This window comes from Candoia aspera, chromosome 1, assembly GCF_035149785.1.
Source record: "Candoia aspera isolate rCanAsp1 chromosome 1, rCanAsp1.hap2, whole genome shotgun sequence".
In the NCBI taxonomy this organism is placed as follows: Eukaryota; Metazoa; Chordata; class Lepidosauria; order Squamata; family Boidae; genus Candoia; species Candoia aspera.
In genome coordinates, this window is record NC_086153.1 from 159,549,236 (window position 1) to 159,665,652 (window position 116,417).

Below are 116,417 nucleotides of genomic sequence, written 5' to 3' on the forward strand. Positions count from 1 at the left end.
CCTTCAGTCTCAACAGGATCTCAGGCTGGGCCTATTTCATTGAAGGGCTCCCCAAGAGACAGGGAAAACAACAACAAATGCAACAGAGAAGTGTTATGATAACTGCAGTACATACTCCATTATGTTATTTCTTATTTAAGATTTTTAAGAAGCGATTTGGATGAACTCCACAGAAGGCAATGCCATAGGCACAGTTCTCTCAGAAAGCAACCTCTAAATATGCAACTTGAGCAAAATAAATTACTTCAAATCAGAAACATGCAAATATCGCTGGACTGTCTGATCCCATAAAACCCCATTTTACAGAATTAATTATAAGGCTATTTGCATATCCCTGTAAGACAGAACTGCCAAGAAGTTTGACTTAGTGTAAACCATCCAGTGTACTCCTGCATGGTGCTTGTTCCCCTGCACTTGGGGCATTTACACTAATCACAGAGGCCTCACTTGTTATTTATTTAACTTTATGTATAAACCAGACCTCTGGCTTGCTTTCTCCTAACAAACTACAATTAAAAGCCATCCTTTCTTATAACATGTTTCCAGTTATTATCCAGAGCACATCACATGTTCCATTCTTTGAAGGCAAGCCCTAAAATATACCTGCATTTACTATAGCTCTTTAAAAAGTTATACAATAAAAACCTACAGCATCAAACATTCTTTTAAAATTAGAATATTTAGCAAGGCCAAATGAATTTATTAGGAATCAAATACTATACAAGACTGGGCAGCGCAGAAAAAAATAGTTGAATTGCTGTCAATTGCAGCTCTCAATTAAACAGTGTCCACTGTAAAATCAAGCATCTACAACCTATTTTTGAAGATGGTTCTTCCCTTACACAGGACTTGGTGGGTGGAGTGGGTAAAAAGTCTGTTCTTTGATCTGAAACAACTCTCTAGGTGCAAACATAAACAACTGGCTCCTAATGTCCACAAAGTCAACTTTGTCCCAATTGTTTTAGAGGGATTTTATTAGAATTTTATTGTATATTTATTGTTCTGTATTGTAAACCACCCAGAGTCCCTCTGGTCGGAGGAGATGGGTGGTGACAAATTTGATAAACAAACAAACAAACAAACAAACTTTGTTCTACAGCGACAGCATCACTAAACCAAACAACAGTCAGCCATTTGAAATCACAGATTTCTGGAACAGCACAGAATAGTAGATATTTATTCATTCATTCAGCCATCCATTCATTCATAAAGCATTTTTATGGCTGCCCAACTCAAACCATATGATTCTGTGCAGCACACAAAAAAAAGGAAAAAGAACTGTAATCAATACAAAATAACATATTTCATTAAAACATACTAAAACAATGAATTATAATCAGAACTACATGAAACGGATTATTACATTTATTTTTAGTCATCTCTTCTCCAAGCAAAGCGTACACTCCTGCATATTTTTTTTCTTTCTAGCCTGAGCTTTAGTTTCCTCATCTTTGCATCAACTCTACACAGTTTTACCCAGTAAATCTTTCTTAAACTGTGGCATTCAGAACTGTTACTGCAGTTTTATACTGCATTTTAGTTGCTGTTCTAAAGGTTTGTTCATGCTTAGCTTGTGAGCATTAGAGTACCATGTTGGGATTCACACTCTGAAAGTAGAGGAAAGAAGTGGAGAAGTGAACCAAGTGTTGGCTTAATTGTTGTTGTTGCTGTTGTTAGTTGCCGTCGAGTCATTTATGACTCATGGCGACCCTCTGTATAACAGAACGAAATGCTGTTCGGTCTTGCGCCATATTCCTGACTGTTCCAATGTTTGCATCCGTTGTTGCTGTGATTGTATTCATCCATCGCATTGAAGGTCTTCCTCTTTTCCTCTGGCCCTCAACTTTACCAAACATGATGTCCTTTTCAAGCGATTGGTCTTTCCTGACAATGTGCCCAAAGTATGAGAGTCTAAGCCTAGTTATGTTCACCTCTAGGGAACATTCTGGTTGTATTTCTTCTAAAACTGATTTGTTTGTTCTTCTGGCAGTCCATGGTATTTTCAATCATCTTTGCCAACACCACAGTTGGAATGCATCAATTCTTCTTCTATCTTCCTTTTTTAATGTCCAACTTTCACAGGCATATGCGGCAATTGAGAAGACCATGGCGTGAGTCAGACACACCTTTGTTTTCACACTGACGTCTTTACCTCTGAAAACTTTAGATAGGTCTTTGATGGCAGATTTTCCTAGCGCGATACATCATTTGATTTCTTGGTTACTACTTCCCTTGGCATTGATCATTGATCTGAATAGAATGAAATTGTTGACAACTTCAATTTCTTCTCCATTTATTGTGACATTGTTTATTGGTCCATTCGTGAGCATCTTCTTCACATTCAGGTGTAGTCCATATTGCTGACTACAATCTTTGATCTTCATCAGCAAGTACTTCAAGTCTTCTTCACTTCTAGCAAGCAAAGTTGTATCATCTGCATATCACAGGTTGTTAATGTTCCACCAATTCTGATACCCCGTTCTTCTTCATACGTTCCTGCTTCTCAAATTATTTGTTCAGTGTACACATTGAATAAGTAGGGTGAAAGTATACAACCTTGTTGCATACCTTTTCCAATTTTGAACAACTTGGTATCACCATTTTCTGTTCTAATGACTGCCTCTTGATCCGTGTACAGGTTCCACATGAGTTCAATTAAGTGCTCTGGAATTCCCATTCTTCATATTATTAACCATAACTTGTTATGGTCCACACAGTCAAACGCCTTTGCATAATCAATGAAACAGAGGTAAACATCTTTCCGGTATTCTTTACATTCAGCCAAGATCCATCTGACATCAGCAATGATATTTCTCATACTGTGTCCTCTTCTTAATCCAGCTTGGACTTCTGGTAGTTCTCTGTCGATGGTAAGGCTGCAAACGTTGTTGAATTATTTTCAGCAAAATTTTGCTAGCATGTGAAATTAATGAATTTTTTCATTAATTTCCACATTCTGTTTGATCACCTTTCTTTGGAAGGGGCATGAATAAAGATCTCCTCCAGTCATTTGGCCAGATTGTTGTCTTCCAAACTTCTTGACATAGAAGACCAAGTGCTTCCACTGCTGCATCTGATTGTTGAAATATCTCAATTGGTAATCCATCAGTTCCTGGAGCCTTGTTTTTTGCCAAATGCCTTCAGTGTAGCTTGAACTCCTTCCTTCAGTACCAATCGTTCTTGATCATATTCTACCTCCTTAAATAGCTGAACATCAACTAGCTCTTCTTTATACAGTGATTCTGTATATTCCTTCCATCTTCTCTTAATACTACCTGCGTCATTTAATGTATTGCTCATAGAATCTTTAAGGATAGCAGCTCGGGGCTTGAATTTTCTCTTCAGCTCTTTCAGCTTGAGAAATGCTGATCGTGTTCTTCCTCTTTGATTTTCTAACTCTAAGTCTTTGCATATTTCATCATAATATTTTTCCTTATCTTTTTGAGCTGCCCTTTGAAATGTTCTATTTAGCTCTCTTACTTCATTATTTTTTCCATTAGCTTTAGCTACTTGGTGTTTAAAAGCAAGTTCCAGAGTCTCATCTGACATCCATTTGGATCTTTTCCTTCTTTCCTGCCTTTTTAATGATATTTCACTTTCTTCACATATTATGTTCTTAATGTCTTCCCACAACTCTTCTGGTCTTCGGTCATCAGTGTTTAGTGCTTGAAATCTATTTTTGAGGTGATCTCTAAATTCAGGAGGGATGTTTTCTATATCATACTTTGGCATTCTTGGACTTGCTTTAATTTTCTTCAGCTTCAGCTTGAACTTGCACATGAGCAATTGATGATCTGTCCTGCAGTCAGCTCCTGGCTTTGTCTTAACTGATAGTATTGAGCTTCTCCATCGTCTCCTTCCACAAACGTAATCAATTTGATTTCTGTGTAATCTATCTGGCGAGGTCCATGTATATAGTCATCGACTGTGTTGTTGGAAAAAAGTGTTGCAAATAAATAAATCATTGGTCTTACAGAATTCTATCATGCAATCTCCAGTGTCATTTCTGTCACCAAGGCCATATTTTCCAACTACAGATCCTTCTTCTTTGTTTCCAACTTTTGCATTCCAGTCACCAATAATTAACAGAGCATCCTGATTGCATGTTCAATCAATTTCAGATTGCAGCATTTTGTAAAAGTTTTCACTTTCTTCATCTTTAGCATTCGTGGTTGGCGCATACATTTGAATAGTAGTAGTATTAACTGGTCTTCCTTGTAGGTGTAGAGATAGTAGTCTATCACTGGCAGCCTTGTACTTTAGAATTGATCTTGAGATATTCTTCTTAATGATGAATGCCACGCCATTCCTCTTCAATTTTTCATTCCCAGCATAGTATACCATATGATTGTCAGCTTCAAAGTGACCAATGCCAGTCCACATCAGCTCACTAATGCCTACAACGTCGATCTTTAGGCATTCCATTTCATTCTTGACAACGTCCAAATTTTCTTGATTCATACTTTGTACATTCCATGTCCCAATTACTAATGGATGTTTGTAGCTGTTACTTCTCATACTGAGTTGTGCCATATCAGCCTATGAAGGTCCTGGAGACTTTATTCCATCCGTGTCATTAAGGTCAGCTCTACTTTGAGAAGGCAGCTCTTCCCCAGTAGCATATTGAGTGCCTTCCAACTTGAGGGTGTAATGGTTGCCTATCCTGATATACTCAGACTCACAAGCAGATACTTAATGATATCTGATTTATTAGAAGAATAGTATGCAAATACAGAGAAAGCTGAGAATGACCAAAAGCGCGCCAAATACAAACTAAAAACCCTCGGCTCCAAACGTAATCCCTCCCCTCGCCCGGCCATAGCAACCACCCCCCTCCCAGGTGCTGGCAACCGTTCTCCACACATCCTGGGAAAGCAACCTTGAACACATGAGATAACCCAAACACATTCCAACCCAGCAGCCAACAGATAACAACTCCCCGAAGAGGAATCCTCCTCCCTCCCGAGATCAAACACGTATCAGGCAAATGACATGCGAAACGTTACGATGTACCAGGAACATTGGAACAGTGAACATGACAGAGGGGCTCATCTTCCAGCACTATATTGCAAAACGTTCTGTTGTAATCCGTAGGGTTTTCACTGGCACATTTTCGGGAGCAGATTGCCAGGCCTTGCTCCCTAGTCTGTTCTTTGTCTGGAAGCTCAGCTGAAACCTGTCCACCATGGGTGACCCTTTGGGTAGTAGAACTACTGATGGCACAGCTTCCAGCATCATAGCGACACGCAAGCCACCACAGGACGACAAACTGACAGACAGGTGGTGGGTTGGCTTAATTAGATTTAGTTCATGAGGTTACTCTGTAACCTTATTGTGTATTTAATAATTTTCACCTTATGCCACATCAAATATTATAAATTGGTGGCTGCTTTCTGGAATGCCACACCTATGGCTTTCAATGGCTTTATATGGTGACAAACCCCTGTAATATGTGCACATGCTTGAGAAAGTTCAGGCATTTATTTATATGAGTCTTCCTCAACTAGGCATACTCCAATGTGTTGGAAATTCAGTTTCCAGAATTCCTAGTAGGAAATTTGCAGAACTGTACTCTCGACACATGGACAGCTAAGCACCAGGTTGTAGAAGTCTGGTTTATTCAATTCATTTTTCTTTGCTGTTCAAATATAAACATAAGAAGCGGGTCTCAGAGTGCCTCTTTGTCCCATTTCTTTCAAGCCTGAAAACTGATCAGCCCTCTTGTAAGTCACCTCAATTTAGCACACAGTTCATACTGTACATTGTACAGCAGATCACTGTTTTCCCCAGTAGGGTCTTCTGATATGCAGTGTGATGTTGGCTTCAACACATTCTTCATTTCTTGTACACTGAAGCCTCACTTATAAGAGGCTTCTGGGGATTGGCACTGAGGTTCCTGTTGGTCACTCCCATTGATTTCTTGTCAGCAGTGGCAACACACACTTGCAAGCACGATGGACACTGAGAACACTATCAGCCCTGCACAAAAAGACCTGAAAGCTTCTGTTTGATTGAATAGGCCAAGCACTCTCCAGTCATGCCAGGCAACTCCCCTCATCCTGCAGCCAGCCTGGCATTCAGAGAGAGCCTTCATTTGGCTATCATGAAACAATATCAGTTAACTGCTTCTGACTATCAGAGCCAGGGAAATCCATCTTATACAATGAAATGTGTTTTCAAAATATTTGAACACTAGGTTTTGCTGCACACGTTCTCCTTTAAAGAGGAAGTCCTATATCATGCCAAAGATGACTAAGCAGAACCTGCTGCCTTGAAATAATATAATGGCTGATTCTCCACAAATGAATAATTAAAAATAAAGCATATGTTTCACTGCCCTTTGTTACATCCTGTTAGCAATACTGCTTGGGATGCGATCTTGTGACACTGGAAATATCATCAAGGGCACAATTGTATGCACAATCCTTACCATGGAATGTTCCACCAAAATCAGTGGTGTTTCTTTCCAGCTGAACATTCATGGAATTGCACTGTCAGATAAATGAGCCATATCTCCTCTTCCAACATTACTTCCCATGGTGGTCCATCTCAGCTGAAGATTCTTTCTCCTAGAGTCTAGACGCAAGTCCTCCACAAAGTTCAAAAGTAGTCCAATGTGACTTCTGAGAGAGTGAGCCTAACAAACCTTGAGGATTCCAGGTTTCCTGTCTTTGCCCAAGTGGAACGTTGTGCATATACACATACTCCCTTTTGGGGTAAGCCGTGTTATACAAACCACAAAAAAGGAGGAAAAAAGTCAGCAAAGGTAGGCAGGCAGGCAGGCAGCAGACAGGAAGGGAGATAGGCAGACATTTAGTTCTCTATTTGGCAGAGCATATATGCTGCTTTAATTTTCTCTAGCTGAATGCCTACACACCTGTTTTATAAAATAAGGTTAAAAATTACACATAAAAGTCAAACCAATGACAACTAACTCACAGTTCCAAGCCTTGGTCAATAAACAAATTTAATATCCCAAACATACCAAAAAAGCCACACTGCAGAAAGGAACACTTTATGTCACATCTGTCCCCCAAATCTGCTCAAAAGCCAGGTTTCAATGGTCTTTCTAAAGTCCAGTAAGGTTGAAGCCATGTGGATTGCTGGGGAAATGAAGTTTCAGAGAACAGCAGCTGAAACAGCCCATCTCCAATACCCCTGAAGCAGACATTCTCTGAGTGAAGAGAGGCAGAGGTGCCCTCCACACCTAGGCTGACCATACGTACCGTTTTGAGTGGGACAGTTCCTTTTTTTAACATTTCCTGACCGTCCCATCGTTTTACTATGAATGTCAATTTTGTCCCATTTTTTAAAAACGTCGGAGCCGTTATTGGGAAAAGCGAGAAAAATTGAAATTGAAAGGGAGGCTGACTTACCCATTGGCAGTAGTTCTCAATCCGGCAGGAAACCTAGAGTGGAACAGCAGGAACAGCTGATCGGCAGTGAGCAAAAGGAAGAGTCACTGCCGCCAATCAGTGCAGTGGAAGACGGTCAGAAAAGCGCGCCCAGCAGAAAAGAAGCCGATTGGCTCTCAGGCCAAAATGGCGGGAAGAAAATAAAATAAAAGGGCACGCCAGAGAGGAACAGGTTGTCGGGGACAACCATTCACTAGACTCCTCCATTCCTGTCCTCCTGTCCCAGCTCGCCGCTGCCCTCAGCCCTCCTGCACTCCTCCAGCCTCCTGCTGCCTCGTTCCTGTCCTCCCATCCCAGCCTGCCACTGCCCTCAGCCCTCCTGCAACCTCTCCACCCAACACCACCCCTGCACCAGCCTCTCCAGACCCAACCATTGCCACACCTCCCCCTCCTGCGCCTTCCCAGCTTACTGTCGATTACGTTTTTTATCGTCTTTCATGAATACAGAGTATTACATAAGTTTAACCCCATCCCGTTTTGCCATCCCAATGTCCTGTTTTTGTCTCAAGGAAATATGGTCAGCCTACTCTTTCACCTGATTTTATTGGGTGGGTAGATACAATTGGAAGAAGGCAGTGTGAGTTAAAAAGATTCCCAGACTGCAAGATCTGTTCAGTGTGACCCTGTCTGGAACTAGAGATAGAATCTTCCTGGAGTCAGATGGTTTCTAACCCAAAGCCACTCCGCCTTGCTGGGATTAAACTTGTTCCTCCCCGCCATCCACACCTTCTCAGCCTCCAAACACCAGAGTAAGACCTTGATTGCCTAGAGTTGAAAAAGGCAAAGTTCAATATCAGCAACATAATTATGACACCTGACGTCATATCAATGAATCATCTCTGCCAGCAATTTCATTTAAATGTTAAATAGAAGTAAGTAGTGTGCCACACCTTGTAGCATTCCATAACCAAGACACCTAGAGCTTGACCCCTTCCTCCAATTACTACCACTTGAGATAGGGAAAGAGGAGGAAATCTACCTAAAGCTAGTTCACACCGTACTACTTACTGTACCTCTCCATTTTACTACCCTTGCAAAACATCCTTGTTTCTTATTCATCACTCTCTCTCAGCCCAGCTGACCTCACAGGGTTGTTGTTGTTGTGGAGAAAATAGGAAGAGGAAGGAGTGTTAGGTATGTTCGCCACCTTGAGTTATTTATAAAAATAATAATAAAGGCGGGATAGAAAATAAATAAATAAATAAATAAATTGTTTTTTGTTCTTTAAACTTCTACTTCTCTCTTTCTGAGAAAGTTCAGTTCTATCCAGCTACAGCTTCCTTGGTCTCCCCTCACTCTCCACCCACTCACACTTCTTTCACATACTTGCTTTGCAATTCAGTCTTAATTCATTCTCTTATATGATCAAACCATCTCAAGGTCCTTCTTTCATACTGGTCATTCATGTTTTATTCAAACCACATTCATTTAGAACCCACTCATTCTAAACCCCATCTCTTCTTGTTTTACCATATTTCATAAGTACCTCATTCTCATTACTTTTATGTTTGTCATGACACACCCACCTCTCTCTTCCACAGAATGAAGTAGGTAGAAGCACGCCCTTTTACAAAGCCATTTTCACTTCTTTCAACAGACATTCATTTCTCAAAACAGACCATATAATGCCCATTTTCTTCTATAAGCATTTGTATTTCTTAAAATGTTTCAATCCATTTCCCCATCTTTAGTAAACATTGTACAAAGGTACACACAATTATCTATTTTTTAAATGTTTCACCACTTATGTATTACTTGCAATTGTTTATTCAATTTTCCTTGTTAACACAATTATCTTGGTCTTTCATACACTCATACTCAGATGCCTGCTCTTGGTTGCCTCATACCATCTGTTTGATATTTACTTCAAATCATTCAGGTTCAAAGCCAAAAACATAATATCTTCTATGAACAAAATTACATGCAGATGCACATCCCCAAATAACATATCTCTAATGCCACCACAAGTATTCCTTATGCATTTACCCATAAATATAATAAACAACTAAGGGGATATTACACTTCCTTATCTTCTTTCCTGCTCAGTGTTGAACCAGTAGTTAAGTACTCCATTTATTCTCACAACATTGTACTTGCATCATATTCTGTTCTTACTGCATTCAGGAATCAACTTTCAATTCTATATTCATGTGAAACATTCCATAATCTATCATTGCTCCAGCTATACCATCTACACCTGAAGCCTTACCATTTTTCAACATTCTCACAGTATTTACAATTTCATTTTCATATTTTTTCTTGCATGCTAACATTTATAACATATATTTCAATCACATTTTTTGATGTAATACAATCTTCCCCCATTAATTTCTAAAATACCCAGAATATTGAGTCCACAACCCTGGAGTAGAAAAGAAATCCCTAATTCCATGATCACCTTTCACTGTAGCCTAACATGCAAGTATCACCAGTTTATGCATTCCTATTTTTATACACACCCACAATGATTTAGATAAAAATTCATACTATCTGACATACATTGTAGTAGCCCTTTTATTTATAATTAAATCGATATTCTTAGTTTCCTGTATGTATTCACAAACTCCACACCATAAGATCTTTATTCAGATCTACTATTCCCTTCTTCTTTCTCTTAGTTTCATAGATACATAAGATATGTATTTTCTTTTCTTTTTTTCATTTCTCTCATTAATTCAGGTTTTTACCTTTTACTCCACTTACATTCCAAGTCATAATTTTCCATATACATGGCCATCACCTAATGGGCCAATAATTGCTGACCTCCCCAGCCCACATAGCTTAATTTTAAAAAAAGTTATATATACATACAGTATATTAAACAGAGGCAGGGGAGAAAAAGATGAAGAAGAAATAAAACAACTATACAAAGGGGGGGGGAGAGAAAAAACCAGCCTAACTTTAAAACTCATCAATACACCTTGACTATAAAATAATATTGACAGTTCTTTCTATTACATCAGTAAAATGCCAGTTCAGAAAGCAAACACACATCTCTAATCCAAAATTATAAATCTGGGATTGCATTCTCTTTCCAACAATGAAGGGTAACATTTTTACTGCCCCTCTCCCATGTTTGATAAATCCATAATCCTTATATAGAGGTCAAACCCATCATTGCTTTGCTCTTGCATCACTATTTAGTAACCCAGAGAAGGTGTAGATCAGAGGTGCCAAACATGTGGCCCATAGGCCACATGCAACCCACAACACTCCCGAGTGTGGCCTGAACCAATTTAAAATGCAATTGGGAAATATTTAACAAAATAAAATAAAAATAGGTAATAGTAACATTTTAAAACTAAATAATAATATTCACCAACCACCAAAAAAACTGGGCTCATGAGGAGTCCTGCACAGGTTCGCCATCTTGGCTTAGCTGCAGCATGGCCGGTCTCTTAGCCCTGCCACAGTGCAGACTGAACAGGAGCACCATGTGACAAGAGTTCCTTCTCTGTCTGCACTGCAGCAACCCCAAGCACCCCAAGCACCCCGGGGTGCTGCAATTAAGCAAGCTTGTGCCTTTTCCCCAGACAGCAGGCAAGCAGCCTTCTACCGGTAACCAACCTGCTCCAGACTACCCCCCAGGGCCATAACTGGGGGGGTGGGGTGCCAAAATAGTATTTGTATACTGAATGTTTTATTAATTTAATGTATAATAGAATAATAAAACTTGCTAACACCTCCCTCACCAACCCATGGGGGGGTTGCAGAATCCATGTGTGCCCCAGGTGACAAAAACCCTAGTTGCAGGCCTGCCCCCCCCCACAAGGCTCCAGTGCAACAAAGAAGCACCTCCCTCCAAAACAGGTTGAATTAAGTTCTTCGCTCCCTCCAAAAAAGGCTTAAATTCCCTTCTCCCTCCAGAAAAGATTTAATTAATATCTGTTGAGTTTTGGACTGCGCAAGGTCCATGATCATTGTTAACTTTATAAAAAATTCAATTTGTAAATTAATAATAATTAAATTGTAAGTAATGCATCCAAAAAAGAAGAAAAGAATGGTGGGGGGGGATGAAAGAGAGGTGGGTGATCGAAATGCTATAATGCTTTTGATAAAATGGTTTCTGGCAAAAGATGCCAAGTTTCTAGCAAAGAATATTAAATGAGTTTTGAATCTTCTTGTAGTGATACATTCTGTAATGATTTTGAATCTATTCAGAACATATTAAAACATAAATTTGAATGCTTCTTTTTATTTATTTATTTTCTATCCTGACTTTATTGTTTTTATAAATAACTCAAGGCGGCGAACATACCTAATCCTCCTTCCTCCTCCTCTTTTCCCCACAACAACAACCCTGTGAGGTGGGTTAGGCTGAGAGAGAGCGACTGGCCCAAGGTCACCCAGCCGGCTTTCACACCTAAGGTGGGACTAGAACTCACAGCCTCCTGGTTTCTAGCCTGGTGCCTTAACCACTAGACCAAACTGGCTCTCTATCTATAATTTATAGATAGATTTAGATAGAAATAGAACTAATTATAGATAATTTAGTCAAATTCATAATATTACATTAATTTTATGTATTAGTCATATCTAGTTCCTTTCTTATTTTAATAGGTTGATGTACTATATCAACCTATTGTATTTACTCTACTCATATATATATATTGCACCGGAAAATTTTTCCTCTATATCTAAGTAGAATAAATTGAAAAACAAGTTACAGTTTTACATTTATCACAATATGAATTAACCTTTTTGTTTCTTTTTTTGTCATAGGCATAACTGTTATTTTATCAATGACTGAATTTGTACAGCATCAACACTATATATTGTGAGCTAGTCATCTTTAGAAAACACTAACCGGCAAAATTCTCACACAGCCGGCTTAAAAGAAAGGAGGTAGGCAGGAATCTGAGAAATCCTGTTCTGCTTTGTGGTATATTTCCATCCTTCCTTTTCTCTCGTGCAGAATGCCAGGCTTCAACTTTATCTGGAAATTATAGCCTTTTGTCTGGAGCCTCTCCTCTATGAATAGCCATTTCTTGTGAAGAGAAACAAAGTAAGCAAGAGGAAGTGGTTATCAAGCTTCAGACACAGCACTCAGGAGTCATAGCAGTGGTATCCGTGACAATTCTTGTGATAGCGGTATGCAATTTTTTATACATTACATTAGAGTGAATAGAGCCCCATTAATTTCATTAATCACCATCAGATCTGATTCAGGGGACAAATCTGAAGTGATGCCTTCTTAAAAAATAAGCAACTTTGCACTTATAAAGGAACTATGTCAGGCAGCCCCTGCTTATTAAAGCAGGGAAGTTGTACATTTTAACCATTTTTGATAAGTATATGGGCTAAGCATGCTGTTTGCACCTTAAAAGTTATTGCCTATAAGACACAGCTAATCCTATGGCGCTGGTCACAGCAGGCACCACTGTACATTCATGTGAGGTTTACAAAATTGCCAATTAGTATTATATGATAATAACTCTGCATGGTGTTCATTTAAAATGCATAGCAATCATGACTTACTAGTCTGCATGAAATTCTATATACAGCATGCCTTTGGGGAAGTCTCTTTATGTAAGCTTGCAATTGTGACTTAAGAAAACAAGAAATAAACTAAGACTCAGACAAAGAAGTCCATCTGAATACTGAAGATGGTAACTAAAAGCTTCTATGAAATATACAGATTATTATGAAACACTCAACCCTAGCAGTATGCTACTGCCTGTTTTATTTTCATTATGAATTTATTTAGCACCATGGTAACAATGACCCCCGCTCCCCATCACTAACATTAGTAATAAAAATCCTGGTAATGTTAAAAGATGGAATGCACCATCAATTGCAAAGTGGTGGAAACAATCTTGCTAGAGGATTTTGCTAACCTACTTATGGAATATGTTTCCACTTTATTTAATTTTTCAATTCAAGTCATTGATGTGCTTTAATCAATATGACACGACTAAAATTGCTGCTATAAAACCCAAATATTGAGGTAACTGGTTTTTGTTGTTTTTTTTAACCCAATGCTAGGCATTTCTGGCATTGCTTTAATTCATGTCATTAACTCCTTCCAGGGTTTTTAATCACAAGTTCATTGATGTTAAGTACTTTTGATTCAGTTCTCATTATCCTCATAAATACTCCTTTTCAAAAGAAACACACCAGAAGAAATGTGAAATTGAACACTCATGAAAAGAAGTTACACAGGGTTTGTTTGTTTTTTGTAGTTTTGTTTTGTACAAAGCAATCTAAAGTTGGAAAATCTATTATCAACAATGCATTCATGTAGATTTCTACAACGAGCATGTCTTGCTTATTATCAATTGCTTGTCTTGCTTATTAATCCTGGCTTGAGGAATAAAGCCTTTATTGAGGACAATCTATACATGGATGTGGAGAGTATTAATGGTACAGTTTTGCTTGGGTTTGAAAGGAAACATTTTATCCTTGGAACTCCCCAAGGAGCCATCCATTAAACTAATAATCAGTGTACTGAGCTGTCAGTGTTGCCTTTTCCAGCATGACATCCTCAAGAGGTGTTGAAACGATTCCCATATTCTTTAGCTACAAAGGCCTGTCAGCTTGGGATTGTGGGAGATGAAGTCCAGCACTTTGGGAAAACCCAGATGGGGAAGTTGGATGCTCTGATTTCTGGTCAGAGAGCCTTTCCACTGGAAATTCCTGGCCTAAGCCTGGGAGCTTGTGGCAGCCTAGCAAAGGTTACTTTTCCATTTTGCCATTGCCATCGAAATACAGCATCCCAGAGCAGTGGACTCGCGTATAAAAAAAAAAAAGAGCAGGCCGGTTGAAGCGTTGGCAGGAGAGAAGGAAACTGTATCCTTGCATTTGGATTGCTCGGGTCTCCGGAGGCCGTCTTTAAACTTGAGTTGAGCAATTCTGCTTCTGTTTCTCCAGCAGTGTGGGTTAAAGAGCACGGAAGAAATCTTTCCCGATTAGGGGAAGGAAGGAGTTGCTGAGCGCCTAATGTTTGTTCGAGTTCTGCTTAAGAGCCACGTGGAAAGCGTCTTCTGCCATTCAAAACACCCAAACACACCCCTTCTGCACGCGCTCAAAAGCGCTTTCCCGGACCCCGCGCCGCCCGTTGCGCCGTCCCACGGACCCCTGCTGCAGACGCCGGCCTTCAACCTTCGCTCCAGCGCCGCCCCGCCAAGACGACGAGGCCGCCGGCTGCACAAATGAAGGGCTGGAAAAGAAGCCGAACGCCTCCCGGACGCATCCCTCGGTCTAGGGATTCCAGCGGCGGTCTGTAAGGCCTCGGGGCAGGAGCGGAGGACTGCGACGCGTTTGCAAACCCCAGGCTGGGTCGCCTCCGCTTCCTTCTGCGCCTGGACGGTGGCTCCTCGCTCCCAACCATCTTGAGGGAGGGAAGCTAGCTGGCGCCTTGCCTGCCTGTCTTTCTCCCTCCCCGAAAGCAGCTGGGCTGCTCGGATAACGTCATCGCTTCCGCCCAGCTTCCTCCTCCTGTTGGCGGTGGCGCTAAGAATCCAACATGGAGTAAAGAGACAGCGATGGGGCTCGGACGGGGCCGCCGGCTGCAGCACTATCCGGGCGGGTTGGCCGACGCGGCGCCCCGCTGCCTTCCCGCGCGCTGAGCGCCCTTCCGTCGCAGCTCCCGTCTCTCTCGCAGCCCTGCGCTTGGCAGCCAACGAGGCCTTAGCAAACTGCCTGGCTTCCTTCCTTTTCCCTCCCCATCCCTGCCCCCTTCCCCCCTCCGCCCGCCCGCTTTCCAGCGAAGCCGAGGCGGTCTCTCCCCGCATCCTTCGAGCTCGCTCGGTCTCTTTCTCTTTACCCTCAATGTGAAGCTTAGAAAAAATGAAGAAGTGCAGCCGGGCTGCCCGCGGCGGGGGATGAGTTTTGAGAGGGAGAAAATGACCGAGGAAACCCATCCAGACGAGTAAGTGTCCGACGAGCAGAAGGGGGGAGGGGGCGCATGCATGTAAACATCTGGTGAGGCGAGGTGCTCGATCTGGTCGTGGCGAGCTTTTCTCGGGAGTCGTGTTGCCCCCAGTCCCCGGGTGATCGCAAAAGAAGTGCAAGCTTTGCGGTTATCCCACGTCTGGGTCGCCTCGCCGGGAGCCTTTGGCTTCCCCAGCGCCCCACTTCTTGGTGTTGCTGGAGTCGTTGGCGCAGGGCGTGCAGCGCCCCGGTTCTGCAGCCTGCTGTGTTCGGAGAGGGAATGTTACACAGCTCCCCTCTGGCAAGGGGGCGAGGAGGCGGATAGAAGTATCGGTGGACTTTTTCAGGATCCGTTTAGACGGGTTTTTTCCCTCTCTTATCTGCGTTCTTCTTCATACTTCAGCCTTGAGGGTCACTATTGATGCCGGGGTCCCCCCTTTCTCTGCCACCCCTTGCACCCACTTCTCACTTCTCCCCTGCCTAGTGGTTTTTTTTTTTCAGCATTCACATCCGCCATTTCTTTCTTTTTTTTTTCTTGACTTGCTCTCATTTGCATACCACATTTCCATTCATAAAAAACACCATCCGAGGCCAGGAGTCTGCTCGGACCGTGGGAGAGAGACACCTCGGGAGGGGGGGGAGGGAAAAGGTTTGATCGCTGTTGCAAGGCGGGTTCGGGCTGCCAGATGAGGGGAGGCAGGCAGGCTTCGGGTCTCCTTTCTCCTCCGCCCCCCGCGCGGTGGCGGGGGAGCGGATCGCAGCGGTGCTTGCCTGGCTGGGCCTTGGCTACTCTGAAGCTGCCCTGCGGGGAAGCGGGTGGGAGAGAGAATTTTAGGCACGGCAGCCTTGCTGCGTTCAGCTCATTGTTAGCCTTGTAGCCGGTCGGGAACGTCGCTTGGGCTGTGAGAGTGTGAATTGAAGAAATGGGGGGGGGGGGCGGCCGAGGAGACGGCGGGATAAACCATTAATGGTAGTCTGCGCACGTAAAAGTTTGTTAACTTCCAACCAAACCCATCTCAACGTGCTTCCAGTCTACACTTAATCTCCCCGCAGCCGCGCCTCTCCTTTGAGGCACGGCGTTCTTTAAAATTGCCTGTGTGGCGGGGTGGGGCTCCTTGGTGGTAAAAGGTGACCTGGCTCGCCCGCAAGGAGTATAACTCCCTCTCGATGTCTGGCTCGGGCTAAGCTGTTTTTGCTCCCTCCGGCTGCATATGGCTGGATTCTTTTCTCCCTTTTTTTGTGAATAAGACAGGTTCCCGTTGTTGTCACATGATCCTGACATTCATAAATCCGGTAACCTTCAGCCTTCGTTCATTCACTCGCTCGCTTGCGCTGCTGGCCTGTCCTTACCTTTCTTGAATTGTTGGCGAAACGTGGGGGAGGGGGAATAAGAAACACTTCAAAAAGATTAGGAAATGGATTTTCTCTAAATAGTACTTATCGCTTAAAAGAAAGCATCTCTTCCATTCTGGAAATGGGAAGTGACTCACATTTTTTTCTTGTTTTTCTAATGCAAGGCTTGATGGTGAAGGTTATAAAATGCACATCCGTAGAGAGGATGTAGCTGTTGCTAATTCAGTTTTGTGGAAAGGGGGGAGGAGAGCCAGAGGGAAAGAGCAGCTCTTACATAAATGCCTTTGCCAGTTTATGGCTGAGCTTGACAAAGATGGACTATTTTGGAATATTTTAGACTGCTTCAATATTCCTTGCACCTGCAATCTGTATATAATCTGCAGCTGCCACACAGCTGTGAGCCCAGCATTGAGAAGCATAAAAATAAAAAGAACATGGCCTTTCACGCTAGAAACAGAGCAAGGCTGAGTTTGAAATGCAGATGACTAGTTTGTGGCTTGTGCGTGGTACATTTATGGTTCAGTGTACTGCGTGAATCTGAGCAACTGGGCTAATTCAGTGAACAGTAGTTAAATGTGAGAGCCAGTTTGGTGTAGGGGTTAAGGCATCAGGCCAGAAACTGGGAGACGTGAGTTCTAGTCCCACCTTGGGCACGAAGCCAGCTGGGTGACCTTGGTCAGTCCCTCTCTCTCAGCCCCAGGAAGCAGGCAGAGGCAAACCACTTCTGAAAAACCTTGCCAAGAAAACTGCAGGGACTAGTCGAGGCAATTGCCAGGAGTCAAACACTGACTTGAAGACAACACACACACACACACAAAGTTAAATGAACCATCAGTACTGTGTTGTGTGAGCACAGCCCAAGTGAGACAAAATGGGTTCTGGGCCTGAAACAGTACAAGGTCTTGGTTGCTCTGCTGTGATGTCAGTAGGCTGTTCAGTCTTGCTCACGATGTTTGTTTGTCGCTGCTCCCCGGCAAGCATGTTTAGGCTGCAACTTGCAGCATTTCTCAGACAGCTTCTGGACATAGTGACTTGGGTTCGTGACTTCTGGGTAGACTTAGAGAGTAGCATTTTTTAGACTGGCCATCCTAGTTTTTCTTAGAGTGGGAAAATGAAAGATGCTCATAGAAGACAACTTAGAAATCCTGGCTCTGCAGTGGCTTGGCGGCACTGTATCTTCTTGTCACTTCCCTCTTTCTCTCCCTTCTCCCTACCACCAGAGTGAGAAATGTGGAAACAACTGGAACTTCTGAGTTGAAAAAAAGCTCTACCCCTATATAAGTGAGCAGTAGATAAGGCTGAGAAGTGAAGGCCTTGCGTATATTGGTGGGGTGGTGGTGGTCCTAGCGTGGTATATTTTAATGCTATTGTATATTTCAGTGTTGCACTTCAGTATTGTAGATCTGGAACCAAACAATAGTCTGCAGCTAGAAAACAGAGGCTGACTTGCATCCAAACATTTTCTGTGGGTGGCTGCCTTGATTTTTCATCTGAAGAATCTCCTTGCAAAACATACCTGAGACTGTAGCAAAAGTAATAATTTTTGTTTAATACTCGTTAAATATTTTTACTTACCTTGGTGGCTTACTCCTAAGCTGAAACTAGTGCTCACTGGAGTAAAGTCATCTAGCATTCCATCTGCCTGCATGTAAGTAAATGTAGCCTAAATGAAGAGCTAAATAAAATACAGAAACCTGTGAATATAATACCTGCAGCAAGGTGCCTATGTTGTATTTTATGTGTTGGCAAAAGCCACAGGTTTGGGCAACAACCACAAAACATGCTGCATATTTTGTGGGGCCAAGAAAACTGCAAAGCTCCTTGACCGTTTTCTAGGAGGCACTTTGACACAAACCTGTCTGGCATGGATACAAGATGAGGATATAAACGATAGCCTAGTCATTTCCACCGATGGCCAGAACTATTTTAGTCCTGGCAGCAGCAAGTTAGGAGATTTGTCTGCTGTAAGCCACAATTTTTAGCATTTGTGTATAATATAGAACATGCTGTAATGAAAACATATAAATCCAACTCCCAGGAATGGTAAAATCAGGATGAGCAAATTTGTACAGCAACAGTGGGCTGTATTGACAATGCATAATGAACTAGTGAGCTACAGCCATCTTACATTGTATGTTTTTAGTATTATGTTTTTGGTACCATAAACCTGGTGGTCTGCATTATATTTGAAAATTAAACTATCCCCATTTCTTTTGCTTACTGTTCTAACATCTAAGCAGCCATTTTTGCCAATATTTTCCCAAGTTTCTCTCTAATAATATGAGGATTTTGAGAGTTTAAATTTTATCTCCCTCTGCTGTAATAGGTTTATATGCTACATCTCTGTGGCTCTTCCTATTGCTTTTCATAAGCCAAATGTTTCTGTTCCAGGACATCCCATCATGTTGAGATTGGCCTGGCTTGGCAAGAAGAAACATATGAGCACAGCTGAAGTGTTTTGACGTTTGGATATCATTTAGTCAGCATTATTTTTGATCGTTTATCAAAATGATCGAAAGTTAGTAGCAAACCTCTGACTCTTACATATGTTACAGGACACCATGTGATGTGACCTGATCACATCATTTCATTTATCCCCAGAAAAACAGTGCAAGACATTTCCTCATGGTGTATTATGTCAACTACAGTTAGAGAGGAATTGGAACATTAATACTTTAACAGCTCAGTCTTACCAACATGCCACTTAAATAGTAGGTTGGAAAAATGAGATTATTGATCAGCTTTAATGTATTTTCTTGTAAAGGTTTGGTTACTGGTCAGCTTCAATTTTATTTCCTTTTCTGAAAAAAATAGTGAATACATTTTAGAAGCTGATTATATCATTACTGCCCATGAAGTTATCGCCCATAATAGGGGGTTTCACCATAGAACCCTGAGGTTCTGTGAGAACTTTATGGGGTTCTCTGAGACTAAGGGCATGAAATTCTAATGCAGCCAATTTTCTACCACTAAGAGTTCTGCCTTTCAATCAGGTCCTGGGAATATATCGATATCTTAACTAATAGTTCCACTGCCTGAAAAAGTTTGCAAATCTCTGTCCTATAGTACTATGGGTATATAAATGCTTAGAGAGGGATACTCAGTTCATTCTCTCAGCACTCAGTGCAACTGTGTTTTGATATTTATGTTTCAGCCACCTAAGCTGATGTGATAACACCATTAAAATGTGTCAAACTCTTAAAAATTTTGAAGTTGGTAACATGTAACATAAATATTCCTAAAAGACTCCAGTTGGAAAAATATAGAAGTCCAATGTTGCTAATTTCACTAAGGCGACAATGAGGAAATAACAGATAAAATGTATGCATGCCTTAGTAGAAAGTCCCACTAAATTCAGTTCAGTTGTTTGCAGAGAACTGGGCATTAGATTGCACGGTGTAAAAGTTCCTTGCTTCCCCTTGCAGTGTTGTGTGGTCTCCTGGTAGATATTTCTGTAGGACATCTTTCATACCTTCAAATTGTGATTGTCAGCTGGCATTTAATTTGGTAGTTTCCATTTCATCTATCCCCTTTCCAATGTAAAATAAACTGTCAGATTGCAATTCTGCAATTTATTCCAGGGTGACTCCATCAGAGTTGGTGTATTCCTTCAAAACAAGCTTGTCCTATCAACATCAGTCCTGGGCGACAAAGTTAACCTTGTTTTGTGCATTAGTGTTTAATGTATAAGAAATCTTTAACAGGAAGGAAAGGAGTTGTAGCATTATTATAGCCTGTAGTTGAAGACATAAATGGAATTCAGTTGCATGCAGTTAACTACTGGAGCAATTGTACAATTCAACACCATCAGCAGGGCTTGCTGTATATGTGTCTCAGCAGTAAGCTGGGTTGTTTGTATGTTTGTGTCTGACTCTCTTGCCCATTCATTCCCTTTCACATGCAGACACACACTCCACTAACTTACCAGGGACCTTGTGACATCCCCTGCTTTGGATTCTTGTTCTGTAGACTGTAAAGCTGCCCGGTGTAAGGTTTCTGTATGTGGCAAGTATGTTCTTGCCCATGGGAATTTCCTGTGTGATATGAAAGAAGCATGAAAAAAAAGGGAGGAGAGTTTCTAGGAAGTGTCGGAATCGTGGCAGATTTGGTCCTGAAACTTGCTACATGTACACTACTTTCAGCTACTTGGAAGGAAATCAAGGCTTTCCTTTGTGGGGCGATGTATGTGTGCATATTTTTGGCTGAGGTCCACTGTAGAAGAGTGTGCTTCCTTCTCTTGCCTGTGATGTATATAAGCTCTTCTAGCCTCAGAAACCTGGTCTCTGATGGAACGTTTAATGTTCTATACATCTATATTGTTTTTTAATGAGTAACACCTGCATCTAATAGCTTTTGAGTTGTTTTTTCTTTGAGAAATGGGGACAATGTTTCTAATTGCTGGAGGGAAGGTTTTTGTAAAAGGGCATCTTGGATAATTGATTCTTAAATCAGATACTTTTAGAATTCCTTTCTCTCCTTTCTGGTATTAGATTTGCGTCGTACCCAAACCACTTTAAATTAATTGCAAATCTTGAACATGAAGATCATCCACACAATAAGTCATTCCCAACCTGGAGCCCACCTGGTGTATTAAATGATTGCTTACAGCCAACATGGTTATCAGGCTGATAAAAATTCCAGTTGAGCACCTCCAAAGAGCTCCAGATCAGGGAAGGACATTGTGAATAAAGGGCAACTAATGTAATGATAGATGTGTGTGTGCCTTTGAGTCAGTGTTGACTCCTGGACAAGTCCCTGCAGTTTTGTTGACAAGATTTTGGAAGTGGTTTGCCATTGCTTGCTTCCTAGGGCTGAGAGAGAGTGACTGGCCCAAGATCACCCAGCTGGCTTTGTGCCTAAGGCAGGACTAGAACTTCCGGTCTCCCGGTTTCTAGCCTGATGCCTTAACCACTACACCAAAATGACAGATGGCTGGTGTATAAATTTGGACCACGGATAGGAAAACCTTTTGGCCCTGAAGGCTGCAGGCACTTTGACTCTTGCAATATTCCCATATGGTCTACTTGTTTTGGATTCTTGCTGAACAAAATGTGGAATAGCCTTTAGCATACAAGATATAGACACATGTGCATATGAATATTTGCACACACCCTCTCCCTACTAGTTATCTTTCCCCATCACACAACTGTAAGCTGATTAATACCTCACATCTGAATATTGGCCCATGGCAGATATAATACTGATTTCAATAAAGCTTAGTTTGCTCTTTGTGTGGTTGCTGTCTAGAACAACTACTTTCCTAGCCTCAGCTATGGTTTTACATTAAATAATGCAAGCAACTAGCACAGCCAAGTTCCTTTTCAGCCATAACTTACAACACTTAAATCATAATTATGCATGTGTCTCTGGTTTTGGCCATGACAATAGACATGGGGGAAAAGAAGAATGAAGTTGCTCTGAAGAACTGAATTATGAAAAAATGTTCTAAGGCCCACTTTTGATTTGGAACCCATAGTGACAGGAGGCCAGCCAGAAAAATACTATAGTCCACTTGCTATCCCAACAAAAGAAGAAAGAAGAAGAAAGGTCCCCAAGTCATTTTCTTGGGGGACGCCGCTTTTGCAACGTTTTCTTGGCAGACTATGGAGCGGGGTGGTTTGCCATTGCCTTCCCCAGTTGTAATTACCTTTCCCCCAACGAGCTGGTACTCATTTTACCAGCCTCGGAAGGATGGAAGGCTGAGTCGACCTGAGTCGGCTACCTAAGAAACCAACTTCTGCTGAGTTCGAACTGGGGTCGTGGGGAGAGTTTCAGTTGCAATACTGCCGCCTACCACACAAAGCTCAGTCCCAACAAAACTACTCAGCAAACCCAAATGAAGAGAATTATATGCTGGATGGAGTCTGTTTCCACTTGATCTTTGTTTGAACAGGAACAGGGTATGGGATGAACTTCTCTAGAAGTAGAGAAAATAAGCAATAACTATTTACATAAAAGGTAAATGTCAAAAACTCCTACCCAAACATACTTGACTTGCTTAGAGTATAATGGGATTCTGATGTGCCTCAGAAAGTGAATTTTAAAAAAGCAACTCTTTTTGCAATGTGAATCCTTTAATGGACTCCCAATCTCACATAGGAAAAACAGATGTTTGGGTTGAAGATGTGCTACTTATAGAGGCACTTGTTCAGGAATCTAAATTAGTTGTTGTACCCTGTAGAATGCACCTGAGAAAGTAATCATGAAATTTAGTCATGAAATTGTCATGTGTTGCTCTTTATATGTTTGTAAGAGCTATGTTGCTGCTATAGGGATGATTATATTATCCTAATGTTTTAAGATAATTATTGTCTGCTTCTTTTAAAAATAAAGTAGCTAGAAGTAAATAGTGCTAAAATGATGTAAGACACTTAAATCATGTTTGCTTAAGTTTCAGATAAAGTGATCTTTGAGAGGTCTAGATGCTAGCTGTCTTACTAGACAGTATAGTACGTTCTAGGTTCACATATCATGCTTCTGAGTCTTTCTGACTGCAGCAAAGGAGGCACAAAGAATAGATAAAAGTTTGTTCTTGAAGTGCCAAACTGTGTTAGTGTTGTGTCTGAACCAGTCTTGTGGTTTGATCTCTAGCTCCCCAGGTAGCTTTCTTTTATGATGCTAGCCTTACAGAAGCTCATAAACATTGGATTTGAATTCTCGGAATTCCATTTCCCCTTTCATAGACACTTGAGTGTTCCTGTTTCCCCCCAGCATTCTTTTCTCATTCTGTATACCCAGCAGAAATACCTCTTTTTCACTAGTCTGTTTGTAAGAGGATGCAAGAACAGTAAGATGATGTTGGCCACAAATGCTTCAGTGCAAGGAAAAGAAAGGAGAATATCAATGATAGCCACAAATAATCATTGACAGGTAAATCTTCCTAGATCCCTGAAATGTTGATGGGAACTGCTTAGGAATCTGCCATGGCAAGTCATTTCCAGACTGTTACCTAGAAAGCTGCAAGTAATTGAAAAGGAGACACCTTTTTGTTTGTTCACTATTAATAATTGTATTGTCTGAAAAGTTGATAAGAGAAATAAGTTTAATCACTACATGCTTGAAACTGTGTAAAAAGGATTGATGCTCTACAAAGGTGTTTGAGATGGTTCTATGTAGCTTTTACTACGCTTTGTGCATCCTTAAACAGCATAGGCTACACTTATTGCCGTACATGGATGAAAGGCAAGGCGGTTTCTTAAGGCCGACTGGGTGAGTTCTTGGCTGAAGTGAGGTATAAATGGGGGAATTCACTATCAGCCAGTTAGCTTTTATCTCGGCCTTTTTAAAATACTTCAAAACCAAGATTTCCCTTGATGCATGAAGCTTCTGTTACATGAGTGGGAGGACATGCACTTCAGCAGCTGCCTTCTACAGCTTTTTTCCCTTTGGCAAGAAGACATTTCATGCTCCACTTTCCTCATTGGTTCCAGAGCCCAGCATTGTGCTCGTTCATATTATTTCCGATTGCTTTGCGGCATCAGTTTTATCTCCCGTTCACAGGCAGCAATGCCTTATGAAAAGTTATGAATGGCTTTGGAGTAGTGATTACTACCCAGCTCTATTTATCATCCTGAGTTTTGGCTGTGTAGCTGGACCCCTGCTGTGTCCTGCTGTCATGACATCAGTCCGTGCTTTTAAGGCAGGAAACACAGTACTGGGAAGTATAAGTGTGACAATTGTTGAAATGCCTTATCTCCAGAACAAAAATCCAGCTCACGGCTGACTGTTTAAACTGCAGGGTGCTAAGAGAGCATTTAATCAAGTACTGTAACTGATTAAATTTATTTTGTGTTTATTTTTATTTTGTAATGTCTAAAATGCTTTGGCTTTGGATAAGTTGGTAGAAGTCTTATTCTTTCTTTGGACAAGTGGTTTTTTTCCCCCACGGTTGAGCAACTAACTTTGTCCTAAGTACTTGAAACAACCACATGCAACAGAAGAGCATGCAGATGTTTGTATTGAATACCTGAAATAGGAAAGAGGCTTCTGTAATGGACACTGTATATAACTGCAGCCTAGTCTAGTTTTGCCATTAAGGCAGCATGACCATAGTTGGTCATGATGGTCTTGAAAGGTTTTGATAATCAGTATTTCTTGCAAAGTATATTATAGTTTCTACCTCAGACAGATGCTGATAGAGATAAATAGCACTGTGTAGCGATCTGGATTCAAAGGGGAAACTGTGTGTGTGTAGCACCTGCCAGAACCATTTTAAATGTCTCATTTCCTGAGATTGCCAGCAACTATATGACTGAGGCCAGGAAAAGATGCTACTTCCTTAAGAAGTTAGTCAACAGCTATTTAAATGCCCCCACACACTCTGAATCAGCTTTTCCCCCTTTGAATCTGGATCACTGCACAGCCCTGGAAATGACTATGTGGCTGAGTAGATCCCTTGTGTCACTTTGCTGTTGACACTCCAGTTGGTTTTAAAGGGTGGCCTTTTTGCAAAAAAGGGAAATCATTTGTAGAGAAAAGGAAGGATAGCATCCCTCCAGGGATGGTTAGGTATTGTGAATGCATGAAGCTATTATTGCATTTTAGGGAGATGCTCCTTACAATTATATGAAATTATGGTGCAGATTATAGAAAATTATGGTAAGGAGCGACTAGGAGAAAATCCTTAGATGAATCCTTTACAGTAATTTTACTGGAAAAGGAATTGAGAGCTGGTGTGAGAGTGGTTAGAGTGATGGGCTATGCGGGGGGAGATACCAGGGGGGATTTTTTTGCTCCCTGAAGTGTTGAGTACTGCAGATAATGTAATAACTGGGTGGGACTTGTGCTTATGCTACCCATGAAATACTTTGTAAATGAGAGAAGCAGTGTGATTTGGCCTGTATTGCAGCCTCCAAGTGCATCATTGGATTGATCTGAAATAAGGCATAAACAGCATAGTACATTAATGATTGGCTATTCTAATTATGTTCTCATGATGGATTACCTTTGCTCCCAAGATCTTGGCACGGTTTAAAAGTTTGAGGGAACAGTCCAGGTCATAAGAGGTCAAACTGTGTCCTTCAGTTAGTTGTGGAAATTCTTTCTCCACTTTCCTGTTTTTTAAAAGTATTCAGGGCAATAATCTTCAGAAACAAGGCAGGGGCTATAAACTTAAACCCCCTCCCAGCTTGTGTTTTCCACAAGCAAGTTTTAACAGTGTAATTTTAGAGCTTTTAGGGAGGAAGATGGAAAAAGGGAAGATTCACTGCCTGTATTTTAACACTTGAAAAGAATCTGACTGTTTATGTAGGCAATGAATAAAACGTTAATGCCCTGGAGCTCTATCTAGGGTTGCTAAGAATTCAAGCTGTAACATATAAAGGTGCGTGTGAGAGAGAGATTTGCAAGTTGAAGCAGTGCTCATACAGGTGATGAATGCATTAACCCTCAAATAGTAGACTGTGGAGTAGCTGGGCCCCAAATATTTTTTTCTGCTTGTCTCGTGTCCCATCCCTTGGCAGCGGGGCATGAAGTTTAATGTGGAAATGCAACAAGCCTAAATCTTTGAATTTCAATCTAATTTTGAAAGTCTTAAATGTTTCAGGCTTTTCTCATTTTATTATTAGTATATAGTAGGAAAAACCTAAGAATTACAATATTAGATGGTGCAAAACTCCAGCTATTCATATTAGGCTTCAAAATCTGGTTTTACAAAATAACTGTGTATCTTTTTCACTAGTAATGTCCTTTCAAGTTTGCCAAAAACAACCTGGGTGACCCTCCAGACCTCAGCCTACATGGGTGTTGTTACGTTTGTCAAAAGCTAAACATTGCATGTCAGAATAAAAACATACCAATTGTTAACATGGAGGTGGTAAGATGATGGTTTTAGGGTTCTTTGCTTCTTGAGAACCTGGACAATTTGCCATCATTGCAGGGAATATGAAGCCTGATTTTATCAGAGAATTCTACAGGAGAAGATCAGACATATGTCCATCAGTGGAAAAACAAGTGGGTTGTGGAGCAAGATCATGTAATATAAGCAAGATCTAAAATACAAGCAAGCCAACAAGAGAAAGATGAAGAACAAATTGAATATTTTGGAATGACCAAGATCCAGACCTAAATTCTATGGACATGTTGTGGCAGGGCCCAAAATGAGCAGTTGATGCTAAAAATCCTGCAAATATTACTGAGTTGAAGCATTTTACCATGGAAGAAACAGTTCCTACAACGGGATATGGGAAACTGATATCAATTCTAGGAAGTGTTTAATTGCAGTTGTTGTGGGTAAAGGTGGTGCAACAAGTTACTTAATTTAACGGGAATGGTTACTTTTCCACACTGGCACAGTGTGGCATGTTGGATGACTTGGTTTATGAAATAAATTAAAGAAGTATCCAACGTTGTGCTTCTTGCTTACTCAGCTCTCTTTCTATATTAGTTGGATCCGTATAAAAACTTGCTAACATTTGGTAGCAAAGATGGGCTAAGATTCAGAATATCTGAAAGGGGCAAACACTTTTTCACAGAACTGTATTGCTTGGATGTAGGCAAGTAAGTCAACAGAGTCTGGGTAAACACAGGCAAAAAGGCTACATTTGTACACTTCCCATTTCAGGTCCATATCTGCCTCTGCTGAGTTGGTGAGCTTTAATCAGCTATCAGAGGTCGTATCTTGACTAAGTAGAGCTGGAATTGAAAGCTGTGCTGGTAGCAGGAAAGGTGCTAACCTACAAATGTAAAGGAGGATATGGCGTCTAGAGTTAAGTATCTGCTTTGGATTACAAAATGCAAACTCCAGTTCTGCTTTCAGCAATACAAAGCTGTAAAAATAGATGGCAATATATCCTTTATACTTTTGAACACTGTGTAGTATTGAAGGGGGGTGGATTTGCTGAATTTTTTTTTGTCCCTGAACGAGTACAGAATGTGGATTTTTTTTCCTAATTAAGGCCATGTCTGTTTAAAAAAAACCTCATTGCTCCACATTGTATAATACTGTTTAGTACGGGGGAAAAATGGTGCAGTTTTTCAAGAGAGAGAGAGATGCAGCACACAAAGGTTCATATAAGCTTTTTGTGTCAGGTTTTTCAAGAGCAAATTAAAAACGTTGCAGAATTATCTTCAATCTCTGTATGGGTATTATCGCTAGGAAATATCACAGCATTGATAGAAAATGCCACTGAGTAGTCGTGGGAAGAGTTAAACACTTTTTGGGTTTGGCAGTGTCTTTTTTGGAGCTACAATTCCATCTCAGGTATTCTGGATCAGGGAGATTTGAAAGTGGTCCTTGCTGTACCCTCTCTCTTCTATGGCCTTCCCACTCTCACTTAATCTTACAGTAAGAAGATTGTGCCAAAGGAGGAGATCCCACATTTTTTTTTAGAATGAACTTTTTTGAATACTGGAAGGGTAAACTTGTGGGGCATGCACAAATGTATGTAAAAAGATTGATCTGCTTGAAACAAAATAACCCTGCTTGGAATGTTTTATCAGAACATTTCAGGTGGGTTGTAATTCAGAAATTTCAGTATACTGCCGCAGGAAAATTGCTCACTTGTTTTATACATGGTAGGGCCACAAATGCAATGGAACAGTAGCCTGTCATGAATGCTAACAGACATCCTCAGAAAAGTAGACTAAGAGAATAACTTTTGAACTTTTAAAATTTTTCATTGCACACAATGGCAGCCTGGCCTACCAACATGAACAGCCGTAGAGCTGAGGTCAGCAAATAAGTAGATTCACTGCAGGAATATAGCTTGTTAACAACAGCAAAAAGTGAATTTTTCTGGCTGTTGGACTGAGATTGTCTGCAAATATCAACAAACAAAGCAACATTTTTTTTTTCATTTGGCAACCTGAAAGTTCATTAGCATAAGCAATACTTCCTATAATTGTACTTGGCACTTCTGCATTTGGCAAACTGCCTGAAGAAGAAAATAGGACAGGACAACAACATGATATTGCAACCACGAATTCTTCCTCACAGGAAAGAACACAGCCTCAATGCGTATGTTGATCCCTTTTAAGAACATGAAACCTTTGGCAAGGGATTTGCTTTCCAACTTGCCTGGGAGAAAACTCCCCACCACCACCTCCCAAATGGAAGCATTTGTAATCTAACACATCAGCAGTAAGCTTCTGTAGATCTTTGTGTATGTATAACTTGCCTATATGAAAGGTGGAAGACATTACAGTATTGCCACATGCTGTTTATAGTGAAAATATGTTACTCTTGCCAGATTTGTAACCTGGCCTAAATAATTCATCCCATACCAGAACTTGCAAGGCTACTATCCCTCCTGACTCACTTTACAGGGTTCCTGGAAGGATTACTGAAATGAAGTATGGGATTTTCGCAGATGGATATACTATACTGTATCTCAGTGCTTAGTACTATTAGGAAATAAGTTACGTTGATGCTCAGTTTCAGGATCCACAAATTTAAACATCAACAAAGCTGCTTTTTTATTTGGCATTTAAGGATATTTTGAGTGGCTTTTTATATGGGCTGTGGTCTGATCCTACAAGAATAGATATTTGGAGTTGTGTAACAAATTATAGTTTCACAGTTGAATCCTCAAATATCTACATGCTGATTTTGTACATAAAAGCGCCATCTATGGGCGCTGAGTGATTCAGAGATGAAATTTATGTGTATGGCTTGTTTGAGTATGGCCGCAGTCAGCCATTTAGTGGGTCGTACGGCATTGTCAAATCAGCTTTTTAATCAGATTTAAAGTAGCTCGGTAACCGATATAGACATTCCTAACTAATCCAAAGATATTGATGGATAGCAAGTTTTATGGCCATGTTACCTGATGTACACCATTACTGAAGTGGACCATAAACATCCAGATGCATATCTATTCTCCTCTTTCACTCCATTAAGGGATGAAATGCAGGATTTCTGTGCAAGCTACTGTTTCAATATGAGGGTGTCCTCATTTTAATAGCAATGGGGAAGGTAGTGGAGTACTTCTGCGGACAGAAGTTCTGTCCTGTATGGTGGGTTTGGAGCAGTGAAGAGTCTCACTGTGATTAGAAGAGGTGTATTTGTGAAATGTTTGCTGCCAGAAAGTTGAGCTTAGTGAGGGCAGCCGTAGTGCAGAACACAGGACTTGTACAGTGGTTGTGTGCTGAAAGATCTATGAATGCCAGTGACATGGTTATACTGTGGTTTATTTACAAGTCATGTCAATGGAACTGCTGCAGTTTATGCTGATCTCTGTGTGGAGAGAAGTAGTGTGCTGGAAGTTGAATATTTGCAACATACTAACAATTCAGGAATTTCTGTTCTTAACTCATTTAAATTCAAGAAACAATCCTGAATTCATCGCAGCTCCAAATGGATGAATGCAATCATTCCTTGATCCCTTATTTCCTCCTCTCCTCCACATTATTAGTGCATATAAATATTGTGGGATAGTCCAGCCATGTACCTATTAAGAAACACGACAAACTCCTACTACTCATTCTTTCTATCCTCCTTCAGTGCCAACCATGTGCCAGTGGAGCAGGTAGTCTCCATGGCAATGTAGCTTGTTTCCATGGCACACTACTGCCAACATGAGTGATACTGTGGCTTGCTTTTTTTATTCTGCCCTTCAGTCCAGAAGGCTGGCAATCTGTATAACTTGGGTGGCAAGGATAGGCCTGCCTTATATACCCTGAGTTGGTAGCCAGACCAACAGAGGCTGGTTTGCCTCTTTTTTATTAGTCTTAAAGCATTTGGTGTTCTCACCAGACAAATTCTCTGTTCACCGTTGCCTATTAATATTGATTTATGAGTAAGGTTCAGTAGCAGAGCTTGACTTAAGAGCAGTCGCAGACTTATTTTTAGCACTAATCCAAAGTTTCAGCAATAAACTCCAAACTTGAGGGAAAATACATCTTTAGACATCTGAATATGACATTGCTGCTTCTGGACCACCAGTGTCTTTGATCAAGGCTTGCTAACAGATCTATATTCCTATGTCTTTTTGTTGAAGCTTGAACTGCAGATATTAATAGGTGATGTATCATCATCATGTGAAAATTCTTGATTACTGTTTATGCAGCTCTACCTGCTATTGATCCACTATCTTCCTACTGAGCTGATCAAGATATTAGATTAGATTAGATTAGATTAGATTAGATTAGATTACATGACTTGGAAGGGGTCTTACAGATCCAATCTCTGGCTTGATTCAAGAATCCACTAGACCATCCCCCAAAGCCCAGATCTGAAAACCTGCATTGAGAGAAATTCTGCCATAATTCTAGGCAGACTGGCCCACTGTTTAACACCTCTTACCATTAAGAAATTCCTCCAAATATTCACCCTGAATCTCTTCCTTTTAGCTTTAACCCATTTGTCCTTGCTCTGGTCTTAATTTTACCACTACTCTTACATGTGACAGCCTTTTAGACATTTGAAGACTGCAGTGCTATCATATCTCCCACTGGACTTCTCTTCTGAAAGTTAAACATGCCCAGCAACTTTTCCCAGTTTTTGTGAGGCTTATTCTTAATTCCTTATTCTGATTTCTGCCATCTGAGCCACTCTGGTTTTTCCATATCCTTTGAAAAGAATGGTGCCTGGAGCTATAAATCTGAGATTGTTCAATCTGGTGCCCAAGAATCTGGAAAATATATTTTCCCCTCAGATATGGGCAGTTTGGTCTTGCACACATTTTGACTTTAATTACTGTAGAAATTCTTGTAGTGTGCAGAAATATAAAGACACTAGATGGGAAGTTAAGTTTACATAAAGGGTAGTTTAGTTTACATAAGCTTACACTCAGTGGAGTACTGTATCAGAGAGAGGGAAATATGTAGGTAGATGATTTTATATAAGTTGTTTCCTAATAAACTGACTAACAGGGGTTACAGAGTTCTGTGGTACCCCAGGAATCTTACTTGTGTATATGGCCGCCCAACTCACACACAGTGACCCGGGCAGCTTACAAAATGAAGACATTGATGTGTATGATGAGAAAAAGCTTAAATTTCTGCGAGCTTATATTCAAAGTGCTAGTGTTTCCTGAATTCTTTCTCTAAAATGACTAAATTTGTGCGTGTCTGTGGCCAACCTTATAAGCTTACTCTGTGGTTGGGCACCCACTTCACTTTAAGCCATTGTTTGATTTAACTATGGATCTTGAATAAGCTGCAGTTGGCTGGGGTAACAGTTCATTTTAAGTTATAGCCATCATACTTTTGAAGGAAGCATTCCCGTGATAGACATTGCAAGCATTCTCACCTCCTAAAAATCAGATATGCCAATCAGGAATCTGTAATTGCATTATGGAGTGGTTAAGATGTTGGGGACCCAATTTACATCTACTCACAGCTGTAGAAGCTGAAGGAGACTTTGGACCCAACCTATCTCGCAAGGTGGTGATTGCCAAAGAAACTTGGAAGAGGAATGTAAAGTGCCTTTAGCTCCTGCAGAAAAAAGTAGAATACACATTAAAAATAATAAATATTGTGCCACATTTTTATTTTTAGGTTGCAGCATAAGGGTTATGAAGACCGCATACAGTTGTTTAGATGGCAATTTGCTCATTCCTGTGTGAACAATGTATTGTCTAATATAATTCATTGGTGGTAGCATGTAGTCTGTTCATGAAAAGCTAAACAAGATCAGGCCTGTAGTTCGATGGAAGATCACTAGGAAATCCCAGGGCCATAGGCTACATTAGGAAGTAAAAAAAAATTAAAGAAGTTGATAGTTGTAGATTAGTTCCCTATTTTTGACAAAGAAAACTACATGGATCTTTCTATGTAGCGATCAGGATTCATTCAGATTTGACTTGAGGGGGCTCTATCATTGCTTTTTGCCAGCTTGTTTTTGGAGAACCCCTTATTCTGAAACTACAATTCCCAGAATTCCTAGCCAGCATTGTATGGAGATTATGGTTGCAGCACAACTTGGGATGGCAGATTGGGGAAAGTGTTATATTAAAAGTAGTCTGTCCTTAATTATTAGGGTAAGAGCTGATATAGCTGTGAGCTATTATATACTAGTTGGGGGGAAACTGCTATCCCCTTTAGCAGTACTGGGCACAAATAGGAAACAAAGACGCAATATTTAAATAAGACCTAAATAGTCTCATAAGAAGAAGGAATCATAATGTAATTTTTGCTTCTCTCTCAATCCTCCTTACCCTGTCTGGCCTGAAAATAGATTAATTCACAGTACCTATTACAGAATTTGGTAGTGAGTATGGTCTAAACACACAATCTATATACAGTTTAAGAAAGAATCATTGTGGGGCTAACTACAAATCCATTTAGACTGAATTTTCTTCACAGATTGGGGAGCATAAATTAAAAACCTTGTAAATCAATCCTATTAAAAATGGTGCACTTTAACAGAAAAATAAAGGAGAAAAAGCAACAGAAATAAATGGGTTGAAGTTAGATGCTTAAAAATTCCTGTAGAATATATATATATATAGAGAGAGAGAGAGAGAGAGCGCAGAAGTATTATCTGTAGATCAAATCCAGTGTTTATAATTGTTTTCTCGTGGGATTTAAAAGTCTTCTGTCATGATAACCAAAATAAATTGAAGATTACATTTAAGTCAGAAGACATGGTTCTTTACCATGGGAATTGGGGTCATAAACCTAAACTGTACATTATTCTCAACTGAAGATGTTTCCAAGTAAGTCTCTTTTAGAATTGCAGCTTTTGAACTGTGGCATAGATATGGATATGTTATTTCTTGAAAGAAAATGTTGGAAAGCAAGCTGAGGTGTGTCGTTTAGGCTTGTCCTAGCTTTGCATCCCCACCTCTCTAGCCATCTGTACCTGACATTTGAGACATGCATTCAGTCCTTGGATACACGTTGCACAAAGCATGCGCTTTGTGGATAAAGCACAGGCTGATCTTAATATTGCCAAAGGAATTTTAATTTGTTTGTTTCCCCCTCTGTGAATAAAGGAGAATCCGACATTATGCCTGGGGTTCTTTGGTGATGTTTGCATTTATAGTTACATAACAATTTTTCAACCTTTACCCTTTATCATGAATTTGATTTTTGCTGAGAACAACTGGTCACAAAAACAGTTGGGCATGTATCAAACCAAATGTAGCCACATCCCATTTGTTTAAAATGATAGTATGTAACACATAACATTATCTTCAGTGGCATGTCTGCTCCGGCACTGAATAAGTCATTATCAGAACAGGTTATCCCTTGTGGTATATCTGTCATTTTATGGAGTCAGTTGAAGTCGTCATGTCTCAAACAGTGAAATGGGAATTGTGTTGGACTATTTTTCACAAATCAGAGGATGATGGGGAAAGTGTTTAAAATTTCTTATATTGGTACATTTTTTTTCAAACTGTAAAGGAAAATTGGAATGTTATTTATGCCACTGATGATAAAATGTCAGGTGCAGTGTTAATAGGAGAGAAATCAAGTTCCAAATGCAAGCGTGCAAGAAAAGAGCCCTGGTTTGCATACCATATATAGTTTTATGCATTCTACTACTGTGTGGAGATGCATTACCCATCATGCCTTTCCTGAATACCACTTACTATTCATCCACACGACTGTGTGAATCTAACTTAGGATGCAGATGGCAATTTTGTATAACCTGCAAAAGTCAGAAACAGACATGCAGCATTTGGAGAAGTGCCGATTGTCAGGCTGTGAGGAGATGCTCCAGCTTGTGTTGACAACTTCAGAAGAGATTGTGTGAGAGTTAACCAAATGCTGCAGAAAGCTTTTGCTAAAAATTCAAAATATGTTTTCTATGTGATGATTTGAAGTCCTCCAAAAATGTAACAGAAGTTGTGAAATTGAGCAAAAGACTGTACAGGTTTTCTCATTTTCCATTTTTCTGGGTGGTCATGGCTTTCTTTTTTAAAGTCATAATAGTCCTTCTCTTTGCTGCATTCTGAGTTGAATGGAGTCAGTCATCTCCTATTACTTAAAAGCACACACTTGGTTACTTTTGATCTGCAAGTACCATGACTTGTTATGGCCCTAGAGCCTTTGCCTTTGATCTTGTAAATCCCCCCAGATGATTTTTGTTTATCTACGATAAAAACTGCTCTTGTTATAAGCAAAGCCATGCACATTTCTTATTTATAATTATTTGTGGCATTATATTCTATTTTGGATGTAAACTGTTCTTTGTCTATTTTAGATCATCAAGAAAATTTTGCAAGTTGGCATTGGTAATATTGTAAATAAACCATTAACTGAATATTAATGCCTTTGTTTAAGAGATTCTATTTTAATACTTCTTATCCTGTGTTGGTAGTAGATATACCTCTTCAGTACGCCCTTGTCTGTGACTAGTCAAGCCAAGGCATATTTATTTTTTAGAAGAGCATTTCAAGACTTCTAGTACTATGTGCATGTTCTTTATTCCTCCACTAGGATCACAGTGCTTTGAAATTGTAACTAAAACCTCTAGTTTTCTTGATAACCAGATGGGATTTGACTCAGGAAATGGAAGACTTTCAACTGTTTCTACCTAACAGTTGTAAAATATCTTGCACATTAAGAGCAGCAGTATTTTGACCAAGGAATAGTGGTGCACTAATTCATTAAGACAGTTTTTTTGAGTTCACTTTATGGAGAGCCTTTGTTTAAGAGATGAGAGATCCATACTTTTCACTTTGGCTTAGCAGCCAAATATTTACATTGCCATGGACGCTTTTCCTACAGTCTTTGGGACATGTGAGCTATCATAAGGTGGACTAGATCAAACACACACTTTTCTGCTTTACTTTTCTCTTTATTGCCTGATACGAACTCTTGAGTTGTATGCATGTTTTCTTCTGCAGATCCCTGCCTGGAATCAGCATCTGATCCCTCCTAGAAAGTTCTGCTTGCCAGGCTGGTGGTAGAAGAAGGGTGGAAATGAATATAGTCTTCTGCAATTAGTGGAAAAAATGAAGGATTGAAGGATTTCTATCCAGCCATGAAAGACAGAACCAAGTATCCCTGATAGTTTGATTTGTATACAAATATAATATTAATGTTTATGTGGTTGACTGTACTCACTGACAGAAATGCTTAATGTTCTGAAACGTTTGTAGGATGTAGATGCCTGCTGACTGGCCATAACTTGTGGGGAAAACACATGGTATGCATCTGGTGATATCCCTCCTTTGAGGTTCTAACATGTACCAGTAGAATAGATTGCTGAGTCCTCAAAACTGCATTAGAGAGTTGGGATAATCTCTGGTGCAGACTAGGGATATGTGGGAGAGGAGCAGAAGCCCCAGTGTAAGAATGGAAATGTACAAAGATAACTTTGGAATGCAGCCCATGGTTTCCCACTTTGGGAAACAGCCCTTAGTCCCTTTGGAAGTAATAAACAATAGATAAAGGCTGGTAGAATTGGGTCTGTCATTCACTTCCATGTGCTGCAACAGTGTACAGATTTCACTGCCAACCTGGAGAATTTTTTTGGAATAGGATTGGTTTTATTAGGCCTGAAGCAATATCAAATGGCCAAAACAAAAGCAGCATTTTGGGAAATAACTACTTTTTTTTCTTTTCAAAGTACTGGTACAGAACAAGTTCCCAGCAACACTTGTCTAGACATGATCTTTTCCAGCATCCAAGATCAGTATATGCATAATATATAGTCACTTCCATTTAAGCAGTGCAAAGGCAGGTAATGAATTTCTAAGCGACTACTACTTGCTCCAGGGTATGGAATTGAATGGCAAAGGGCTGTCTAGGAAGGAGCCTGTGTTTTAGGTTCATAGATGATACATAATCCTGTTGACACACTTAGTAAAGGTTCTAAATCTGTGTTCTTAGGTTTGGTTACTTGTGTAATATCCTGGCTTTGATATTGGCATAAACTATTCTGTGTCTGGACTGCAGGTGCATTATTGCTATTTGATAAATTTTGTATTTGATGAATTTCTGTCAAGGCGTCTTACGTCTCTCAATCCTTTGAAAGATTCTCTGGGTTAAAGAGCTTTGATTGAACCCTTCTAAAACTTAAAGCTCCTTCAGCCTTTCTGGCCCCTTTTTCATGTACTCCACAATGGGAGAATTGCAGCCCTAATGCACGCAAGTACCAGGAGAGGGATCTGCGCTGCCTGGTAAGCCGGCAGATAACCCAACTCTTTGATCATGATCCCCGTTTCCTTAGCCTTCTCCAACCTGGTGTCCTCTGGGAGTGATGGGACCAAAACTTTCAACAATTTCCAATGGTTTTTTGTCATGTTGGTTGGAAATTCTGGATGTTCTGTTCTAGGCATCCTGAAAGATACCAGGTTGAAGATGACTGACAGATGGGCAGTGAGTCAGTTGTGTACTTTGCTTGCATTTGGTGATATCTCACTGCAAGGGATCCATGGAATGGTGTACTGATAGACATAACTAGGTAGGTGGGTGGATGTTGGGGATATTTCAGATGTTCCAGTCATAGGAAATATTCGTGGTTGATGTAGTCTGAATGAGACAGGCACCAGAATTTGAATTAAAGATCTCAGGAAAAACATCCTTGTTTTTTTTACCCCATAGCCACAAGAGTAGGTAAGGTTGTCATCCATGCTGAATGTTTCCCACCACCCAGTGCAGAAAAATTGGCAAGGTGATGCTTTTTAAAACTCTTTTTTTTATAACAGTAAGAAAAATCCCCATAGGAAACAATGAAACATAGCTCTAATCTCAGCCACTGAAAAATCTGTTTAGGATAGAATCTGTTACTTAAAGAAATCCCTCAGTATTCTTTCTCAATTGAAAGAACATACAGTTTTTTTTTCAATTTTAAGTGAACTTACTGGTTGCTCAGCCCACATGTTAAACGGCAGAACAGTAATCTCTTCAACATTCCTTCATTCAGTTAGCACATCTCTTTTATGAGGTTTTCCTAATTATTATTATTTTTTTAATAACACCCTTATCACTTTCTCTTTAAGTACTGGAATCCCACTTAGCAAGTTGAAGCAACCGATTTGTCTGTTTTTGGCAGCCTACATACCACGCACAAACTCAGCAAAAGCAGTTGTGGTATTCTTTGCTAGTGTACTTCCTTGAACATGGAGAACACTGCTGGTTGAAAATAAAATAAAGAGTAATTGATGCTTCCTAGCTGCACGTTGTGTAACATTAACACTGCAACAACACACAAGAATGTGCGCATATGCCAAAACTCAATGAGCCAACCCAAATCAATATGGAATATTTGCATTCTTAAAAGCACTGTGAAGCTCAATAGCAACAGGACTCAACAGCAAGCCCAAAGTGCACATGCAGACAAAACCAACATTTTATTAGTAGTCTGTAGGGTTACACTACCTCAGGAGCATAGGCAAAGCACCGCAGTGCATGCACTCATACCTTTGTATTACTTGCCTACCAAAACAAACAGAACACAATAATATATGTAATGTATCCTTCCACCCACATGAATTATTCAGTTCCCCATAGCAGTTCTGTTTTAAAAAGCAATAATGTACCAGTTGGATTGAGAGGAATTCCACTAGGAACAATTGTTTTCTGCCTGGTAATATGCTTAACTGCTCCTTTCCTCTCAACATTTCTCAATATCCCATCTTGCCTAAACCAATAGTAGCCAGGACATGACTAGTCCCTGGTGCTATACTGGCTAAGCTGGAGAAGGGTACATTTTGTTTTGAACAGCAACTGAACCATAAAATGACAGTCCAGTTGCCATGCTTGGAATGGTTGGAAGACTCAGAATGGTGTTGGTTGAAACTGCGAAGTTTAGTTACATGTTCTTGAAAACTCAAAGCAGCCATTTCAAGCCGAAAACATTTTGCACATGCTTACCTATAAATCAAACCCACAAAATCATAGAATCATAGTGTTGGAAGGGAGCTTGGAGGTATTCTCCACCTTTACAGCAGAGTTCATGTATCCCGGTCTTTTTTCCTTCCAGTTTGGAGGTTAAAAAATATGGGAATGGGGTAGGGAGTAAGAAGTAGACACAGTAGATCTTTTCTTTTGCACTTAAATTTTCTTCAAGAAATTGCTTTTTGGATAGATTTTGCCAGTAAGTGTTAGATGGTACCTGCAAGATTGATTGATGTGCAGTACACTAAAATGAAATAATTCAAATAAAATTAATTTCAAGGACATGTTCTTGCATGTGTCCTGTGTCATTGCCAGGAGATGCAGGCAGGAATCTCTTTTGTGTGTTTACATCAAAAGTATTAACCATCCGCTGGTGGTTAGTCTGTTCCACAAGCCAGCAGCTACAGGAATAAGCATTAACAACCAAGAAACTAAAGTAAGGTATTAAAAGGTAGACTCAAAATGAGGTAACTGTAGGTGCTTATGTGAAGGCTTCTCTGCTGATTCTGGAAGTTCCCTTTGGGTCCCTTTGGGAATATCATCTGCAGGGATCTCAGGGTCAGGCCATCGTGGTCTCCCCCCCCTCCCCTCTGGAAAAGGATTCATTAGAATGATATTAGATGAACCCCAATTCCACTGGCTCTTTTGTAAAGCCATCAAGACCTGGTTCTTTCAGTGGGTTTTTGGGATCTGAGGGGTCTCCATGGAGTGTGTGTGTGTTGTGTATTGTGTATTTGGGTGACAGTTGTTCCTTGGCACTTAGAAAGTTGAAGTGTTCCATTGCTGCATTCTAGATTTTAATCTTACTACTGTTTTGGAGGTCTGTAAGCGAACATGATTGGAGTAGCATATAAGGCTAAGTAAATAAAATCCAAATGCAACCATTTTGGGGTGAACTCCTAGCCATTCCCCCACCCTTTGGAATGCTGCTTACTGTCTTGTACACATCAAAAGCAACACGATTGCGCCGCTGGGAACTGCGGGCATGCTACGCAAAAAGGGTACACTCTTGAAATCACTTTGTTTCCAATCTCCGCTCTGCGGGGTGAGGGGGAGGAAAAAAGCAAGCGATTTCTGTGGGTAATCTCTCCTTTGCCTGACCCTTTCCCGCTGCTGGCGCAATCACATTGTTCTCAATGTGTAGAAGAACAACCACTTACTCTCTTGAAGTCCTTCTCCAATCTATCTGCTCTGCGGGAATTAGGGTTGCCTCAAGTACGGAGAGACGTCACTGATTCTCTCTGTGCATGTTTTCCTAAGGGCAAAATCCAAGATCTGCCATTTTATCATTTGGGACAAATGATTACTCTGTTTCACCGCTGTCAGAAGCCAGTTGAGGAAGAGGAAAGGAAGACTGCCTGAACCGTCCAAATGCCCTCTGTGTGGATTCTTGACTGGGGCAGCTGATCGCTGTTGATGACAGTCCCTTCAGTTACTGGCAAATCTCACAATTTTGGAAGAGTAGCATTAGCTTGCTGCTTGCTGGGCCTGCCATCCGCGTTCCTTGCTCCTGCTTCCTGAGGGTAGTTGCAAAGCCAAAGAATAGAAAAGGAGTGGCGTGGGGGTTTCCATGGGGGCAATGCTGCGCCGGCCATGTTCCTGCTGTGGAATCAGGCCTCCCCTAACAAGAACCCTGAGTGGCCTGGCCTGGTCTTCCTTACAGTGATGGATGGAAAAGTGAAATGGAGGCTGATACTCTGGATCTGAATATGAGAGTGGGAGATAGTACAGAGGGGAGTTGGATCTGTTTGGGCAAGTTTTCTATGAAAAATTGTGTCCTGCTTCTTTGGTTATTGAATTTGTATCCCACCTTGTACTGCCCTATGACTCTTAAGGCAACTCGTCATCATAAAACACAATGTGGTGCATTAAATTACTAGGAAGAAACCCCAGCAGATGCTCAGATAACTTATCAAATGCTCACAGATAAAAGGCCATTTAAAAAACCCTTGCATGGCATCATAAGCATAGCAAACAAGAATGATCTTGAGTTGTGCCTAAAGAATAACAGTATTTATGCCAAGTATAACAGTTGAAGCAGATAAATTTCTGATGGGCATGCCAGAGAAAGGCATTCTGTAAATAAGGGACAGATGGCAGAAACCTTAAAGGCTGGAAACAAGCAGTGAAGCAGCCATTGACTTGAAAAGGTGGGAGGAAAAGGCCCAGGATTTAAACCTTGGAACTGAGAGAGAATGAAAGCAGGATTGTTGATATATGCAGAACGTCTTCATTTTATTTTTATTTATTATATTATTTATAAGGCCACCCACCTCACCACGGTGATTCCTATGTATGGCTTCCTAATCCTCTGCAATGATTCTCTATTTTTCTAACCTTGTATCTGCTTAGGAATGTGAGACTAAGAGTTTAATTGCTGTGTCTGGTACAAAGCCTCAACACTAAGGGGTTAAATCTAGGATGAATACCCTAATTAGTTCACCATTATAGAGTATACCCCTCCCCAAATCTCTAATCTTTGGCAAGTCACATTTCTGTTTAAAGTCTTATGGGTTTTCTGAGGTGTCTTATCTGATACTTTAAAGCGAATGGAAAAGCTGAAGTTTTCAAGCTTTAAGGCACATAATTATGAATTTCAATTAAATACAATTTTAAATAAAACTTAGTATCCAACAAGGCATGCCCAGGCCTTAGGTAGTTTGTTTGTTTGTTTGTTTATGTTATATGTATATTTATATATTTTGTTGAACATACATTTGGACTTTTTTTTCCAGGCACACAAGATTATTTATGTGATTCATCGCCTCTCATTTTATCATCCCAGCAATCATGACAGAGAGTTGCTAGCACAGACAGGGATTCAAATAGGTTTTGCAAATAGGTTTTTGATGGAGAACCAGGTTGGTATAGTGCAGGGCTGCAACTAGGGGGTGGCAACCGGGGCACGTGCCCCGGGCGCTGCGCTGGTGGGGCGCCAAAATGAGTGCTGGGGGGGTGCCAAAATGGGCACAGAATCCATGTTTGCCCCGGGTGACACAGACCCTAGTTGCGGCCCTGGTATAGTGGTTAAACATGCTAGACTAGAAGCCAGGAGACCATGAATTCTAGTCCTCCCTTAGGCATAAAAGGCTGCTGGGTGATTGTGGGTCAGTCAATGTCTCTCAACCCTAGGAAGATGGCAGTGGCAAACCATTTCTGAAAATGTCAGGATAAATGCATGGACCTGTCCATGCAGTAGTCAAGAATGCCTTGGACTATAAGATTTTTCATGGGCTGTGTTTACTGTAGGATCTAGTCCTTAACTGATAATATTTAAAACTATAAACTCAGATTTGAAATGAGTATATGCCAATCAGTATGCCAGTGCACTTGGGAACAGGATGATATTGGAAGTTGAAAACCTATTTTAAAACCTTGGAGTTCTATGCAGATAGCTTCTAACTTAAGTCTTTGATTTATCAGTATGTATAAAACAAAAGCTTTCAGGTGTACCTATGGAACTAACCACCCATTATTTCCTTCAGCTTCTTACAGGATGAAGACTTTTTGCTTACACATTACAGATTTTGCTTTTGACAGATGCTTTTATATGCTGGACTGTTCATTTTTACTTGATTTTTGTTATTAATGTCAATATTAACTTCAATATTAATGTTATTTATAAACTTTTTTAGATTCCGTTTTTCTCTTTTAAATTTGCTGTAGTGCCTTGAATACTCACCTAAATATAAAAAACAGGATATAAATGGAACAAAACTAATTTCCAGACCTCACAAATTACAGTCATCCTGTTTCCCTATGAAATTTATGCTTTCTTTCTCTATTCTTAAATTTGTGTCTCCCACTTTTTAAAAAGAAGCATATACCTTTGAGTTGCTCCAGTTTAAATCCTCTAATTTTTCAATACTAATCTCTTGAATAGCCCCCCCAAGAAAGTTTTAGAAATAAAGAATCAAGCTGCATTCTACTAGAATGAATTCTAGTAGAATTCTAAAAGAACTAGATCAAGGTGAGGTTAGAGTGGGATGAGAATGTAGTGAGTGGCATCACAGAAGTGTGGTTGTGGTGCTGATCCTTGTGTTTTTATTTATTGTATTTTTATTGTTTATGTGTTGTTTTATTTTTGGATTGTAAGCTGGCCAGTGTTTGGGTTTAAGATGGGCAGCTACGCAAATGTCTTAAATAAATGAATAAAGCATTCCGTTTTACTGTTTAATTAATTTAATACTTGAATTAAGTATATTCAAGTAAATGGCCAAAAAAAAATGCCCAGCAACAACCACAGTGCCCTGCATCTGACTTCGGTTACCAGCTTGCCTGATGATAGAGGGAGATGCAGTCAAACATATCTGTAAGACCAAATGTACTCCCTTAGAAGTACTAATTCCACTTGTCAGGCTAGGAGGAAAACTGGTTTCTGTGGCAACAAAATCTGTTTCAGCAAGAGTGGAGGAGGAATAATTGCTGGCCCACCATTTCTTACTCCCATTTAACTAGATGTTTTCTTCTTCTCTTGAATCTCCTTTTTAAAAAAAAAAAAAAAAATCACATTAATTGGTTGGGAATTCTGATGCTTCAGTCCAACACTGGGAATAAATCCTTTTGGAATCTACCTTCATGATATAACCTTTGAAGAGAAACGAATGGGCAATCAGATTGTCTTCACTGTCCGCTCATTCACTCAGAATCTAAAATTATCTAATTAACCCTAAACCTGTTATACCTTTACCCAAGGCATTTATTATTCTGTTGCTGCTGGACTATTAGAATGCTATTTTTGGATGTCTTCTGATGTACCTAAACTTTATATTCCGGTTTCCTGAAACATTGCCTCTATAACATGCATTTTCTGAAGACTGTTAACAGTGAGATTACTCGGAGCCCTGGATTAAATAGAGTACTTATCTTTGTATATTTGGAGAGGATTGTAATTGTTTCAGCATTAAAGGTCCCAGAAAATGCCAATGTTTCTGTATATTTAGATAAGTTGCTTCAAAAAACACTAAGCAAGTAGAAATTAGCCTTGAAACCAGTACGATGTATACATCTGAAACCTCTTCAGATCTGTGCTGTGATGCAGCACCGAGGCCAGTTTGAGATACGTTCAAACGTGTACATTAACTGAGTTCTGCATCACTATGCCCCTGAAGAAGGCATTGTGAGTTGTTCTGAAGAGTCTACTGGGTTATCCAGTGCCAAGAACCTCTTGGTGCAGGTTCATGCCACTTTGGATCCCAGCAATCTCCTCCAGTTGAAGGAGGTCACGGGGGAGCATGGTTGGTAGGAAGTCCAGATCCAGTGGAGAGGTAGGAGGCTTTTTTGTTCCAGGATCTTGTTTGCAGATAAGGATCTACCCATTAACAAAGAAAAGCTAGTAAACATACAGACTTATAATCCATAGATAGTTGTCTGCAGGGCTGTGACTCTCCATTTATCATGGGCGTTTGCTGAGGCAGTAGCTTCTCACTGATGTCTTATATGCTGTATGTACATTTAAATTTTTCTGATATCCTGACACATGTACAGCCAACGCAGAATTGTATAAATTGCAATGCTGACTTCAAAAAGGAGAGAATGTCGTTTTGAATAGCATTGAGTCCAATAAATAGCACTCTCTGCAGAAGAATAGCTATCAATCCATTTGATACTTTTGGGTGTGTATGATGTACAACTAGACTGGTCAGTCCAGTTGTGTACTTGACAAAGGAGCTCAGTTGTCCCACACTCAGCATAGATTGTACATAGGGACAGCAGGTGCTCTTACCAACTAAGTAGCAAGAATAAGGACACAAATACCTGGTTTTAGTTGGAGATTTATATACAAAACAACTCTATTTCTCCTCTTCCTCTTCTTCCTCCTCTCTCCCCCCCCCCCAATTTTAGGTGCCCTAAAACAGCTTTCAACAGATCTGATGAAAATTAAGGAAAGGTATTGTTCAGATGCTGCTGACTCTGAATTTGAGCAGCTTGACTTACAGCTCTTCATATACCTCTCCTTCATAAGATTTAACAGAATAAAAGTTGGTATCATAGATTTGAAAAACCCAATGCAGCAAAAATAATTGCTGTATTAAGTTGGCTTGGTTTGGTTTGTCTCTTTCTCTACACTTAGCTCTTTTCTGATCTTAGCTTGGTTGGAATGAGCAGATATAAGCAGAGGTCTTAGGAAAGTGATATGGACTGAGGAAAGGACAGAGTCAGTAGGACTGGAGGAAGAGGAAAAGGAGGAGGATCATCACATGCAGTTACAACTTTTAGATTTGCTTTCTCTCAGTTTTATCCTCTGCACAGGGCTGAGCAGATTTCCACCCGCACTCTGTAGCTAGGTGACTGCTTGAGTTGATCTGACTGGGTAGTATATTAGTGAATGTTACGAATAAAAAATGCTATCCCTGTCACCATAGCAAGGATCTCCCCTGCCCAACATCCACTGGAAGCCAGCTGGAAGTCTAGAGCAGATCAGGTTCTTTTAGACATGAAGATATGGACAACGGAAGCTGGCATTTTCAGTTTTCGAACTAACAGCCTAATAGCAAGCTCTGTTATAAGAAACTGTAGTAGGCATTTAAAAAAATGGAAAGTCAAGTTGGGTATGCATTATACTAAACTAAACACAATGTGATTTGTTGAGCTTTGGCTTAGTGTTATGTGTGAACCATAGATAAGAAGATTATAAGCAGATGTAAAATACAGGTGACTAACTGTAATTTGTTATGCTGTAGTGAAGACACAAACCCAGTAAGTGTGATTGTTTCCTCTCACGGAATTCAGGACTGTATCCTGTAGCCAAGGTCAGGCTATAATTGACATCCCAGAGGCTTTTATCCTGACCAAACGCTTCCTAGAGGATGTCCATCTCACTGGGATGGTACACTAAGGCTACCAGGGTTCTCACAGCCAATTGCGCCCCCCCCCCCCGCTAACCACTCTCCATTATTTACTGCAAGTGTGGGTCTGTTTGCCTCCAGTTCTCTTTCCCTGGAGGGATACGTTTCTTTCAGCTATCCTTCCCTCAGCATTTACAGCTTTAGCCATGCTGGGAAGGACCTGAGCAGGCCAGCAGTGGTGAATCGTGCCGTGTCAGCCTTTGAAATGTAGCAGTAAGATCCAGAAAGAATGGGGGAGGAATATAATTAATTCCAGTATATTAAAAAGATGACTGCAGAACAATACAGATGAGTGTATTGTTGTTTTGAAATACTAGCTGCAAAACCCAGGGTTTTAAACCATGACTTGTTGGCCAAGCCATAATTGCCTGGAGTGTACATGACACAGAGCCAAAATCAAACCACATTCCAAATTAACACTGAGCAATATTGTACCTTTCTGAAAAAAAATGGAAAACTAGGCTGATTTCAAATCTTAATTGTTTGAAACCATTCAGTGGGAGAAAACTCCTTTTAGTTAAGTGATTAAGGATAAAGAGTTATGTCTTTGAAACTTGGGTAGTATATTTGTAGCTTGTTTGGATCTCATTGCAGTTTTTGGCAGAATCGGCTATGAAAAAAGATGGCTGAAAGAATAAAATGACAATATTGTGCTTTTAATTGAACTTGGATGGATGGATGGATGGATGGATGGGGGACAGCAAATTAGATTTCCATTTTACTCCACCTGGGTCAGTGCAGTGAACACCTTTCCTACTGAAATGTAATAATGATGATCTACTCTTGAGACTACAAGAATCAGAATATATTGTAATATCATGTGATAAGATGCCCAAGCTTTTTTACCCATGCTTTTGGCTCCTTTGCTTTCCAATCTCTCCAGGAAAACATGGTAATTTTGAGTTTCATCTCAACTGCAACCCTCTAGGTACCAGCTGTAGAATTCTAGTGCGTCAGATTGGTAAATTGCTTTGAGATCTCACTTTTGCCTGCTCTTCCCTCAGATGCCATGGCCGCCTCCTCTCTGAATGTTGTCTGTTACTTTTAACTGTCATAATGCTACAGAGAATATCTGTGATTTCTTATGGTGTTCTCTTGATGGCTTGGTTCAGATATTTCTGAGGGCAAAATGCTATAAACTGTTGTGAGATTACTTACATTTTGACTTGAAAAAACTCTCAGGCTAAGTGACATCACACTAAGCAATTGCTAGTTTTAACAGTGCTTTGTTTGAATAAGCCCTAGTGGTGTGATTCATATAAGGCGCACCCATAAACCATGGTTTGAAGAATGGTTTATGTCTTAGCAGTATGGAATAAGCTAACTGCAAGTTCTGAAATACCATCTTTCTTTCCAGGTTTTGTGGGTGGGGGCAGTTAGTGAAATAATTTTATCCTTGTTTAGTTTTGTTTTCAACTATATTTCCTCCCCACCTTAGGAAGATAAACATCCATATTTAGCATTTTTAAGCTTTTAGGAAAGGATGTAAAGATGTTTTGAATAAACATTGGACATATTTCCATTTATGGTATCTTGAGTGAAAATGAAATCCTTTAAACACCTTGCTCTTTTTTGTCAAACAGTGCTCTTTGAAACTGCTTCAAAAGTACTTCAGAATTTCTACTTTTCATCTTTGAGAATTCCAAGTGAATTAAAAGCAATTAGAGTTTCAAAGCCAGCCATATTTAAAAATAGTACCGGTTTGATGCATCTTTTTCATTAGCATCCTATACATTTGCAAATGACAGGCTGGATCTCTTCCAGACATCATCTTCTATGTTATTTTGATAATTTACTTGTGACTAAAGCTTTTAAAATATTCACATTATATAAATAAACACTGTTTTCTTTCTCTCCCATATCATGGTACTCGCTTGTCCTTTAGTCTGACTCATTTGTTCTGTTTCTTCGACACCTTCCATCTTTCACCAGCAGCCTCTGCCACAGGGCTTTATGCTCTGGCAGCTGTACAGTTAATGCTGGATTAATCAGAGTTAGACTGCACACTGGGCTCTATTTACATAAGCACACAGCACTAACTGTTTTGTTTCAGTCTGTTCAGATTTTCCATACATACCCTGCCACCAGCACAGCTAGTTTCCCCAAACCTAGACAATGCAGAATCCAGGTGTTAAATTCTCATGCTCTCTTTCAAAAGTCCCATGTGGCAAAACCTTTTGCTTGTCACACCTGTCTGCTCCACTCAGAACCGTGATCCCCATTTTTAAAAACTGTTTGCTAATATCCAATTTTGACTAGTTATGAGACAATTTGAACTTAGTTCTGCTAGCCTTGTCCATGATAGCTATAGCAGACAACCATTGAGCTGCATTCACACATCATAGAAAGCCACTGTTCTGAGAATTCTGACTTCTGATGAAAGAGCAAGCAAAAGATCATGATGGGCTGTTCCTACAAATGCCGTCTTGCTTTTGGAGCAGGAAATCTCAGTTTGGAGAAAATACGTGAGTGTTCACAAGTGTCTTCCTTGTAAGGCAAATGCAGGAAGATGTTTCTACAGAAAAGCTACTTACTAAAAGGCAGTTTTTCATTTTCCCCCATGGTTGCCCTTATTCAGCCAATGTTAATCTTTCATTTCCAGACTGGCTTATAAACCAGAAGTAAGTCTGATTTACGAGTAAGATAATGTGTATGAGGTGGGTGGAGTGTTGGCAAGGCATGCTGGCAAGTACTGAAAGAGTTGCATGCGCTCCTTCACTGACCACAGGCTATTTTTCAGTGCAGATGTTTTCTGCTCCCTTCATTTTCATGGCAAGTATAGATTCTGGCCTTTGCTAGTGCCCTTAATTAGTTGAGACACATCAGAGAGAGATAGCCCATGGGCCACGTGGGGACCCCAGGACCCTGAGATCACATCAGAATTTGGCAGCTAAAGCAGTACATTTCAGCAATACAGTTTCTGGGCTGTCTTTTGGGCTTGCAGGGGCAATGGGTGGGTATGATGGTAACTTGCCTGCCAGAGGCCTCCCGCTCCCATTCCTACCCTTAAGCCCACCCCAACAAAAGCCAACAAGGAGTCAAAAATTTCAGACACATCCTTTAATGTTACCAGTGGCCTCGCAGCCGGAGGGGGTTTGGCAGACCCAACATTTCAGATTGGGAATGACTGTCAGGATGAAGCCTTCCCCTGTTGTAGTCCACAGAGAACCTCTTGCTGTGTAATAAAAATATTACAGTGTATTTTGAACACACATGATATTCATTGAAAGATCAAATTTAATTGGCTTAGCCCAGCAGAAATGTGGCTGACCAAATGTGGCCTGGCCTGCCTTCATGGGTCAAAAGTTGTGCAGACTTAGTTCCACCAGAAAGTCATTGAAGAAGTGTCTGAAGGCAGAGGCACAACTAACGTCTTGCAAATCTTTGTTTTGCAACTGCTGAGTAAATGCCAATGCTGCAGCTTTTGTTTCATCTTCTTCCTGTTAGAAAGGCCTGTGTGTGTTTGTTTTGGTTTACACTTGCAGTTTGTTCCCCAACAAATCCATGGTGTAAGCAACTATTTTTAACCAAAATCTGAGGTGCCGAAGAGTGAAGAAGCAGGGTACCTTTGGTCAGTTTTTGTCTTTCCACTGTGGAACCAGGACAGTGAAATATGAAGAACTATGCAACTGCCCTATAAAATGCAAAATAGTCCTCTGATGACTCATCTAGCATGGTGCAGTATATTTGTCAGGAGACTGAATCATGCCTGGGGAAGCCACTTTTCTGCTAACCAGCTGCGCCTCAAGTCAGGGAGGCAATCCATTTTAGCATATGGTTTATTGTAGCAATAATGGGAAAACAGTGCACACTGGGGTATAAAATGTAGAGGAAATGGCATCTGGTGGCAGGTATGTGCCTTCCCCTTTTAGAGACTGTATATGTGTGCCTGTTCACATATCTTGGGTTTTTTTTCTCTGCCTTGTTCTAGTTTCCGTTTAAAAGAACCTATGAATGCTGCAGAGGTCTGTTGTGGAAGAGACAACGCATTTTACTTTTAGGTGAAAATGTTTCGTTAAAAAGAATTAACTTGTGTTTGCTTGAACCGTTCTCACTGACTTGTGGTGGGGGTGGAGAGCAACGAATGTTCTCAGTTCCAGAGCAGAGCAAAAGAGAAAGAGGAGAATCCGGGTTGTACAATGCACATGTACCATTTTGGAGTGAAGTTTTTAATCTGCTTGAGCCAGCAGGTGACTAACAGTCTTTGAATTATGAATATACTTACAGTTATTTAACTGTAAACCTGACTGAAATAAAATTAATTAGTCCTTGCTCAAAAGTGTATGCTGTAATAACAGATTCCCCTTTCCGCAGGGAAATTCTTTTTTTTTTTTTAAAGGTTGCATCTGGTCAAATGCAAATGACCTTGGTTTTACACTTCATTTCTCTGTGTTATGTTCTGTTGTATACATAGCATTAAAGTAAAAGAATGCAAGAGACAAATGGAAGTATAGGTGAAAGCACATTTATAGAACTGCTGTATATAGTGGCATTTGTATTTAGCTAATGGCCCAGCTTTTGAGCTGGTGAGCCAGTAAGCAAATTGTTATATTAATGCCATTTAAAGAGAATAATGCAATAATAATAATAATGGAATAATAGTTCCACACCAGAGACATTGGCTTCAAAAAGATGAAAACAGAAGCTCATCTGAAATGACTTTCTACTACTTCACTGTTTGTATCTTCTTTTATCTCATTTTAATAGATTTCTGTTCTTCACCTGATTGGAAGCTTGCCAACAGGTGAAAAAGGATTTTTCTGAAAATGTTACTGAAGTCCTAGTTATTGAGTCCTCGTTAATCTCTTGGTACCATACTTGTGCAACTGTACAACCTTTGTTCTTTCCTGTTAATGCCATATTGATCAGCAAGAAAAGAAAAGAAAAAGGCAGTGTTAGCTATCAACTAACTTTCCAGAGCTCTTCAGGGGTAAGGTCCCAGGAAAACGAAGCCAAGTACAGAAATGAATGGTTTGCTTCTGTAAATAAGATCTTGCCAGTAATTTATGTGAGATTTTTAAAATAAACACTTGCCTGAGGACATTCCAAGAAAAAAACTTGAGGCCACCTAGATGTCTGAATGCAACTCTCAGCCTAAACCGCCATCGCCAATTCCTTGGGTTGATGGGAATTGGGCAAAAGACATCTGAAGGGCACCACACTGGGGAAGGCTGAACTAGAGGCTTTCCAAATCTTGACTAGTTTCTTATCCAAACCCATTATTCGCAGTAGGAATAATGATAATAATAACAAACCCTTTTCTTAGGACTAGTCAAAATGGTGATAAAGTATGCACAAAATTCTAAGTTCTCCAACACCCTTCAGTAGGCATTAAAAATATCAGGGAGTGAGAAAAAAGCAAGGAAGTTTTTTTTTTTTTTTTTAAAAATTAAGCCAGGTGTTTCAGCACTGAAATCTGTAGTTCAAAGTCTCAAGTTAGTTGTTGTAGACTAAAGGCAGGTGCTGTCAGTTTCAGGTTACACCTAACATTGAAAGAAAATAATAGTGGTTTTCTTATGCATACCTGTGCATGCATATATGTCACACAAACAAAATGGGCCCTTCCATCTGTCTCCCTGTGATGGGCGAAGCAGGGAGGCTCCTGATCTGGCTGAAAGTGACGTCGTCTGTTTTGTCCAAGTTCCCAGGTTATGTATTGAGTGTTACACAGAGAATATTTCAGTAGAAACAGTACTTTTCCGTTCATCTGATAGCAACTGATAGAAACCTGCTTTTTGCTTTTATTTCTGACTGACTATATTGAGGAAAACTAAATATGAGCATAAAACTTTCTGGTTTTTATTCTTTTGTCTTCAGTGTTTCCTAACTTATCCCTAATATTTTTTAAATAAACATTTAAGTTGTGTGCAAAGGAAAAAAATTGAAAAAGACGTGGGCAGGTGTTAATTTATTGTTGTCCTTGGAGACCAGTGAATACATAGTTTCGTAATTCAGAAATTTAGTGCACAAGGCTGTACAATTATCATATTGCCATTTTCTTTCAATCCTTGTAGTTGCTAGAGGTTTGATCTGACATTGTGAACAAAAAAATCATTAATGACACTGTGCAGTTCTATCATGCAGATATCTAATGTTGAAAGTATTCAGGTAACAAAAAAAGTGTTTTGGTAAGAATTAAAAAAGAGAAAAATGAAAGTGATACCAATATGGAAGTTTATGATAGACCATCTGGGCTGGTAGAAGGTACAGATGAAGCTTTTCTGAATCAGACTACCCGTCTTTCAACAAGTCATGCAATAGTAATTCCAATAATCCTGACATCTGCTGGGAATCTAGGTTGCCAACAGTCAGGGGTCCAGCAAATTCTGGTCCTCTCTTGCGGGCAACTTCATTTGTCAGAAGGTGGAAAAAGGAACAAGAGAGTCTGCTTGGATTGGTTGAAGAAGTGAAAATGACTGATACCTTGGAGGGAAGTGTTTGTGTTATTGTTGAATTCAGTTGGGGCAGGATTTGAGAAGAGTCAGCTCTGAATACTGGACTTCTAGAAGAGCAGATTATGATGAACTGTGTCCAAAAGACTAAAATGGAAATGTGACAGATCATTTTAATTAGCTAACTAGAAAGGATTCAAGTCTTCAGTCACAGATGGCTTGCATCATAGGGATGGAACTAGCGAAGGTGATTCCAGGATCATTCTGAGGAATCTTGGAACTCCTGGCAAAGTCCCAGAAGAATGGGGCACCCACAAAATGCCATCCCCATCTTGAAGAAGGAAGACCTGAGAAACTATGTACGTGTCAGCTTGATGTCTGTCTGGGCCAGGATCCCCAAACATATGATCAAGCAATGTGTTGCCTGTTCCTGAGCACCAAACAAGCTACAAGTAACAGGAGCCAACATGGCTTTGTTGCAAGCAAATGTGTAAACCTTATCTCCTTCTTTGAGAGAGTTACTATTTTAGTAAATCAGGGGAATGCCATAGTCATAGCGTATGTTGGTCTCTTACAATATTCTCCTTAGTTAAATGGTAAGATACAAGCTAGATGGGTTGCTATTAGAAGGACCGCATGACCACACTTAGTGCTCATCAGTGGCTCCTGTTCACCTTGAAGAGATGTATCAAGGGGAATGCTGCAGGGCTCTGTCTTAGGTCTTACATTGTCCCACATTTTTATCAATGACCACCCAGGGATCGTGGAGGGAATGCTTATCAAGTTTGCAGATGACAAAAAAACTGGGAGGGGTAGCTAATACTTTTGAGAAGAGAGAGAAGATTGAAAAAGATCTGGACAAGCTTGAGTAGTGGACTGAAATGAATAATTTAACAAGGAATAATATAAAACTGTGCAACTGGGTTGAAAAGAATGGTACAACTACAGGAAGGGGGAAACCTAGTTTGGCAGCAGGATGTAAAAGTGGTCTGGGTGCCCCTTGTCAATCACAAGCACAAATCAGCAGTGTGATGCAGCTTTTTTTTTTTTTTTTTAATCATATGGCATAGCAGTTTGGTGTTCATGCTGCTTTTTCTTGCTGGGAAATCCTTGTGGGGTCCAGCAGCCAGCTGTATAGACTATTTAGCCATGACAAGTCATGTTGCCTGGGGTGCACCACGAGGAGGCTAGTCTACATTCCCCCGAGTTGGGCTGAGAGAGAGTGACTGGCCCAAGGTCACCCAGCCGGCTTTCATGCCTAAGGCAGGACTAGAACTCATAGACTCCTGGTTTCTAGCCCAGCACTTTAACCACTAGACCAAACTGGCTCTCTGTGATAAAGGCAAATGCAATCTTAGGGTACATGAACAGGGGCATAGAGCCCAGATCATGGGAAGGAATTATTTCATTCTATTCAGCCTTAAATCAGATCCTGCTTGGGGTATGATGTCCAGTTCTGGGCGCCACCATTCAAAAAGGACAGTGATAAATTAAAATTAGTTCAGAGACTGGCAAGATGGTAAGGGGTCTAGAAGTTAACCCTGTAAGGAATGGTTAAAGATTATGTTTAGCCTACCAAATGGATGCCTGAGGGGAGATATGATAGCAGTAATATCTATTACCATATCTGAAGGGTTATTACACAGAAGAGGATGTAGACTTACTTTTTGTTGTCTCAGAGGGCAGGACTAAAACCAATGGGTTAAAACTACGAGGAAGGAGGATCAGGCTAGATGTCAACAGGAACTTCTTGATTATATAGCTGTCAGTCAGTGGAGCAGGTTGCCACATAAAATAGTGACTTCTAATTTGTTGGAGGTGTTCAAACAGAGGCTGTATGGTCACCTGTAGGAAATTCTCTAGTGGATCCTGCACTCAGCAGGAGGATGACCTCTAAGGGACCTTCCTATTCTGGGATTCCACGTCTCCTGCAAGAACAGCTGCTGATCAAATTATGAGCAAATAAATGCAAAAAAAGAAAATGTGAAATATGCACTATTGATTTGTCTATACCGTATATGTATAAGGAGAGAAACACTGTTATCAAGGAGAATTACTAGAAGGAAGAAGGTATGTGTTTGGCAAGTTTATTCAAGTCAACTTGAATCCTCATAATTAAGACAAAATGACTTCAGCCTTCTCCACTTAATTACTTGAAGCTACCCTGTATTTTGACTGTCGAACATTTAGCTTCAAGCTTGTCCCTACCCTTGGGTGGGGGCCCAGGCATTGTTATAACTTATATCTAAAAATAATGCCTGCTAAAGTCAGACTGACACATCAGGTCATTGCCGACAAAAGCCATCTAAATAAGGCTGAATGATCCAGTCCATCTCACTGTTGTGATATATTGGTGGGTAGGGGACTATGAAGACTTGTGAATCCTCGTCTCTTCTCTATCTTGTCCTCTGTAGCCTGTACATTTACAGATGCCAAACTCTAAATTCTGTAGGATCACAAAGAAATCCTCTTTGAGTTCAGGCTTTTTAAGGTCTGCATGGATTAAAACCATCTCCTTGTTGTATTTGGCTGATCTTGAAAACAGAGTCAGGTCAACCCTACTTACTCCTCAGAGGAGAGACTACCTAGGAATTCAAAACTGCTTTAAAAGAGTCTTCGTCTTTACCGTTAGAGGTTCAAATGGCTGAAATAAAAATGCCAAGTGTGAGAGACCTAGAAGATCATCCCAAGGAGGTTTCATTATGTTGGACAGCAGTCTTGTATGCCTTTTTCTGCCAGGAGAGTGGCAGAGTCGTATTAATAGTGCTGTGCAATATTGCACAACAACAGGACATTCTGATTTCTAATAAGCTCTCTCTACCTATAGATAGGAGTAGTAGAAATCTGTCATAATGATAACTTGACTAAAAGAGAGATTTAGGAACAGATAAGCACTAGATTCTTTCAAAACTGCAACTAGGCTGCCACTTACTGTGATGGGTGGGAACATGAACATGGATTTTTTTCCACTGCTGTGCAAGTAGAAAACCTACACAGGGAATGATATACAGTCAAGATTGAGGATGTGATGATATTAATATATTATATATGCTTTAAGACTGATATGGGGAGAAGGCGAACATGTTAAAGGAAGAACTGACAAGCTCCCCACATGTTACCTGCTGTGACTGAAGTGCTTTTGTGTATCTCAGACATGAGGCTAATTATGAACTCATTTCCTAGAAAGCCTGACTAATGGCTTTAAGTGACCATTAGAGGATGGTCTCTTCTCTTAAAAGTACATCGCCAGGAAGTTTTCCGGTCTGTCTCTCTTGGCTGAACTGATGTTCGGTAATATATTGCCTTCATACAAGAAGTGAATTCTTGAGCTATGACAGATCCAGAGCAAGAACCAGCTTCAGCAGTTTGCGTTATGGCAACACTTGGGTTATTAGCTGAAGTTTTCCAGATTAACTCTTTGTAGTATGTGAGAAACCTTCCTCCTTGTTAGCTCAGGGTCATGGGAGGCAAAGTCCAGGGCATCTGAAGAATGTTAGGCTCCAGATTGCCGCTACAGTGAGTAGACCTTGAATTCTATTTGCTGGTAAAAGCAGATTAACCATTTCTCTCCCCACCAGGATCAATTAGTGCAGTTGTACATGTGTTGCCGACATATTATTCATACATACCAGCAGCAGACCAGTAGACACCTCCTGTCATGCTCACCAGACTGCTTGTCCCAACTGTCATTTTAAAAAGATTCCCTTTAATTAAAAACGAAACTAAACAGGTGGCAGACATGATGCAAAGCAAAACACTGTCCGTTAACATAATATTTATTGGCAGAAATGCCTTTGGCCCCTCAAAGTCTTACTGGGATGTGAGTATTCTCGAGAACTAGTTTGCCTTCTATAAATGGTGGTTTGGAAACTGGCCATACCTGCTATGGCATCAATTTTGCAAAGAGGCAAATCTTATGTGGCAGCCATTTCATGTCTGTGCCCACCATTGATGCTGAAAATCCCAAATATATCCTCATCAGCAAAAGGTTTCTTCTGGTACAAACTCTTAAAGATGGTGGTATTATTATTATTATTTATTATTTAATAAGCTGGTTCTTATTAGTGGATAACATAGATAATAGTACATTTGTTTTATGTTGTAAAGTTTATTCACACTGAACAAGAATCAAATCTTTCAGTTGCCCAAGGTTGGTGAGTTTCAGAGTCACACCTACAGGATCTTTTCCCACAAAGTATTTGTAATGACCAGTTGTTCGCTGGTGCGATTCAGAACAGGTGTGTCCCATTTCCCACCGGCTGTGGAAATTCCTCCTCGGATTCTTCCCCGAAGTCCTCCGGGATTTCGCCCACTGTCTCCTTGCAAGCCAGGGCTGCAGCCGTGGCGCCTTTGCGCTTTGCTGGCGGGGATTTAGCAGGTTTCTCACCAGTGTCTTCTGAAGGTGTAGACTCCTTGGTCCTCGATCTCGGTTTCTTCGACATTTTCCTCAACTCTCAACTGGGTATTGAACCTCCAGGTAGAGTCTCGGGGTGATGATTCACAACTTTACGTAATGACCAGCCCGCTCAAGCATTCACTCAATGACAGTCTAGAGACTTGTGCTCAATTAACTGCTTAATGAAGCGAAGCGTTCTGATACAAGGAAAAAGTTGTGAATGTCCTTTTCCCACACATTCTGCAGTTTAAAATCACAAACCTCTATTTCCCCCGGCTCCCTGCCTAGGTATGCACCCCTCCCCGGTACCAGCAGATGGCTTGAACGGTTACTGCCTGCTGACCTTGGCAAGGGCCATCTAACCCAAACAGTGTATTTCACACTCCAATCTCATTCCCCCTCCCTTCTGGCGACTCGCAGTCTGCTGACACGGGTTTCTGGATATCTTCAAAATGGCAGCAAGTTTGATCAGATGTTAGATTGACATTTAGTTGAGGAGTCTGACAGTATTACTTTCCTGCTAGCAGCAGTGAAGGTGGTCTCTTTCATGCTGCAATTTTTGTAGAATTATTTGGTTTTCTTTTTTTAATTATGACCGACAGTCATTGAGATTCAATGCAAGTTCAGTTGGGGTATAGAATAAAAGCCCTTGGCTACCACTAGCGTTTGACACAGAAAAGATTGAAATGATAGCTTAGAATTATAGATAGTAAAACAACAAAGTGTACTAAAATGTTATCTAGTTTGCAAATTCTGTGAGTATCTTAAATATTGTAGCCAAAATATAACACCGGTAGCCTGAGGTCATTCACTTCACAATATTACCTCCTTAAACTGTGTAACGTGTTAACACATTAATTTCTGAAATGAAGTGATGCCCTTAAGTGAAAATAGAATTGTTAAGAAATGCTTGACAGTACTTCAAGATAGCATCAGTCTTCCCCCCCCCAAAGTCTAAAGTTTTAAAAATATATAAACCTAACAGTTATCCAATTAAATTTGCTCTTTAGACATAATTGGATCAATCTGTTTTGCTCCTTTTGACGAATACATCATGTGAATGCAGACGCAGAATGTGAAGCTGAATGGAATTAGTGCAGATTCTGAATGGAGTTTCAGCCATTAATTTGCTTCATTATTGAATTCCACCCTTACCCTTTGTCTGCCCCAATTTAACAACGTCTGCCTTTGACCTCTGACACTATAATGTTCTTTTGCTGAATGGGTGCTTCAGAGCCAGATGATTATTTCATTGTAAATTGTGAAGTCATTAAGAGCACTCCATTCTTAAAGTGCATTGCTGTGCTAAACAGATTTGATGTTTCTGTAATGGAATAAGGATGCCTGTGCTTTGCAAGCTCAGATTGGCCCCAATATGTGATATATATGGATTCACAAATCCACAAATCCATATGCAAGCACATTGGAACAAAATCGTATCAGGGTATGTTAAAAAGTCAGGATGAGAGAAATTTGGCTGTTAGAAATGTTACGCTATTAGTTTTCTCTTGGTTATAAGAAATAATAATACGTGCGTTCACAAGCTAACCTGTGTAAGTGAAAACAATGATCCAGTTTGTGAGTCTTAACACTAATTTTGTTAGTGAAGACAGATTTCATCTGTTTATATTGTAAGAGCACTTTGTTTGCTTGTTTGTTTTTCAGAATGTAGGAGAGACAGCAACACATAGCTATGAAAGGAACACCTGTCTAAATTAACTACATTTAAGCAAGAACGGCCTCCATATATATATTAGATATTACACAGCAAAGTAAATACAAACATTTAGAGTATGGTTTCTAAAGTTTATGCCAGTAGGTGCTATAAATCAGTTCAAAGAAGGGAGAAATCAGAAATATCTATATTATTTTTAGGGGTGTTTTTCCTTTTTTTAACATTTATAGATAATATAGTGCAGATTTTGGCATTAAGCTCAAAAATTTATACTTTTTATATCATAAAAATTTGCTTGGTATGGCTTATCTTTTATTAATGTTACATTGAGCATTAATTGTGTAACTAGTAATTCTCTGCCCATTTATTGATGCTATCTTTTTTTAAAATAATGTGTGTGTGTGTGTGTGTGTATACACACACATACATACATACATACATAAATGTATGTATGTATGTATATAAAAATAAAAAACTGTCTAAAGAGAACCAGCCTGGACAACTCCAAGTGTCTTGCCTTGGCTAACAAACTTTTAGTCCAATAGAAGGGTTACAAACAGAGTCAGTCTGGCTCAGATTAAAGACCTATCTCATCCAGCACTTTGTTCCCACAGTAGTCAACCAGACGCCCATCAGAAGCCAAAAAAGTAGGATATGAATAGCACTCTCCTGCTTACATTCTCTAGCACTGCACTAAATAGGCCTGCTAATGGGTTCTCACTTGTGTTTAGTCCTAAATGTGTTGGTAGTTCACCACTTCTGTTCTTCTTGTTGAACCTTTTCTTAATGTTCAGCTTAGAATTCCAAGGAGCTGACTGGGTTCTGTAATTCTGATCAAAGACATTGGAAGGACGGTGGTCACACTGATGTCTAGGTTACCCATCTATCCCCCCGCCTGAGTGTAGTGACCTAAGGCCTCAAAAAGACATCTGACTTAGAACTGCAGGAAACTCCCCCAGAGCGATCAGAAAGCCCTCTAAATAAGCACTTCATTGAAATTGGTCACAGGTTCTCACAAAATTCACAGGAAGTCTGAAGATCCATTTAGTCTGACTCCCTTTTCAAGACATCTGTTCTGATAGTCATTGCCATATTTGCTGATTGCAAATTCCATAACCCGTGCACTTTCTCCTATCTTGCACCATCCAGTGTCACAGAAGGACAATATTATATGGGGAGGATTTGTCCAGTTCTCTGCCGGATCATTTGAATTGCTCATTGCTTTTCCCATTTTTGAAGATCCAAGAGTTGCAGCTTGTGAGCCCTTCAAGATAATCCAGACCAGGAAACCAAAACCAAGAATACTAATGCTACCTTTATTCTAAGGTTACAGTAACAGAATCTTGCAAGTTTGAAAGTGCTTCCCCACTCCCCAGCCAGAGAACAAGGGAGGGTCAATTCTGAGATGCTTTCTCTACCCTCATTCCTGCTTTGGACTCAGATTTTTAGACAAGTGCATTTGTTGTTGTGCCCAAGCTGAGGAAACTGAAAAGCTGCTTCACTTGCCAAGATTTCAACTATACTAAACTGGTCACCTATACTCTGTCATAAGTTTGATAATCTAATCAAAGGGACTGGCTAACAAAGGGAAGAGCAGCTATTTCTCAGCTTCTCATAAGCAATGTAACTTTTCCAGTATCATTTAATTATTATGTGTAGGGTCCCCCCTGTGAAGTTCTAAAAACAGGATAATGTAACAGGACAAAGGATTTTTCTACAAATATATGTGCATAGAATGATGCCCTAGAGTCCTGACTGGGGACATTCTATGAGGTGCTCAAAATGCACAGCCCCATTAACTGGTTGCTTCAGATATCCTCAGTGCTATTTCAAGCTATTTGCAGGACATTACTGATTTTTTTGAAGAAATTACAAATCCTTGGTTGTCTCCTAGGGAATATCATATTTATACTTAAGAATACACAAGTCATAAAAAGCTGTGTGCCTGCTCCACCTCCCATAAAAGCTGCATGCCTGCTCCGCCTCCCATAAGTTTCCAACCAACGTGGCCAGTGTTCATACCAGCTGAGGTTCTGGAAAATGGAAAAACATCACATCTGAAAGATATTAGGTTGTAAGCAATTACAAATCTTTAGCCATGAGGATAGACCATGGTACATCTGATCATGGATCTTTCTTCCTTTTTCTTCATTTCAAATCTGTAGATTTGAAATGAGGTCAGTATACTGCCATTACTATGAATGGGTCTCTTCAGCAGAGACGGAGAAGATGTGATCCTTCATATCTTGCTGCCCTAAGATTCCCATTTCCTTCGAGTTGCAGCTCAGCAAATGGTTTCCCTTCTTTGCTCTTTAAGACATCCACATCTTTTGAGGATGGTTGGATCCATAGAGATGTTACAAGCTATGGTATTGAAGATGGTGTTGACTGTTATTTGATATTATTGTATTCATTGTGTTGTTCTTTCCTGTCAGCTACTTGGAAGGATTGAAACAGCATAAAACCATTTGAAATAAATAACTTTTCATCCCCCTTTGAAATGCATAAGGCCTTTGGTCTGACAGTCATACATACATACATACATACATATAATTTTATTAAGAATTTTGATTATAATAGTAAAATCCAATACAAGCTAAACTTAAAAGAAAATAGACAGAAGGAGTAAAAAGTGCAAGGAAAAAGAAAGAAAAGAAAAAGAGGAGAAAGAAAAGTAAGAATACAATAAAGAGAAAAAGAAATATATAAAGAAGTGACTTCCAACTTTCATCACAACAAGAATAAACAAATTCAGTGATTCTTCACCTCTTCTAAGGTTACAAACATTTACTCTTCATCCCACATCTCATCTCTTATCTATAAACAAATTCATAAAACATCATCTTTTCAGTCCTGGTGTCAACAGAAAGTCCAAAAAGGGTAGCCAGAAAAAACAACATACCTTATTTTAACCTTGATCAAATAAACCAACTTCATATTCTTTCCTTATACTTCTAACAGTCTTAATCTTTAGTTCGTTCAAATATTGTCATAGGATTTGATTTCTCCTCATTTCTTCTTTGTCTCGTACAGAGTTCTTAAAGGCTTTAACAAACCTCTTTTGTAAATCCAGTAGGAAAAAACTATCCAGGTCACTTCCTTGGTTTGTCATTTGTATTTCCCTTTTAAATTTTAAAACCTCAGCCAGTTTCATTTGTAGATCCACTGAAACATCCTTTTCTAAGACATTCTCTTGGCCTGTCAGTTGTAAATCTACTTTTGATACCATCTCTATCTTGTCAGATAAAATTAGTTCTACATCTGACATTTGTTCAATATCTTTTGGACAGTCTCTCCACAGAAGTGGACATCATTACTGACATTGTTGATATTGTGGCTACTATTTTCTGATTCCATTCTTCAAAAGTCTCCTTCAGTATCTTTATTGTCATAACTATCTTGCAGCTTGTATATCTTTCCTTTACCAAAAATCTTTAGTCCCCTCTAGTGTCCTGTTTTTGAAATCATGACATTATTTATCTATGTTGTGTCTTGTAAAAACCAAAACAGGATCTATTTCCTATGAGAAGCTGTTTGTACTTTATAATTAATTCCAAAATCTTACTGTAAAAGTTTTTTTCTGTTCAGGATTGAAGGCAGACTCACCCGGCATTTTCAAACTTTTCGATCCAAAGGTCTCTAAGAGCTTAGGTAAGGTAATGGTAAAGGTTTCCCTTGACATTAAGTCCAGTCGTGTCTGACTCTAGGGGGTGGTGCTCATCTCCATTTCAAAGCTGAAGAGCCAGCGTTTGTCCGTAGACACTTCTGCGGTCATGTGGCCGGCATGACTAAACGGAACGCCGTTACCTGCCCGCCAAAGCGGTACCTATTAATCTACTCACATTTGCATGTTTTTGAACTGCTAGGTTAGCAGGAGCTGGGACTAGCAATGGGAGCTCACTCCACCACGCGGATTCGAACCACTGACCTTCCGATCAGCAAGCTCAGCAGCTCAGCGGTTTAACCCGCAGTGCCACCACGTCCCTCTCTAATAGCTTAGAAGTAGTTAATAAACATTCCGAAAGTGATTAGAAAGTGAGGCTTGCGAACTTAGTGTCCTTTAAAAGGCTCCGTTGCGCTTGCAAGCAAGATGGCTAATCCTGTCATTTTCCACAGAAAAGCCACAGAAAACTGATGTCCTCTGGTCTCCTTGTGAGTAGCAGCCATCCAAAGCACATGTGGGCAATCTCCCATCCTCTCCTTATCCGGAGAGGTTCCGAGAAACTGGTCTACTCACCAGTTCCTTGGTCTTTGCTGCAGTCGTCAGCTTCGGTTTCACAGAGCCATCTTCAGTTTGCTATACCTCCCCCAGAAGCCCCCTTGGTCTGACAGTCTGTATCTGAGCTACTATTTTTAAGAAATTAGGGTTTCTCTTACTCATTTTGGTTTGAAAATAAGAAACCAGCATTGTTTGATTTAAGTTATTTTGGCACAAAAGGTGGAATATTTTAATTATTCTCTATATTAGCGTATATATTTGCCTGCTGACTCCGTACTTTGCATACACCTGAAGAAGTGAGTTCTCATACTTGAAAAGTGATAATACAGTAGATCTGTTCAGCTGGTAAAGCATTAAATATGTTACGGTATTATGACTGTTAGCATTAAAGGAAGGCAAATGGGAGGAAGACCGCTCTATTTATCTTATCTCACTAATATTAGCACTGGGACTGATGTGTTGGATGGTTTAGCCACTCCTTTAAGCTTTAGGCAGAACAGTTCAGAAGATTTAACCAAGTTTCTTCTATCACTGCAGTATCAGGACATAGGCTGATAGAATTTTGCCAAGACAACTCACTGTGCATAACAAACACTCTCTTCCAGCAACCTAAGAGACGGCTTTATACATGGACTTCATCAGATGGACAACACCGAAATCAGATTGACTACATCCTTTGCAGCCAAAGGTGGTGGACATCTATACAGTCAGTAAAAACAAGACCCGGAGCTGACTGTAGTTCTGATCACGAACTTCTTATTGCACAATTTAGGATCAGACTAAAGAGATTAGGGAAGACCCACAGATCAGCTAGATATGAGCTCACTAATATTCCTAAGGAATATGCAGTGGAGGTGAAGAATCGATTTAAGGGACTGGACTTGGTAGATAGGGTCCCGGAAGAACTCTGGACAGAAGTTGGAAGCATTGTTCAGGAGGCGGCAACAAAATACATCCCAAAGAAAGAGAAAACCAAGAAGGCAAAATGGCTGTCTGCTGAGACACTAGAAGTAGTCCAAGAAAGAAGGAAAGCAAAAGGCAACAGTGATAGGGGGAGATATGCCCAATTAAATGCAAAATTCCAGAGGTTAGCCAGAAGAGATAAGGAATTATTTTTAAAGAAGCAATGTGCAGAACTGGAAGAAGACAATAGAATAGGAAGGACAAGAGACCTCTTCCAGAAAATTAGAAACATTGGAGGTAAATTGCAGGCAAAAATGGGTATGATCAAAAAGAAAGATGGCAAGGACCTAACAGAAGAAGAGGAGATCAAGAAAAGGTGGCAAGAATATACAGAAGACCTGTATAGGGAGGATAACAATATCGGGGATAGCTTTGATGATGTGGTCAGTGAGCTAGAGCCAGACATCCTGAAGAGTGAGGTTGAATGGGCCTTAAGAAGCACTGCTAATAACAAGGCAGCAGGAGACGACGGCATCCCAGCTGAACTGTTCAAAATCTTGCAAGGTGATGCTGTCAAGGTAATGCATGCTATATGCCAGCAAATTTGGAAAACACAAGAATGGCCACCCGATTGGAAAAAATCAACTTATATCCCCATACAAAAAAGAGGAAACACTAAAGAATGTTCAAACTATCGAACAGTGGCACTCATTTCACATGCCTGTAAGGTAATGCTCAAAATCCTGCAAGGTAGACTTCAGCAATTCATGGAGCAAGAATTGCCAGATGCACAAGCTGGGTTTAGAAAAGGCAGAGGAACTAGGGACCAAATTGCCAATATCCGCTGGATAATGGAAAAAGCCAGAGAGTTTCAGAAAAACATCTATTTCTGTTTTATTGACTATTCTAAAGCCTTTGACTGTGTGGACCATAACAAATTGTGGCAAGTTCTTAGTGGTATGGGGATACCAAGTCATCTTGTCTGCCTCCTGAAGAATCTGTATAACGACCAAGTAGCAACAGTAAGAACAGACCACGGAACAACGGACTGGTTTAAGATTGGGAAAGGAGTACAGCAGGGCTGTATACTCTCACCCTACCTATTCAACTTGTACACAGAACACATCATGCGACGTGCTGGGCTTGAGGAATCCAAGGCTGGAGTTAAAATCGCTGGAAGAAACATTAACAATCTCAGATATGCAGATGATACCACTTTGATGGCTGAGAGCGAAGAGGAACTGAGAAGCCTTATGATGAAGGTGAAAGAAGAAAGTGCAAAAGCTGGCTTGCAGCTAAACCTCAAACAAACCAAGATTATGGCAACCAGCTTGATTGATAACTGGCAAATAGAGGGAGAAAATGTAGAAGCAGTGAAAGACTTTGTATTTCTAGGTGCAAAGATTACTGCAGATGCTGACTGCAGTCAGGAAATCAGAAGACGCTTAATCCTTGGGAGAAGAGCAATGACAAATCTCGATAAAATAGTTAAGAGCAGAGACATCACACTGACAACAAAGGTCCGCATAGTTAAAGCAATGGTGTTCCCCGTAGTAACATATGGCTGTGAGAGCTGGACTATAAGGAAGGCTGAGAGAAGGAAGATCGATGCTTTGGAACTGTGGTGTTGGAGGAAAATTCTGAGAGTGCCTTGGACTGCAAGAAGATCAAACCAGTCCATCCTCCAGGAAATAAAGCCAGACTGCTCACTTGCGGGAATGATATTAAAGGCCAAATTGAAATACTTTGGCCACATAATGAGAAGACAGGACAGCCTGGAGAAGATGCTGATGCTAGGGAGAGTGGAGGGCAAAAGGAAGAGGGGTCGACTAAGGGCAAGATAGATAGATGTTATTCTAGAGGTGACGGACTCGTCCCTGGGGGAGCTGGGGGTGTTGACGACCGACAGGAAGCTCTGGCATGGGCTGGTCCATGAAGTCACAAAGAGTCGGAAGCGACTAAATGAATAAACAACAACAATAGGTAACTAAGATATTAAAGGTGTTCACCTGGATTTTACTTTAAAAAAGGACTGAACATCTTTATGAATTGTTGCATCAGGTACTTGACGTTGTGGGGGTAAAAACCCCATTGTACTAGGTGGGGTTTATTTTAAAGCAAGAGTGCATGGGAATCTGTGCAAGTCTGAGTGGACTCTGACCTACCATAAACTGAACAATGTACACATGTCTAAAGCTTTAGGCTAACACATTCTCAAAGCCTCACATCTGCAAAATACAACAAACACTGCTGATTATCATACATGGCTATCATAAGGATAATGTATGAGAAATACTTTAAGCATTTGAAGAATGCTATATAAGTACTATTAATAATGTTAATGCTCATCAAGACACAGTTCATACATGTCAGCAAGGAAGCATAATTGTTTTCAGATCATATTTAATCTCCATTGTCATCTTCAATCTTTGTAAGCAGCATAGGTTCACAGTCAATAACTGAATGCCTAGAGTATTTTACCTTTAGATATTTAGAAAAGGATGTTTCATATATTAACATTTATATAGTGCTTCTTGGCAAAGCTTATATTTACCAAGTAGTGTATAAAAAGAAACTAAAAGCAACTATGCCAGAAAATAAGCTGTATTAAGAGAGATGTAGTTTTATTTTGAACCAATGTGAATAATACAGAAAGGTTTCTTTAATCATTTCACCAAAGGATATCAATTGGAAACTGAATTTTAGTATTTTGGAATACTAAAAATGCTACCAATGACCATCATTAAAGAAAAATACCATTCAAATCTTGAAAATGCCTCCATTTTCCTCAGCCTAATAGTCTTCAACTTGTGTTAGATGTCATCGCACTATGGCCATGTTGAAGGAAGTTATCGAAACAAGACTGTGGGACAGAGCACCAAGTTGAAAATGCTAAATGCCTTCTAGAAACACATAGCGATTGTAGCATAAATCCATGTTTTTATTACAAAATGGATATATTGTTTTGCATGCAATATCTGGTACAGAAGGAAATTCATCTCTTAGAAAAGTAATATCCAAACTGGAGACAAATGGATTTGTTTCCATAACTTTGTTACAGGATGTAGCCTATATAGAGTGATGCATCATTCCTTAATGAAGATACATTCATAGGGACTCATGATGCTGGGGTTGGAGTTAGCAACATTTTTGTATAGTGTCGGGAGAAAAGTAGAAAGTAGTGAGCAAAAGAAAATAAAAGCAGGAGGTAAGAAAAAAATGTAAGGACATCTGATCAAGTATTATTTACTATACCTCTCCATAGTTTTCTATCTATCCTTGCAAACTGTCCATTGGTCCTCTACCATGCACCAATTTGTACATTGTCTTTCATACTTTAAATTCTTACCTCTCTCTTTTTCAGGATCTCACAAACTGTCATGACTTTCCCAGTCTTCCCCTTTCTCTTGACCTATTCACTCTTCCTTCATATATGTCTTTTGCCACTTGATCCTCATTCACTTTCTCTATATGACTACAACATATTTCTTTCATACTGGTCACTGACTTTGTATTCAATCCACATTCACGTAACATCCATTTATTCTTGATCCCATCGGTGCTTATCTTATCACCCGTAAGAAGTACCCCATTCCCACTGCATTTAGATTGTTTTTGTTTTTCCTGACATACCCAGCACCCATTCATTTCCATGTAACAAAACAAACAGAAGCACTCTTCTCTATGCATCTGTTTTGCTCCATTTGGCAAACACTCTTTCCTTGCAACTGACTACTTATTATCCACAACTTTATGACCAACATTTGTATGTCTTAATTTTTTTTCATCCATTTTTCCTATTCTTTGTAAACATTCTCCCATGGTAGACAAATTCATCTACCAATCAAATTTTTCCTTCACAGATGTACATCAATAGATGTAGAAATGGCACTAGCATCAGTCAAATCTAGTCAAATAACCTCTGAGTCAGGTATTAATTATGTTTGCTAGATCTTGAAAATCAAATGTTTAAGCCATTTACTGTATTTTCTAGTTACTTGATAAGCAATCTATCTAGTATTTATCAAAGTTGTCTTCTGGACAAGATTCTTTTCATAGGTACTCTACTGAAGGGATGGTTGAGGGATGTTGGTGTGGCAGTCCATACTGTCAGCAGCAGTCATGTAGCATCCAGTTATACCCCGAGAGATAAAAGAGAACGATACCCCCATTTAAAAAAAAAATTCTGTGGGAGATCTTGTTTTGTCTTTTCATTCTGGTTGGCATAGGGGATGCCACTTTGCCAGTAGACAAAATGATTGCTCTTGTTCTGGGCAGGCTGAAGACAGTCCTTGAAAAGAGTGATAGAAAGGGCAGGTTATTTCCCAACTAGCTCAGTAGTCTGGAAACATGCATTTTCCTAAAGCTTCTGCCATTGCAGGCATCAATTGAACTACATTAGCCAATTAATATAAATGAAGTTAAGCTGTACAGCTGAAACACTGTCCTAAAAATGGGATGCATTTGGGGCTTCCAGGCCAGGAAAGTTACTTACTCAAGTTATTTATGGCCCTTGGACATTATTATGTGGGAAGTGAGTATCTTAAGACGTTGGTAGGGTCTACTTTTTCCAGTAGGGTAGAGTACTGGGATAGAGTCCTTATCACTGGGCAGACATACCTTGGATGGATGGACGGACAGAGACAGACAGACAGGAATAAGAACTATTGGTTTATTTCGGCTTGCTTGAGTTCACCAAGCTTCCGGAAGACAACTTTGATAAATACTAGATAGATTGCTTATCAAGTAACTAGAAAATACAGTTAATGGCTTTAACATTTGATTTTCAAGATCTAGCAAACATAATTAATATGTGACTCAGAGGTTATTTGACTAGATCAGACTGATGCTACACACAGATTCTTTCATGTCTCATGATACATTGCATTTGAAAATTTCTTTGTAGAGAGCCTTAAGGACATAGTAGTTGAAATTGCATTGTATCAGAGGGCTGAATACAAACCTGCACAAAGTACAAAGTATTTCCATTACTGATCTAAAGGCCTGTTTGAAAGTTGCATCTGTGAAATTCAGTTACATTTATTCTAATGCAACACTTCATTAAGGATTTAATAATGACCTAATATAGTTTATATGAGTACCTGTGTTGAACATTTTCTGCCTTTAAGGAAAACACTTCATATTCTATTCCATAAATTAATCAGAGAGAGATAAAGAGAAGAGAGATGGTGTTGCTCTTGACGAGCTATATGATTTGATCTTGTAAGAAAGGAGAATGTGGAGAAGACTAGCCAGCACTTCATTCCTGCTGGAAAGTTTGTACTGTAACAAATAGGAATGAAGATTCCTCTGGGCAAGCTTGTGATAAGTTGTCCTGGATTCAGAATGTGACAAAACGGGGGGAAGAATAGAAGCAGAATTATGACCTAGGATCCTTCTCTTTTCTCAGTCCTAGGATTTATATAATAATGCTACTCTATCCTACTTGGCTGAAAGTGAAGAGGAACTGAGGAGCCTTATGATGAAGGTGAAAGAAGAAAGTGCAAAAGCTGGCTTGCAGCTAAACCTCAAAAAAACCAAGATTATGGCAACCAGCTTGATTGATAACTGGCAAATAGAGGGAGAAAATGTAGAAGCAGTGAAAGACTTTGTATTCCTAGGTGCAAAGATTACTGCAGATGCTGACTGCAGTCAGGAAATCAGAAGACGCTTAATCCTCGGGAGAAGAGCAATGACAAATCTCGATAAAATAGTGAAGAGCAGAGACCTCACACTGACAACAAAGGTCCGCATAGTTAAAGCAATGGTGTTCCCCGTAGTAACATATGGCTGCGAGAGCTGGACCATAAGGAAGGCTGAGCGAAGGAAGATCGATGCTTTTGAACTGTGGTGTTGGAGGAAAATTCTGAGAGTGCCTTGGACTGCAAGAAGATCAAACCAGTCCATCCTCCAGGAAATAAAGCCAGACTGCTCACTTGAGGGAATGATATTCAAGGCAAAACTGAAATACTTTGGCCACATAATGAGAAGACAGGACAGCCTGGAGAAGATGCTGATGCTAGGGAGAGTGGAGGGCAAAAGGAAGAGGGGCCGACCAAGGGCAAGGTGGATGGATGATATTCTAGAGGTGATGGACACGTCCCTGGGGGAGCTGGGGGTGTCGACGACCGACAGGAAGGTCTGGCGTGGGCTGGTCCATGAAGTCACGAAGAGTTGGAAGCGACTGAACGAATAAACAACAACAATCCTACTTGTACACCTTGTCCTTCAACTTGCCCTTCAGTGCTACCAGTCTTCCCCCTCATCTCCAGTAACCACATATTTACAGCTCTGACCTTCCTGTTTCAAGTACCAATAGCTCCATGCAGCAAGAGTCATGTAGCAGCTTCATCTAATGCATTTGTTCTGATGTCAGCTTTTGTGGATGAGAGCCCATTAACGCCAAATAGATTGAATCTTTTTATTTCAAAATGAAACACGAAAACTGATCTCATTCCATAGATTGTTAACTATTCCTCCTCCCACACCCCTATTAAAAAGTCATCTGCATCACTTCGCATGCTAAATTGTTTGAGTTCTTTTGGTGCAGAATGGTGGTTTCTCACATGCAGAGTAGGAACTGCCCTCCCAATATATGAAGATTTTCCTTGAGGCAGTTTTAGGTCAATTACATCAGCCAGCTTGAACATTAATGATGCCTGGAATATTTCTATTGTATCCCCTTTTAGCTGTGACAGCAGATAACATTTTTAGTTGATGTCTACATCCCCAGAAGATTACTGATTTTTCTGTAGCTTTAGATAATTGGATGCTGAAATCTGCGAAATGTACTCTGTGATTTAATCGTCTCCTGTTTTTGTCTGTTGCAGTGACAGCTATATTGTGCGAGTCAAAGCTGTGGTTATGACCCGGGATGACTCCAGTGGAGGATGGTTGCCCCAAGAAGGAGGTGGCCTTAGTAGGGTTGGCGTCTGCAAGATCCAGTGCCCCGAGGCCAATGGAAGAAATGGATTTCTCATTCATGGAGAAAGGCAAAAGGACAAGCTGGTAAATTAAACTGATTTGGTGCTGACTTTGGTCCCTCTTCCTCCAGAAGCCCTCCCCCCATCTTTCTTGACATTTTACAAGATCATACGTGACACATCTACAAAACTACAAAAAAATTAAAAACCTGGTTGTGTCAGCATGTCTGGAGCGGGGAGAGGAACAGTCAATCGTGGGGATGGCTAGCGCCTTAGTATGGCCCCTGATACTCACTGATTGAGGTACAATCTTAGCCATCTGGATTCTACCGTATTTTGTATCTTTTATCTATTTATAGTTATAGTTATTGTATTTATGGTAGTATTGTATTTTAAATTTTGTGGTTTTTTTGTAAACTGCCCAGGGTCCCTCCTCGGTGGAGGAGATGGGCGGTGATAAAATTTGGTAAATAAATAAATAAACTTCTCCTCTTGGTGCAAAGGGATGTTATCTGTGGTTTTAACAAAGAGCAGGGTGTATATTAATGTTTAGACTCGTTGTTGTTGTTGTTGTTGTTGTTACATAGCTTAACTCTGAAAATGGAAAACAACACTTTTTCCCCCCGAAATTTGCTAAACAGAATAGAAATAATTAAAAAAAAAACCTGACAAAGGCAGCCACATGGTATGAGGTAATTCAAGCTTTTGAAATGGGAGTGAATTATTTATACCATTTCATTTGAGATAGAGAACAGTAGAGCAAAAATGCCAGGCTGATTTAAACTTAACTCTTTGCCGTGGCTGTTTATTGAACCCACGGCTTCCTGCTTCTTTGGAACAAATAAAATGGGGGGAGTGGTGTTAGGAGTTCTCCCCTCGCCCGCTTTTAATCAAAAGATGGCCCCTGTCTGCAAATTGATTCTAGTCTAATCCAGAATGGAATAATAAACTAAAGAGATAGCAGATAAGGTTTTTGTTGCAGCTTTAGGTCTTCTACATAACAAATGAGGCCTGCAATAAAACGTTGCAGCATGAAGTCTTCAGAGTCCCAGTCAGCTGTGCCATTCTGAGTAATATTCTATTCCACCGGTAGTGAAGTATGATCCTAGCCAGGAAGTACAAGAAAGGAGACAGTATTTATAAGGCAAGAAGCATTTAGAAAGAACAAAATAAGTTAGTTAGTTAGTTAGTTAGTTGTGGGTTGAGTTACCATTGGTAAAAGCAGAGTATGAACTAGAAGCAGGTTATATATTTTAGATACTTTAAATAAAGTAAGTGAATGCTGTTTAGCAGACAGTCTCAACTATAAAGAAAATCATTCCATCCCTTGTGTATTCCCCAGCATAAATGTTCTGTGACCACTGAACATGCTCAGTCCTAATTGGGTTGCTTTGGGCTCCCCCCCCCATTAAGCCTTTCTGTGCCCCCCTTCCCTTTAAAGAAGTTTATTTCCTCAAACCTTCAGGTTTCTCCAAGCTAGCCTTCTGTTTGGCCCCTCAAGAGTGAAGTGGTACCATTGGATGTGGGGTCTGCTAGTGGTTCTAGGTGACCTGAGCAGGTTACTGCCTTCACTCTGCACCCCAAATTCTTCAGGGCTGTCACTGAAAGCATGACCAGGGCTTCCTACAACTTGTGTGAGCACCCCATCAACAGAAAGAAAGGGGTGCACATTAACCAAGTTGCTTACCCTTTCTTCAGGAGTTCTGAATTGCATTTATAAGTTGCCCATCATGAGTTGATGGTGATTTGGTGGCACATAAGTTAAATAAATAAATAACCTATCCTACGGGGTTGTTATTTTACGTTGAGTGCCAGTTGCAATGCAGGTCTACTATTCAAGTCTTAACCCATAACCCAATACATACAGGTTAGCTACTTCCAGTTGAATGGAGAAAATAGCAAAGCTGTCTGCCGTTGGATAGTTCCCACAAACCCCCCAATTCTATACGTTCAGGAAGCTGTTAAAAATGTGAGCATTTGGGACAGTACGGCAAGTGGTTAAACCACTGATAAATGATGGTACTGTTAGAATGAATATGGAATGTGATGATGAATTGGTTATTATGGTTTGGTCATATGGATGTTTTTGAATGAGCCAGGCTTTACTGATTCAGTTTTGATATACTGGTTTGGAGATGTGCTTAGAGTCATATGACCAAAGCAACTTGAAAGTACAATTAATAAATTAATTAAGCTCTGCTATCTTCCAACTAGCATGCCCACTGAGCTTCTACCTGTGTATTATGGTAGCTGTAGTCCAGCGTGTCCAGAGAGTACCAAATTAGACGAGGCTGTAGCCAAGGAAAAGAAAAAGAACAATGATTACATGGTTGGCCATGAGATGTGAGTGGTCAGTGTGGTACTAACTATAGCTATACACATTGGATTTCATTTTGCATGAAAAGGAGTAAAGCCATGTATGCTGAAATGACATAATACTTACACACACATACACACGGGTAGAGAATAGGTTCCTAAAGAAGTTAAGCTTGGCTTTGCAGAGATATGAAGTACAGCATGTAATATAAGAGTTTGTGTTCCTGTATCAACCAAGCAGGAAATGTTTAAAGCATGTTGTCTTCTCTCATTTAATTTTCCTGATTTCTTGTTGAAAGGAGAGTCATGTCAAAACAACTGCAAAGCAAGCAGACTTAAATGACTTTTTTTTTTTTTACTGTGCAAGAGGAAGTAATAAATTACACTAACAAACTCGTGCCCTTTGCTTGTAAATATCATCATTGCACATCTTTGCACTTTCACCCCAGGTGGTGCTGGAATGCTATGTGAAAAAAGACTTGATCTACACTAAAGCAAATCCTACATTTCACCACTGGAAAGTTGACAACCGAAAATTTGGACTCACTTTTCTGAGCCCTGCTGATGCACGAGCATTTGACAGAGGGGTGAGAAAAGCCATTGAAGATCTCACAGAAGGTACAAAACAATATCCTACAACTTTAATGTGTGTAGCAAAATGGCTGTCTTCTCCATTCCCCCCCCCCTTTTTTTTTGGGTGGCAACTTTGGAGACAGAATGTCACATGTCTTTCTCTGAAGCCCTGCTACAGTACTTAAACCAGAGTCTTAACCTTCTGTATTGGCTTGCAGAGAATGCGATCCCAATTATTCAGACAGCCCTCTACTATCTAGTAACTGTTCTATTTGAAGGAATGGTGAGGTTAATCCAGAGTGAGCAAGTGTAAAGTATTTCTCATATTATCGGTCTTTCTTTGTGTTTTCCTTAATCGTTGTTACCTTGAATAGACTCTTTAAGATTGACATTATCAGAGGAAGCAGTTAAAATGTTTTTGCCAACTGACTTGTACTTTGTGCTTTTAATTCCTTTACATGGTTGGAGAGTGGCAAGGGGAAGCCCAAGTCCTAATTCATCTAAGGTGGCTGTTCTCATTTCTTTTTACCATTCTAAAACACCTGATCAGGAATTCACCAAAAATACCCAGATAAAATGAACTGCTTTTGTAAAAGCAGGAAAGAAGTTGGCTTGGTCCCAAGGAAAATTGACCGGGGTTCTAAGCCTACCGCCAGGCGCTCTACTTCATTCCAGGGCAACCCTCCGGCTCTTGTTTGACTTTGGACACGTGGCTTATGAGACAGATGGCTGTGCCTAAAACAAATATTTGCCCTCTGCTACATTTTTGTAAATAGGCTGACTGGAATATAATCTTTCATCTGAAGGAACAACACACATTTTTAAATGTCTTTGCAGGATCTACAACATCATCCTCCACAATCCACAATGAAACTGAAGTTGGAGATGACGATGTCTTCACTGTACGTATCTTCTGTTTCAAATTCATTTTTGTACCCTCTGAATGGCTTTTTCTTTCTCATGAGAAAGTAAAGCCTGTGATTGCCAGTCACATGAAGAGAAGGTGATTGCAGAAGTGAAAATAAAGTCTCCCTTGAGTCAAACTGAGCTCCTGGTGGCAACACAGGGACTTCTATGTTGCTTTCTTGGCAAGAATATTGAAATGGTTAGCCACTGCCTTCTTCTAGAATACTGTTTTGATTTCCTAGTCTAGTCGACAGGTATAGATATTCTGGTGGTCTCCCATCCAAGTACTTACCAGGCCCATCATTTTTTAGCTTTTTTGAGCTCAGCCAACTTTGGCTAAGTGCTGCTAGTCACATGCAAACCTACATGTGGAAATATTAATTATTGATTTGTTGATTTTGAACTTCTTTTTTATTTTCTGCAACAAAAATATAAGGCAAATTATAAAATAAATATTATGGCCTAATTCTATCAGTAAAAACATAAGGAAGAATAACAAGATAACAAAATGAAAGGTGTCAACACAGCCCCTGGCTTTAAAAGTGACATCCAGTTGATAAATTTATCTTGAGCAGTCATTCTAAAGTTAAATTCTCACAGTTGATTTCACCAGGAAATGGGAACAGTTAACAAATTGGATGGAGATGATAAATGCTGCTCTCCCACAGGCATCCCTAAGTGGGTATGGATCTACTGTTTCACTCCCTTCCCCCCTCTTTTTTTGCTTCAAGTGGGAATGCAACTTCATCTCAGATAGACTAGTGAATTTTCCAAGATCATCTGTCCCTCCAACCCTAGTAAGTAAATAGAAGACTATAACCTGTAGTGTTTTGCTTGCATTAATGCTTGGGTTATTTTACCTAATTCAGAATGTTTTGTGGCACTAGTTTAGAAATTCCACATCTTCCCTATGATCAGGTAGGAAAAAGGAGGAGGAGAAGGGTATATTAATGGCATTCCATCTGTAATCTCCAAATGATCTCTTCCAGAAGCTCTGCTGGAGCAGATCTAAACAATCTATTTCAGTCAAACCATGACACTACTGAACCATATGCTCAGAGCTTGTGCCCCACATCTGGTTTTTGTTTTTGTTTTTCTAAAGTATGTTTTAGCAAAAGGCTGGTGTCTTTAGAAGGTCTACGGCTACAGCTTCAAGATGAATCAGTACCTTGCTATCTTTCAGGAAAACGTTTATCATCTCCTTGACCCGATCGCTCAACTCTGCCCTAGCAGATGTAATAAGTCATGACAGGCATGGTAGACCTTGTCATTCCAGAGATTTTGTCCACCTTCTCAGGTTTCACAAACTGAAAAGTAAACTATCTAGATAGAGTCTCAGTGATTATCTGGATAGATTCTGTTTCAGTGCTGTATATGATTTATTTATGGGAAATTATTTGAAAGGGTAGCTTTTAAGAGATTCAGACACACTCACATTTTATTATGTTTATAACCAATCTGTCACTGAGGGAACAAAATACTCCCGTTCATGTACTGGCCTAGGCCTGCTTTCAGAACTACTCAGGCTATCAGCATCTCACGGTTTCCTATTAAAGCTGATTCTTACCGTGTGTTGTATCTTTGGCACAGTTCTGCCTCTGGAATTTGGGCTGTAATTAAGCCTTGGCTCTTGTGACTGAAACTGCATGATTCTTCTGTATTTCCCTCTCTCCTCCCTCCCTGTCTTTCGTTTTTCATAGGTCAGAGTGTTGAGGGTAGCATCCCTCAGGAAACTGAAACAGGCATGCAATATTCCTGACTTTTCTATTCAGAAAACTGGCTGTTTGATTTTTCACTAAACGAATGTAGGAAGCATTTGCATGAGTGAAGGGTAAAAGACACCCCATCAAAGCTCTTGACTGAGGGACAAACATCCTCAGCCTGAAAGCACTGTGGGTCTGACATAAGGTTTCCTGCTCAATTGTGACCAGATCCTCTGTGACAGTTGGCATGTTGTTTTTATCTGTTCTCTAGTCTTATTGTAAGACAAACAACAGCAGGCAGGGTTAAAAGGTGACTTCCTTTCCTCCAGAGCAAAACTATCATTAGCTGCTGCTTCCCAGCTACCTGCCAGAAGTGATTTATAGATTCCATGGCGGAGAAGGGAGGGGAGGAAGGCAGAGAGCAGGGCAGAGCTCCAGCAGAGCCGGGATGACTTACTCTTCTGTACAGTTAGATAGGGGCGTAGGATGAGAGTGTCCCAATAGATAGATACAGCTTTCCACAAATGCTTATCCGCGCCTACGTTGCTTTGAAATACCCCAAATACCAGTATATATATATTGGTCCTATTATATCCCTGGAAACAAGCAGATGTGTGTTCTCTTCCTGATCCCCTCAGATTTTGAAACTCCACTACCTCCCCTTCCCCAAAAGAGATGTCTCTTGCTCCTTTGGAAGATAAACTTTAATTACGTTTGAGTTCCAAGAGCTTAGCTTTTGTCTTCTCCCTCAGCCTGTCGCCAAAAACACACATTGCGGTGAAAGGAACAAAAATTGATTCAACTGTGGCTGAAATACGTTCTTTGTGTTTCCAAAGATGAAGCTCCTCTCTTCAGGGGACTCCTCTTCCATGTAACGTTTCCTTAACTCTTAAGCCTCTGTTTTTTTCCCCACATGCTTGAAAATACATTTCTTCAAGCGCCTTATACTGAACACTTGCTCTTCTCTAGAGGAAACCTGAGCCAAGCCACTTCTTCAGTTTGTCTTTTGTGAAAACGGACTGGATTGCCAGCAACAAAGTTGTGCTTCGAGTCCATTTAAGCAACCCACCCTTTAGAAAGCAACCCACCCTTTCTCCTTCAGAGAAGCACTGCTGAGCCCTGATGTCTTGCTTTCTTGTAGTGCACAGCCTCTCACTCTGTGAAACTGTTAGGAAAGCATCTGATGTGAGGTGATAAATATTTTGGACTCTTCAGTGCTTCGGATTTAAAGGTATTCAGCCCCAGGCTGCAATTGCTTAGAGTGGCTGCACCTTTTCTCCAGATGACATGGCTCCTCTCCATTGCTGCAGCAGAGTCCTGTGGGGGGGGAATACTTTCTTTTAAGGAATTGCAAACAGATGTCATGTGGGAGCCCCTGCACTCTCGGGAGCATCTTTTTACCTTCAAGTGCAAAGCACTAGACACCCCAAGGAACTGGCATAATTGCTAACATACTTACTGATTATATGCCAACTATTTAAGTGAGTGTCAACTTTTAGCAACCACACAGATAGATCTTCTCCAGGATGATCTGTCCCCAACTTGGCCCCCCTTCAAGTTTTCCAACAGGGCACCCATCGCCACTGTAATTGAGTTCATCCACCTTGCTGCTGGTTGCCCTGTTTTTTCTTCAACCTTTGCCAGCATTATGGACTTCTCAAGAGAGCTGGGTCTTTGCATAATGTGTCTGAAGTACAATAACTTGAGCCTACTCATTTGTGCTTTGAGTGAGAACTCTAGATTGATTTGTTTGATGATCCATTTGTTTATTTTCTTGACTGTGCATTGTATTCCCAAAAGTCTTCTCCAGTACCAACATGTAAAAACACCAGTATTCTTTCCATCCTGCTTCTACTAAACCAAAGTTTCATAGATTGAGCACACTTGCTAAGAAATACAGATGTAAAATGAAGTGGTCTATTCTACAACATTCTATTTTTTCCTTGCAATGGGCCAGTCTGAGCATTTTGAGAGCACTTGTCCATTTCCAGAAATGTATGTTCTAAAGGAGAGAGTATTTTAGATGATCTGGATGCCATCTGGCCCCACCACATCTGGATTCACTTCTGGAATAGTATGAGCCACCCTGGATGGTTTGGATCAGCTCATCCCTGGGGGAAATGCAAGATTCTGGTAAAGAACAGAGTATTCCAGGAATGAACCTCTTAATGTTGTACATAAGTAATAGCTATTACAGTGTGGCAGTGGATAACACATTTTGTCAAAATCATTCCTTCCAAGATAATCAGCTGGAAAAGTTAAAAAGTATATCAAATCATACTGTCCGTAATGTAGAGATGCTGATTTTGGCAGGTTGAGAGTGGCACTTTGGAAGGCTGGAGCTATGTTGAGTGCATAAAATGTTAGATCATAAAATTAGCACAAGGGGTGTACTGTTTCTTCTTTAAAAATCCATTGGAATGGAGATGCCATGATAAAACAAAAGGCCTTCAAAATAAACTTCTGGAACTGTATGCCCACTTTTGGATTATCACTAAAGATGGGACATTTTGTTATCCAAATGTAATAATTGTTAGTTGAAGGTATGGTTCTTTTGCTCTAAAAAGCCCTTGCTCTCTAATCCTGGTTTCTCTAAACACATGGCCAATTCATCTAGCAAGCCATTTGTTTTTTGTGCTGCAACCATACTGGAAATAACCGCTACCAAAGTGATAGCCAAGCCACAGGCCTGCATATAGATTCCAGAAAATGCATGTAAAAATTAGTCTAAAGAATTACCAACAATATTAGATCCCAGTTCCTAAAGCAGAACTTGGCAATTATTTTTTCCCCTTGGTTGAAGACTGTATCTTGTGCTACGGCAGGGCTGAAGCAAAGTCCAGATAAGAGTAGAGCCAGAATGGGTGCCTCTTCCCCACATACAGTGTTCTCTCATTCTGGCACCTTTGTCCCCCCCCCCACCAAGAACAAAGGTTAGAGTTGAATACATGCAAAGGGCTTATGAGAATGACCAGAAGTTGCCCATAGCTTCCCCCTTGACTGAAAGAATACCCCTTCTTCCAGCTTCTGTGGTATTCAAGCATTCTGCATCCTTTACATGCAATATTTACTCTCTAGGGCAGGTCTTCCTGACTTTTTAGCACTTTGAGTTAGTGCTGGTTACTTGAGAATAGTTATATGCCAGTCTGATTCCCTGATAGCTGTACTGCTACTAATGAGCCACAGAATGGACTAGCTTTATCTGAACGAAGGACCAGGCAGCTTTTTTATATAGTAGCACAAGATTGACTGTTTAGCATTTAATGCAGAAGTGAAGCCAGACCAAGGAAAACACAAAGTGGTTTCCATTACTCCTGCCTTGGAATCTATGGCTAAAGCCATATGTTCTCCCCATTGGTTTTGACAGGCTTTTTCCAGTGTAGTTTGTTTGCATTAGCAGTCAGGCCACTTCTGCTCAGAGCATGAATGGTCACTTGGAAGAAGCATCATGTTGGGAGTCAATGTGGGTGGAAGGGAATAGTGTAAATACATGCCAGATTAGATAGAATTTCATATCTTCCTGAATTTAAACAACATAGTAAGAATGCTGATTAGACTAAGGTACTTTTTGCCCTGCATTCTGCTTCTTGCTGGGGTCTGAGAGGCCCCACCATGAAGCCAATAATTTTTTTCTACCTGTTGTACTGAGATGCCTGTTGCTTCTGAATGAAGAATTCCTGTATGACCATATTCCATCAATGTATTTAATTCCCCTTTAAAGCTTTTTCAGACAGTGGCCTTCAGTAAATTCCATGAATTATTTACTGTATGTTGAAATGTTTTCTTTGGCACATCCTGAATGTAAGGCTAATCATATACATTAGCTAAACCTAGACACACACGCAAGCTCATACACAAGCTATATGGTTTGGGGAGAAGGAAGACTTCATTCAGTGAGGGTGTGGCCTCCTGTTCTAAGAGCTTTTGTGATTGCAATCACTGCTTTCTTCACACTCCTTGATTTAAAAGATGCAGGGGCTTGTTCATTTTTTAAGTGAAAATTGGTGTGGTACATCTATCTGTCAGTCTGTCATCTGCATAGAAAAGCAGGAGAATATACACATACATACATATATAAGCTCATACAGTAAAAATACAAAACAAAAAAGGAATATAACCATCAAGGTATGCAGGCAGTGAGACCCAGTTTGATGGAGTGGTTAAGGGACCAGGCTAGAAACTGGGAGACCATGAATTCTAGTCCACCTTAAGCACAAAGCCAGCTGTGTGACCTTGGGCCAGCCCCTCTCTCTGAGCCCTAGGAAGGAGGCAAGGGCAAAGCGCTTCTGAAAAACCTTGCCAAGAAAACTGCAGGGACTAGTCCAGGCAGTCGCCTGGAGTCAACAACGACTTGACGCCCCCCCCCCCAATGTAGGCAGAGTGTTATCTCATGTTAATAATATATTTGTAGGCCTTTCCTGTTCTTTTGCATCCGTTTGGTTGCTGTTGATCTTGCCTTCTTTTACAGACTCATTTTTGTTTTGTATTTTCTACAGAGTTGGGAAGTATCTTGGGGCCATCTAAATGGACTCCCTGCTTAATGCAGGTACACTTGTTGGCACATTCACAACATCCCGGGTAGATAACTGATCAGCCTTTGCTAAATATCTCCAGCCAACAAAACTGGTCCTACTGTCTGATAGGTCTTACCACGAGGATATTCCTCCTGATGTTTTCTGAAACCCTTTTCTTTCTGTTTTGACCGATTTATCCTGCCCTCTGGAACAATAGACAGCAAGCCTGGCGTACCTTCTGGATGACAGCCTTTTCATGTTTGGACACAGCTATCATATATCTGCCTTAAATCTTCTTCTTTCTAGGCCCTTTTAGTGGACTTGGGATTTACTGATCCATCACCATCCTACCTTCTGGACATACTGCAGTTGCCCAACATCCTCCTTACAATGTGAGGCCTGAAATGGGACACAGCTGCCCAAGTCAGCCACACAGCACTGAGGCACAGACCCTGGGGCTATCAGTGCCTTGGATTACTGTGTCCCGTGTCAGCCCCGCTCCCTTTCTCTCACTTGCTTCTGAGTTGGTAATAGTCATACCACACAGCCCCACTTTGGTTTATTTACTCTTCTGCTATGTGCTCCATCCCTTTGGGCTGGAAACATGCACAGACGTAGCCTTGCCTGTTTTAAAAACTCCACAGAAGTACTGAATGAATAGGCACCCATGTCCTAAGAGAAGAGGGGAGAGTGAGAGCTGGCCACCTGTTGCAGTAGCAGTTTTGTCATGGAGGAGACCAGGGTGAAGCTCTGTCCTTCTGTTGGCACTACATTGCTTGAGTCATGAGTATTACTTGGACTGCTCTGGTTGAGTGGAGAGAGACTGAAGGACAAGAAGTCCAGTTCATTTCTAAGGTAGGAAGCCAAGGCAGTGAGTATTAGTAAGAATTCCTCCTCAAGTATAGGGGATTGGGGAAAAGGAAGGGCAGAATCCCAGGAGTGTGTCTAAGTTTGTCATTATTACATTACTCACTTGAGAATAGCCTGCTTTATTTTGCATGAGATGGAAGAGAAGATATCTGTGCATACGTGGTGGAGGGAGACCACCTAAATCAGGGGACTGAGGGAATTTGACTTGCAAGACTGGCATTATACTTACATTTCCCATGCTCTTTGTTTCTTCATTTGTTTTAGATAAGTGTAGTTTAATGAACTTTGGCCTTTTCACATTTTGCATTTTTATCAATAAAATCTATTTTGGTGTGGGTTGTATTTTGGGTATTTTTGTTTCTTGGTGGCCATGCAATTGGCCACCAAGAAACAGAATGCTACACTAACATGGCTTTTGATTTGCTGATCTAGCATAGTTATTCTTAGGTTATTATCATGATGCTGCTTCTTGAATTACATGTTTACAGGCTGTACTTAAACAAATGACGAGAATGCCTGTTAAGAATGATGACAGCTTTCTGAAAGTCTGTGGCTCTCATAGTGGAAAGGTGATGGTGGTTTTGGCCAAAGTAGCTTGCACCTAAAAATTAAATCACTAACTTAGTTTTCTTTTCTAGTAATCCGATTGTACTCTTCTCCAAGAATTCAAGCTGATTTATACTCTGCAGCAAATTGTAATTCTAGAAGCCAGTTGGTGGTTCTTGAGTTTATGCATTTTTTTTAAGTTAATTGTCAAAACATGGCAAACAAAGTAGTTGTGCTGGACCTCTTCAAATATATTTAAGTGGAGCACTCCCAGTGTTAGAGACTTTGGGGAAGGTTGTAGGATAGTGTTTTATAAAGAGATACAGCCTTGCTAAAATCCTGAATTTCTGTTTGACAACAGGGATGCAGTTCAATGTTTTTTGATTCTTAGTTGATGTTAGTGGAGAATTGTCAAAGGCCTGCTTTCTGCTTTCCTAATCTGGTTCAGAGCACTTCAAGAGTTCTCACTATACAGATTTTCTAGCAACTTCTAAGCATACTTCTACTTGGGGTGGGGTGGGAGAATGTTAGGGTAGTCTGTAGCCTCAAGCCAAAAACCAAAATACTCTGGTATCTGTTGTGGTCTTCACTGTACATATTTTATTTGTAACAGGGTATTTACTATGTAAATACAACCCAGTTTTTCTATAGTAGTAATACATAACTCTCAGTGAAGATGCCGTCTTTTGCATATTACTTGCAGTGGGGAAGGCAAAGAAAGCCATAATATGCAGATAAGGGTAAAGCCATACAACCAAGTAAGTTCTGTCCTTGCCACATTCTGAGAGGAAATGCAGTGAGAAAATCTATCAGAGTGATGAACTTGGAGGTCTTTGTGACATCAAATATAAGACTAATCTCTTTCTGCCTGTCACTCTCTGTTGACACATTCAGAAATTCCATGTTCTTTCTGGCAAGTTGGGGCTACACCAAATTGCTGGGTTTAAAGATATTCTCAGTAAGTATACCAGGTTTGTTTGGCCAGTTACATAAATTTCAAACCTTTAGTGACATATCAGAATTTCAGCCCATTTCTTTATGGTTCTCATTTATTCTGCTCAGAAAACAAGCATATTATTTACTGAACATTTACAAGCAGCCTGAACGATGGAAGCTGAAAAGACCCTGGAATGGAGCGTGGAAACATTGTGCCTAAGGAGACATTATAAATACACAGACCCAAGAAATGGAGGAAACAAAAAATCTAAGAGATGGAGCTATGAAGTAGTTGCCAAGGGCAAGGAAACTGGACCTGAAATATCTCTGTAGATAGACTGTAGGGATGTGAGATATTGCAAAACTTGCTAATGTAAAATTACTTTTGCTTACAATATGCAGGATTTGTTTAGCATATGTATATTTAGTTAGACCATAGGTCTATCTAGAGTGATGATTTTTCCAGCTGCTTTATGTACAGATAATTGCAAGGTCCCATATATAGCATGTGAGTAAGTTCCTCACATTTGGCTCCTGCTTACTAAACCAAGTGTCCTTTGTCTGCATGGTCAGCATAAATAATAAAATGCAAAACCATGTATAGAATTTTTAAAAAATATTATTATTTTCTTTGTCCCCCTTGCAGTCAGAACTAAAGAACTATGTTTCTTTCTAGAGATTCCTTCCTGAAGCCTTTGGCCTACATTTGTCTCCCAGAGGAGTGTGAAATATGTTACAACCACATTGCTAAACTGTGCGTGAGAGGGAACAAGAGAAGCTAAGTTTGATTTCACAAATTAACAGCCAGTTCAGTTCTCTACACCCACCCAACTAAAAATTTGTACTTTAGTTTCTAAAAGAACTTTCGATTGCAATGTGTCAGAAGTTTAGAAAAGATAGTAGAACCAATTGAAACTTGTAAGACTGAATCTACAAAACTTTGGTCTTCTTGACATTAAAAGCTACATCATTTTGTTCACATGATTTAGTATGATGTGTGAGTCTGGTGATTTGTAAACCATAGTCTTTATATTCTAAGTGAACCAGATCTCTATGCCTTATTCAATAAACCATGGGCAAAACAGGCAGGGCTTAGTATGGTGCCTGAGCCCAACTTGCATTTCCTGTTGAAACAATAGCCTAGATCCCTGCCTTTCTTGGTTGGTGAAAGCCTTCCAGAAGGAATCAGGCCACAAGAAACCATAGCTTGGCCAAACAAAGTTAGGTAACTCCCAGCCTGTCAAGCCTGTCAGTAACGTTGCCTTTCTGGGAAAAGTTGTTGAGAGGGTGGTATGGCTGCACTTGCAGAGAGCTCTGGATGAAATCCACGTCAATCATTCTTGTAGATGGGGCTGGGATATGGGAGTTAACATCTCCATGAAGCCACTGGGAAAAGTGATCCACCAGCACAGAGTCAGGTACCATTACTAGTTACATATATCAGTTCCAGGTTGACCAGGAGATGTGGTTGAGATTCTGTCTCAGCTGTTAGGATCTGGATGAGGAGGAACTCATATCCAGGCTCATATCCAGTCCCAACAAGATGGAGTGGCTTAGGGTGTGAAGTCCCTGTGAATCCAGAAACGTTCTGTCTTTGTGCACAACGTTACTTCCCCATCTAGAAGTCCATGATCTGGAGTCCTCCTGGACTCACAATTCCTGCTCTAAAACCAGGTGGCAGCTCTGGTAAGAAAGGCCTTTGCATAATTCCTTCTTGTGCCCCAATTTTGGCCTTTTCTGGCCTGGGAAAGTAACACTGTCATTCATTTATTATTATACTTGTATCCCGCCAATTTGACTCACAGCAATTTAAAGCAAAAACATAAAACGTTCATTCTAAGGGGCAATAAAATATCCACAATAACAGGACTGAAAAAGAGCATTAACACATCCTTAGTTGGTTGAAAAATAAAATATTTAAAATATGAAACAATTACAGAAAAAACTGATAGTGTCCATATACTACAGAAACCCCCTGTAGAAGAGATTCAGTGTTGTTTCCTGAATATTATCAAGCGGGGTGAGCCTGATACCATTGAGGAGGCTGTTCCAGAGGGAATTCCTCAGACCCCCATTAGAATCCATGTAGGTCTCTAAGGTGCCCAAGACAGACTATCTGAATCAAACTCTGTGCCTTGTGGGTGCAGCAGGTGGTCATCCATCTCCATCTGGATAAGGTAATGATCTGTCCACCACAAAAGAGTGGTAACCGTCTCTTCCTTATCTAGGTCAGTTCTCAGTTAAAGAAAGATGAGGTCTAACACATGCCTGCCTATGTGGGTTGCACCTGAGATTTCTTGAGACAATTGGGTGCCATGGAAGCTGTGAATTCTTGGGTTTTTCTGGCTACTAGGGTATGAATGCTGAAGGTCACTAAAACTAAAAAAGTGGGGGCCCTCTAATTGCTCAGAAAAGATTTCCTTTGGGCAGCAGAGCAGCTGGTTCACCAATATAATCCCTGCCTTGTCTCTGAGGTCCAATTTCACCCCCAAAAGCTTCCAGAGCATGACCCTTGGTCATAGGTTTGGTGAGTTTAAGGATGAATGCTACCCCAGCCCTGATGTTGAAGTTTCTGATGGACCTGAATCCCAGATGGGCAGATTTCTGAGAAGGCAACATTGTCTCATGCTTTGGTCACCTCCTATTTGGATTACTGCAGTGTGCTTTACGTGGGGTTGCCCTTGAAGTTCACTCAAAAGTTCCAGATAGTCCAGACTTGGGTAGATAGGAATGTCTTGTGATTTGACTATATAGCACTCTGAGAGCTGCACTGGTTACCAGTCTCCTTCTGGATGTAATTCAAGGTGCTGGCTGTCACCTTTAAAGCCCGTCATGAATCAGGACTTGAATATGTGCAGGATCATCTACTTCCAGATGTTTCTGGAAGATAAGTTCTCTCTGGATCCCATCCCTTAAGGAATGCTGTCTCCTGACATCCCAGAGTCAGGCTTTCTCCATTGCCACCCCCGTTCTTTGGAACAGCATTCCCCCTGCCATCAAATAGGATCCAATTCTCCTGGCCTTTCACAAAGCTGTTTTGGAGTTTGAGGGGTGATTTTGTTGTTGCTGTTATATTTTTGTATAGTGTTTTAATCTTATTGTTGAAGTGGGTCTGTAAGCCGTTCAGAGTCAGGCATGTGTTCCTGTGGTTGATGGGCAGCCATATAAATATTTTTAACAAATAAATAAACTGGGCATTCAATGGTGACTTTCCGTAAACTGCTTTTGCAAAATTAGATCCTAGGTAATCCACTGCAACCTGTATCTGTGCAGAAGAGCAATGCAGGAAAGATGAACTTATCTGCAGAGAAGCTTAATATCTTTTAATGGACATTGTAATTAAAAGGCTGCTAGATATGTTGCTACCAATTGTTGACAAAGGTATTTGCATACTAAAGCTTATTGCTAATGTTTGAAGGGATAGCATAGCGAATGTAGAACTTTTGAGTCATAGAGCTGGAAATGGCTGGACATTCTGAGCAGCAAGTCTGAGCCATACACTGACTGAAGACCTGCAAACAGAGGGCCGCATTCCTCAAGAGCAAGCTCATCTGCAAAAGCAACCCATTTACTTCTACATGTGCAGCCATGCATCAGGATTGAGTGCTGACCCAAGAAGTAGCTTGCCTGGATCTCTTCTCTGTCATTTTGGCAAGACAGATAAATGAATGATGATAGGTAAAATGGTGTCAAAGTAATAGTAAATGCTGTGGAGGGAAGTTCTTTGTTTTCCCTGCTAGTGGGAAGATGAGCCAGAAACCATTGTAGGGTTAGATAGTAAAACCTATGTTGCATTAATTGCAGTCTGGAAAACAAGACACTGAAGACTAATAGATTTCCTCCCTTGCTTCCCAAATTGCATTTCCTGCCATGTCAAATAGATTGGTGATCTGGTAGTTAGAGTGGTGGTAGTGGTGTTTTTTTCCCTTTAGCACAAGGCATGGCTTACTGCAAAGTGGAATTCTACAGAAGAATTCACAGTAGTCTTGCTGTGAAATATGTGTACTTGTATTGTTGAATTTGCATTGTTCTTTTGCCATTGTACAAGATTCCTGAAGTTACAGTCTTGGACTGGGACGTCCTGGCCTTGTATAGTTTTGGTTTCTCCGTTCTTCTCTGGGTTCCTTACTCTTGTATACTCATTGATTCAGAATGGAAACTCTGGGGCTACTGCTAGGAGTTGTACATCAGCAGGATCTGGATAGCCCCAGATTCTGTACCCCTTCTTTCTGGATGCAACCAATACCTGGTGGTTGTGTTTCCAGAGTTTCCCATGCCTTTCAGCTATAACTCCAGCTGCCACTACATAAGTCTCTTAAGATACTCTTGGTCATATACTGGGGAAGGAGCAGCAACCAGTTCTTCATGAGAAGAGACAGCTGTGCTCCCAAGTTCATAAGAGTGTTAGATTCTTCCAAGATGGGTGACCTAATTTTTTCAAGGTTTTCTCCTTTGTCTTCAGTCATTCTAAAAACTTGGAAACACCACTGGTTAAGACCTATTTGCAATGCTGTTTCCTTACCGAATGATACTATGCCAAACATTTCCTTGTAGGGTGATTTATTTATTTATTTCTCACATTTCTTCACCGCCCATCTCACCAAGCAACTCTGGGTGGTTTACAATTCAATTAAAATAACAAGAGATTAAAATAATAAAAACAAGTGCATCATAAAAATATAAATACAAAATATAAAATCCCAGATGGACAAACAATCTCGATAAAATTCCTCGGGGCCATATCACAGCGCCAACCACCCCCATGCAAGGTGTTAAAGCCAGGTTTCACTCCCTTTTGGAAAGCAGGAGAGTGGGGGCCTGCCTCACTTTTGGGGATAACGTGTTCCACATGGCGGGGGCCATGGCAGAGAAGGCCCTCTTCCTGGACCCTGCCAATTGACAATCTCTCATGTACAGGGTCCGTAACATGCCCTCTCTGCCTGACATACGTGTAACCCTCACGTATAAATGAAACAGAGGTATTGCTCTTCAAATCCTAGTGTTTCCTTTTTCTTTTTATTGTGGTGTAGAGACACATCAGAGTATGCTCTACTGTGAAAATCAGCATTCTTTGTGATGGATGTTTGCAGCCTAAAAATGGTAGGAACAAAGTGCATTGTAACCTCATTTTATAAAAGAAAGGTCTGTGATTTAACATTGTAATCTAAAATACTAACTGAGAAATATAGTCCCAATTCATCTGGAGAACAGTAGATTAGGTAATTTTTAAAGAAGTTCTTCATATTGATCAACTTTTCTTGGCGACAACACGGAAGTGGTTTGCTATTTCCTTCTTCTACATCATCTAGCCCGCTCCTCTCACCCCAGCCTGGCCTGACCCTGCATAGCTTCCAAGACCAGAGAGGGTCATCCAGATGCTGCCACCTGCTGAAAAAGGTCAGGGTGGTTGCTGCAAATCTTCATCACTGTGGTTAAAACTTAGCAGTAATGCATCTGTGGAACGGATCTTGACAGTTTAACTGCATTTAATGCAAGTTTGCTTATTTATTGAAATGTGCAGTTTGATCCAAGAAATTAGTGATCCTGGATTCCTGTAAGATTTTCTGTGCATGTAAGGAAATTGTTTGGTGTGTGTGTGTGTGTGTGTTTTATTGGGAGAATGCCGGTCCCCGCTTTGAATTATTAGCATGGCCTGGTACATAAACAGGGTTGGAGAAATACAGTCTGGGCTGCCTGAGCCAAGGAAGATTGACAGATTCCCATTCATAAAATAAAAAGGATTTGGGCAGTAGTTCTTAACACTGCAATGGCACAACCCCTAAAATGATAACAGTAAATCAATTTGTATGACACACAGACACCCCCATCAAGAAAACTAAGATTGTACTGGGGCTAGAGCTGAACAAGAAATGCACCACTTTAATAATTAAAATATCAGTATATCAGAAGGTCTCTTGAGGTCTGCAATTCAGTAACTTGCCCACTGCATGCTGGCACAGACAAAACAAGGAACAAAGCCCGGAGTGAGTTTTGGGAGCCCTCCTACATTGCCTGCACAAGCCTGATCAGGTGGAAAAGAAGAAAAGATCACCCCACCTTACCCTACCTCCTCTGCGAGTCCCAATCCAACTTGAGCACCTCTGGCTTAGGGAGTCGCCATTCAGCCTACAGTATAATGAATGATTTGAGCAAGGCGGTGAGGGATATTTAGAGGAAGGGATCTGCAGCTAGTCCCCGAAACAGTTTTTGTCTTCCTTGTCTTTTGGAGTGGATTCCTTCCAGTGCTGCCCTGATCATTATAGTGGAAGCAGAAAGAAAACTGATGAAGACTCAAAGGCAAAAAAAGATGCAAGATTACTGCTCTACAACTTCCTTAAGCAATCTCAGCATATTCTGACCTGCTTTAGAGCCCTGTTCTATTGCAGCTGGTAGGAAACGGGCCCTGTGTTTCAAAAACAGGTATTGTTTCCTTGATACTTTTTCCTCAGTCCAACCTTCATTTCCTTAGATCAGTGTTTCTCAACCTCAGTAAGTTTAAGATGTGTGGACTCCAACTCCCAGAATTGCCCAGCCAGCATGAATTCTGGGAGTTGAAGTCCACACATCTTAAAGTTGCTAAAGTTGAGAAACACTGCCTTAGATAATCAGTCTCCTTGGGACATGCTACAGCCAAACTAGAATGGTTGCCTAATGGAGGGATAGCTCAGGGCAGGAAAAACAACCTCTTGTAAACATGAAGGATACTGTTGAATGCTGGATGGGCCTCTTGTTCTTCCTTTCTGTGCATACTGGCTACCACCCAGACACAAACTGCTTGAAGCAGCTAGGTTGCCTATTTTATTGTTTAGAGACACTGTCATGCATTGGGATGCCTTTTTCGCTGACTAGCTTTGGACAAGAACCTGGAAACTGTGGCTTTAAAGAAGGAGCAGGCAACATTATTCAGCCAAATGATGTTTTTGGCCTCCAGGGACCCTGGGAGCGTGGCTAGTGATGAAGTGTTATCACCAGGGGGAAGAAGGATGAACACTTATGGCTTATTTTTTAGTGGTTGATTTTTAATATTTGGGGTTTCTTTGTGTAAAGCTCCTTTATTCTGAAAATTAGTAATTCAGTGGCATGTTCTTGGGGTAGTCTTGGAGTACAAAATGGGAATTGGGGTCTGTGGACTGCAGGTTGCGCAGCCATGCTCTAGCAGACAACCAGAACAGTAAGGCTGTAGAGAAGGGTTGTCATCTTAAATGAGCTTTGTGGCCCTTTAAATGATGCTGTGATAAGAGAGTATCATGTCTTAGCACTATGGGAATCAAAAATCGAGTGCCTCTGTTGACTCTTTAAAGGGGAGGGGTCATATTGATGCAGGTTGGGGTGCTGTGTCAAATGTGACTCCAAAAACAGGTGTACCTTTTTCCATCCCTCCCCTCTGTCTAAGGTTTAATATAAGAATAGCATGACAGGTGAAATGCCATGTTTGTAACAGAAGCATTTGAGTTCAAAATTTTGTGTTAAATTTTGCCCACATGCTCTGCCTTCATATTTTGCTATTTACAGCTTTTAAAAATTCCTTCTGACTTCAGCTGCGCATTTGTGAGCTTATGCTGATGCATTAAAAAGATAGTTATTGCAAGCAGAGCTTTCTCAGAGCAGACAGAATGATATTTTAAGAAGTCAGATGGGGTCACTTATTTGCAGTTATGATGTTCATCCACACTTATTTGAGCTGGAATCCATTGCCAAAATAGAATTCAACAGCTGATGCAGCTAAAACTTTGAAAATATTTTTTCAAAATATGCCAAGCTTTGTATAAAAGCACTGTAACTTTTATTGCTCTCCAATTTCTCTTTCAGAAGAAATAGAAAGGAATTAAGCAGCTTTTTAATCCAGTGTTTCTCAACCTTGGCAACTTTAAGATGTGTAGACTTCAACTCCCAGAATTCTCCAGCCATCATGCTGGTTAGGGAATTCTGGGAGTTGAAGTCCACACATCTTAAAGTTGCCAAGGTTGAGAAACACTGATTTAATCAATCTGTGAATCACTTTAAGTTGTTTCATAAGAATTGCTTCTGTCTTAACAATTCGCAGTGTCAAAAGGTGGTGATGTAGTAGGTAATCCTAGGTGTAGTTAGCTTAAGCAGTTCATTTCCTGCTCTCGTGCAGGCCAGGATGCTGATTTCCCTGGGAGGTAACTAGTATGAAGATCTAAAGTTTGTGCAGCAGATGTCAGCCCAGATTTGCTGGTTAGGATCACAGGGCTCCAGATGAATTTGTTAAAAGTATGGCTGGAGGGCCAAGGCTGTGCATAAGTAGTGAAAACGTATACTGTGCATCAAATAAGTATTCAAACATGTCTTTTTAATTCTCATTTCAGATGCACACATTGATCAAGCCTCAGCTTGCATGTACTTGGTTATAAAGGGGCTAAAATTCCCCCCCCCTTTTTTTTTATAAGCAGTATATGTTCATATGCAGTTTCCAGGATCTCCAAAGGAGTCCTATGCATAGTCCCCTTGTTAGAATATTGGCATGTGGTTTCTGGCTCCAGGTATCTCAGAGTATCACACCACTTTGTGACTTGTGAATTCTCACTGCAAGGTTTTGTTTTGTTTCAATTGCATATCAGTTGAAGATAAATATTTGCCGTTTCTTAGCTGAGTGTAGTATGGGTTTGCCCTAGAAAAATCAGAAATGTGTCCCAACTTTTCTTGGTTATTGGAAAGCAGAAAAACTAATCTCAGCAACTTGGGGTAAGTTGAAATGCAACTGTTAGTCTGTGTTGTTTTTCTCTGAATTGGAGAATACAGGGATTCCTTTGAATTTGTCAAAAGGGGAGCAGGAGTTTGGGTGGAAACTTGATGGTATGGCTATAATTTGTATAGAAGCAACTTAAATAGGTTAGGTACATCTCTGCTTCTTAACATTAACATTTTAAGACCACATACTTTGTGCTATGTAGTCACTACGTAGCAACTCTTCTTGTCTCTGCCAGTAATAGCCAGTAACAAGGGGCAATGCAGCTTGCAAGTTTTTGTAATATTCTGACACAGAGCACATGGGTACAATAGAGAAAGTGAGACCTGACTCAGGGATGCTGTTTTCAATACAGTAGTGTTGTGTGCCCTGTGCCTCCCCCTCCAAAAAAGATTTAGGAAGTTTTCATGATGTAAGAGGTGAAAACAATGTGATATTAAATATGGCCAGAGCAGAAGAATTACATAACAGTCCCTCTGTGTAGATTAGACTGACTATTCAACTAGCTTTTTAACACCAAATTGTATACATTGGTTTGTAAATAGTTTGACTGGGTTCAAACAACACTAGACTAAAATAAAGAATAAAGTAGTTTGTGATTCAGCCTGTTTTAGACATAACATTGTATATGCAGAAATTGTGACTTGTTTGCCAAAGTTTTAAGGTTTAGGATAACCAACTGTGGACGAGTTTGGAAAAGTTGGTCAGTTTAAATTCTAGCAGTTTTTCTTTAGGGAGGGAGGTATCTATTGTGACCCAAATCTGCAAAAAAAAATAGTAGTTACAACTTAGCTAATTTTGTCCCATTTGTTTTTTGCAGAATGCCACCGACAGTTCTTCTAATTCTTCTCAGAAAAGAGAGCAGCCTTTACGAACACTAGCGTCTTCTCCATCCTTTGAGCATCATCGAATTTGCACCCGTGGCCACTTTCATGACCAGTTTAGCCCTGAGCATTACCATCTAGAACAAGTGAGTCTGTCTTTAAATTCCTTCCTTGCTATTCCAGAACGGTGATCTTCTCATACTGTGCTTTGACCAGAAAGCCTGATGGTGGCTACCTAAAAGATTCTGCATGTATGAGTGCAGGAACTCTTTGATACCAATGATCTTCTGTACTTCTATAGTCTTCCAACCATAACTGGCTGACTTTTAGGAAACAGCAGAAGATTTATTAGGCCTGGTATGTTCTAGTTGCCTAGTTAAACATTCATCTTTCTGATTTTAAGCAAGAGGTCATGTGTTAAAACCAGTGTTCCCCACTCCTCCTCAATATGTACTGTATGTAAGAAACAACATTGTAAATTTTGACTGTATCAGTAGCTGATAAGCTTCTGAACATGCTCTCCAGATGCTACAGTCATATGAATGATTGGTTGTATAGCTTAGCTTTCTAAGCTCAGAAGGAATAGGCAACCTTGGGATGCTTGGGGCTTCAGTTAATGCCATGGTTAATGCCATGGTAAGGGATTGTGCGAGTCATTTATTTATTTTACTTATTTATTAAACAAATTTATATAGCCACACGACTCATACATGGTGACTCCAGGCGGCTTACAGAAGCTCATACTCTAAAACCCCAGCTTGTCTGCCTCTGCTATGGAGGGGAAGCTTGGAGGCACCCTTTTCAGCATCCTTCTCTACTCTAGAGAGAGTATCAGTTGAGAAAGGCTGCCTTGCTATGGGAATTATAGTTTCATGTGCCACAATAATTTGTACTGTTGGCTTTCACTGTACATAAAATATTTTTAGCCCTTGCAATAAGTAAGGATTTTTTCATTCACCTGTGCCATTTTCTGTACTTGCATCTCTGATAAATCTACTGCTACAGGCAGGTATACATGTCATACCTATTTGCTTGCCTAAAAATTGTGCTTTCTCAAATCTCTCTCTCTCTCTTTCTCCAACAGTCAATCTTGCGATCATGTCGGCACGTCAGCTTCCCCGATGATGATGAGGAGATTGTACGGATTAATCCACGGGAAAAGAACTGGGTGACAGGCTATGAGGACTACCGTCATACCCCTGTGCGGGGGAAGTACATTGATCCCGATGATGGGGACTCCTATGTGCAGTTTGCCAAAACGGAGACCTCGAAACATGACTACAATTACCCTTACGTTGGTAATGCTGATTTCAACCGAGGGGATGATATTAAGGGTGCCGTGATAAAAACTCAGCCGGCCAGGTGTAAACAGCGGCGGCGAAAAGAAGACGGGGAGAGGTCACGGTGTGTCTATTGCAGGGACATCTTCAACCATGAGGAAAACAGGCGGGGTCAGTGCCAGGATGCTCCGGACAGAGTCCAAAGCTGTATCCGCCGAGTCAGCTGCATGTGGTGTGCAGACAGTATGCTCTATCACTGCATGTCTGATCCAGAAGGAGACTATACAGACCCTTGCTCCTGTGATACCAGCGATGAGAAGTTTTGCCTTCGGTGGTTGGCCCTAATCGCCTTGTCCTTTCTGGCCCCTTGTATGTGCTGTTACTTGCCCCTCCGGGCTTGCTATCACTGTGGGGTTATGTGCAGGTGCTGTGGTGGAAAACACAAAGCAGCTGGATGACAACGCTCCAAGCTAGTGAAGGTCTTTTTTCTTCCCCTTCTCGGTCCGGAGCGTTCTCAGAGTTTGTGCCCACCTGAGCCAGCCTTGGGAGCCTGTTGGAATCTGGGAGCCAGACGGCTTCTTCTTTTTCCCTCCCACTTGGCTGCTATGCGTTGACTGCTCCCGGAGTTCTAACAGACTAGTGTACAACGTAGACGTTTGCATTATAGATCTGTCATCCAGCAGAAGGTCTTCTGTGTGATTATTCCTTCCCTCCTGCAAGGAAAGAGATTGAGATGGGAAAGATTGGATGTGATGGAATTCGGAACAGCTCACAGGTGTAACCTACATTTAGCAAGCTCATGGCATCTCTGAGAGTTATGGTACAATGGAGTGAAATCCCACTTTGGCTTGTGATCTCCTTGCAGCCAGCTAGAGGGTATGGATTTGTGTGTCTAGAGAAGGTGTGTGTGTGGGTAACAAATGTGCACCATGGTATTATCGGGCCGACAATCACACAAGCTACAGTTCCTGCAACGTTCTGTCGTGTTTTCGGTAGTCTTTTGGGATGATTTCTCTATTCTGCAAGGATGCAAACGAATTTTCTGATTTTTGAGGGTTCAGCTAAAATGTGGGAAATGAGCCTTAGTATTACCTGTACAATATGTGATAATCTGAAAACTCCTGTGATTTCAGACCAATTTTTATACAGAAAATGAAAACTTTATAAATAAGTCTCTCCTCTTCCTCTTTCCCACAGCCACCGTCGCCTTTCTCTTCCAAATTGCAGTGGAAAAATTAGCTTTGCATTGATGTTCTTCCCAATGAAAATAGTCTTTACGCTGTGGTGTTCCTATCTGAGACAAAGGGGGATTTTGCATGTTTTGAAATTTGACACGTACACAAACTTTGTCTACAGGTCAGTATGCTAAGGATAAGGGAAAGAATCCTCCTCCCTCCCCACTTCTTGGAATCCAGGGTGGGGGGGTGTCTGGAATTAACCCGAGGTCTTACACTTTCCAGGGGATTCCAGACTAATCCAGAAATATAGGGAAGCCTTGACTGCAAGACATTTCATTGGTCAGTGTCTTTGCCTTGAAGGCCTTTGAACCTATGAGGGTGCTTTGAACATTTTCTATCACGGAGTGAGACACAGGACTGCCTGCCTGCACCCGGGCTCAAGGAAGGGGTCTAACACAGCCAGAGGGCTCAAGGTTGCCACCACCAGAGCATTTGACAATCACTTAGATGTAGGCAGGAACATGGCTTCTTTCAATCATTCAGTTTTTTTCAGTGCAAGTGCATTTGTTTCTTTTTTTCTTTAAAGAAAAGCCTAAGAGGAATTGACACATATTGTCCCAATCATGAATCCAGAGATGTCTGGTGAAGCTTACTAAGGTAGTCAATTTTACTGGAGTTTCTCCAGAGACATTGCAGAGGTGGGGAGGGGAGAATTAAAAGAAGCATTTACTCATGCTTTTAGTACCAATGCATGCTCCAGCCTCTCTCCCTGTTCTTCACCTACCTGCATGCCTTTGTCCTGAGGTGAAACTGACTGACTGAGAAAGGATTCTCCATCCAGGCAGCATGTATCTTCCATTCCTCAAGTTCCTGGCTCTGCAAAGTACCTGTACTGTGAACATGAATAATTCCCAGTGGAGTTGGGTCAGTGTTACTCCTTCCTCTGTTCCCAGTTCAGTGACCTAATGCACAGATAGGAAGCAAAAATATTGAGGCAAAGTTGCACCATGGTGTTTACAGGGTTCTCTGTTATTGGCCTGAACCAACACCCCACCCCCAGCCCTCTGCTGTGCAGACAACAGGATCAACCTGCAGTTGGCATAAGGCCACGTTGCTCTTCACTCTCAAATGCACTGAACCAGCGTATTTGGCATCTGCAGAGAACCAGAGCGAATAGGCCTCGGATCAGAGTTGGATGAATCCCAGCCCCTTTGTACCCGCCTGCCGTGAAAGTACTGTAGATCCTGGGACCCTTCAAATATTTTACTGGCCCTTCATATCTGAAAGGTGGGCCCTGCTGGAATCACCAGGCACCCCAACACTTGCAAGCAGTGAATCTGAATATAACTTGGTAGTGCATAAAGTGTGCATGCATTGCAGAACCTGTTTCAGACCCGCTTCTTTGATTTCTAAGTTGTAAAATACAGCAGGGTGAAGCGATACCTTAATTTTGTGAGGTTTTGACTTTTGTTTTCTTTAAAGCCATGTCTTGTGTACAAGGCTTGTAATTAGCTGGGGAAATAATATTTTTCTAATATATGATGTGGAAATAGCAAAGGTTTTATTCAAAGGAATAAAGTGTAGAACAGTTTAGCTATAATATAGCATAGTACAATCTGAATATTCTGAGGCAGCTAGGCACCGGCTTGTAAGAACAGGCGCCGCTCTTCGTGCTTTGGGCAGCTGACTGCCGGGGCATGTGTGGCCTTGCCCCACTCCCACCTCTTCTATTGCACATAGAAAGAAGTCTTAATTGAAAGAAAAGGAAATGGGTTTTCATTTTGGCCAAATAGCAGCCACAAAGAGTGAACACGCTTGCATTGTTCCATGCGAAACAGGCCCACAGTTCCTTCCAGGGGGGTTGCTGCTTCAATCTCATTTAATTGCATATGCAACGATCTGTGATGTTATGGCCAAATCCTGCAGCCAGAGCACCCCAGGTTATACTCAGGCATTGATTTCACAAGCAGAGGACATTTCCCCTTTTCGCAGCTCCCTGCTTTGGGCACGTCATAGAATGCATTGGGCCAATCCAGAACAACACGGCTGGGATCCAGCACCCTCGCGATGAGCAACCCTCATGAACCCAACTCCACCCCAACTTTTTGCCATATGACAAGCCACTCTTAAAACTCAGGGCACCTCAGGAGAAGTCTTGGGGAGACACCACCCTGGCTTGCGGGTGTCAGCGTAGAAACCAACCTAAGAAGATCTTGAGTCAGCTTCTCCTTGCATTGGCTTGACAGGCAGGAGCTGCTAGAACATTCCCCGTTCCCTTGCTGCCTGGGCCCTGTTACAAGCTCCTGGCTGCATTGAGAGGAACTGATGCTAAAGCTCCTCCCCATGCCAATATGGCCCCCCTTTTTGGGAAGGAGCCACTTTTCCCCTTCCAGACCCCTGTGGGTTTCTTGGGTCACCTTTGCAGCTGAGCAGTGAGTAAACTTGGCTGTAGACTTTCTGTCACAAAGGTAAAGTGAGGACAGGGCAAACTCAGATCTTTGACGTATTATGCAGAACAATGATACCGGGTTTGGGGCAGTTAGTTTTAGTTCTGCATTTTATTGGGAACCTACTTAATTTTGCATTTTCAACCCTATGCATGAACTGAAATTCAGTTACCTTTTGAAATGTGCACTTACGTGAATGTTGGGTTGCAGTTCTCCAAACAAAAAAATGCAGTATTGGGGATCAGGAGAAAGGCGAACAAAAAGAATCAGTGTGTAGAATTGCCTTCTGCTGGGAAATATGCTTACCATTTAGCACAAAAATGGTACAAATATTCACCTAAAGTTTGTATTAAAAAAGATCAATACAAAAATGGGATAAGACTAGCTTAAGGCTTGGAAAAATGAGAAATTGAAATTTAACAGTTTCTTTCATCCTTGATAGGGGGTAGAGTCTGAATTGGATCACTTCATCCCTCACATACCCAGGGAATCATGTAATTCTGTTCTCTTTTTTTAGCAGATCAGTGAGATTTGACATAATCCTCTCCTTGATGGGCCAGTTTACTATACATCAAGTATTTAAAACAAAATTCCTCAATTGCAGCCTGCAGTTCTATATAATGTGTGAGTCAATTGGCTCTAAGTTCTTCATTGTAGTGTTTCAAATTCCAGATTTGGGATTTGTCTGTAACATATAGACAACACATATAATATAAATGAAAATACTGCTGTTAAATTTCCTTTTGTGGAAAAGTGCTAAATGGTAAGGGAAGCTCTTCACTTTATTTTAGTATTATTTTTTGAACTGCGGGCGGGGGGGGGGGATTCATGGGGAAAATGTGTATTTTTGTGCCTGACAGCAAATGACAAATCTCTAAAGGGTGACTAGCAAACATCAAGCCAGCCTCAAAATAAAATAATGGAACAACTTTATTACCACAGTAATTACTGCAAAGTTGTCCCATTTTCCTGAATTTCTGTAAGGTCTTTCTCCTCTACAAAGCACAACACTACAGAAGAGATCTTAAGGATTGCCAAGCTTCTCCATTCAAATGCCCCTATTTATTTCACTGAAGCAGCTAAAACTCCCCACCTTCCTATCTGCCTTCTTCTGTAAATTCCCTCTTCCCACCTCTACCTTGGCTTTGTTTGAATCCTTGGCACTTTGTTTCATGTTCCTTCTTTCTCTCTGTGCGTTGGAGCGAGAGGGTCATTTTGGGAAGGAGGCTTCAAGTGGGGCACAAGAGCAGAAATGGAAGGGGGGAACTGGGGGGTGTAAATATTTCCCATCGATCCCAATTGCAGCTGATCCAGGTGTGGCGTTCTCCTCCTCTCAGCTTTCCAGTACTGACATTAATCATCTGAGAAATTATTCAGATTTTATTTTTGTATCTGTGGTAACAATCCATTAACAAAAAGGTTTTTTTTTCCTCAGTTGTGATTTTTTTCAAGCTATTGCTCATGTTAACGGATTTAAGTGCCTGAAGCGACCTTCCATTATGTATCTGTATACTAAAAGTTAAAAACTCAGTTGTATTGATTTTTATAAGCCTTTTTACCTCTGTGTAAAGAATATATATACAAGTGTATGATGTACATTTTAGTTCTTAACTTCTTTTTTATTGTTTCTAATAAGTATGATCATTGTAGCTATTGCTTTAAAAATGTACCATGTAAATATAAATACATCATATAAAAACAAGTAAGTGTTTTTATGTTTTGATAAACGGGACACTTTGGGTTATTGGTAAGGTTCAAGACAAACCTTTGTGGTGTATTTCTTATTACTAAATATACACCTTTTTTTTTTTAACTTTTTTTTGTTTTTTATTTATTTTCACAGAACGATTTCTTAGCACACAATAAACCTTAGTGTGAAATTGGTGAGTGGCATAGTCCAGGTCTGTCCTTATCATGCAGAAAATGTAAAAAGTGGAAGACTTGTATTCCCCACCCCCCGCCCCCACCCCGGTGTATCTTGGTTCCCCTTTTTCTAATCCTTTTATGGCAAAATTCAGATGAACAAGCAGGTCTTTAATTAAAAGCCTGAGTTTAGGTAAGGGTATGGCAGACTTTCCTGGCATTCAGAGAATATGCCTCTAAGTAGACACTGATTTCTGGCCTGAGTGCTGGGTGACACGGTGGTGGCTACATATATCTCACAGGCATGTGTTGGATGTTTTCTGTTATAATTTTGTGCACAGTTATTTGGGACACCCCACAGAATAAGCTTGTTTAGGATAAGCTATTCAACTATAGGACTGTTGGTATTTATATTTGTGAATAAGTCCCATTGTACTGCCTGTGATTATTTTAACACGTGGCCTTTCTCAGTGTTTGGCACTGTCGATGGGAAGAAACGCGGTCAAACCAGAATGATTTCATGATGTTTGCTGAGGCTTCACTAAGTGTTAAAAACCATATTGAGACTGGGCTATTGTTACAAGTTACAGTATTCCTTGAAGTAATACCAGAATTCTCAATCTCCACTTAAGCAGATAAAAATCAATTTCCTATTCTATTCTTGCATTTTGGGTTCTGAGAATTCCTTCCATTATTACTGTGCTCCCTTCCCACAAACAAGTATTCAGTTTCCCAAGTTAACCAAATCAAGAGTGAGATTGCAATTATGAGAAGCTCAATAGTAGTAAATACGTTCTTGTCAGGAAGAGCTTGGAAATGCAGTCTAATGGATGGTCTGGATGTGTGGCCTGGAAGCCGCTGTGTCTGCCATTAGTACATAAGTCGTAATGGTTTCCTGTTTCCTTTTTGGTGAAAGCATGTCCTTGAAACTTCTGAATCTCCAAAATGTTCCAAATAGGTAGCTGTTTCCACCCTTCTAGTTGGAGGACTCATTTCTGTCATCAAAAACATCTTGATTTTTTTTTTAAACAGCTAATTTCCATAGGAGTAACTAACAGTGTCAAAATGTAGTAACAAGGCTTATAAAAGGGTTTAAAATCCAAAAGGGTGAGATGTAGGGACTTCATAATCTCACTTGGAATTAGTGGTACAAATGCTTTGATCAGCCTGGCCAGATGACCAAAGCAAGTAGTTTTCACAGCTACACAGAGCCTCACAATTTAAAGTAGACTTTTTAAGAAGTATACATTCAAGTGTATGTTGTGTTCTACTATCAGACCTTCTTTTGCTTCTCAGAAGTAAAACTCACTAAATTTCATAGAGCTTTCTCCCAAATAAGTGTGCCTAGAGTTTCAGCCTCCATAATCATCCTGCCTATGTAATCTGTGTGTGTCTTCATATCCAAAATAAATTGTGTGTTTTTTTGTTTTTGTTTTTCTCTTTCTCTATTTGGGGAAGCAATTCCACTGCAGTGACCATAAGATAGTACAGTGATCTTCACTATTCCTCCATGTAAGATAGGACTGTTGAACGCACTCTAGCATGTCCCAGGAATACACTGTGTTTGATGGTATCAGATGTAAATTAGACAGTCAAGAGAACTGGAACTACTGTTGGAAACTCCATTTCCAGAGTTTTCAATAGGGTAACAAATACTTTTATCCCAAATCTGGGTTCCTCCAAAGAGGGAAAAATGTAAACTGGACTCAAGTTAAACAGGTTAGTTTGGAACAGGAATTGAAAATTAAACATATATTTTTGTACTTGGTTATAGCAAGTCTGAAGTCTGAAGATGGCAGTGGGTAAATAAAATCATGTGAATAATATGTTTTTGAGGAAAAAGACTGGTGACACGGGAGCCCCGTGTAAGATGCCTCTCCGGTGAGGATGAATAAAATATAGCTGTAGCATCTGAATTTATTCAGATACAACTCAACATGTTTCTTAGTGACAAATTGAGCTTTTCTGGTAGAAGAAGTCAGTTGGGGTTATCCATATTCTATTGCAAAGCATTCTAACATAGATGAAAGATGAAAGAATAATTAATACAGTGCCTCATTTACTAACCACTAGTCTGGATACCTGGTGCTAATCCAGTAGTCCCAACTTCACTCTTCATTTGTCACAGCCTGCATGGATGCCTTCAGGCCTGCCTTCTCCAGAAAGTTTCAGCCTAACTGTTTGGATCTAGCAGGGAGAAACTGCTGCAGGTCCCACCCTTCTGGGAGATTTGGGGGGCTGAGGAAAGCAGGTGCTGCTTTTCTGTTGGAATCCCTCCCTATGGAGATCAGGCTGACTCCTTCTGTGCCGGTTTTCTGCAAGCTCCTCAAGACTGAACTTTTTTGGAAAGCCCCCGATTTGAGTTGTGGTGGCCATCTTTAGTTTCCTTTCTATTCTTGTACTGTTGCATTTTTATTTTTGTATGGGGTTTGTTTTATGTTGCATTTTTCTACATGAGCTACCAAGAGTTATTTTTGATTATAGTGGCATATAAATAAGTTTAATAATTAATAATAGTTTGTACAGAATTTTGGGAACTGTAGTCCAAAACATTTGGAAGTCACCTGGTTGTCCATTCTTGTATTACTCAGCAAGTGCAGGGATGAAGAGCTCTCCGGTTGCCATTGAATTACAACTCCGCGTGTGCCTCACCATTGGCCATGCTACCAGGGACTATTGGGCATTGTTATGCAATAACGGCTGGATAGTCATCCTCCACCCCACAACAACACATTTAGTAGGTGGCGATTTAGTAAACGTTGCGAACAGGATTGGGAGAATTTGTGTAGTAGTACTACGTTGACCCATCACTGTTTCATCAGAGCACAAGGCATCCTTTGCAACAAGCCATCATTTACAAATCTGAACAATAATTAGAACTGCATTTGACTGTCTATTGTTAATAACACAGCATGTTCAAATGCATTTTTTCTCTGCAGGTCATATGGACCAAAACTCTTGATTTCCAACATTAGGCAGCACTGAAAATATCCAATGGGAAAATGTGGCTTCTAGCTATTATGGATAAAAAGTCAGGAAGAAGCCCTAAGAACAAGGCAAGTTGTCCAGAGTTGTGTTTTCTAAGATGGGCAGCCATATATATCTTTTAGATCAATAAAAAATCTAGGACTAAGGCAGTTGTTCTCTAAAGCAAAACACAAAATTCTCCAAGACTTTGAAAAGCATTAATTAATCAGCTATCTTGCTCTTTCCAAGCTGGGCATAAAACTTGCTTGGAAATTTTCTGAATTTTGGGGGCATTTCTTTCTTTACTGCCAGAAAAGTAGCAGGGCCTGCTTCTAAAGGAGAGAACAATGGTGGCCCTGAGAAGCATTTTTTTGCAGTTGTCCAACAGAGACTGGGGAGTTGACTTATTCTCATCCTTTCTGATTAGTGAAGACCACAGAGTAAATAAATTTCAGCCTTAATGCCATTTTTTCTTCACAGTTTCAAGGGCACAAGTGAAAATAAATATAAAATACTTGGCTTTTGACCAGAGAAGGATAGTTCCAAGGGTGGAAACTGTAGGTATTTTTGGTGCAGCAGCTTGCCTCTCAGAATTTTTAGTCTTCCCGTGCCCTGCATTTCTGGACATGAAGGCACCAATGCTCATCAGATTTTGTCAGTCTTGGTTGCTATGAAGTTTGAAAAATATGACAAGCCTGTCTGACTTTGCTGATGCTGACTCTAAAACCCCAGAAAAGTTGTAGGTTGCAGTGTTAAACCATAGGCAAGTCATGTAGCCTTAGAGAAATAAGTTCAGATTGAGGAAGGAAGATACTACAGTTTCAGATTCAGTCTGGAAAAATGATGACTGCCTCAGATTATGCTCTGAATGATAGCAAACCAAAATTCTATGAATTTTTTTTTAAGTATTTCTGGAAATTGCAGAGGAAGACATTTTAATTCTCAAGAGATATGAATGAGTTTTTTTCCCATATGTGTGGATAAAATGATTTTCCTTCAAGTCAGCCTTGATTCTTGGAAACTGCCTGGATTAGTCCCTGCAGTTTTCTTGGCAAGATTTTTAGAAGTGGTTTGCCATTGCCTTGTTCCTAGAGCTGAGAGAGAGTGACCCCAAAGTCACCCAGGCAGATTCATGCCTAAGGCAGGACTAAAACTCACAGTCTCCCAATTTCTAGCCTGATGTCTTAACCACTACACAAATTGGCTCTCAAAATGATTTTCTGCAAAAGAAAGTCTGGGAAACTCCCTCAAAAAATTTCAGTTTAGATGTCATTGCTATTTCTCTTGGGTGCAGGGAGATATAAACATCCTGCAGAAAGGGAGTATATCTACTACTCTTCAGTTTATAAAACTTATTCAAGGCTACATATGTTCAGTTTCTAATTCACTGTTAACCAGCCTTACAGATATGGAGATAGCAGCTCTAACATGGTTTATAATCCAATAATTGTAAGACTAAATAGAAGAATTCTAGAGTGAATAGGTGGAGACTTAATGAACTATTATTATTACAAGAAAATATAAAAGTGAAGTGTTACTAGGAACTAAAGAGCTTCTTCCAAACCAATTAAACTCCTGATATTTCCTTATCTACAGTATGAAATCTACAGCATTTCATTCTGTTATACACAGGGTCTCCAGGAGTCGTAAATGACCCTAACGGCAACTAACAACAACAAAACAAAGATTTGTTTATCTCCTTGGCATCAAATGGAAAAAAGCCATGCAAAAACAGAACATATTACTGAATGATTTGAAACAGTTAGAATCAAGACTTAACCAATCTTGGATTTAGAACAAAAGATGAAAGCAATACAGAACCGACTAGATTTATTGAAAGTAAAAAAGACCTACAAGTAGCTGAATGTTATTAAACAGGAATATTTTGAAAAATGCAGTAAGTCAGATAAATTACTGACCTATCAGTTCATAAGGACCAGGATAAAGGAACTATTACTTCTATTGGGAAGGAACCAAACATATTTTTGAACGAAACTGATGATGCAACGATTTGTGAATTGCTATTCCAGATTATATAGTAAATAGACACCTGATCCAGAAAGGTTAAAAAAAATGTTTGAACAACACATTATTTACAAAGTTTATGGAGAAGTGACACAAGGCAGCTGGGGAAGAGGGAATTGGCAAAACTTTCTCTGCTCCCTACTTCTTCTAGTGAGCGTGTGGAAGCCCAACTTTGGCACTGTCATGGGAAGTTTGGCTTTTGGGGATCTCTCATGGCTTGGGTTCACATGCATTAATCCATCAGGTGGGTTATTTGGTCTGGCTTAGCATAACGTGTGTACCTAGGAACTGTTCTGTGCAACTCATAATTTATGGCTTGCCATAACATTGCAATCTAAGCATATGTTTTTTTGAATGAGGCTGTGGTTGGTGGATCTCTGGTTGGTGGATCCCATGAGCCTGAAGTCTGCCCAACCCTACCATGAAGGGATCCAGCACTGGGGAAAACTTTCTGAATGCTGCTTATTGCTGATCTGAAATAATTACAGAGACAGGCAAAACCAGCCTTTCAGCCTGCTATCTTTAGAATTCAGCTTTGAGATGTAGAGGCCAGCCATATGTTCAAGGAAAGAAGTAGGGAAACCACCAACCAGTTCCCTTTTAGGTCAGATTCCACCCCAGTCTCAGGAAAGATTTTACCTGATTCCCTTCCCATTAACCTCATGTAGGAGATTGTAAGCACTCCAGTCTAGCCGCCCACAGCTGAATGCATTTCCCTTTCAATGCCAATGGCAAAACTATAATTTGTATAGATCCACAAAATGCTGTGACTCATACCCACAATAGCTTTTTACCATAAAGATTAATAGGTTGCCAGAGCTTGCCCTCCCTTTCTTCTGATTTCATTAATTGCAAACTTGAGAGAAAAGAGCAGCGAGGCTGCCTAGAAAGACATTATTGTAGCCCCACCCCACTAATGCCAAATCAGAAACTACCAAATATATCTCTGAAGAAGTAGGCCTTTGAAAGGGCCACATGATCTGTTTTCTCTCTCATCCAGTGTTGTAAGTGTGCATTTTGGCTTCGGTGGCTGTTGTTGCAACTTCTCCTGCCTATAAAATAGCTGCTTGTCAAAATAAGTCAAAACTGTTCTGTCTTCTGCCCTTTGCTGTTTAGTTCACCTTGCAGCAGACCTGTTCTGCAGACATATCCTCACCCCTTTTCTCCTTCCAGTAAGGTGGAACTCATTTGGCTTTGCTACATTCAGAGTACCCAATGAACATTTAGTTTCTATTGACAATTCTGAACTGAAAAAGAAGAAAAAGACTTGCACATGAATGTCTAGGTTATACCTTTTATTTAGTTGTTTATCAAGAAATTCTCTCTGTAGGTTGGAGCACTCTAACCCATCTAGGTTTTTACCAGCTGCTGCCAACTAAGCAAAAGTTATATTCCAAACAGCTAGTTATATTCCAAGTAGTTCAGCATATTTTATTTGGGATTATTCCATTTTATCCTTCTGAGAATACTACCAGGCTAAGGTGAACAAAATTATTACACCCCTATGAACAGTGAACTGAACACTAGTCTGTCCAGGTTCACATCCATCACTGGTGACAACATGCCATGTTGAATCAAAGGTTATCCTAGCTGCATGCAGGGCAACAGAGATCTTGTTCAAAGATCAAAAGGAATAGGAAGAATGGAAATCATTTTTAAGAAATTGACCATGGGCACTGATGTTAGTTTTGTTACTTGTCCCTAATTACAATAAAAGTAAAATAAGTTTAAAATATTCCTGCTTCCAGTTTCTTGTTTCTTATATTGTAATGCTAACATCTGAAAGAGTAGCCTGGAATTCATTTAATTGTCTGCCAGAGCTCTCTTGTTTACATGTACAATGGCTGTATCAAATTTGGATGCAATGCCCGTTCCCTGTCCTCTGTGACGCACATAAAACACTGCAGAAAGACAACCTAAACTGCATTGTGCCATTTGACTTATTAGTGCTTGGCCAGTTCTCTGGTGAGATACATTGGGAAATGGAGCAATAATTCTGTCAATGCCTGATAAAAAAAAAGAGAGAGACACCGTGCCAAGAAAAGCCCAATTTTGCAACTCTATCAATTGTGCACAATCCACTTATTTACATTTAGTCACAATACTGCACTGCATCGGCTCTCAAAGGCTTTATGTTTCAAGCTTGAACAGGAGAGGGGAAAAGTCGTTTTATAACTTGGAATTCTATAAACTTAGACCCACATATTCTGGAAATGTTCTATTTATACCAATCAATAAAAAATCAAAAGAAAACACTGGATTAGAAGGGTCTCTGCATATATAAAAGCATGCTTCAGACATTTTTAGACTCAATCTTGCCTGTTTTTTTTATGATGATGATGATGATGATTTCTAAAAACGGAAGAACAATTTAAATAGATCCACAGCTGATAGCCCATTTTACCCATCTGAAGTCCTTTCCTGAGGCTCTCTCTTTGTTTATCCTGCACAACTTCCTTCCGGCCTGTTTTCCTTCAACCTCCCTCCCCTGTGTTCCCCTGGGGCTGGCTGTGATAGACGTAGCCAGGAATCCCCCACTTCTGCCTGAGAAGCAGAGAGAAATCTTCCTCCCTCTGCACCCAAGCAAGGGAGGAGGTCAGCCCCTAATTGTAATCTTGAACAATATGGCTATTCATTGTTTTGCAGTTCTGGGAAATATGTTTAAGTTCAGCTTGCTCAATGAGCTGGCGCTTGAGGAAGCCACAGCTGCTGCGTATCTGTCCCATTCCACTGCCCCCAAATGCCGCAGTTCTCATTATAGGCAATTCGTCTTTTGACATATGGTTCTTCCATTACACTTGTGGCCCTGTTGCTAGGCAAGGATGTACATATGGGGTCTTCTTCCCTCCTTCAACAGATCATCCCTCTTGAAAAGAAGTTAAAGGCAGCAATTGCACTGCCCCACAGGGAAAAGCACAGCAAGGCATAGAACTGGGGAATCTCTTTAAACAGCATCCCTTGTTTTAACAGCGCTAAAGATTTGCAGTTGCTCTGCTCAGACTTCCTGTGTGTATCTACAGGAAGAACTTTCCCTCGGACCACCATCATCGGCTGGATTGAGGACTGGGCCTCAAAACCATTCCCATTCCTCTGTTTCAGGGTGGGCTAAAGCACAGGATCTCAACAACTGCCCCCTCCCTCAAATGATACTGATAGTGTGAAGGGAGTCTAGGGCAGCTTTCACCCTCCTAGAGCTCTTCAGATGCACTGGGACTGAAACTCACAGAATTCCCCACACATCTAGAGGGAAGGTTGGTACTGAGTATCCAGAAATGGATTACTGCAGTGTTTCTCAACCTTGGCAACTTTAAGACGTGTGGACTTCAACTCGCAGGATTCCCCAGTCAGCATGGCTGGCTGAGAAATCCTGGGAGTTGAAGTCCACGCATCTTAAAGTTGCCAAGGTTGAGAAACACTGGATTACTGAATGGAAGAATATGAGTCCTCCCAACAATTTCCTGGGATTAATATCCTTTCATCTGAAGACTTTGGATCCTTTAGTTGAGGGAGGACAGAGTGGTGAGGTTGGAAAGGGCTCGAGTAAACAAGAAACAGAGTAGACCAATTCATATTTCACCTACCCAACTATTATGTCCTCCAAAGCAATCTTAAGTCAGCTGTAAACTACTCAGTATCTGAAGGGGCTTGCATTTTTGTTGTTTTTTTCCCCAGAAGGGATACTTCAGATTAAAAATGATGAGAGGGCATTTCAGTAATTACAATATTGGAACAAGTGTGTGAATATTCTTTGTGTAATGTTGTATATTGAACGTTTATATCTTTTGGGGAATTGTAGTTCCCACGATAAATATGAGAGGATATCGAAGTATTCTTTGAAAGGCAAAGTTATTGTTTGTACTCCTGGGCACATCTGGAATTCTATGAGCATGACATAGGCGTCCTCAGAAAATGGCTGACATGGTGAGCATGCCCAGTAACAGAATGCCCACTTACCAGAAAGCAAGCTGGCGAGACTCTTAATCTCAGGATTAATTTTGTCTTTTTTTCTGAATAGATGGGCATGTGTTCAACACAGGTTCCCAACCATCCACCATTTTTCTTTTCTGAGAATTATGCTAGGACATATACTGGAGACTCAAAACATCCTTATAGATAAAAGCAATGCCGATGAAAGCACAGTTCCTATTTGTCATAATGAAAATATTTTTAAATGTAATGGTGAAGTCTGGTGGGGTAGAGAGCCTGGCTGGAATCAAGGGATGTGTCAATGGACACACTTTCTACTGCTGCTCCTAACCATTTGGCTAGGGGTAATTTGGAATTGTATCAGGAGATCTTTAAGCTCTGCAAGGGAAGACAGTATACTGTGCCCAATGCATTGTGGACTGGGAAATGTTTGGTACATTTTGGGATTACTGTTTAAGTCCAGACAGAGCCATAAGAAGACCCCACAGGCCTGGCCAGCCATCCCAATAAATCCAAATGTTTTACTCAAATGGTCATGTGCAATGAACAGAATACAGAACAGATACAGAAAGGATCCCATGAGGGCAAACATTTGAACATAGCTGCTCTTATTCTTTTCATAGGATTAGTATCCACCATTTTGTGTGGAGAAAAAATGGCTGCAAACCAGTATAGCCACCACACTGACACATCCTTGCCTCCTGCTACTTGTTTCAGGCCAGTAATACTGGTGGCTTCATCAGGTTCAGTGTGTTAATTTTATCTTTGCTTATCAGATGCTCCTCTGTCTTTTTTCTCATTCATTCACATCAGGGCTGCAGACATCTTGATGTCCACTTGATGGCAGCATGCACACCCCCAAGCAGAGCATGCAAGAGATGCTTAAACCCTTTGCACCTGAGCAGGCACTTAGACATTATAGCTGAGCAGAAAACACTTTAAATGGAAAATATTGGGAATCTTAAGTGCTAGAATTTATCTGAAGCATTATTTCAAATTTTAAATCTCATTGCTATTATAAGTCATAAAGTCCCTGTATAATGTTGGCATGGAGCTGCATCTGAAGAACAGAAGGAAAAAAAGCAGCAGCAAAAAAAAGGGAGGAAAAAGTGACATAGCAATGTTGCAGTCAGGTTTCAATTATTACACTCTGGGATTAATAAGTGCTATAATATTCATTCATTTTGTTCTTCAGGAAAAGCATGCAAGTTCTTTGATAACGTTGCTACTGCTTTCACATGGCTGAAGTGGCATCACAGTCCTTCATTTCTATGGCACACACTCTTTTATGATGGTAAAACAGATACTTATGAGCAAAAGACAATGAGCTCTGGAAAATTTCAAGGTTTCCATAAATGTAACACACCATTGGAAGAGGAAATTTCTTTTAAATGTGTGAGTACGATGAATGAAAACAGCTCAATAAGGACTAAGCTCTGAGCAGGAATGGAAAATACACAGAGGTGCACAACCCCTCCAGATGTCAGTGAGATGCCATTTCAAGCAAAACTCACTATGGGCCAGGCTGCCTGAAAGTTGTGGTTTAGCAACATCTGGAAGGCTGTGTGTTGTGCACTCACACTTGAGTGAATGAAGAGCCTGTGGGCTGCAACGCTATAATGTTTAACTGCTGGCCACTCTGGCTGGGTCTGATGGGAGCTGGAAGGCCCCTTGTGTCTCACTTTCAATCAAAAGGATATGCTTCCTTGCTTGCTGATTGATTGATTGATTGATTAGATTTGATACTTTGCCTTTCTGAGTACTAAAAGAGGCTAACAACATTTTTAAAAAAAAACAGGACCCCAAACTAATCATTACTGTAATATTAAAAGTGAACCATGAGGTTGAGTGGATGAACAGACTTCAGGGTCATGAAATAAGTATTTTTTATTTTAAAACCCTCCAACAAGTTCAGGCAATCTGCATACATAGAATTATACTGGATACATTAGAATTAAAGAATTTTGAATCAGAGAATCTGAGCACCAGAATTCATCTGAATTCAGTCTTTTCACTCCTGTCCACATAAGTTCCTCTTTTATTTCCATGGTATTTTTGACGTGGGAGAACATTTTGGTGCTTCCATCATTAAAGAGTTAAAAGGTAAAGAAATTCTTGCAAATCCTAGAGAGACCTACCTATAAATCTCAACCTGCTCCTTGTCTACTTTACATGACACTCCTGTAAGTGCCATTTATTATTTTCCTATTGTTTGCCTTGGGAATTAAGACAGAGAACTTGTTCGAAAAGAAGAATATTATTTATTCTTGTGCTGTTTATAAACTACAGCACATTCTTCTGTTAAAAGAAAGTAGATTTATTAGTTCTGCTGTTTCAGAGGAAACTTAAGGTTCTCCAGATGTGGCTGGACTGCAACTCCCAGCATCCCTCACAATTGTCTATTGATTAGACACAACTGAGAATTGTAGTTTGAGGATCATAAGTCTCCTATCCCAGGTCTATATTACCTGTTTCTGAGGTAACCAGATAAGAGCAGGAGAAAAGGATGTGTGTATATGTTGAAAACTCAGTTTGGAATCTCTATCTCTATCCTCCTCCTCCTCCTCCTCCTCCTTCTCTCTCCCTCTCTCTCTGATACCGGTCCAAACAATTGGAGGTGAAATGGTTTTCTCAGCTTTTCTTCCTAAATCAGTTTGACTATTCTTGGCAACCTCCGTCCTTCTGCACGGCTAGTGGGGATTCCCTCCCCAGTCCCTCCTCTGCGCTGTTCCAGCCATCCTGCCTTGTGCAGATGTGATGCTGCCTTCCTCCCCATCTGTCTCGCTGTTAATTATTTTACCAGACAAGTCTACAGCCTGAAGAAACAGACTGTCCATATTCTTGAACCCAACAGCACCTAAAAATCATTTCCTTCAACTCCTCTCTTCTTCCAGCAACAAAGAGCAAGGACAGATAACAGACAACTGCTCAATTCCCACACCCCCTTTTTGGCATGCAAAAAGTATCCCTGTCTGTCATTTCCAGGGCTACAAAACACCAGCTTCTGAACATACTCTTCTCTTTTCCCCAGTGAGCTGGACATGCAGAAATTCAATCTCCAGGATGTTGAATTTCCCAAATGTCCCCAGATGGGGGAGGAAAGCCTGCAGATAAAGTGATTACCACATGCAAATGACAGGTAACAAACACATCAACCATGAGAAATCTGCTGACTTTACAATGAACTGTCTGCTTCTAGATAACTTCATATGGAAGAAGGAAAGCAGTACAAAGAATTCAACTAGAAGCAATGCAGTGAGGGTATAGCAGAATTGAATGAGTAAAGCAGAACTTAAACACACATTGCCTAAAGTTGGCTGTTATTGCCTTTAGGATGAAGGATGTAGTACTGTAGGTATCAATCATCTCAGGTCATTCAGTCAGAAGAAGAACTGTTTGATGTTGTGTGCTTGTTTGTCCTGATAATTTCCCAACCCTGAAACTAAGCCCAGCATTTTTGTTGACAAGCACATTTCAAAATCAGTAGACCTACTTCCACTCCCACATGTATTGTCCACAATCTCAAACACACTCTCCTGGAGCTGAGTCCCACAGAATTCAGGGGAAGTTATTTCTGAGCAGAGGGTTTGACTTCTGGTGACTACCAAAACAGCATGACAAATACTATTTGCCACTGTCTTCCAGGATATTTTTTTCAACTTTTCAACTAGCCTGTCACTCTCTGATTCTCTGGTGGACTACCATCCAAGTGCTAATCAAGGAGATCTCTACTCAGTTTAATTAAAGCAAACGGTTAATGCAGGTTTCAGAGGCTCCCTTCTCTTGTTCCTTGATGCCATCTCCCTGTGTTGAATGGAGAAGTCTGCAGCTGGTTTTATTTGTGCTTATTTAAATTCAAGAAGAAGACTCCACACATACGGCCATGAAAGTTGAGGTCCAGGGAGGAGGAGAAGCCAGTGTACCAGACCCTGTCTTTTATCCAGTCAGTGTCCCCTCACATTAACTGTCTCAATGAACCATTTATATTCTCTCTCCTTCAGCAGAAGCCCTTGGCTTCAGCAACAGCAACATCTGCTGGCATTTAGAAAAGCCATGAAGATTCAACTTTTCCAGGAAGCCTTCAGGAGGAGGAGGGAGAGTTGAGGAAGGAACACTCCAGGAAGTGGATTAGATTAATTGTTCTCAGCATTATTTGATATGATATGTGTGTTTCATTATATTGTATACCAGGGAGTATTATTATATTTTAAACGTTGCTAGTTTGGACTGTATGTTGCTTAGAGTGTTTTGTGATTCAAGTGGCATATAAGTGAGAGGAATACATAAATCTACCTTGTGCCCTATTAAAGACCCAAATATATATTATGGCATAAGATTTTATGCCAGGAAGTATACAAGGAAGCGTTACAGTGTTTTGGTTGGCATGATTAAGTACTTATCTAATCATGCCAACCAAAACACTGTAACGCTTCCTTGTATGCTTCCTGACATAAAATCTTATGCCATAATATATATTTGGGTCTTTAATAGGGCACAAGGTAGATTTATTAGATTAAATGGATTAAATCAAGTTGTCAGAGCTGATATAGGAGCACAGATGGCATGAAGATGTGCTCCAGGGTTTAATTCCTGTGTCTGTATCAGGGATACACATGCAGGTTTTGATGTTAGTTAATAGCAGCTTAAAGTTTAGGGACTGCAAATCAGCAGGAGCAGGTGTGCTACCAAGGATCTGTGAGATGGAAGTAGCATTACCCAGAACAAGATGAAGATCGTTGCCAGTATGTTTGGTTGGTTTTAGCCATGCCCTGTAAATGACAACAAATTTGGCTCCATTCTCTTCCATTCCCTCTTGTCTGCATTTCTGTGATCAGTTTCCCAACCTTGCTCCAAACTTCATTCTCATCTCCTTCGAAAGAATTAGAATAACTTCTGCATATTTTCTTTGAACCTGTGAATTGCTGTTACTGAAGGATAGTCAGTGGAGGGGAGAGATGTTGACCTCCCAAAACATCTAGCTTCTGAAAAATTCTACATTTATCATTTATACCAGTCACTTAATCTTTTCATAGGAGACGAAGAAGGCTGCAATAGCTAGACAACGATATAGGATGGATGGAGCTGTCACATTCATGGATTTGACTGGAATTTTTCATGTTTGTACTCAGAGGAGGAAGAGATGTTTCAAGATTACCACTTCCCTGTATTTAAATTTCTGTATTTCTCTTTTCAGCTTGTGTGGGCACCTGCGTAAGTACTTACAGGCATACACATATTTGTGCTGCTTCTCTCACTTCCAACTTTTTTGAGCAGCTTCTGAAGCAATTCCATATTATAGCTTGTCCTTCAGGTATATGCATCTGCTTTTCCCCATTTTTATTGTCTACACTTTTCCATTCCCAGAGGGATAGTTGTGTTAATCTTTTGCAGTGAAAGCAACAGTTCTATGACAACTTAAAGGCTAACGAAGTGATTATTGTGTAAGCTTTTGTGAATCATAAATTCGTTAGCCTTTAAGCGTCATGAGTTCCTTTTTTATTTAGGAAGAGCACCTGTAGATCTTCTTCAATTCCATGTCTATCTTGTTGCTTGTTCTCCAGAAAGTATAAAAATAGTTAAGTCTTGAACAAGTTGGATGCAGAAACACTGTACAGTGAAACAATGACCAGGCTATACAGCTCTGCTCATAAATTTGCCCCAGTTCTTCCTAATCCCATGTCTATAGGAGGACCATTCTGGATCCTTAGGAGCTAATGAGACTTAACTCTGATGCTGGTGGTAAATACATGTAAATATGTACATATGTTCTGGAGACAGGCCTTTTCTTTAAGACAACACAGAAAACTGGTATTAGATACATCTGGTTTTTCTTTCAAATTGGTTGAGGTTTACCTGCCCCCCATGTCAACATTAGAAAGGAATGTACTTATTAGGGTGAGGATTTCTATGACCTAAAAATGTTAGAAATATGCAAGCATTTACGACCTTAAAAACGTTTAAATATGACCAATTAAACCAAAAATATGACTTTTAAAGCAAAAATATGACTTTAATTTTTTTTCTGAAATTAGCACCCAATTTTTAAAAATCTGTGCTTATACACACACAAACACACACACACACAAATTAAAAGGTTTATTCTTCTTCACTTCCAGTGCAGAAGTGCTAGTACTGAAGGAATCAAATGAACATTTGGAGAGTAAAATGGTCATCCTTGGATTAGTTTTCATTAACAGCAGAATTGCTTTGGATGACCACATGCATCTTGAGGTTGTCATACTCAAAACTCCTTCTGTTGTCCACCAGTATGTTCTTGTATCTGGAGAAACTCCGTTCGACATCACAAGAGGTTATAGGAACAAATTTGAAAAAAGCAAACTCATCTGGAGAAAATTCTGGCTCGAAGTCTTCAAATTTTGCTTCAAGTCCATTTAGAACATTACTTATTTTGCAAAGTGTTGAATAACCCAGATTAGATTGCAGCACTCTTTGCAGTTTATCACTAATTTTTCAGCCACTTTCCCCTTTGCTTGCTTTAAATCACTGTTTGTTTTACAATGTTCAGTGCATCACTAAGTTCCATTCCTACAGTTTCAAGGCAGGTGATTGCAGAAGATTCACAACAATCAAATTCTTTAACTATTTGCTGCAAGGAAGCATAGTTTGTGAAATAATACATAGCCGCATCCAGCCAAGTCCCCCAATGTGTCACAACAGGTTGGAGAGGGAGAGCCAAAGTAGGAGCAATTTCTTTGAACTTTTGTACTTGAAGTGGAGCTTTAATGAACATTTTTTTCCCCATTCAAAATTATCTACATCAGGATAGTTGCTTCGAATCTCTTTGGCCATTCTATGTAAACCATGTGCAAGGCATGTGATATGGATCATTTTTGGATAAAGAAGTTTAAGTCCCTTGGCTGCTTTAGTCATGTAGGGAGCGGCATCTGTTACACAGAGAAGGATATTTACCCTTCTTACACCATCTGGCCAGAATAGTTTCATAGAATTGTCAAAGAGCATAGCAATAGCAGAATCGTTTACTTTTTGTAGTTTCACATGTTAGAAGAAATACTTCACCAGGCATGCCACATTTCAGAGTGCCAATAACAACGTTGGCTACATATCGTCTGTTTACATCATTTGTTTCATCTATTGAAACTCCTATCTTATTGTTGTCAACAGCAGATCTTATCTTTTCTAACACATCTTCATAGCAGGCAGAGATGTATTTTTTCCTTACAGTTGATTCATTTGGAATTGGGTGACTGGTGTACTTCTGCAAAAAATGCCTGAGGCTACCACTACCTAATTTCCTTAAGGGAATATCTGAAGTAACCATCATTGTACAGAGACCCTTACAAAATTTTGACTGGATATTTGATGAACCTGCAGTTGAAGAAGAGGCTCTCTCAAAAAGGAGATGTTGCCTGTTCTCAGTGAAGGTAAATCTTGCTAAACAACTCTTGTGTTTTGCGGTGTCACAATGTTGTTGAATATTAAAATGCTTTGGGGCCAATACCTTCACACAATTTACAAAACAAAATATCACCATTGCTACTGAAAATATGCTCCCCAAATTCTTGAACAAGATGCTGTAACTTCACACTCACTGAACATCTACTTTTAGGCATGTTGAAATCAGACTGCAGCTCTCACTTGACTCCACCACCTCAAACACACACACACCTGAGTTGGGGAGCAAATGAGAAAAAAAAAAAGGCAAATTCTCTTTTTTTTTCAGGCCTGGTCAGAGGAGAAGCCTCTGCCTGCTGAAGTCATTTTAAAAAAGGTTGCTCTTCCTCTCTTACACACACACACACAGAGCCCTGAGTTGGGGAGCAAATAAGAAAAAGAAAACAAAACAGGGAAATTCTCACTTTTCAGAAGCCTCTGTTCCCACCTTTCTCTCTCTCTCTCTCTTTCTCACACACACACACACCTCCCTGAGTTGGGGAGCAAATAGGGGAAAAAAAAAAACAGGCAAATTCTCACTTTCTTTGCTGGCTCAAACTTGCTGGCTTATCAGGAGAGTTTCCAATGACCAAAATATGACCAACATATGTTTGTTACAAAATTAAGCAGAATTATGACATAGCACCTTTAAAAAGTCAAAATATGACGTTTCAGGCAAAATAAAAATCTAATTCTCAGCAGATTACTCTAAAACATGTTTTAACTTACTTATAAATTCAAATAAAGGTTCCAGAAAAAATATGACATCATAGAAATCCTCACCCTAGTAATTATGCTGCTTCCAGATAGCCTGCCTTAAAATGTTTCATGTGTGTCTCCTTTTCATACCTGTTTTCTGCAATCTAAGAATTAATGGATGTAATGAATGCTGCTTCAGCTATAGTTAGTATCTATTTCCAGTAAGAGTAACAACAGTTGTATTGGGGAAGTGAAATCCAGACTTCATCAAAACCACCACCAGCACCAGCCACCATGGCCAATGATGGGATATGTAGTTCAACAATTTCAGGAGGATGCCCCAGATTCCCCAGTCCTGTTTTATATAATGAATAGGGTGTGGCTTCAGGCAGGAATCTTGATGCCACATTCGCATTTTGTGCTTTTCTTTGAACTGGTTTCAATGGCAAATTCTGCCATCTTTCATGTTTATCATGATATATAAGTGAAATTCTTGATTCTATATTGGGAGGACCTAACTCTACATTTAAGGATGTAAACTGTTGAAGGATAGCACAGAACATTATAAAGCTGTAACATATTCTACATAGGATGTTCTTGAAGACAATTTGAGAACTTCAGTTGATTCAGGATGTTGGACATCTCCCAAAACATCTTGGGAAGGGTACATATAGTTAGAGTAGTCTGCCATTTCATTTAACCTGATTAGCAAGCCTGCTTCTGGGTCCAATTCATGCTGCTGGCTTCAAAGCTCTCCACAACTAACCACCTCAGTTCCTCCAAGCCATCTTTTCTTGTAATAAAAACACTCCAGCTGAACTCAAGACATCAGTTACATCTCACCTTTCTGGATAGTAAAAGCTTAGAAACAGGACTGTTTTCATTATGGTGACAAGCCCTGAACCCTCCTTTCTGACAACATTAGTTTAGTGTATACTCAGCTATTTTTGTTTTCCTCAGTTTCTAGATTTACCAATGATTTATTTAAT

At 40.4% G+C, this 116,417-nt stretch overlaps 1 protein-coding gene across 1 annotated transcript; it reads left to right on the plus strand.

The window, feature by feature from the left end:
- The first annotated feature begins 14,695 nt into the window (after positions 1-14,695).
- Positions 14,696-98,233, plus strand: SPRED2 (sprouty related EVH1 domain containing 2). The gene is made up of 6 exons (XM_063316641.1): positions 14,696-15,285; positions 69,639-69,816; positions 72,497-72,665; positions 73,458-73,522; positions 91,626-91,775; positions 92,714-98,233. Exons 1-6 carry the CDS (start codon positions 15,239-15,241, stop codon positions 93,365-93,367), a joined length of 1,263 nt encoding a protein of 420 aa, XP_063172711.1. The 5' UTR covers positions 14,696-15,238; the 3' UTR covers positions 93,368-98,233.
- The last annotated feature ends 18,184 nt before the right edge of the window (positions 98,234-116,417 follow it).

Bases quoted from the DNA above. Each gene is read 5' to 3' on its own strand.
- SPRED2 (XM_063316641.1), top strand. From the start codon at position 15,239: ATGAGTTTTGAGAGGGAGAAAATGACCGAGGAAACCCATCCAGACGA. The intron at 73,523-91,625 runs GTACGTATCTTC...TGTTTTTTGCAG, and splicing joins GAGATGACGATGTCTTCACT to AATGCCACCGACAGTTCTTC. The intron at 91,776-92,713 runs GTGAGTCTGTCT...TTTCTCCAACAG, and splicing joins AGCATTACCATCTAGAACAA to TCAATCTTGCGATCATGTCG.